General features: G+C 29.2%; 3 protein-coding genes across 4 annotated transcripts; 2 read left to right on the plus strand and 1 right to left on the minus strand.

Moving 5' to 3' along the window:
* Positions 1-2,628: 2,628 nt before the first annotated feature.
* On the minus strand, positions 2,629-59,334 carry LOC136990833 (dual specificity protein kinase CLK2-like). Its single transcript, XM_067289282.1, has 5 exons — positions 59,200-59,334; positions 39,340-39,479; positions 12,116-12,392; positions 9,632-10,185; positions 2,629-2,764 (listed from the first exon to the last, which is right to left on the minus strand). Exons 2-4 carry the CDS (start codon positions 39,477-39,479, stop codon positions 10,066-10,068), a joined length of 537 nt encoding a protein of 178 aa, XP_067145383.1. The 5' UTR covers positions 59,200-59,334; the 3' UTR covers positions 2,629-2,764; positions 9,632-10,065.
* Positions 55,803-57,051, plus strand: LOC136990841 (uncharacterized). The gene is made up of 5 exons (XM_067289295.1): positions 55,803-55,984; positions 56,058-56,174; positions 56,257-56,417; positions 56,524-56,872; positions 56,974-57,051. Exons 1-5 carry the CDS (start codon positions 55,814-55,816, stop codon positions 57,049-57,051), a joined length of 876 nt encoding a protein of 291 aa, XP_067145396.1. The 5' UTR covers positions 55,803-55,813.
* A 3,182-nt stretch (positions 59,335-62,516) lies between the features above and the next one.
* Positions 62,517-96,577, plus strand: LOC136990725 (clavesin-2-like). 2 transcript variants are annotated; one of them, XM_067289150.1, is made up of 8 exons: positions 62,517-62,675; positions 68,428-68,630; positions 78,343-78,472; positions 81,793-81,970; positions 82,063-82,185; positions 87,779-87,889; positions 92,961-93,169; positions 96,257-96,577. In XM_067289150.1, exons 2-8 carry the CDS (start codon positions 68,498-68,500, stop codon positions 96,354-96,356), a joined length of 984 nt encoding a protein of 327 aa, XP_067145251.1. In that variant the 5' UTR covers positions 62,517-62,675; positions 68,428-68,497; the 3' UTR covers positions 96,357-96,577. The 2 variants fall into 2 exon arrangements, with proteins under 2 accessions (XP_067145251.1, XP_067145260.1); XM_067289159.1 differs by lacking the exon at positions 62,517-62,675 and adding an exon at positions 67,901-67,953.
* Positions 96,578-127,550: the final 30,973 nt, after the last annotated feature.

Raw genomic sequence — 127,550 nt, forward strand, 5'->3', positions numbered from 1 at the left:
CTAATATTTTGATTTTATATATTTCATTTTCAAAAAAAATTTTTCACAAAAATTCATAGAAATAAATAAATATAAATATATATATCCTCTGTGCAAACTTCTTAAGGCTTAAAATTCTCTTCTGGTGGGGATTTGTGAAAATTTAACACACTCTTTAAACAGGTTTTTATAAAAAAAAAAAAAAAAGCATTTAAAGCAATGTCTATTAATTCTAGTTGACTTTTCACAATTTATGCTTTTTTGAACAAGTTTTGAATGTTGATATAAAGCTTGTTGGTGAAAATGAGCTACAAAGGCCAGATAAATTTGTCTTCGGTAATAGATAGGAGACCTCTGCTACAGATCAAAGCACAGTGATTTTTTTTAGCATCATCTCTGTGTTTTTGAAGATTTATTCCTCCACATTATTTTAAATTACAATATAGTAGCCCTTTGTTATATCACACTTGTCAGGAGACAAACAAAAAGTGTAATATAACCGAGTACTAAAAATTCTGGGCTTATACTAAACAGATTAAACATGGTATGGAATGGCTATCCTCTATTCTTTCATCAACTAGTGTTTCTGATATAAAATAAGTTTAGTTTTGCAATATTAAATTTTATTCGCTGGTTATATCGTATTAAACGTACCCATTGATAGCATGAACACCCATTTAGCTTTATTGTCTCTTTAACAGTGACATTTAAAGACAAATACTGTCGATATAAAAACAAAATATCAGTTGCAATTTTATTATACAGTACTATATTTCACAATAAATCACCTATTAAAAATTTGTGTAATTTATATTTCTCAATAAATATTATAAACACAGTAATTGAACATATAATAGAACATCAAAACTTATATAATTACAGAGTAAAAATTCTCTAAAAAAATAAAGTTACTACTGTATAAAAATTTTAGAACTTTCCGTTCAGAAATAAAGAAATCTTTCCTTACACATTACGCAGTGAATTCGAAATTTCACAGAAACTTTTAAACAAGTATTTAGAACCAATAAACAAACAACTTCTAATATCAAAAAGAAAGATAAATGATAATTGATCTGTCCATCTGTTTTGCTTATTTAGATCTTGATGAATTTATTGCTCCACCTGCAGTAGTAGTTTCAAGGACAATGCAATAAAATACAGTATTTTATTCTCACCAAAAAAGCAAGATATATCCGAATCCGTGATATAATGAGGGACGAGAGGCTACTGTACTTTCTTTTATTTTGCTATTGGTTATTTGTTTAAATAAAACATCTACTTCCTTATCATAGCCCAGTGGATCTATGACAAAAAAGTAAATGTTAAGTGATAAAAACCAGCATTAATAAAGGAATGTAGGAAAGGGTCACAATCAGGATGTTAGAACAACTCTATATTCATTGTATTTCCAAGCAATAACTCAAATGATACAGCTGACCTAAACAAAGGTTAGAAAATAATACTGGATAGATTGACATCACTCAGTTAATTAACAAGATAAAACTGATGTCAGTAGTACTTATGTTCAAATAATACTATGTATTTTATTATCAATAATAAATCATAGTATAATTTAAACCTCTTTTCTTTTTCATTTTCAAATTCTTAATGATTTTCTAAAAATTTTAAATACTTAAAAACAATAAATGTTCTAATTTGTTCCAAACTTTTTTTATAAACGTGTAACCATTCTTCAGCTTGAGTATTAAAAATATAACCTAATGTCACAAATTGTATGTTTAAAAGCTTAAAAACTAGCAATATTCTACAGACAGTTTATTCAAATATTATGTTCCATAACATATTTTAGAAGTCCACAAACTGTTTGTCTGAAGCTGACTAAAGGAGTTGAAAATGTTTCCAACAAATCTCATCTAGTTGTAAAATTTTTAATACATAGATTAGATAATTGTATTTAATATAAAAATTTATATATACTGTATATAAACAATTCTATGGTGTCAACATAGATTTCCAGCAATCAAGCTTCTCCTTTGTTCTCAATAAGACTCCCATGTGTGATACAATGTACTGATTCACACTTCGCATTTGGAAAGAATGGAAAAACTCAAAAAAAAATTTTTTTTTTGCAATTCTAAGATGCCATTAATTTTTAGAGATGTTTATGTTGAGAAAAAGTGCATCTTAGAATCTTAGTATTACCTTAGATTAAGAGTAGATGTGTGCCAATGTATGTCTATCTGGTAACCTAACATAAAAGATATGTTGTGCATGAAAATGTTCTTTTCTATGGTTAAACAAGATAGTGCTACATTTTGCAAAAATAACTGAGTTAATCTGCAGAACACCTAGCATATGCTTATGAGCACACTTTCAACCTTAGATCTATAGTTTAGTAAAAATCAAATTAAGTAATTCAGTATCATGATTTTGTATTATACTGTATATATATATAATTAATACTGTATAATGGAGATTCTTTTAATATAACAATTTGTTAATAAAAGTTTAGAAACTTATATTTCTTAATGTAAAAATAAATTAGCAGCAGCAGCAACAAATTTGAATTTATCATAAATTAACTTATTATAATTTAAAACTTTACAGAGCCTTAAAATAAAAACATCTTAGCTTATGATTATCATAAAATTTGATAAATTTTTCATAATTCTTAGAATAAAATTAAAAAGTTAAACTCCAATAGCCTTACTGTTTGCTATCTGGATCAGCATCAGCAAGTTTTTTCAGAACATTTATCTCCAACTTTGCTGCTTCTCTGTATTTTTCTACATTTTTGATTATTTTCAGAGCCACTGTAAGCTCCCTGAAAATTAAATAAATAATTACTATAAATTTAAACTATTTATTTCAGTTTAATAATTTATAAGAACCAATATAAAATTCCTAAAAAAATTACTATTATTTAAAAATATGTCATTGTAGCAATAAGAAAATTATATACTGATTAGAAGATTTAAACATATTTCAATCAAAATATTGTTCATATATTAACTTTTTTTAATTTAATAAGTTATTTTTATTTGAATTTAAAGTTTATAATGATATTTATTCATTATAATTATTGTATTTCATTTACAAAGTAACAAACTAAATTAAATATAGCTTCATTACACCATAAATTTATTTGTAGTTTGTTGCTGAAAAGGTTTATAAGAATCTTTTCAATTTTGGACTTTCTGAATCACATTTCTGTACCACTGGGCTAACCTTGAGAGAATTTCTTTCAACTAATTCTACAGCTACTCTGCTTCAAAAGCTTCTAAAAGCATGATCATTTTGCCTAAAAACTTTGACAATAGAGAATGAAAGTATTTACTACAATTATATAAACAAAATGCCAAAAGTCAGTCTTTTGATTTTTGTCAATGGCATAAAAAGATTTTAACTTGTCAGCCTTGTCTTGTATATTTCAAATATAGGATATGTTGACAACTTGGAAACACTGAATTTGAACAGTACTGCCATTTTTTCCCTTTATTAGTTGTTGCATGTTTATTGGATCATCAATTGAGGACATCATCATTACAGTACATCTGTTTTCATTTCACCCCTACAAGCTCATCTGAATCAACCAATCACATTTATCTCTCTGTAGTACAGTACACATTTTCAGTGCTAGTAATCTTTTGTGGTTGAATATTACTTTTCCACATGATGGTAACCCTACATTTTACAAATTACTTAATACAGATACACTTGTAAAGAAATTGTCAATATATATGTATAAATTTGAAAACCACAAATATAACCAATATTATCTGCCAATATCCAAATTTTATAAAAATATCTTCACTGGCTTTTGTGGCATATAATGCTTGAATCCAAATTCTATCCTTAATTTAAACTTTATCATACTTTCATCAATGCTCTGTTCTTTGATAGGTGCATAATTTTCTTCGAATGTCTTTAACAAATAATTAATTACAGGCCTAATTTTATGTAATTTATTATAATTAGTGTTCTCTTTACTTGATATTTATAAAATTACCATTTGTATGTATATTAGAATGAATTCTGCTAAAACTTTTCACTGACATCAGTGAGGAAATATAAATATCTCTTCTATATAAATATTTCTTTAAAAAGCTGGAACAACATACAATAAATAATAGCACACGTAGCCAAATATATGTATTCTTTTATTAAATTGAATGCTAGAAATTAAGGTAAGTAGTGATTTATTAAATATCTCTCAATTTGTTATGACAAATTGACAACTAACAGTTGCAATAATTATGTGGTTCTTTACATTCATAAGAATGTTTATTCCTAACAAAACTTCCTCTATAGTCTTAATATTCTTGAATGTTTTATTATTTTGGGTTTCATGCAGATTTATTTGGAATATAATGTTATCTATTAGTGTGCTCAAATAAGTAATACATATTCTAATTTATCATCATCATACAATTTTCTTAACACTCCAACATAGTCACTAAACATGGATGTAGACATAACGGCAGCACCATTTCCATTTGTAATTAGAATTAATGGAAAGGGCACATCATCAGCATGAACAGTTTTTTTTTATTTCTTTTATCACTATCACTTTCAGAATCTGTCAGTGGTTGAGATTATATGATAATACCCATCTTCTCACTTTATGAAAACTATTTTTTTGGCTTTGATACCAATCCAATGACATTGTTATTTTCTTTGCCACTTTCACTTTACTCGTCTGCTCAGAATCATCAGAAGGAATAGACTCAAATATATCATCATCATCATGCTTTTTTTTAAACATTTTAACATAAAATTTTATTCCTAAATATTTATAATGGTCACATATTTTAAGTTCTAAATTCTCATTCTTTTACTACTCTATACTAGATAAATTTATCTATTTAGCATTTAGCTTTATGATTTGACAGAGGCTTAAACCAAAACTATGGAAAGACTGTTACATTAGTAATCACATTTTATTCTATAACTTATCAAAAAAAACACACACATACACATGATGAAAGTGTAAATAAAAACAACTCCAAAATTATTACAGTAAAATTTCAATTATCTGAGATAATGTAGATTGGTGTTACCTTAAATAACCAAAAACATGATGGATGAAAATGGATGTGCATGATCATTTGAAAATAAAAATTATTAATATAAAAGATTTTAAGCCTCTTTATACATTAATTATTGATGAAATAAGCGAGAAAAGATAGCAGTTAATATGGTGAAGTTGTTATTAAATTCATTAATTCCTTCATGTTCATCAATTCTTAATTTTTTTTTACTTTGTTCATGAATAATAATCTATATAATGTTGTCAGTACTTCAATTTCAACTATACTCAGCCAGCTTTCTTTCATCTGTTTTTGATATTCTGTACATTTTGGCTCCACATAATATATAATATACTTCTTACAATATTCTATTTTCTTTTTAAGATTTTGGCATTCCACCATATTCCTTTCAGCCTTTTAAACTGCATTTTCTTGTTTTTTCCTGTTTCCTATTGCTCAATTATCCCTCCTGTCTTAGCTTAATTCCATTTATATATATTTGTAATGGTCACCTACTGAAAGTGCTACATTTTCCATTTTAATACTAATGCTATACTTCCCTCATACAAAATAGTGTTTTCCTCATACTCACAGATAAACCATACACACCTATATTGAAGTGCATTTAAGAGCTTATGCATTAGTTTCTTGAAATAACTAAAGAATGTTGTTTTTCAGCTAAACTTTAAAGCATAGTTTAATAAATATTGAATACAAAATTCTGTTTTCCACAAATATATAATGTCCAAAATAACTTCTACTATTGGTGCTATCAAAATGGCAGAATTTAAAGGTGGACAATAGAACAGTTGATAGCAAATTGTAAGCAGTCCCCAACTTACAATGGAATTCTATCATAAGTCATATATAAAGATATATTGTAATCAGTTACTGTGTGTATGCATGTTTAGATGTATTAAACTTCAAACTAACATTTATTACTATAATTTATTATTTGGTATTCTTATTAACACTAAATTGAATCATTTCTTTCAAAAGCATTTTTTAAAAATAAATTAAGTCCCTGAACTTAATAGACACATCTTGTGTATATACAGTATGTATAAAACATATACATAATACAATATAACCTCCAAATAGCAAACACCATCAGTACCAAGAATTTTATCTGTTATTCAGAGGTATAGTACATGCTGGTGGCTATACTGTATCTTAACCTGGTGATCATATAGTAAAGAATACAATGGATTATATATGATGTATTATTTATTTTTGCAGCTGTAAAAATCTTGTTTTTAATTAAATGTCATTCGAATGTCAAGTTACAAAGGCAATTTGCTATCCACTTCAAGGGGTAGAAAATATATTTGAAATTGTTACATTTAACAATTACATAAATGTCATTTATGATCTAAGTGACTTTTTACTAATACTAATAAAAATCAATACAGGGATTTGGCTGCTTTTTAGTTATCAGGTAACTGTAACACTTCGAACATTTTTATTTATTTTTTCCAGTAACTGATTTATAGTTTTTGGTATCATAAGCTTAATTCCAACAATAAGAAGTTTAATAACATTAATACACCTAACAATAAATGGTGATTGACAACTTAACCAGATAAAACTTCTCTAAAAGATAAAAAATATTGTTCCTTACAACCTGCCATCCTCCCTATTCTTATTTTAAGCCATCTTTATTTGACGCCTATGTTGTCTCAAAGCGTATTTGAGCTGATTCTTTTCACTTAAAATATTCCATACATAATTAATTTTTTCAGAATATTGAAGGCAGAACATTATGTTTTTGTAAGGTTGGCTATGGACAACGGTGTCTGTTATTTAGAGGTAAATATAACAAATGTCCTATTTAACGGGTATGGGGATTGTAAAATTGTCTATTAATTAGAGGTATCTGCAATTCAAAAGTATCTGTTAATGAACGTTTCACTATAACAGAGTTATCCAGCATTGTCCAGATATAGAATGTAGAATATTTTTAAAAAACTTTTGAATATGAATGCATTTCATCAAATAAATTTTTGTCATTGCTTGATTTCACCCTCCTTTTTAGAGTATTTTGATTTTTTTCAGATTTCTACTTTGGTGAGATAAATACATATATCAAAGTTATATGAAAAGCTTAAAATACTAATCTATCATAAGATAGAATGTTTGATTCATAGGATTTTTTTAATAAAGACTGTTTCCAGACAGAACTATTTTTGTTGCAATCATCATATATTTCTGATTTTTCAACTTCAGGTTCAAATTTACCATCTGCATTTGACCTCTTATGAAAATATAATTTTCATTAACGACTTTCTTAGTAACCAGTTTCTTATTGGATTTTGAATAACTAATAAGATCTCAAAGTTAATACACTACAGATTTGAACTTGCTACCTCTAACAGTTACAACCTCAAAATCCTCAAGTTGTTTTCTCACAAGTGGATTTGATTAGTAATTGGAAATCAATCATATTTTGAGGCAAATAGATTGAACCAAAAGTTCAAGCCTACTATTCTTAAAAATGCAAAATATGTCTTATACTCTCTATTGAGATTCTGCTCACTAGTACTCCAAACAGAAGAAAAATGTTGCAATCTACTTGGTCAGGCATGAGCTGCATGCAGGTATGAGATTGGCAGGGAAGAAATTGATGTTTTTCAATCCCTTGCATCCAATCTCCCTAAACAACAAGATAATCCAAAACATACAATTTTTTTTTATAATTTCCTTATTAAACCAGACAGAAAATGAAGTGAAGATTCAAACTCAGCACCTGTGCATACCCTCTTTTACATATTTTGTACTTTTTCATATGTTATTGAGTAACTCACTAATTCAATGATACAATTTCACTGGTCACATACAAAAGAGGCTTCTTGCAAATAACAAATAAATTTTATTCAACAAAATGTAGTTGCTGGCCTCCTCTTTCATGAAAAGATGATCTTTGAAAAGTTTCATTGCTTTTGCTCAAACTGTATTCCAAATGCATAAAAAATAAAAACAAACATTATACATATGTATATGCATATATATATATATATATATATATATATCTATACACACACACCACATCATCCCTGTTATGCATATGAAAAATGTATTAAAGACAAAATTTTTATAACAGTATTTTATTTCTTCAAATAAAAAAAAATTAATTTCTTAATAATTATATAAAATAACCCAATTTCTTGACAGATGTATCAACTAGTACTCAAGTTTCAGTATTAACATTTTGCCAAATAATAACAAGAAATACAAAGGCAATGTTCCAACAATACTAGCTGGCATCTTAAGTGTTTTCCTTTTTATCCAAGCCATGTTCTGATTTATTATTATACATATAGTGCTTTTCTAAAGTTAGCACTGACTTCAACAGATTATTTTCTTTGAAACATTTTTACATTGATTTGAATAATTGCTATTAAAGTTGATATAAATCCTATGCTTTATAATTTATCTATATATGCTTTACATAAATTTTGTTAAAACAATATAAAGTTTCTTCATTACAATTAAAATCTAACTGTAATAAAGAATACTACTTTAAATAAATATTCAAATTAAAAATAACTCAACTCTCTAATTAAATAATAACCACATAAAAATGAATGTAAGTTTTCCTTATATTTGGTTGGAAAAATATATTTATATTTCATTATTTTAAGTCCAAATCAATAAATGCCAAAAATTTTTCTAAACAAAAACATTATCTACTTCTCTCAAAATACCTATTACAGATAAATTACTGTAAAAATGTTTAGTTTCTCTATCTAGGTTATTTTTATTTCTTAGCACCAATCAGTTGCTACTAAAAATAAATACATACAATGCAGCTAATGTGTATTATAATGCTAAAATTAAAAACAAAACTTCACCTAGAAGTCATACATATAAAAGTTTATTCCACAATTTAATAAGATTAAAATTTTTTAATAATAATGATACAATATTGTTTTTATTTTATTATATAAAGCAATTCTAAGCCAAAAAATTAGTGAAAAAATCCTATAATGAAATTTCAAAAAATCTAAAAAAAATGAATATATATTTATTTATTTAATCTGTTTAAAAGTATTTAACTTCCATTTTTCTTAGATCAGAATTTTAAAAAGAATCTTTATTCATATAATTAATAGTTAATAAATATTTTAACTGTAAGGATATTAATATCTTTTTTGAAACAAGAATAATGACAAATTTATTGCTTAAATCAAACATCCTAATTTCAAATAATAACTTAATATATTACCATAAATTGAACAATTTATGATCTATTGAATATGACTTTCAAAAATGTTATTTTATATTATATTCTTCCCATATTTATATTTTGTATTGAATTTAAAGCCAAAGTAGATTATAATGAATTATTAAAAAGTTTGTTAAAATATGAAAAGTTTGATTATTGATTTTTGTATTTTCTACCTTTCTATTACAGATTTATTATTTTATTACATCAACTTTCAGAGTCTATAGCTACATTTATTTTAAATTCTAGACTTAAATGATTTATTTAATTCAAAAGATATAAATTTTGGATTTCTACATAAGAATAAAATAAATTTATGAAAATTTTGATAATGATTACTAACAAATTTCAATAAATAATTTTCTTAAAAATTCAATTATATATAAGTAATTGGAAAATTATAGTAACATTAAATTATAAACATTAAAATACTTACGAGCAAAGATCAACAGCTTTTGCTACTTTACCAAATGTACCCTCACCGAGGGTAGCAATTGATTTTATCTGGAAAAAATTCATCTAAATTGAAATGCTTAAACTTTCTGTAAAAACAGAAAATTTTGAATTATTGTTTTAAATGTAATTCTATTCTTTTAAAATTTTATACACGATAATTTATGTAAAATTTAATTTAATACTGAAACGTTAATTTAAAATTTTTACTAGAAAATTACTTTTTCAAATTTAAGTGCAAAATAAATTATTTAACTGTATTTTTAAGTATTAACTATTATAAGAATCTTCTTTACTAGAAAAAATAAAATTAGTTTTTCTAAAAAGTGCGTTATAGTAACCAAAACTATCACATTTTGAATTAAATGCCTATTATTAAATTGATCTCCTATAAAGTGGGAGGTGTCATTAAACTTATTATTTTACGAAAAGATGAGTACATCGGTCTTGGAGGATGTCCCCGTGCCTATAGATCAGATGCCCGTCTTCATCATCCTCCACACTTGGGGGGCGGGAAGAAGTATGTTCATTTGGAGACTGTAGCAGCAATTTCATTCCCAGGATATTCACCACCAACACCATTCGTCCATCCCAGGCCCAGCAGTTTCAGGCACGTGACATATTTTCAGAGACGGAACAGCAGATTTCAGATTGCACGAGACGTATTCATTCACGAGGATTACAGCCATTTTTCACCATTCATGGCACGGGGCGATGGCACGCACATAATAAATGACACAAACAAGGGAGGCATGGTCGTGTGAACAAGAGCAGATTGTGCAAAAGCAATAATTCAAATAATCCAAAAAAAATAAATAAAAAAAAATTAACATGTGCAAATTTTGTTAACCCTAATAACTTATTTTAATCTATGCATTTGTGAATCATTTAATTATTTATAAATTACTTAAAAATATAACAGACTAAATGAAATTTTAGTTAAATCTTATTTAATAAATTAAAAGAAAATTTGCACATATTAAGATAAAAATTTTATAATTTAAAAATATTAATACTCATACAGTGATTGCAAAATATTAAATTAAATTTAATCATTAAAAAATATTTGCAAAGAAATTTTTAAATATTTATTTAATAATTTTAAAATTAAACAAATTCAGCATAGTAAAATTAAATTTTATTAGATTACCTGAATTTAAGTGCTTACAAACAAAAAATTCTAATACTTACGTATGGTACAAAATGTCCCATTATACAAGTTACACTTAAAGTTTTAACAATTATACAAAAAAAAAAATCAAAATAATTTTTGCATGCAATAAGACTCAAGACCAAAAATAAAATTAAGATAAATCACCAATAAAACATAAGGCAATCACACACCACACGCACACAATACTCAGGCACGCTTTAAACTACGGATCAAATTCTCGCACAGACACACAGTTAAATTTAGACAGTGGCAGACGCACTACGCAGCAAGTGAGAGGCAACAGAAGTACAGAGGCCGGAAGGACTGGCTTTACACTATGGATGGGTATCTCATCGCTGTTTTGAACTTTCAGACGGGAAGAAAAACGTTGTAAAAAGTTAGAACAAGATCGAAGCATGTCGTCAGCAGTATAACCGCTAGGATCGTCATCCGCATACATAATCACAATGAATATAACATTTTCACACCTAATAGAGAAACTTTTACCATCACGAAATAAGCTGACATGTAAAATGGTTACTGGGCAAATGATAACCGAAAAAGTTTAACTACGACATACCACGTCATTCTGGCAGGCAGTCATTTCTAATAGGCTGCCAAGAAACACAGCACCCCAAAATAGAACGGGATACATCTACAGGTTCCACACTAAATATTAGTTCATTACTTCGAAAAAAAATTTTTTTTTATTCGAAAGGTAACGTATTAATAATTTTCTCGATTGAATCCGACTTTTCTTTTGACATTATAAATTCTTCTCACTTTAAAAATCATTTTCGATCTAAGAAATCTTAGTTCTAAAAAAAGAATTCGCAAATCTGACTTATAAACAACAGCGAGCTAAAATTATATCACATCTGTCAATTAAACAACTATATTTTGAAAGCTGACGCTGAGCACTAAATAACGCTAATTCAAGAACGATACTGTTTTATCCATCTGCCACTGTATATGACAACAAATAATTTAACTGACTACAAATTTCTAACGCCACAACTTTTTCGGACAAAACTGCCAACTAAAAATTAACGTCTTACCTTTTATTTTGAAAAGAACAATTTAAAACCAGACGGACAAAACATTATTTAAAAAAAAAAATTAATTGTATACATATATTAACATATATAGTATATAAAAATTCAAAAAGTGCAAATTAGCAATCACTGAATGAGTAAAAATTTCAAATAACTGGTTTAAAAAAAAATATCAATAAATTACGAATAAGTTTATTAGAAAAAAAAATACATACTGTTTAATAACTTTAAAAAACTGAATAAAAAAATTTATACGAACCCTCCTGGCAAATAACGAAATTTTAATGGAGGGCAGAGTTTTCCTTACAGGAGGGGATTGACCTACCCTGGTTTCCTTACTTCGGGAACGTCGCCGACGATAATTATGATGATGATGATGCCGACGACGTTTACGACGATTGCGACGCCAACTTTCGCTTGCAATGTGTGAATGATAGCTGGAATCAGCGCTGTCCGAAGAGGCACTGACATGACGATGCCTGCGATGACGATACTGTCGGTCCCTAGTTCGAACGGTTTCTTTATGATTATTTTCACTGAAATGAAATTACGTCCAATTAGCACGAAGACTGGAGAAGATAGGCGCAAGATCTGAACCTGCTACCACGAGCTACCTGATCTTTCGATTCTTGCCCCAGTCACCTGTAGAACAACATAATACTAGTCCCATTGTCATCATTGCAGTACCCGTCGATCGTCATTACTTTATATTCTAACCAAAATAATATTGCTACAACATATCCTCAACAAATACATCCGTTGTCGCACCCGGAAGGATAAGCAGCCTACTTCCAGTAAAATTCCTTCATTACTTTTACTATTGATGTTATCACCAAACAAAACTATATCTAGCAAAGATATTTTCATAAAGCAAGGTTTTAGACTTTTAATTAAGACCAAAGTTTTTTTTTTCTATATACAATCTACAGAATGGCTCATTTTATTATCAATTAATATTCACGTAGACGTTAGATCGGCTATACAAAATATAAAAATTTGCGTAGACGATCTAATTTATCAAATATTTACATTACCAAAATGAATATCTAACCTATGTTTTTATGCATTTTTGTCCAGAATTTTCACTTTATTTAAAATAAACAGCACCGTTAAATCCATTAAATTACTGAAACATTTTTAAATTTATGAAGATAAATGTTTGTCGACAAGAAACGAATTGAACATAATATAGTAATTGTCGATTAATCAAATCAATCAAACTCTAAAACGTTTCGGTCCTTAAAAAAATAAAATCACTACGGATTTATAAAATTTGCAAATCGTGTAATCATTAAAATAAAGACTTTTTAAAAAACTAATATTAAGAAAGAAAAAAATCTCGATGTTCTAAACATAAAATACTAAAAATAGCGTCGAATCGAATCAAGAGAAAGTAAGGACTTCTAGAGTGAGTGACTAGAAGGTCACACATTATATTGACGCACGGTACTAAAATTATGGCAAGATTTACACGCTAAATAACATTTTTAAATTAACATGATAGGTCGATATGCATATATATAAAATGGCAAATTTTCGAATTTTCTTCTGAAAATTTCTAGTAAATAGAATATTCTAGTAAAGTTCATCCTCCTTTAAAGTTTTGAACTACATTTAAACAAAGTTGGCCTCGTTTCACTTTCGTCGGTAAATAGTCAAAAGCATTACTCATATGGGTAGTCGGTATAACTCAGTCTATCTATCTTTAGTTATGATTACTTAAAACTCAAAACACTGTTTCGAAAAGAAAATTTAAAAAAAAAACACCATCACCACCAAACAATATTTTATCCGAATTTTATTAAAAGAATTCTAATTTCTCAAATCTTAATTGGATAGCTGACAATTTGAACTAGCGTTGAAAATAACTTCGTATTTACATCAAGAGATATTAATAATTATTAAATAACTGTGAAATAGAATAAATTAGCTTAATTACTTAACAACTCTAAATGAATATTAAGCTATATCATATATAATTTAACAAAGATACAGTACTAGAAAATTTTCTTTTATTGAGATTTTGACAAATTGCTAATTTAAGGGAAAGTATAGTTATGATTTAAATAAATATAAAGCTATCATTAGTCTTACATATAGTCTTAATTTATTTGGTACAACTAATTATATACTGTAAGATATAAACTTTTGAATCATTAATAAATTGAAGCGAAATAATCATATAAGAAAACATGCTTTAGGTTAAACTGAAGAGGATAAGATAACATCTACTTGACTCATACAGAAGCAACACTTTAAAAGCAATATACAAGACAAAAATACATAGATGAGCCAGGGGAACGAAATTGTAATTTCAACCTTTTTTCCTCCGAAACGAACCAAATTTTAAACATTTCCTGATCTTTTTCATAAACGAACAGTTCAAGAAAATCCGAAGTAACTTCAAAGAATATCCAAAATAGTGCGTCATATTCTATTTTCGATATAGTAACTTAAACTGTTAACCATGAACTTTTAAGAAACTGATTCTAATTTTATGCTGCTTTTAAAGTTAATAAAAACTATTTTTATAATTTGCATTACATAAACGATAGCAACGCTTCAAGATTTTAACGTGATTTATATGAAAATATTCCAGAAAATGTAGGATATGCAAAATATTTTCTTGGTAAACATTAATGAAAAAACTTGTCTATTTTTAACCATAAGACATAACCTTTTAAATTAAAAGGCCATCGAAACTTAAACTTTGATATTCTAATATTTAATTCATTCAAAATACAACTTAATCATTTTCCGTAATTACTGGCTAAAATGAAAAAAATATTACTCATAATTTTAATTTAAGAACATACTGAAATAACAACTAAATTCGTAAAATTAAAACACCGTAAACAACAAAATTAGAGAGAAAATAGAACATTAATATAGCTTTTTTTAATGAAACATTTAAATACTTTTTCAAGATACTAGAAATATATCAGAAAGTTTAAAAGTTCATGTAAAAGCATCATTCACATCAATTTGCTACTTTTTCTAAATTCAAAAATTATTTTCTCATTTTGATTTTATGCACCATTTAGACTAAAATTATAAGCTATCTTTTTATAGTTATTAACAAAAAAAAAAAACTAGCATAAAAATCGATCTATATTCATATAAATTATTAAAATTTTTACAAAACTACACTATTTTCTTTCTCGAACTTCAATGAAATTATTGAGGAAAAATGCTGTCTTAATTTAAGATTTATACCTACGAATTAGTTTTCTAAATTTTGCTTCAATATTTGAATGAAAAACGAGTAAATTTAACAAATTATTATAAATTGCTGATTTTGTCTTAATATTGATTTAATTTATATAATTATAAAATCTTGTTTGAATAATCAATAAAAATGTTACCATTCAAAATATTTGTAACATTTATAATTATTTATAATTTTTAGAGGTAAATATCAATTTACATAACAAATTAAGAGATGGTAATTATTATATGAACCGAAAACTGATAAACTGCATCGCTAAGTTGTAATTAAAAATAAGAATAGATATATAATTATATTTACAGTAATACTTCATTTTTAGAGTAGTTCATTAACACCCGCGCTTAATTTAAGGATGTGAGAAGTGACTAAGATGGACTCGAAAAAATTAACAGAATATTTTCATAAACATTTTTTATAAATTCGGAAATTTGTCTTTAAATAACAGTTATAAATACAATAAATTATTTCAATTCGAATACAATCTATTTATTTGATTGAATTACAAAAAACGAATGCCGCACAATTCATAATACTATACTATACTTGATTGTATTTTGTTAAATTACCCATTTTAAAAATTATTTTTATATACTAAAATTTTGATATTCCGAGAAAATTGCAGACACTGCAAATAGTTACGAAAATTTATAATAATAAATAAATAAATTTATACAAACATAACAGCACATTTAACTGATGAAATAAAGGACGAGAGAATGTTAATTTTCAAGAACATTACAAAGCATATTTCACAATCCCTTCTGCGATATGGAGGATAAGTGGATGTGGATCGGCATCCTAACAGGAAATTCACTTCTAAAGTCATTTCACAATTTCGTACAATTGCGCCGATAATTTTCCACAACTGATTTGAAACCGGATTTTCTATTTCAAGATGTATGTTCAAAATCCAGTTCGAAATCTACAAGCATTCCATCCAATTTGATGCCAGTAAAATCATGATTTCGGTAACGTGGCTTCCCGCAACAAACAATTTTGTATACATTAATATTTCAGTAGTCAAAGATATGAGACAATAACGGATAAAATATATAATGTATATTTTTTGTATATCATATAATAAATATATAATATAAAAAAAAAATAAAGAAATAAAATAAAAAATAAACTTAATAAATCGAAAAACGTACACACACTATCCATTTACAAAAACAAAGAAAACATTTAATACAGATTAATGGATTCAAATTTATTTAGATGGTTACCGGAAATCCCTAGTGTGCATGCGCTGAGATAAAAATTTGCCAAAGATTTATGCATAAGAAGTAAACTTATAATTGACAAATTTACACGATATAAACGAGTCGCAGTTACTGTTACGTTTAAACTTAATTTTATAGTTTCGATTTTAAATATAAATATTTTATAAAGATTTTGTGCGAAGTTGATTGTTTTCCACAGCTGTCACTTTTCCCTATTAGATTTTAACCAGTCAGCTATCGTGTATTTCCGCCAACGGGAAAACTAGAGAATGCGCTAATTAGATTGTAAAACAGATGCGAAAAGTAAAATGTTTTATTTTTTGTTGAATTACGTGGATTTTCACCTTTTTGATGGTGAAACAAAGTTTAAAGAAAAAGATTTAAAAATTCGACCAGTAATGCTTTACCTAAAAATCTATAATGGTATTCATATATAATTTATAAAGTAGAACACAAATTTAATCTAATAATTCGATTTTTGATATTTTCAGTCGATAGTTCAGAATTTTTCTTAGAAAACTGAGAATTAAATATCTTGGTTTAAATACCATATAATTTTCTGTAATCATGCACTACAGTTATAATTGTTAATTTTTCAAATCTTTTGCTAACTGAAATGAGTCTTAGGAAAATACACCCTTTTTTGTTTCTCTCAAAGAATTGAGTTAATTTGTATTGAATTTCAGCCAATCCCTAAAAAAGCCTAGCATATCAATACTGTATAAAGATTCTGATTTATCAATTGTAAATCCAAATTATAAATAGGTAGATCATATATCATAGATTCAACTGGGGATAATTTCAGAATCAGTGAAAATGGGATATAAAACTGATTGAACTTTGGCTATTTTTAAAATTTATTTATTGATCTATAAACTATATTCTTGATAGTATATTGACATGTTAATCTGATCTATTCAATTGATTCTACAACCAAATATTAAAAGCAAGCAAAACTGGGAAAATCTAGTCACCTTAACAATAAAAGAAGCATTGGAAAATTCTAACATTCAAACTAGTTAAATTTTCGAACATTGATATTTCAACTTAATCACAATCCTTTTTCCAAAAATTTCTGAATATCATCTGCTTAGTCATACTATTATTTTATGTTATTAACATAAAATAATAGTGTAACTAAGCAGATTGAGAACCACTATTGAGAACCATTGATCAAGAATACTGACCTTAACTTTAAAGTAATATTCTAGAACAGAGGTTCTCAATGGGGACATGGACTATTTCAGGAAAGCCACATCAAAAAAGACAATTGGAGAGTCATAGGAACTGCCAGGTGGCCACCAGAGCTATAATAAGATAATACTAATTAGCAAAGTAGCTGGTGAAAGAATTAGTTTTTTCCTATTTTGTACAAATTAAGTATCACATTACAGCCCTAACTGAAAATCCAATAAGAGAAACAATTGAGGACAGAAAATTTATGATAAAAAGTTTAGATCTGCTAGAAATGAAAGTTCTGGAATGTGTGGTGGATCTATTTGAAGTAAATATGTTAATATGGATCTAGGACTACAAGAATATCTGATAGATCTGTTACGTGATTCAATAAGCAAGCAAGGTCGGGAACAACAGACAATTTTGAATTAGTGAAAAAATTGAAAATAAATTCCCTAAGCCAAAGCTAGGGCAAAGACAAGCCAAAGACAAGGCAAAAAAATTTTTTTTTAAATGTTTTCCAAGTTCCTATTTTATTGAATCGGGTTTTAGTATTTTATATTTTATGGAAATATAACTTATTCCCATAAGTTTTGTGAAAATTTTTTATATGTTTATTATATACAGTGGAACCTTGCTTAATGAGTGTTTCGCATAAGTGATGAGGAGAGAGGAAGTCCTGGATTGTGCACATGCTTCATCATGCTATTATCTGTGATTTTTTTGTTTTCTGCAAATTGAATTCACATTCCAGGTTGGTTAATTCCATGCTAGAAGAAAAGATGAAGATTCATGCTCCTTAACAATGTATATTGTATAATTTTCTTTGAATAAACATTATATGTAAAATACCATATTTACTTGTGTATAAGACAAGGTGTAACTTTAAAAATAAAAAAAAGAAAATTAGATTTATTAATACAATTCTATTATTATTTCATTTAATCACAAATAAATTATCATCAAATACATGTATTGAGGCAAACAACCATGTTTTCTCAATGCTATCATCTTTTGTCCACTCAGACTCATCCTCCAAAGCTTTGTTACAATTCTCCTCTTTTTCACTCTTACTCCACAAAGGATCGTCCTATGATCTGTCGAGTGAATTTAAAATTCAGTATTTCCTAAATGACTGACTGCTATCAGCTTTTGAAGATTGCTTTTCCATGCACCTGATACCCATGTAGCAAAACCAAAAGATTATAATGCACTTGACAGGAAAAAAGTTTATTTTTAATAATTCAGAATTTACAAATATTCATTGAAAATACCAATTTAACAAATATGAAATAACTACATTTATAATCATTGCTAAGTGACTAGCAATTTTCGGATCATCTCTTTAAAAGTGACATTCACCTTGATCTCGATAACACACTGCTATAATGGCAGCATTAACTATACATGGTTCACAAAAATTATTGCAAAAACGCAAAGGATCCTTCACTCATGGATATAGAACCTAGGTTTTTGAAGCAGTGAAAAATAAATAAAAACCTCATCTTATACACAACTAAATACGGTGTTTGAGTTTTTTTTTTTTTCCAGCATTGAACACACTATCATATTTTACATCAATTTCTATGGGAAAAATTGTTTTGCTTAACGAGTGTTTCACATTACAAGTAAGATTCTGGAATGAATTATGCTCTTTAAGTAAGGTTCAACTGTATAAATATATTAATGGTATCTATTTGTTAAAAACTTAACTAAGGATATGTTACAAAATCAATAGTTCTTGCATCATTCTACTCAAGCAGCTGTGCACAAGACATCGTAGTGGATTCTACCATGGATACATGCAGCAAGCAAATTTTTACTAGTGTAACAATATTGAAGTCAATAGCTATTGTTAATTAACTACATATACTTTAAAATCATTTGATAGCATGAACAGTCATTGTAAAAAAATAATGTCTCTCATTATATAGAACATTATAAAATAAACACACAGTCTTTCTCAATGTTACATTAAATTTTTTCTAGAATATCTGTTCTGAACTCCATGAGGACTGATAATGATATTACTGATTTTACCAACACTGACACTGAATTATAGAAATAACCCATCATCTTGCTTTTTGTTTTTTACTTTGATCATGAATTTCATCACAAATTTAGATATCCCATGAAAAGAATAGTCTATCTCAAAGATCCATATTTTGAGGATATTACATTTGCTGGAAAAAATGAGAACATGTCTCCAAAAATATGATTGTTAATTTGGAAATGGCAATAAGTAAAAAACAAAAGGCAGGTCAAAGATGCTTAATGAAACATAGTTGTTGGACATCACCATATTCAGAATGTATAGCAGTTTATCTTTGTAGGAAATGCTCATAAGTTTATGAAAGAAGTAGTGCAAAAACTAAACATGTTTCATCATTACACACTGTAAAAAAATCCTTAGTGCCATTTACCAAGATTGTACTACCACTGACAAAATTCTGCAATCTTTTTACAGGCTATAGGATGACATGCTGGAACACAAGTTGTACTTTACTGGACAGCTACAATCTTAAGACTGCAAAGAGGAGGAAACCATCTGGAGAAACAGACTACTTAAAATATGTTGCAAAATATTCAAAAAATATCTGCAGAATGTAACTATTATATGAGATCAAAATCATTTGAAAAACGTTTGTTGCCCAATATGACCAATGGCAAAGACAGACCTGTCACATAATTGGCTTCCAATACATTGATTTTGTGATTTGATACCTTCCCATTTATGAAAAAATTTGATTTCTTAATAAAAATAAAATATAGTTTTATTACAAAATTTTAATTATTATAAATTATTAAACCTTTTCTCTCATATTATCATAAATAATAATGAATGTAATCAAAATCATAATGATAAGTAATGTTAAGATTGTTAGTTGTGTATGTAGATATATGGTAAAAATCTGGCAAAATCAAAATAAAATGGATCTTTATGTTTATTAACTTGAAGGTTAACCAATACTAAACAATTATAGAAGACTGGATAAAAAAGATGGTTGTGTATTCTGAAATAGCATGAATTCACTTGGGAAAAAATGTAAGAAATAGTATAAATTTCAGAGTTAAATAATCAAAATTAGGAATTCTTTTGCCAAAAATTTTACCTTTATAGTAGTAAGAAAAAACAAAAATATTGGTTTGATATAAAAAATATAGCAAATTTTTGCTATAAACATATAATTCCTACTTGATAATTCAATATTTTGCATAAGCAAGATCATATAAAAATTATTAACAAACAGTAACTAAATCATTCAGAAAAATTTTCAAAAATGGAATATTCATTAAAATTATAAAATAATTCACAATTAAAATATGGTCAAAATGTCCAATTCAAAAATACTTGAATCCTATTATTGAGCTCAATAGGATTAATAAATTAACACCATTTTTAAACCTTTAATTTTGGTAACATTTAATACAATATCAAATTAATGCTTTTGATCTTACCCAAAATCTGCTTCAGGTTCTTTAACAAATTGTGTTCCAAAAACGGAATGCTTGGAATCAAATGTTTTTAAATGCGTTAACATTTAAAAATTTTGGAACATAAACTAGAAGATATCATTATATTAATAAATTAACATTTCATATATGACATTTTAATATTTATTGATTTTCCCCCTCAATAATAATCAATAGGAAATTCAAATTTAAGAAATTTTAATTTTTTATTTACGTTAAAATTTGATTTATCTTAATTAAAGTTAATCATGCTTTCAGTATTAGATGATGTTAAAGACTAAAAATTTATTCTGAAGACAATTCAAACTATATTTTAACAACACTTAATCAAAAATGCAAATGTTGATTACTCTTATTTTAAAAGTAAATTCATAAAAAGTACACAATTTAATCTAAACAGTAAAATTTTATTTAAACTTTCACGAAAAATGCTTTAATTTTAAAATTTGTATTTTGATAATTTGTTCAACTTTATGTACTCTTCAATTAAGACCCTGTATTCCATGTAACCACATATTTCCTCAAGATATTTTATTATTCAAAACCTATATACAGTAGAGCATCGATTATCCGACTCAATTGGGGACGGGTTGGTCGGATAACTGAAAAGTCGGATAACCGAAAAGTATGAAAAAATACATTATTAGTATAGTGTATTAGGCCTGGTTTAAATACTAGCCTCCCTTTCATGGTCGAGCCAGTGCTGCCAGCTAAAACGTGCAAAAATTTAACAAAAATAATATTAAAGTAGCCAAGACATAACCAAATATTGTAGCGCCACATCACTAGTGGACATTTGAATTTGCTGACTAGAACGCGGTCGGTTAACCGATAAGTCGGTTAATCGGGGGTCGGATAATCGATGCTTTACTGTATATTGTATATATGTTTATTACATTATACTGTATTTATTCGCATCCAAGACAAGGTTTTTATCCATTTTTCACTGCTTCAAAAACCTAGGTCATCCTATACACGCAAGCAAAGGATTCTTTTCATTTTTGTATGATTTTTGTAAACTGTGTACTTGCATTTTTTACTGGATTCTCACCTTATGGTGTTTAAAAACAAAAGTATTTTATCTAGCTCGTTTGAATCGTTCTTGTGTATTGTCAGGAGTAAAGATGAATAGCAATAGGAAAAGCAAAGCTTTTGAATCAAATTTCAAAATTACACAAGAGCCTGATATAAGTTTTAATTCATTCCCACATGAAAACAGATGATTATTTGGAAATCAGAATTCGAAGAAACTCATAAGTGTAATTGATGAAAAGTGGATTCGACTGTTAAGAATTGTCAAAATAAGGTTCCTGATCGTCTGGCTTTACATGAACAAACTATGTTATCGATTTTACAAGATTTTTCCTTAAAATTTAAAATGCCAGTAATTTTTGTGGGACAATGTGTGCATTTATGTTCATTTGATATTTTATTTGTTATTAGATGAAATAAAATTAGATTTATTAATACAATCTAATTTTCTTTATTTTGATCTTTAAAGTCACACCTCGTCCTATATGAGAGGTCGTCTTATATTCGAGTAAATATGGTATATTATATAACGCAAATAATTATTTAATTGCAATTTTGTTTAATATGTAACATATATACAGTCAATTAATGGTAAATCCATAATCATTAGATTTGTACTGGATAATTACCAAATAATTTTTTGTGTACAAAATCTTCCAATTGCAAAGTTCTGACTTTATTAATGTACATATAAAAATATTTTAATAAATGAAATGATATTACATCTAATAATAATTACATTTTCCATTTGTTACTAGCATTAACAAAAAATTTTAGTAAATAGTCAAAAGTACTGGTTGAACTTACAATAATGAAAAAATTATAAATTTGTTCTAAATTCTTATCATTTTATATATAAAAAAACAACAAAATAAAGTTGATATACATTTTACTTTTACAAAGAGTAGATAAGTAAAAAAAAACACCTAGAAAATATATAATATAGTGTCTGTTGTTTTCTTGTGATTTAACTTCAAGTATTTGCAGTATGACAACTGATAAGTTCAAACTATAACAATTTTATTATTGTATTTACTCGTCTAAAAATAACAACTTAAACTCTAAAGAATAAATGTTTCAAAACCACAAAAATGAAATTGAATCAATATACCTTACTGACGAAAAGAAATCTATCTTCGAAATTCTCAAGAACTTTATTAAATTCCACACACTTTAAATAAATCACTAGAGTTAATTATTTCAGTAATAATAAAATTAACACATTTCTAAATTATAATGAGTTATAACAACAAATTTAAATTAGTCGCCCAATTAACACTACATTATTCGACAAAAGAAACGAGCTTGTAACTTAGCTTTAAGAACAAGTTAAAAAATATAATTTAACAAAACTCGGCTAAGCCATTCTCGAAACGATATTTAATCTTTTTACAAGAATAAAAATGTTCGGGGAAAAAAAAAAATCATCTTTGAACCAACCTGCACCTAAAGACCAATTTTACTTGTTACTAGTAAACAGGGTCTTTCTCATTCTATCTCGAGAGGGTTCCTGGAATACGCTTCCTGGAAACATTATCTACAGTTCAACTAGACTAAGGAAATGTGGAAATGTCACTGCATACATCCAATTCGTAGATAGTCGCCAGTAGTCGGTTTCTATTCGAAAAGGCATCATCGATCGACAGGAGGAAAAGATAACATAGTCACTGCTGCCATCTTTTGCGAAGTCACGTCTTTACTAGATTTAACTTTTTCAAAGTATTTACCAAAAAAACTTGCGTGAAAAATGATCTCTCACAAGATAGAATATATTCTATGGAACAGCTGTCTAATAAAATATAGATGTACGAAAATTTTACAGAAAAAAAAAATTTATAATTCTGAATGATATATTGACGAGAACAAAGAAGTCTACGCAGCTTAACGGACTACACATAAAAAACAGTTCCGCTATTAAATTCGTCTAATATATTTATAAACATTATACAAGGAATTTATATTGTTATAAATACAGAAAGAAATGAAGATTAGAAAAATTAAAATTTACATATATAAAATGTTTAAATGCGTCGTTGAGTGAACAATAAACACAATGCATACAATTATATTTTTCGAAAATTCAACTATAAATAACTTCTTTTAAGTGATTTTTTTTTAAACAAATTCCTGTCATCAAAACAGAACGAGATTAAATTGCTTGACGTCATCTGGAACTTCAAGATCGACTCCACCCACTGAATCGGAATCCGTGACATTTAGCTCCTCAATGGCGAATGAAGGGCATCTGTATCTCTACGTCTATTCACTTCATTAGATTTCAGTAATATTGTTTTAAAAAGTTAGAGTTATTATATTCAATAGAATAATAAAGTTTTGAAGTTCCCTTAATTAATACGTAAACAGTTCATAAGTTTCATAAGATTTTCTTCCTTTACTTATTACAATATACTTTATTGCACGTACAATAAATAAACCAATGAGAATTGTTTCTTGTCTTAGGGATTTAATTTGTAAAATACTTTGAAAAAAATTAAACGAGCTAATTTATTAACAGAATACTGTATTTAGTGTATAAATAGTCAAACTCCTTTAACCATCAAAATGAATAATACATACTATGCATTTCTAATTAAATATAAAATATCGAAATGAGATTTATTGCTAACACTATATTTTATAGTAGTTATAAATATGAAATACTTCTACCCAACGCGGACGAAAAGTTAGCATTTATTAAAAAATTACTATTTTAGGTTTTCTTAGTGGTTGTAATGCTTTAAAAAATTATTTATATCTCAGCTTCATCTATTATGCTTTATTTACGATGTTAATTAGAGAGGAGTGAAAATCTCCTTTATAATTAAAAACATTTGTTGCGCAAAACAGTTACTGTAAACTTTGATTTATCTTTTGATTTTAAAAGCAGCAAAAAACAGTATTCACTTTATTTATTCAATTACTTTCGATATGCACAGTACAATTATAGTTATTGCTATTGTTTTAATTAAAATTATCAAATCAAACAGTTTATAATAAACAACTTCTATCATCTCTACAAATCAATTTTAGCGTTATCATCCGGAATCAAATTGTTTTCAGTATGCAATTTCATTAAGTTAGCTTCGTTGTGTCGCAGAATTTGTTTATAAATTTATCTACGCATCTAAGCATAATTACGGAGATTAATAAAAGACGACAGAGATCGTATTTCTAATCTAGAAAAACTGTTAGAGATTTTAATTCTTCCACACCAGCTAAACCTTCATATCTTGTACAAAGATCACACTATTAGGAAACTTGAAACCAGACTAAAGAACCGTCTATAAATCTACATAAACCGGATATAGAACTTGCTTGCTAATCGGACGCAGACAAAAGTTTCATTCGCCAACATCTAGGAAACAAACTGCAAGTCATGCATTGGCTTCTTAAATGGGTAATTATTCGAAACAAACAAAATACCACATTAAATACATAAACTCTCCCTCTCTTACTCCGAAATTTCTTTGAAAATAACAGACTGATTTTTTAATTTTATCTATTAAGATTCTATAACGATAAACTATTAAATAAAGCACGAGACCATATTTATGCGAAATAAATACTGACTGCCGACTAATCATGCTAACAAAAAATTTTTTTCATTAATATTAATTGATGAATAATACTATTTTAATATTTACTAATATAACGGAATTAAGAAAAGCAAGCTTTATTATTGATATAATGTATTATATTTTTTCGAAATAATATAGTAACGTCAATTTATTTTAAAAAGTAATTTGTTAATTATCTAATAATGTATAAATTTAACAATTCGACAATATAAGAAAATTAATCGATTATATCACTTGGAGAGCAGGTTATTAACAATATATATATATATATAAACGTAATAATCTCTCGACCAAATATATCTGAAAAATATCCACCATATTTTATAAAATATTTCATACGGAGATAACATTCCTTTTACTAGAATTTTCAGCGAAAATTGTAATCACCGTTAAATTTTGTAATCTGTAAAACTGAGTCCGACCCCTTTTATTTGTTGTTTTTAATAAATACAAAATTATTCTAAAAATCACAATATATTCAGTTTGGAAAAAATACTTTCAATTTAGATGTCATTTCTTTGTTGCTATGGATCAATTTGGAAGACAATTGTTTATCTCAATTATCACTACTCCTCAAAATAATGGTGACTGTATTCTCAAGCAAATATTTAGATCTTTCATGAAAGCTTTTATTGCGAGCAAATATCATATCAGTCAACAGAAAGACTGAGCTACCTTCTTTGGTTTAGAAAGACAACAGAAAAAATTAGAATAAAGATTAAGAAGCAAACTGGAGCTTTGTTATTAAGTCAGAGCAATGGAAATATTCCAATATCAAAGCTTTATCAAATTCCATAAACATGCAAAGTTATATCCATTATATAATAGAGTCCATAATTGAGTATCTATCTTTCGACTAAACTTTTGTTACTCTCTAAATATTTAGTTCAATAATAGTTTATTAGACATTATATTTAGTTCTGTTCTAAATATATATATATATTTTATTTATTTATTGTTATTTATTTATTGCATATACAAAAGTTAATGTTATAAGACAATTGAATTCCCGTCTCCAAAAATAACACTCCTAACAAAAGACTGATACACAAATAACAAAGAATAAAAATGGATATAATTTATTTCAAAACAAAATTAAAATATCTGATGATTTATATTCATATATTATTTCCAAAAAGATAATTTTCTAAAAGCAGTATAAGTTATAGAATAAATCCTAAAATTTTTCAAGTAGCTAAAATCAGCAATTTGATATTCAAATGTGTCACTCACTCACTCTCTCACACACCAGATGATTCAAATTAAAACTCTTTATTCAGAGCAATCTTCACAGAAAACCAATGGATGAAGAGCAGTACCATACTAAATACCAATCAAAACTCAAAATGAGAATACCATAATTCAAATATTTACCAGGAAAATGCAGCACTATGGTGTCTGTTTTAGGGTCATGCACAATGACTAACACATTGAACCTTCAACTAGATTATCCTTGACACTATCTAAAGCTGTCATCAGCGTTTAGTGATACATAACCATTTTTATGTATCCCATTAATATATGGAATGAATGCTATAAAATTATTCAAAGTTTAATTGAGGTCCATTTCCACACTACTGTAATCTTTTTCCGATTTGTATTGTCATATTTCTCCTATCAGTGAATTTTATTATTTTCAAAATTTCTTCCATACAATCTAGAAAGTGTACCCCTAATAAATCACATTTTACTCCAATTCTTCCTAAAGTTTGCTTTAATAAATAGGAATACTTTAATTTGAATCACCTTGTACACACATTAGTGTCAAAAATAAACAGGAAAAAAAAAATAATTTTATTGTAGGAATAAGTATAATAAATTACAATATATTTTCTTCAGAATAATAATCAATTGCTATCACATTCTTTTGCAAACATTCATACCGTGACTGTAAAAACTCTGAAACCCATTTTTGGATCTCAAGAGAGCTTGGTGCAACATGCAAAATAACAACCTTTTAGGTACTTCTTTAACCTCAGGAAGAGAAAAAGGTTGTCATGGAGGATCTGCATGAAATAACCAGTGTGAGTCCACATCATTTATTGACTGTCAATGAACCAGTAATTTCCTCCTGAATCCTAGCAATTAGTTCCTTGTTACATGTTACTGGTTGGCCTGGAAGTGGATCATCTTCCATACAGAGATTTAAAGAAGGTAGGGATTCTACCTTCTTTGACATATTTTCAGCATTTACATTGTTCTGCTACAAAATATCTCAAGCTTATAACAAAACTTAATAATGCAAATTGATCATTTAATTTTCAATGTTTCAAATTTCAAAAGGAGCCATCTGACATAAGAATAATCTCCCTGTAAAAATAGTTTATCTTGGTAGACATGCTATAAAATAGCATGTCAAAATACAGTCAAACCTTGGTTTTCAAACCTAAAAGTTATTCTAAAGCCAAAACAAATTTTCCCATAAACAATATAAAATGAATTAATCCATTCTTGACCCTCAAATCTTTTTTTTTATTTTTTAGCCATATTTCATGCTAAAAATACCTACAAACGCAATGTAATATTGTATATAATGTAATACTATATTATATATGTTACTGTAAAAGTCCGAAGTCCAGTAACTCTTAGAAATTACTGGTAAATGTCCAGTTATACTGATCTACTTGGATAATTTTTCCCCCCAGCTCTTATAAGCAGTATAACAGAGGAAAAGTATGGCAATCAGTCAAAAAAATGACCCCCAAGATTTTTACATTTTTAAACTCAGGACACCTTGAAACATCATGAAAAGAAAAAAAAAAAATGGAGGGATTTCTGTATCTATGGATGTTAGTGTATATGTGGGGAGCATGATTTTGTTCAACCTCTTTAAAACTTAACTCCTGTACTTTTATACAAACATACATCAAATGAAACTCGATATCATAAGCAAATACACCAACTGCCGTAAATGATCGGGCTAAATTTTGAATAAATGATTATAGATTAGAGATAAATTTGGCACTAGAGTTCGGTGTTAGGTGCCATCTCTTATTAAAATTAATAATTATAATATTTAATTAATTAATTTAGATTAAACTGAAAGAAAATAATTGGCCTGTAACTGGCGTAGCGTAACTGGCAATGTGTCCGCACGGTAAGCGGGCGTTGCGGGTTCAAGTCCTGCTTCAGGCCAATTCTTTTCTTCCAGTTTAATCTAAATTAATTAATTAAATATTATAATTATTAATTTTAATAAGAGATGGCACCTAACACCGAACTCTAGTGCCAAATTTATCTCCAATCTATAATCATGTATTCAAAATTTAGCCCGATCATTTATGGCAGTTGTTGGTGTATTTCCTGTAATTTTTGTCAAAAATTTCTGAAATTTTGCAGGGAAGTTTGTGTATTAACGGACTTGATGCTATTAAATTTTGATAATAATTTTGGTAATAAATAATGTTCCTGACCTTGAAGCTGTAAGATAGTCTCTTTATTCCAGATAATAAATTCCAGTAGACACATACATAAGAGTAAATTTTGGCAGTTGGAATAGGTAGATAAAGGGGGATTGTGTGTCGTATCTCAAGTAGGGTTTAACTTAATGACAATATTACTCATTATTAGCATTTGAAATTTTTTATAAAACCATCCCTACAATCAAAATTAAGTTTTTGTCATTTTATAACAACTAAAAATTAAAAAGTTCTTTAATAAAATTTCATAACAGACATAGTATCACGAAATGTTGCCAGTAAAGTTAAGCAACTGGTTGCGGGATTTTTAATACCAACAAATATTTTATTATATTATGTATCTTATAATGTTTTAAATTTATTTTTAACACACCAAGGTTAGAAGATAATGTTCATTAATTAACATAAATACCACACTAAGAAAACAAAACATTTTAAAAAATTGTGTGTTTTTATTACAATACAGTAGAGAATCAATTCAGTTATCCAAAACAATTCAGGACTGGGGTTGTTCGGATAACTGAACACGTATGAAAAAATATATTAACCTATCCCATGCTGAAATTTTTCTCTGTTGTGTCACTTCGTGTTGAATTTTCATCAATGTTAAGCCTAATGAAAATTTCTTTTTAAATAATAATCGTGGCTATTGTATTGTTAAAAATTATTTCTTTATTTTGCACAAATAAAATAGGGTAGATGTACCCAGTTTTGGCCAGTGTACCAGTTCTGGCCAGAAAACAAATTTAACTTAAAAAATATAATCACCACATATTCAAATCTGTCCAATAAAACAAACTTTTATTGTTAACTGTGTGAACAGTTAACAATAAAAGTTTGTTTCATTTGTGATTATATTTTTAAGTTAAATTTGTTTTCTGGCCAGAACTGGTACATCTACCTTAAATATATTGAAAAATATAAAAACAAAATAATTATATTTTGGAAGTTAATCTAGTATCAAAAGCATTCCGATTCAGCACAACACACGTCCTGACAGTCTTCAAAAAACACCACACAAAACAAGCAAAACTCTGGGTTTATCTTGAGATGTCAGCTGCTTGGACTACATTCTCCTTTGAGCTGAAGCAAAACTCACCATTCATGATGGGGGGAAAAAAGCCTCTTTCAAATACTGGCAACTCCTTAAGTACCCTCTCATGGTCACGCCAGTGCTGCCAGCTAAAACACGCACACCAACAAAAATAATATTGGAGTAGCCAAGACATAGCCAAATATTGCACTAGAGGAAATTTGAATTTGCCAACTGAAACACTTTCGGTCAACTGATGTTTCGGTTGATCGGTATTCAGATAATCGATGTTCTACTGTATATTTTAATTTTTATTACTTGTTTGGGTGTAGTTTTTAGCCTCTGGATAAACAAATTTAGTGGCCAGTGATGAGCAAATACAAGGCCTGGCTATAATAAACTCTACATCATAGTAAAATAGTAAATTTTTTTTATAGTTTTAAACAAATTTATATGAATAATTCATGTGATAATAGAGAAAATTTACTTCTGACTATTGAAAACATGGTTGACTATTATGACATTTCAAATTGCACGAGAAAGATGATTTGCACAAAAATATTTTTGTTGAACACATTTTTTGAACCCTTGGCCAAAAATGAAACCTCTTCCTGTACACTAACTTCTTTTCCTGCTTCTTCAATGCAATAAAATTTTCTTTGCACAATGTAAATTGCTTCCTAGTGTATAATGACATCAATTTCCAATCTTAGTTCCAAGTTGATAAAATTCATCATCCTTAATACTATTGGGTTGTTCAGAAAGTAATTTCATATTTTTTCATGGGGGAAAAACAATTTTCTTATAATATATAAATATTTTATTGAATTATATATTGACCGTTTTGGTCAGAGACCTGTTGCCATCTTTCTGGTAGTAGCATGATTCCCCATTCATAAAAGTTTTGATTTTTAAAAACTGATCCAAGTGACTTTTGACATCCTTATTTGAAGTAAATGTTTTACTGTTTAAAAACTTTTGTAAAGACCAGAACAAGTAATAATCCAAGAGTTCCAGATCTGGCAAATATAGTGGGTGTGGTAGTACATCCCATCCAAGTTGTAACAATTTCTGATGAGTTACCAAACTTGTGTGAAATTTGGCATCATCATGGTAAAACATCACCTTTTTTGTTGATCAATTCTGGCCTTTTCTGTTTGATGATATTACTCAATTTGTTTACTCGATGGCAGTACACTTTCGAATCAATTGTTAAATTGTCTGGTGAAAACTCAAAAAGAAGTTTTCTTAAAATCCCACCAAAGAGAGCATCTCTCTTTAAGAACATGTAGAACCCATATATCGAGCTTTGGAACGAAACCAATTCATTTCAAGTAATCATAAACAGTTCAAATTCAACCTCTTAGTATAACTGCGGTGATTTAAATAAATATTATTATTTCTAATTTGTAAGACCCAACTGCTGCATCCATAAATTTAGTATAATAAGTCCTGTTAATTGATAAAGTACTAGTAGACGAGATAAGTTTAAATTAAGTTAAGGACACAAAAGGCATATTAATTAATCTCTTAGTGATTTCACATGTTGTTACTTGGCAGTTTGCTTCAATTGGTACCTTTATTTTGTTTTCATTGGCTTCAACAGGCCATCCAGAATGTGGTGCATCTTCAATATTGAAATTGCCAGAACGAAATTTTGTGAATCAGTTTTGGACATTGTCTTTCTCTCAACACATCTCCATACATGTACCACAACTTTTTCTTGCTTGAACAACATTTTGATTTTTTGGTAATAAAAAAGCAAAATATACCGAAAATCATGCTTTCGATTTTCCATATTTGATGGGAGATAAAAAAAAAAAAAAAAATTGTACAGAATCAAATAAAATTTTTTACAAATAAGCCTTAAAATGTCAGCTGTCAAAATATATAATGAAAATGTGGTTTAAAATGAAATTGGCAGGTAAAAATACAACTAATTCTTCTAGTAATAAAAAAACAAAATTACTTTCCAAATAACCCAATACATTTATGACCATAGCTATTGTTAATTTTGCACCAATCTTTTGCTTGGTCTATATCTGGCACTTTTGATTCTTACATTCTGTCCAACTGATAATTTTGTAATTTTGTTACAAGATGCTATTTTCATTTTCTTTGCTTGCATTTCAAAACCATCTTTGGCAGTCTTTCAAAACAGCATCACTTTTACATCACAGCTGTTATGGATCCACCATCTCAATTTCAACTGAAGTCAAATACAATGTCCCTGCTGATTGGTCGTGTATTTTCTTGCCAGCCTCCTGCAGTTTTGTTCTCTACTCCAATTGTACTGTTCTTTCTAGCTACATTCATCCATCGCCAATGTTTAACATTTTTTTCCAAATCTTCAGTGTCTGCATTGTTTACTAAATCATGTGTCCTGGTTTGAACATTCAATTGATCCATGAGACTGAATGAGCTCGTTTTTCCATGAACTACCTTTATATCAGTCCACATGTCACAAACATTGGATAACTTGGTTACAAAACTCTCTACTAGTATCAGAATGAATAACATTAGGTGTGCCAAAAGTTGTGAAAATATCCAAAAGATGATATGCAACATCCTCAAGCCCTTTTGATTTTGATGCTCAGAGAGTAATAAATTTTGTCAAATAATTCTGGCATATCAGTATGAACTTCGATACATTGGATTGCACATCAATTAACTCAATCTGGAATTGTGAATTCATTTTGTTGTGTAGGATGAGTTTTATCACACTACCTTTCTTTTCCAATGTTTCTTGTTTCTCTACACAAGGTTTATATAATCTTAAATAATAATAATAGATTTAATAGTCAGTGTCTTATACTTACAATTCAGTTTCATAGCCATCAGAGTTCTTCACTATGACCAATAGCAATGTGAGGTTTTCATATCACATTAAACAGTTAACATTAAACATAGTAAAGAATTTCTTTTCCAGTAGACTGATGATATGAGCTTCTCTTCACTCTGATGTTGAGAACATTGTAACACTTCAAACATCTTTTGTAAATAGATTTTACTGGCCATGATTTTTGTATCTTTCAATTCACTTAACAGTGTGTTACACTGTCCATTAGTTAAGTAAGAATTGTCTTTCTTCTTACTCACTAATTCAGTTAAAGTTCATAATATAAAATCTGCTACATATTATGTCACTCATTCTTCTGCATTAAAAACAACACTATAACAAGAATAAACACACACACACACAAATCATATAATAGACAATTTATTCATTTACACTGCTTATTTATTGCCAAATTTATTTTAAAAATCATTACAATAATACTTTCATTTTCTTAATGTACATTTTAAAGTTGATTAAAAAACAACAGAAATATTAAGATAAAACCTATGAATCCTTTTTTTTACCCAAGCCAATTGGTAGAACTGAACATTTACCAGTATCTCATGATAAAAACCAAAAATGTGGGCATTTTATCTAGGATTTTGGACTTCTACCACTCAATATCAGTAAATGTTTGGATTTATCAGTAATTTCTAAGTGTTACCAGACTTTGGACTTTTACAGTAAGATATATAATAAACTTTTGTTATTTAATTTGACTTAGGAACCTTTAAATAAATTCTTGGATGCCATTTACATTACGTGAATGTCAATTAACATGATTTTTATTCATTTAATTTAAATTCAACTGCAATATATGAAAATGGAAGTATTATCTTTCCTGCATGCACATTAAAATCTAATTTAAATAGCAATGTCATTGATGATTCATGTTGTGACATCTAATGACATGGGTGATCTTGGCACCACTAACTTCTGAATCAGTAGTTCTGTCATGATCAGGCCATCAACTTTCTTTTAACATAGAAATTATAGGAAGTTGACCATCTTTATCTCTCTAATCTGTGGTCAACTCTTGTCGAGTTGCTTAGTTCACAACTGGGAGAAATATGAATTTAAAATTCTGTTCCTAAACCAATTTGTTCAAAATGTGAGGTTTGACTGTACGTTTTTATAATATTTAGCTTTCAACTGTAGAATGATCAAACATTAATCATCTAAATCATTTATCAATTTACATGGCAATGAATCTATATATACAGTATATATATTTTATTTTAATATAAGCATTTAAATTTTCAGTTATTTACTAAATTGAAATAAAATTGTCCATTTAATGATTGCTACATACAATGGAATCTCATTATAATAAACCTAACAACAACAAACTTTTAGATTTTTCCCCGACCAACTTCTATAGGAACCCACAACAAAATCTTTCTGCTTAATATCCTTTTTCCATCAGTCCCACAATAACAGTTTTTACAATTTTCACTTCATTGTAACAACTTTCCTAGACTTCTTTCTCTTCTTTGCTATTGTCTTCCAACTGGTAAATAACTCAACTTTACCTAAGGAGAGGGGAAAAGCTCCAAAGCATAACTAGTTGTAGGATAACTAGAAATAACTTCAACAAAAGCTATAAGTTGTAAAAAAACACAGATTTAAGGATAGTAGTTTAAACCATTACTTTTATTTATCTTATTCTTCAAATAAGGCACAAGGATAAGATGATACTGTAGGACAGGGATGGCAAACCTTTTTGAGTCTGCATGCCATATTGTAAGCATACTTAGCTTTAAAGATGTTAATGAGTGCCAATGTCTTAGACTTTGAATAATGATATTTGAAGAAATTAAATGAATACGCTTTAATTTGAATAAATGTAAAAAATCTGATTGAAAATATGATGATCAGGTGATAAACAGAAAGGATGATTGAAAGGGACAGAAATCATATGATATATTACGTGCCAGATGATTTCTTTTACGTGCCACTTTGGGTACACGTGCCATAGGTTTGCCACCCCTGCTGTAGGATATCCAGGAGAGCAAAATGTTGCCAGGCTTTTCTAATCAGTCCTCTCCAGCTTAGAAAATCAAAGTGTAGGAAAAACATAATTCAGAGACATGAATTAAATTGATGAATTCAGAAATGAACTACTTTATTTACAGGAAATAAGTAAAAAGACAATGTAAGTAACATATGTAACTTCATATTTAGTCATTTAATTTGCTTGATGGTAATTTATATACATTTTTCACTACAACAACTTTCAGTTTAACAACTAAGCTATACTAGGACATTCTGTGACTGTCATATCGCAATAAAATTGAGGTGGAGCCAGAAAGAAGCAATCCCTGTACCTGTTAGGCATAGAAAAGGTGATCCTTGTACCCTGACAGACACAGACAAATGAACTTTGACCTTGCCAGCACAAGAGAGACCATCTTTGTACTTTTTGACACACAGAGGCAATTGCTTTGTTCTTGTGTTTTGTTTGTTTTTCACACCATTTTCCATTAGGTACACACAATGCTATTTTTATTTTTGATCCCTAGGCCTAAATTCTATTAGGTATGCTCAGTTGCATCAGTAAACACAGACATTGTCACTTTAATTCCCTGTATATTGAAGACAAAGTTATGGATGCCTACTTTTTACATTTAAATGCACCCTCATTACATTTTTGGATTCCTCATTGCAATTAATGGAAACGACACCATGCATAGGTCACTAACTTGAAAGTAACCACTGAATAGTAAATAGTTGTTTTAATTAAAATTTAATTAGAAATAGTCCCTATCAGTACATAATTAATATACACATGGATTTGCACATACAGTAGAAACTTGTTAATCGGAACCCGATCCGCCGGTAATCGGAACGATTTTCAGTCGGACTGTGTCGTGCTGAATCAAACGTTTTTGATACTAAATTTACTTCTAAAGTATAATTTTCATGTTTTTATATTCTTCAATATATTTATTTTGTTTGTACAAAATGCAGAAATAATTTTTAACGATACGATAGCCTCGATTATTATTATAAAAATTTTCGTTAAACTTAAAATCGACGAAAATTCAACACGAAGTGACACGCAACGGAGAAAAATTTGAACATTGGACAGGTTAATATATTTATTCGTACATAATCGGTAATCGGAACAAATCACTAATCTGAACAACCCGAGTCCCCAATTGATACCGATTTTCGGTTCTCTACTGTATACCTTCACAAAAGTTCTGCTATTTAGACTAGCATTGTTGCTATCTGTAAAACTCATCATTTTCAGTATCATCATCTCAGTCCAAAGTAAGTCAAGTTTGCAGGACTCTATTGACCAAATTTGTTTTTCACTATTTTTTAATTAAACTACATTTACAGAAACACTGAGGTACTTCTGGTGGTCTAGAGAGTATATTGTGTAATTAGTCATTGAGGCAAAAACCTTGTACCTTGAAGAACCAGAGGAAATTTTTAATACATTACAAGTGGTACCTCATGGCAGTTTAAAGCGTTAATATTGACTACCATATTTATTTCTCTGACTTTCACATGGAGTCATCTTTTTAAGTAAGCATATGTGAATGTAACATCCTTTATATTTTAACTACTTAGAATAAAAAAACTGTTCAATTCATGCAAAGCTATTTATGCTCATTAAAAATCTAAAGGATGTTTGATTCACAAGTAAGGTCAACTCACTTGTGAATCAAACTTTCAGGGGCCAGTGTCAGGCTTTTTATTGAAGACATATGAGCCAAACTTAATTTATAACTGTTTGCATATGTAGGTTCCTAAAACATATCTCCACACATAGTCTACAAATGCTTTCCATGCATTGGAAATAATTTTAGTGTCCTTACTGTTTATACATCTTCCCTGTTGCAACCTTTTATAAATTTCCCTTGTCACCAGCATTCTAAGCTTATCTGAGTTTAGTATACTTTTAATTAACTAGGCCTCTTCCCATAGTATTGACATCTTGGGCTCCATTGCATATTGTGGTAGTGTGATGGTTGTCTTGTTCTTTGCAATGTTGTATTTATGTTCTGCCAATCTTTGTATCCAGGCCCTGTTGCTAGATCCTATATACGCAAGGCTATTATCAATACAGACATAGCTAGAAGACATGATTTTAACATTATTCTCGTTCCTGCTTTAGTCAAATGTTTTGTGAAGAACAGACCACACAATGTAAGCCTTACAAACAATAAGAATCAGGCACTACAAAAAATGAATAACAGGTGCATTTGTAATAGATTTCCATCCCAGCATGATTGCTACATACAAACAAATAGCACATTATACCAAGTACTCAGATGTTCTCAAACATAACCCTATGAACTGCAGACTCCCTCATGAATACAGAAGATAATTACGACGTTAACAGATCATCTGTACCACTGTACAATGGCAGATTTGATAATAGGCCTCATATATGTTACAATATTTTAAATTTTATTATTTATGAGTTGTAATTTATAATTTTCTGTGATAAATTATTGTCAGGTGTTAAATTTGTTAAGTGTTTGGATGTTAATAACATTGGTTAATGACATAATTGAAAAAACAAATGGTTTAGTTAATTTAATAGCTTGTTCCAGAACACATTTTTCAAAAAAGGGTTACAGATTAAAAAGTTTGGCAAATAAATCTTCAATAAAAAGCCTGATGCTTGTCCCTGAAAGAGGTGAAAAATGTTTGCTTTATGTATATATTGGCATTGCTGGAAACATCAATTTATACAGTAATTCCAGCTAGAAGGAATAAGTTTTATGTAAACATAAAATTTAGACATTTTGAAAAAAAAAACAAGCTTTATTGAGAATTAACTCAACAATGATTACAGTTGACTAAACCTAATCATTGTTGAGTTGTAAGTAATTGCAGATATTCTCCATCAATATCAATCACATCTTGTCACGTTTGCTGCAAACTTTCAATCCCACAAATATAGAATGATGAGATTTTTCTTTGAAAGAAATCTAGAGTGTTGTTCTCATCATGGGTATTATCACTGAATTGTTTATTGGCAATTTGATTCTGGAGGCATGAAATAGATGGTAGTCAGTTGATGCCAAGCTTGGACTGTAAGGTAAATGAGGCAGAACCTTCCAGCCCATAGCAGCCAGCTTCTCCAAAGTCATTTTTGCTCTGTGGTGGCATGTTGTCATGGCAGAATCAGACTTTGTCAACTTTTGGACAAAGTTTTTTGATCTTGGTGTTCAAACAATCCAATTGATCACAATACAGATTTTTCATGACAATGATGTTGATTGGAAGCAACTCCCATCATAATGATGCCAACCAAATATAGATCATTACTTTCTTCAGCTCCCTCCCCCCTTTTGATGGCTTGACTAGTACCAAGTATTAGAAAATAACTTGATTAATATGTTAATAATTATAAAGAATGAAGTAAATGATTAATAATTGTAGAGAATGAAGTGAATGATGATTACTTGAGTATTAAAACTCCTTGAGAAGCCAGATTACAGAATAACTTGGTCCCTATATTACCGTAATATGATTAGAATCTCTGATTGCAGAGCAAGTTACTAACTTTTGGTACTCAATCTGGCTTGCTTGCTATCATGTAAGCTCATAAAGAATGCATCCAAAAAGTATTCAAAAACCTAGCAGAAGTTCATGGGAACAATGAGAACTTCTGCAATCAAACAGTTCTCAATTCTTGAATTCAAATTTTCCTATCATTAGTTGGCCTCACTTTGGATTAATTTGAATTAAGTCAGATTAAGTCAAATAATAATTTTTCTTTACCTATGTAAAAGTGATTTTAGTATAGAAAATTATGTCACATTATCTGATAAAGTTCAGAAATTAAAAAAAACTATTAAATAGAAACTTGCCCAAAACAGAAAAATAATCTGATGCTGTAAGATTCTGCTTTCACAGGTTTTACTGTATTAATATTATTTGTTTTTATTTCTATTATCTAATATAATTTAAATGTAGCTTCATTATAACATTTTCTTTCTTTTACATTGATTATTGTTTATTAAAGTTTATTACCATGCACAGTTATTTAATCAATTCACATAAACATAAGAATCATTTAACTTTTAACACATGTAGAACATCAAAAAGCAACATGAAACACAGTTGAGTCAGCAAAGGGAGTTAGGGAGAGAGCACTTACTATTCACATATTTTATCATCAAATAAAATAAGAGATTTATTTTCCATTTTGCATACAGTTTTAATTTATTTATACTGAATATATGAAAAATTAAAATTTTTATTGATTACTTATCCTTATATCACAGCATTATTATATTTTTATATAAAGCAAACCCAAATATATTTTAAAAGCCCAAAAATATATTTTCATGTAACATTCATTCCAACTCTTTTTTCATTATAATAAGTACAAAGATTAGACAGTATTATATTAAAAGTTTAATAAAACTGCATGATGACAATGTTGACTAAAAATTTTACTTTACAATTTAAAGTGAATTAATTAAAATAAATTTAATCATTAGTTATTACCTTCTGGAATGTCTGATATGATGTCCATGGCGATTTCGATGATCAACAGATAACTTCCGATGCTGAAGATGATGACTGTCATCACTACTGTTTGAATCATAACTGATGGAACGAGAATGTTTCCTTTTTGAACGAGGCATCTAAATTCAAAATGATAAATCATAAATTTAAAAAGCAACATAATGAAACCATAATATAACATTAACCCCTTAAATGTTTAAAATTTTTGGTTTAAATATTAAATTCGTATCATAAATTTTTATATAAAAATTTTAAATGAAATGAAAACAAGCAAAACAATAATAATGTTAATTCTGAATTATCTTAACAATAATATTTATACAATTTTGTTGAGATTTTAATCTTGTTCAGGTTGCAAAATAAAAATTTTTACTAATTTTCCTAATAAATAATAAGTAAATTTGTGCATTTCACATTCATTTACATCTAATAATACTTACTAAAATTTTTTATTGCTAAAAAATTTTACCTAATTGAATTTTGATATGAACATATATATGTACATGAAAATAATTACGCAAGAACAAATATTAAAATATAATTAATATATTAACAAACAAACAATTATATGATATTCATATATTTGAAACTGTTCAAATTAAAACTATTCTTTTTTTGCACAACTTTTATATAGGTTTTTTTTATAAGGAATTAAAATCTTTACTAATAATTAGTAAATGTTTTGTATAAAAATATTTTTTCTTTACAAATTGTATGTATAAAATACCAATTTCAAAATATCCAAAACTGTTTTTAACTTTGTTAAAGCTATTTTCCATTTTCTAGAACAAACACAAAAATGAATGCATTTAAATATTGCTATAACTGTAATAATAATATATAATAATAATAATAATGAACTTGTTACATCAATTATCCAATTATACTGTTTTTGCAATGCAGTATTTTCCGAATTTTTTAGGTAGAACTCGTGTAAGAGATCTTATTTTGAGAACTTTACAAATTACATTACAAAAGAGAAAAATTTGTTAGCAACAAGTGAAATTAAATTACTATTAAAGTGTCAAAAAATTTTCACAATAAATTTTTACATAAATTTAACATTTAAATAATCAAAACTTTTCCTTGTTTTCTCAAATTATTTATCCTAGCTTCAAAAAAAATATCAAAACAATAATAAAGTTAAATAAATAAAGCTGATATTGAAAAATTACTATATAATATAGTTCATGTACAAGTTAGTAATGCTTGTATTTGTATTTTTGTATAAACTTTTAAAGAAATTTTTGATAAATACACTAACAAAAATAAAAATTGTTACACTATGAAATACTTAATGTATTACCATATCATTTGGTAAATGTGTAAAGTGTCAAATAAGGAACAACTAATTAAAGTTTATATTTAATTCCATAAATTTTCATCCGATGGAGAATTATTGTTTAATAAAATTGAAGACAAAAACTGCCCAAAAGGAATCACCATTTTATTCTCTGTGTTCCAAGACTATACACTATTTTTTGGCAACTGACCTTTCTTTGTAGGCTGCATGTCACCAGAAGTTACAAAAAGTCATTTTGAAAAAACAAAACACATCCAACTGAAATTATAAATAATTTCTTAAAAAGGAACTGGTGGCATACAGTTGTCTTGCTTGCATCCATCTATGCCTTCTTTGGGTCACTTACTTTTAATTGGATGTGTTTTGTGTTTTTTAAAATGACATTTTGTAACTTCTGGCGACAAGCAGCCTACAAAGAAAGGTCAGTCGCCGAAAAAAATGTATAGTCTTGGAACACAGAGAATAAAATGGTGATCCCTTTTGGGCAGTTTTTGTCTTTAATTTCATTTATATTTAATCTTAAAACATTTACAGCAGCAAATGACAAAAATTAATAAGGCTGACAACTATAACTGTGAATATACCCTTATGTTCTTGTTGACATAGAATCAAAGTCTTTGAATGTAATCTCGAGTAATGTTTTTACATGCTTGTATAACTTGCTCAGTCAATAAACAACAACTTAGAAACTAAATCACATGGCACACTTTATATCATATAAAATCTGCTGAAGTTTTGCATAGTTTGAGCCTAAAAGACATTAAACGGAATAAATCTACTGTTGTATCTCAAACATACTCACTTGGAAACAGAGCTAAAAAACTGCAAGAAGTTCTATTGTCTCAATATCTCTAAAAATCTGTCCTTTAAATCTGACTTATTGACAAGACTATGTCTTGTTTATAAAATTGTACTGCCTGCTGTCTTATCAGCTTAGAGAGATAAAGGAGTACTTGTCAGGAGTTGAAATTTGGCACAGAGTATTAAATGCCCAAATAATGCATACAAAAAAAAAAAACCAGACTTGTAGGTAGTCAGAGGACCAAGAACTGAAACACAATAAAATACAAAATGGCGACACTCTCTACAAACAGGCAGTAGTGCGAAATTTGCACATGCGTTGCTGGTTGGTAAGTTGGAAATACAAATATTGTGAAATCAAATTTTGACAAATGAATCTTTGAAAAAAACCTGTCCCATGTTATTCCCCACATGCTAACCTTGACTGATTGACCAGAGATATCTTGTTTCATCATCAGAACTTTTTGAAACTAGATGGTGCGTTGTTATAATTTTATATTAAAACTAACTTCCGAAATAGAAATATTTTTTCTTTTTACATTTATTAATATATATATATAATTCGTTTGTGCAAAATAAAAAGAATAATTGTGAACGATACAATAGCCACCATTATTTTTTTTCAAAAACAAGAAATTTTTGCATTGACAAAAATTCAACCTGGGGTGTCATGCAACGGAGAGAAATTTCAACATTCAATAGGTTAATTTCAATGAAAATGCATCATGGAAGACCTCGTGGTCGTGGCCGGCGAAGTTTGAATGATCGCGCTCAAAACCAGCAATACCAAAGATGATTGGAGAATGAGAACAAGACCTGATGTAAGCATCGAAGTGATCCTGCTTAGTAGTGAGTCCAAGACATAGTCTTGTCCCAAATACGATCTTGCCGTTTTACTTGTTTTAATGTGTGATCTGTCCTGAAATCCTGAAACCACAATTCCTAATCATATAAAGTTATAAAACTTGGCACCATCTTTATAAATAAATAAATAGCATTAATCTAAAGTTTTAGCAGAGGATGGTCAGATTTTGACTAAAAACATTTCTTATTTTATTTATGATTCTCAGTATACAGATGTATTCAGTAATTAAAACTGGATAAGCCTTTTTATCCAGACATTCACTAAACACATTGACATTGATCACTAGTATTATGTTTTGCCATTCAATACTCTAGTTCAATCTGATTATATCTGAGGCCAGTCTGTTAGTCTGATATACAACTAGAATATATCAAATTAAAGGTGACTACTACGTTGAAAAGTATAATCTTAGAAACAGACTACTTGATGCTGGCCTTACTGATTACTACGATCCAGACTTTTATGCATTTAAAATTGCCATTTTATGCACACACGACACAAAAATAATCAAAATACAGTCAACTCCACATAAGTCGACACCCAGATAACTCGACACTTGTTGGTTACATAGTCAGTTTTTTGTGGTCCCGGCCGACTTACATAGGCATTAATGTTATTAACGTTAAAAAACTCGGTTTACTCAACATCGTTTAACTCATCACCACTGGATAAATCAACATACTTTTTCTGTTTCACACTTTTTAGAATTCTGATAAGTCGACTCCCCCCTGAAAAATGAGTTCACACCACACAGCTTATTGTACGGTGTAAACTCATTTAAGGTTTAACCGGTTTCATTTAAACCGTTTAAGGTTAATAACATTATTGCCTATGTAAGTTGGCCAGGACCACAGAAAACTGACTAATTAACCTACGGTGTCGAGTTATCCGGGTGTCGACTTATGTGGAGTCGACTGTATGCACTTAAATATTCTCTAAAAACTAATAACATGTCATTTATTAAACATTTATTTATGTAATATGTACAGTACATTCTTTATTGTAGGAAAACCTAAACATTTTAATATACAATACAATATTTTGGCAAACTTTCTTCAATGAAGAACACTCTGGTCAGTCTAACATTTGTAAGTTGAAAATGATCTCTCTACACCCTAAGATATAATTGGGACATACATAAGAGATTCTATTCCCTTTTACTTAAATCAAAAGTTTCACTGGATATTACTAAACCCAAAGTCATATCATTTATGCTGCAAATAGTTTGCCATCTGGGATTCCTATCTAGCACATTTTTTAATTTCTCCTTCAAAGTACCTCCTACACATCCAGGTAGACTATTGATTTGGTTAATTGTCAAGTTGACCACATTAATTGATTTACTGCAATGAAGTATCCCTTCCAACTTGGTAATAAGCACATTTGAAAACATCTTTAAAAATTCCTGTCATTGTTTTCGAGTCTTTATGAAGATACTTTTTTCTGTTGGCAGTCAATTTATTGTCCAAACACTAAATAAAAATGAGTAATAACCAAATTTCCAAACTGAACAGATTCTTATAGACAGATTCTACCAACAGATTTAAAGAACACAAATATACCAAAAACAAGACATACTAATAACATCAGCTTAATATGCCATAGAGCCTGTGGTCAGTTAATTTCAATGAAGCAAGGCTAATATGGAAGATTTTTGAACAACAGTGGAGACACTTGAAATATTAAAGACAACCTTAAATGGAGATTAAATTAACGACGACTGTTGTTCGCACGGAGGTTATGGTTTGATAATCCTGATGAACATGGAAGTGCCATACATACAAGGAAGCAACAACCGATAACTTATTTAAATTTATATGTATTAATATGCTGTTTTGTGTGTTGCATATTTATTATATGCATTAATATAGTTATTATCCATATTTACTATTTGAAATATGTTACGCATTAAGCAAAAGGCTATTTTGTTCATATTTTGTATCACAGTTTGTTCATAGAGTGCTTTATAAGTTCCATTTTAGAATCTCATATATTCAATTTTAGCAGCTAAACCTAAAGAAAGCTTGAAAACATTCATTTTTTTTTTTAATAAAATAATTTCTGGAAAAGTATTTATGGTGTCTGCTTCAGGGTGAAATAAAAATGAAACTATAAAATCCATTAAATATTTTAATATCTTAAGAACATTTTTTCAACCCAGAATTAACATTTAATTCTGGGTTGAAAAACGTTCTTAAGGTATTAAAATATTTACTGAATTTCACAAGGTGTCATTTTTATGTAACATTTGGGCTCTTATTCAGTTTTTTACAAGTTTAACCAATCACTACAATTTAAACCAAAAAAAAAAAAAAAAAAAACAGTTCTACCATTTGACAGAGAATGCCATTACATTTAAAATAGACATTCCAAACATTCAATTTATTGGCATCATGAAATTTTCAATGAACAATTTTACAGATTCTGCTAAATGCATGTACCAAGCAGGTTATATGGATCATTTTGGTATAAAACACTTTTAGTACATCAGCTGCTTTGATCATATATAGCTAGCAACATCAGACACAAGACAAAGCACACACTACTGTAATGTATTCCACTTGGCCACAAATTTGCAGTGAATCATTTCTGCCTTTCACAATGATTAAATGATTGGTTGCTTCTATGAACATAGTATAGTATGAAGATATGAAGCAAATATGTATTTTCAGTTGTTGCTTCTATGCTTTCAAAAGTTCTATCAAGAATGCCAATAATTACATTAACAACATTCCTATCAAATGCATCTGTGCTTATATCAACAGTAATCAATCAATAGGGCTTTTTCCTTTAGTGTTTATTCTAATTGTATTGATGGTTTTGCCATACAATTCACCAACATAGTTCTTTCAAATAGTCAATTCATCTGGTACTTTTTCATTTGTATATTTCTCAATGAAATTCTTAAACATATCATTAGTAGGCTTGTGAATGGAATGTCAGTGGCACTCAATGCTTTGCTTAAGTCATAACAAAACTGAAATTTACCCTAATGATCTGATTTGCTTAAATGTTTAAGCAGATACTGTTTGTCGTCCAATGGACTGTATAATGGCAGCTTTATGCAATTCTGTGTTTATATGTTGAAGAATTTCTGTTCTTTCACATGCAACAGCAGCTTTGTTTGTTGGCTAGCAGAGAGAAATAGCATCATTTGACAAAAGTCTCCTCCCAGACTCTTCAACATACATTCTGCATTTAGAAAACTATAAAACAATTTTCCTATAGGCATTTTTTGGACTTCCAAAAACTATAGTCAGTTAAACCAAGAATACTTTATTAAATCAATTCAATAAGAACACATCATCCTCTATTTAGATTTGAAGGCATTAACTCCTAAAAAAATTCTCAAAGAAAAATAAAGAGCTGTGCTGAACAATGCAGTAGTTTAGAAAATTCTCAAAAGTAATCACAAGACACATTCCAATTGTTTTATGATAATAGTAATAGGAAAGATCTCTAATCGTCAATTCTAAAGAGCAAGAAAATATGCTTTAATAGGTAGAACATTGAAAATATATTTTTACATTTGAAATATACATTTATAACTCCTGAATTTTGAATCATAGGACTTCCGGATTTCCATTTTTCTACTTATTTAAAAAAATATCAATCAAAACACAAATATGCCCTGTTGATATTAAAATCAAAGTCCAAGCTGAGATAAGTGATATTGATACACTGTAACAACTGATCAAATTTCAGTTGCAGTCATTCATCTGTTACCATCTGAACATCCATCCTATGATCTTCTATGTTATCATCCTTTTGATAAGTCCTGAGCCATGTTCAGCAACACAGAATATTAAATAAGAAATCTAATTAGCTTGGATGGCAGAGCTAAGACGTGTTCTGAGTATCCTTGAATGGTGTGCTGAGTCAGCAAGTTAGACTGATCATATGTAAAAATGGTGAATGATTTCGTCATCATAATTTTATGACCTTTATAAAATATATATATATTTCGCCCAGAATGATACTAATAATCATGCAAAGTTGCTATCTTGCTGTTATGAGATACAATGAAATATAATGTTTTTGTTTTCATTTCTCCTCCTCTTTTTTCTTGAGTTTTATATTTCTATTTTCTCTCTGTTCAGGAAGAATGAAGAACTAATTGCCAAGCTGAGATAAGTGATTCAACTAACTTATCTGTTCACTGTGTAGTGCACAAATTACAACTTGCATTCAAAAATACTTATGTTGGCTTTCTATACTGTAATTTTATACTCTTTGGTGTTCTGAGATAAGTTAGTGATTTTTATCTTAATAATCCTAAACAACTTCATGTCATAGAAAAAGCAGATGAAGCTTTACAGAAAACTGTCAAAAGGTTCCAGCAACATTGCCTCACTGGCTAGCAAGCTATAAGAGTTACTAACAACACCAAAATTGGAAAATATTCTGTGTTGCTGAACATGGCTCAGGACTTATCAGAAGGATGATAACATGGAAGATCATAGGATGGATGTTCAGATGGTAACAGATGAATGACTGCAACTGAAATTTGATCAGTTGTTACAGTGTATCAATATAATCAATAGGGCTTTAATGTTAATATCAACAGGGCATATTTGTGTTTTGATTGATATTTTTTTAAATAAGTAGAAAAATGGAAATCCAGAAGTCCTATGATTCAAAATTCAGGAGTTATAAATGTATATTTCAAATGTAAAAATATATTTTCAATGTTCTGCCTATTAAAGCATATTTTCTTGCTCTTTAGAATTGACTATTAGAGATCTTTCCTATTACTATTATCATAAAACAATTGGAATGTGTCTTGTGAATAGTAACAGCTAGTAGATTTGGCCATAAGTTCAAATTTTGCAAAAGGAATGCAAAAATCATTATTGAAATTTAAGTTGGTCTATTTCTTACATTTGTTAGCTAATGTTCTTTTCCTACTTGGACCTTTGTCAGAGAAATTACAGGCAAATGATATAATCTTGACAGATGTATCAACATTGTACAATAAAAATATTGTTGCATTTGGTTTATTGATTGAAAAAGCTGATAAAAATGCAAACAAGTTCACAAATCATTTTAATGTTAACAAATTTCTTGGCTTTAAACTAACACTCAAACCAAGGCTTTAATCAATCATGACAACAGTTAAGAAGGCATTTCTGCAACAACTGATAAATGCAATAAAAGATCACTTCACCTTGGACAATAGACAATTCTTCATTTCTAACAAAGTTTGATAATTGGCCACATAAAAAAATGAATAGTTTACCATATATGGTAGTAAACCATTTCACTGACTTGGAATCAATTTTTTTGTTTGCTTTCTCTACAATCAGAAACTGATATTGATTCAAGGAATTAGATGACAATTAATACACTAAATGATCTGATTTAATTAAAAACAAATGAATATGCATAAAACATTATGCTTTTGATAGTGCAATAAACTTATGATTCAATTCATCCCTTCAAAAGAGACATGCACTGTACATACAATACAAAATCAAACAAACATCCATAGTTACTCTTAATTAATAGCCAGTTAGTGTTAACAATGAACAGTAATAAACTCAGTGCTTCAAAAAACATGCAAAGTATCACTGTATACTACTTTTTTTTTATTTTGTTCATTGTTGTGCACTTTCTAGGTAAACTATCAACATAATAAATCTGACTACTACAAATTTTATTTCAACAGTTGGTTAGTTATAGTAAACATTTAAAATTTTTCAAACCTTGAATAAGTAATCAAGCTTAATATTGACCAAATTTGCAAGTCTACAATTAATTATCTAGATTTATTAATGTTAGATTTTTACAAGATATTACTCCTGTTTTCCATGTATGTCAATAGCTTGGTAACCACAAATAATTGTTTTTATTGAAAAGTTAAGCACTAGTTTATGTAGCATATAATCCATTTCAATAAAACTTTACTATGTCACACTAACCTTACAACTTCAGTAATTAAACACAAATGTTTTCAAGCCTTATCTTTAAGACAATCTTCAGACATCATTTTAAAATAAAATAAAAAAAAAACACATTGGAAATTTCAAACATTGGTCATTCCATAGAAGAAAAAGTTTAAGGATGTGCTTCAAAACAAGTTTGAAATCATCAATGGTTTTTCATCTTATTTGGAACAATGCCTGAAGATGGCCTCAAAGAGGCTGAAAATGTTTGTTTTTTAATTAATTGCTGAAGTTATAATGTTAGAGTGATCCATTTAACTGTCACTTTCAATACAGAAATCATAATACTGTTTACTAGGAATTTTTATTTCTATACTGCTTCATTATATTTTAACATATGTTGATGCCACTGAATTCTGTAGATATTTCACTCATATTACAAAATAAAATTGATACACACTACAGTATTGAAAATCTGGATTAATTGGGGCCGGACCACTTCCAGATTTTCAAATACATGTGTAAATTAGCATTTAAATTCTGCTAACTCCAAATACACTGTAATTCAAGTTTAGATGTTCTAAGTTCAAGCAGTATTTTGTAAGGAATGTAGGAATACTTACAAAGATTCAAGATATAGTTTGAAAGTGTCTTTTTCATCTCCAGGATATTTTTCTTTAAAAATACCATAGTAGGAAAGTTAGTATGATTTTACCTTTTATAAACAATTTAACTGATTCAGAACTGAATAAAAATCCACATTACAATCTTTGATAGCAGGAAGGAAAATTCATTGTGTATGGGATTATAAATAACACCATACACAGTGAATTTTCCTTCCTGCTATTTAATATTCAGCATGAGAATCCAGCTGTATTAAATCTTTGATAAATCAGCTTAATAACCTGAGACTGCTAATTATCATAGGTTGTAGAAGAATTTTTGTGTTATAACTTCTGTATGACTAAAATTCCCAAAAACTAAGAAATTCAATTCACACATTTATAAAAGAACATAACTTCTTAAAACTGGAGAAAAGATCAATTCATAAAGAAACAATCTTAATTTTGGCCTATACATAGGCCAAAAATATGTCTGTTCATTAAATTTGTGCTTGATTTTTGAAAATAAAGGTTGTTTATTTATGAAATACACACATTTAAAGCTATTTAACTTAATGGTAATTTCAGTTTTAATGCTTAATGTATTTACACAATTAACAATTATTAGGACTATTTTATTTTTTGTATGTGTGTGATCTGAATTATTATGATGTAATCTGCATTTTCTATGCACATGTAAGGAATATTTGTTTTATTTTAAAAATATTTACTTATATGATTTAGGTCAAATTTTTATAATTTAATAGCAAAATCTGATGAAAAGCATATAATAATTTTAAAAAATAGCTTAATATTTAGCCTAAAAATATTCTGGAAATTTAGTTTCATGTTTAACATACATGCTTTGTTCATCATTTGATTTTTCTGACCTAATTAAGTCAACGATTCTGTTTTGAATCAAATTTTTGAGAACACAAGAATTCATTACACCGTCATATAACAAGTTATGAAACTTGGATTTGATATTAAATAATTTACAATAATTTGTTTTCAGCTAAAACACAATTTTAACAATTTTAATTTTTTATGATGTTTCAAGGTTATTATTCGACTAAAATGCACTTATCTTTAATTCTAAAATCTTATCATGAACAGATGACAATTTTTATTCACATTAAGATATACTAAAACATTGGTCTTCAACGACAACAAGTATTGTGTGTATATATATGTATCACTAAACCCAATCTATTAATAATAATAATGATGATATAATTATTAATTTCCATGCTTAATTTAATGTCTACCTCTAATATCAAATTACTTAATATCTAATTATTAATGTGAAAAATAGCCTGATTAATTACAGAGATTATTTGGTTTATGAAAAAGTATTGCCAGTTATATTACAAAATTAAATTTATTAAACCAAGAGTCAGAATCATAAATTGACATATAGAATAAATTTACAATAAATAAAGAGAATATTTGCAGAAAATGTCATTTAAATGTATACAAGTCTCAGAAACACATTTATGCAGATATTGTTTAATATTTATAACAAATTTAAACATTATATAAATATAATTACTCTCTCTGTTAGTTTCTAACCAAAAAGATTGTTGTATATTTTTTAATCACCATTGTGTTAAATTACAATTACATGCATTCATTTCTTGGCAACAAAGTAACAATACTGTAATCTAATAATAGTAGATAACTACAGTAAAAATTCTCTAACTCAGACATCTGTATCTTGAATATTTCTTCTAACTTGAAGAAAAGAAGCACTTGATCTCAATAGAACAGCATAGGAACTTAATATCTTCAACTTGAATTTCCTTAACTCAAATTTTCTCAAGTCGAAGATTATCATGTTCCTCCGATACTGATTTATGTTACCTTCAACTTTTCACTCAAATTTTTTAATATTTATTCTATCCAAACTGATCCTAATTAATGTATTTCCATGAAATTTTCAGTCAGTTGTATCTATTGTCCAACACACATTTGTAGACATCATTCCAGTTCAAAGCAAGAGATCCTCAACAAGATGTATTCAAAGAACTGTTCAATTCCACTACATTGAACATTTTGCCAAAAGGTGTTACACAGGCTGTTTAAAACAAAATTATCAAATACAGTGGGCGATTGGTTAACGAACATAATCCATTCCAAGACTGTGTTCGCTATCTGAATTATCAATTTACCTTAAATTTTTATGGGAATTTGAATTATTCATTCTGGAAACCCCCAAAATAAAAACTTATATACTTTTTACTAAGTTTATTTATATGTAATAATAAAAATACATATATACACAGTCTTGCATTTTTATTAGTCATGTTTTATCTGTTTGTGGGGCGTTAAAAAATCTGTCCAATGTCAACTGCTTTTCTCTCTTCTTCAGGATTTTTCGGAATTAATTAATAGCATTGTCATTGTAGAGATCCCTAAGCCTATTAACCTCAACCTGGAGTTCTTGGCATTCTGTCATTAGATCAGTTTCCATTATGAGCTCTTCAATGTTCTTTATTTCTCGGATTTAATTTTTGTTATTCCTGCTTGAGTCTTTTTGATTATACTGTATTTTTCCTAGATAAGATTGAACTGCAGCCTACTGTAGATCTGTATAAGCCATACTGCCCAGCAACATCAGACATCTGCCCACTCTCTACCTTTGCTATTATACTCCCAACTTTCGAAAATAAAAACTGATGCAAAACTTAACGAGTGCCTGCCCGACAGTCTCGCAAATACTATAAAAAATTCTTTGTCAGAAAAATAAAAGGCTGGAATTACAAGGGAGAGTTTCAAAGTTTGGAGGAATACTATACAATCAGTATATACCAGGTTGAGTGTCGATGTCAACATCTCCCATGCTACAAAAAGTTTCAAATTGTTGCCCAAAGTCAAGGGAAGATCAATCGGCATTCACTATTTTATGTCGCTTCTTCTTGGGTTTATTCCATGAGATGTTTGTAGTCCAAACTGTTCATTAACCGATCACCCACTGTATTCTTCATATAATGCAAGAGCGGTAAAAACACAAATCTATTCAGAATGGCAGTTTTCACTCTACTGTTCTCTAACTCAAATCAACCGTAACTCAAAGTTTTTTCCCACTTCTCAAACCTTCAAGTTAGAGAAGTTTTATCATATTCATCCTATATAATTGACCAGTCAAAGTCTAAATAAATTGCAATCGGTTACCTTTTCCAACGAACAAACATAAAATTATACATTGGCCTTACTAGAGTAAGGCAGTTCAAATACAGGGATAAGGTGGGGAACCCCCCTCACTTGTATATAAGACCCCCCTGTGCGATTCAAATAATGTCTAATGAACCACACCCCTACGGGCGACCCTTCGCGAGATATAGCCCCCCCAAAATCGGGCCGCGCGATGATCGCGGCGCGCGTCGCTCTGCTAACGCGCGTCGCACTGCAAACGCGCGTCGCTCTGCTAACTCGCGGCGAAGACTCGCTTTTAAGTATGTAGCACACACGACTAGCGTACGTCATTTCCGGTCACGTGACTTCGCTTTCGTACCTATGGTGTCTCGTACGAGGTACCAGTCACGTGACTCCTATATAACTTTTTAAAATATACATGTTTAGGTAAAATGGAATATACAAAATAGTTTATTTATAGTATAATTAACTTTTATATAATAATTTAATAAATAGTAAAAAGTGATGATTAATTTTAATTAAATAGTAATATTTTTCATGTAAGAAATGTTAATACTATTTATTTCCACTTCAGAATCTATCCTGATATGTCATCTATGCTAGTAATAAAAACTTCACTACCGACAGTAAATTAAAGAAATGTGATGGCAACGACCAAGACGATCTTCTCGAAATAGTTGTTGAACTATACTGTATATCAATAAGAGAAAAAACCACCATTTGTTTGACGATAGACGATAGAGTTTACAAGACGGGAAAAGACGATGTTTCTCATCCCTCTTTGGCTACACGTGACACGTGGCCGCAACAAATGTATATTAAAATCTAAACAAAAGTGCAATAAATTGCCTCGATCGTCGTCGAGCGCGACATTTGATATAAACAATATCAAGACTGTTTACTATTTTGTAGAAATTATTGTCAGTTAGATGCTAATTGATGGGTGAGAGCTGTCATCAGACAAACTTCCCGATTGCACGTGGTCCGTACTAGCTAGATCTAGACACTAGCCCGACTAACAGGTGCGCGTACAAATCATCGACAGTATGACAGTTCTCACTCCTCAAAAATGGTATAAAAGGGGCTCGCACCCAATTGTCGGGGCGGCGTCCGAACAAGCTGACAACGGCTGGTCAACACCATCAACTCCGTTCACTCTACGCATCTAGGCAAAGACGAACAGCGAGGTAAACTTAGATTTATTTACTTAAAACCTTTCTCTCTCTCCCCCTCCATTGACCGCGAGTTAGTTATATCTAATTCGGAAATTAAAAAGGGATTAGTTCCCTTAAATGCCTCGAATGCCGACATCTCTCCTCCAACGTCCTATTTTATATTTCTCTTTGTATGTTACCATTTAGTTAATGTTTTCATTAAATTTATTTGATAAATTAAGTGGGTGATTACTTGTATATCGCCGACACCTTATCGACTTATCCGCGGGTTAAGCTTTGATGCTTAACCCCCGATACTCACAGAAAGAAAGAATCGTTTATTAAAAAGAAACGAATAAAACTTTACAATATATGGAAATCGTATTTTAAAAATTGTAATAACAATAGAATATTTTAAAAAGTGTGTACATGATTTCTTTTAAATCTGTTTTTATGTAAAACTTAATTTGTATGTATTATTAAAAATCTTTATTTTTGGATTAAAAGAAAGTTGTTTGATGGTTAGTGGATTTTTCTTATTTATTTGTCAATCCATCACAAAGAACCAGCCGAAAAGAAAGGTGAGGAGCTGCTAATTCATTTTAAGATACTGTATATAAAATTAATATGGGTATGTGTTAGATAAAAGAGTATAGATTACGTTTATTACTGATCACATGTGATTTTGTTTGAGAGAACTAATCGTGCGTTCATTAAATTAATACTTTATTTTGATCAAAAGTTACTGGCGGGACATGAACATATATACATAGATAAATTCGAACTATCCGATCAATTTTCTCTCGCGCCAAAACAAGTTATTTTTACGCGGATTAAGCGATCATTCATAATTTTTTCGTTTTCATTTGTATTTAAAGAGTGATGTATAGGCCTATTGATATTTGTAATTGCGAAATAATTTTGGTAGCTTTTTTGCAACGCGAAGGATTGATTTCAGATATAGAAAAACGTGCGCAATGCAGAAACGAGTATAAGTTTGTGAAAAATAGACAAAATATTTTCCGTGTACAATTTGCATTAAATTTTATGGAAAAAAAGCCCAATATTTCGGACCTACCTAACCTAACCTATCCAATGGTCGGATGCCGAGCGGTCAAGGAGTGCATTTTTTTATTCCTTTGCGCCAGCGGCATATGTTTAAGTTTAAACATTCTTGCGGAACGCGTTCCTAAATTCCTGTCGGAGTGGGTGCCGACTACTGCTACAAGCGGCCATCTTTGCCGCTTGTAGCAGTAGTTTATGGTGGAAAGCAACATGGAGTTCTCCTTGCGCGGACAGTTTCGTTTCGGGGTCCATTACGTGGTTTTATGAATGAAAATTTAGAAGTTGTGAATGCGCAAGTTAGTAAACGCCGTGATGTAAGTATCTTCTCGAATTTTTTCGAATGGACCCGAAAATCTCCATGAAATTATTCGGGAGGTGGCCCTTCAGGATATGTCAGGTCCCGTTCCTCATCAACCCGATCGCCCCGTTGTGGGCATGGTCAAACTTATAATGGGCTTGCTAAAAGAGGCCCCTCTTAGTGCCCACGGGGCGGAAATAGTTAGAAAAAACCCTTATCCTTACCCAACGCAACTTACTAAGTCTCTTAAGTTCAAAATGAAGACTCTGAAGTTAAAAATGAGTCACCCAGCCCACAAATGACTCTCTTTGACAAGATAAAATTGACATCAATTGGAAATACATCTTAAAAAATTTCAGATATATTTTTTTCCTAATGTTAACTTTAAGAATTTCATTAGTAACTTATTTCATTAGCAAAAGTGCATAGATACAAAATAATTCATATTTATGTTTGGGCTACAAATAGTTCAATTCGGCTATTTTTAAAGCACAACTGTTACTTTATAATCCAGATCTGGCAACATTGTATATCAGTCCTTATCATTTCAAACATGCCTTTGAACATGATGCCAGAACAAATTTCGGAGAATCCCGTCGTGGATACCGAAGAGATTTTTAATCGATTAACTTGTTTTAATTTTGCAGCGTACTTCCCCAACGAACTTGCCGCCGAGAAATTTTGCCACATGGTGGGACTTGTGCCCCATCCGGACCTGACCGGCTTTGTACCGTCGTGTTCTAAGTGTGGAGGTAAAATTTCCTTGATTTCCTCCTGTACAAAAGTGCCGTACGCAAGTATCTGTTAGCTAATTCAATTTGTCGTATTTTTCAGGCGCGATGAGGAAAGAGCCGGCACCAGCGGAGAGGTTTGGATTTGTCTACCGCTGCGAAAAACTATCGCAAAGAAAAAAAATGCGTAGGCGGACAGGTGGCTTTGTCTGGCGGCCCATGTGCAGTGGTAGCCTCTCTTGTACAAAGAATACATTTTTTGAAGGCGCTCAGCTTTCTGCTCAAGAGGTATAATATCGTTGCAGTATGCCATATTTTGGATATATTATATTTTTCGTATTTCTTCTTTCTTTGTTCCTTTGTTCTTTTGTCTTTCGCCATTCTGGAATGATCCTGTTTAACCCTACCCTTGGGAGTTGATGACTCACATCTAAGACAATAGAAAGTAAGTAGCCGTAAGGGGTTTAACAGGGTCGGGGGAGAACACCCACAAAATCGGCGGTTTCACGTCACGTTACGTGTTTCTCTAATTCGATCGTAAAGATGATGTATGTTTTGAGATAATTTATTTTTTTTGTATTTAACAGGTGCTTATGATTATATTCTCATGGGTCCTGAAGCTGCCGGTCACCGACGCCGCCTCACAATGCGGCGTGTCACGTCAAACAGCGGTAGACTGGTATAACTTCTGCCGGGAAATTGCGGAGATTTTCGTCTCGAACAATCAAAATCACCAGCTTGGCGGTAAAGGCCTGCACGTCGAGGTGACGATCGATCCAAGTTTCTGACTTCGCCGATATACCGTCTATGTCTATATACATATGTTTTTCTTTTCAGATTGATGAAACTTTTACTAGAAGAAGAAAGTACAACCGCGGGCGCATAACCAAAGGCACCCAAATAACTATATTTGGTGCCTATTGTCGGGAAACGAAAGAAGTTATGTACTGGCATGTAAGTAGTAACGAAACATTATTTCCTGTTATTATTTACTTTTAGTGGAAGTTTTGTGTTATATTTTCTCGTATTCTTTCAGGTGGAGAACAAAAGCAGGCGCGTTCTTTGGAGCTACATGTCCAGATACATAGCTCCTGGTTCCATAGTGCTTTCCGACAGCGCGCCCCAATATCGCGGCTGTACGACGATGGGCTTCTCGGAACATAAGACCGTGAATCACAGCCAGCAGGGCCCCGGGAGGTAAGGAGGATGATACTGTGCTATGTGTTAAGTGAAAAAAAAAGAAATGAATGAGCGTTTTGAGAAGGATACCGAAAAGTGACATTTTTCTTTTTTCTTCTCGTAGATTCGTCAACAGCGAAGATTCTGAGGCCCACACTCAAAACATCGAGTGTAGACATCGCTGGCTGAAGAGGTCCATCAAGTCCCTCCGCACGGACAGGAGCTTGCAGAGTTACACGTGCAGCTACGTATACAGAACGCGGTTCCTGTCTAAGTTGCCAACAACAGCGGCAAAATTCCGGCAGTTTGTTGAGCATATCGCAGCCGTCTACCCAGGTCCCGGTCGCCAGGGTCTCCAACTCCTGACGATCGGTGTGCCCGCGGACCAAGATCTGCCGCCTGACGAGCCATATAGCGATATCCACGTGCCCGACAGCGACGAAGAGGAACAGCTGGAGGATGAAGACCGCCCAGTGAGTAGTGAAGCTTGTGTACCGAAGCTTGTGTAGTGAAGTGCGCGTGACCGAAGGATACTTCTTTGCGGATTTGAAACCTGGATTATGTGATTTTTCAGGCATCGGACGCAACCAACACCTTTGTCGTCGACCAGAAAGATCAAGCGGAAGCTGGGACCAGCGGCTGTGCATCGTAACCAAGATGTCGCCAGATAGCGAGAGGACAGCGCCTCCTCTTGCGGGAGACGCAGGGGAGGCGCTGTGAGGGTGAGTGTCTGTTTTCTTCTCTTTTTACATCGGCAGTTAAGCTTAGTTCATACTGAGCGTGATTCGTTGGCGAATGCGAAAAGCAGAGCGAATAACACGTCAGACATGACGTCGTTTCCGGCGAATTTTACCATTTCGTGAATCGCTTCGAAGTTCGGAACAGTTGAGGTTTTTCGTTAGCGAAAAAATTTCGCCACCACTCGTATTCCCGCTAGTTGTCACGTGGTTCTTGTTTTCAAGATGGCTACAGAAACTTCCTAAGCAATAGAGTAAATGTTGTAATTACGGAATTTTAATATTCCTCTCACCCAGCATCGTTTTCTTTTCGACGTATCTTTCTTTCTCAATAAATAAACAAACGTGGTTAACGACGGAATATCGGAAACGGCCATTTTGTTTTTCGACATGTTTTTGCTTGCTTGCAAATGATAGGCTGGGTAAAAATCGGGTACTTTTCGCATTGGCTTTCGATATTCGCTCAGTGTGAACTAAACTATAAGTCGGATTTGAAACTTGGATTATAAGTTTTCAGACAACATCGGGCGCCATCAGCACTTTCGTCAACGATCCCCAGGACCGGGCCGAGGCGGGAACCAGCGACCTCTCGATCACATCACGAAGAGGCTATGCGTCGCAAGCTAGCGAAAAGACGTCGCGGGATACGCAAGAGGAGTTGCTTTTGAAGGTTAGTGTAGAATCTGTTTTTTTCGCCTTTTACATCGGCAGTTAGAATGTGTGATTCTTTTCGGTTAGCAGCGCGCCAGTCAATTGACGTGATCTAACTTACGTGTATTGGGTTCATAATCAGTTCAGAGAGAATTACCCAAATGGGTAAGCCGGAAATGGTTAGTGAGTTTACGAGCGGTTACAGTCGCGCGCGATACTCAGCAGAGCGACGCGCGTCGCGACCTCGCGCGCGATACTCAGCAGAGCGACGCGCGTCGCGACCTCGCGCGCAACCCGATTTTGAGGGTAAATAAAAATGCGTATTATTTTCGTTAAAGTTGGTAAAGTTATTTATTAATAATTATCGACGTTATTAAAATATTAATATAGCAATAAATGGTTGGTACTCAAAACTAACGAATAAATTATTGCTTTAAGTAATCTTTATAACGGAAACTAAAATCGTATCAATATTTTAATTTATTTTATTATATTATATACTATAATTAATATTAATGATCGAAATATAGGACTTTACGGAATGTTTTGTTTAGTTTAGTTTAGTTACTTTAGATGTTTAGTTTAAGTCGTTCCGATCGCTTACTTTACTCACATCGGTCGCCTAAGTGGTATTAAAGGTGGCAACGAGGTTACTCTCGCTCGTTTATATTGATTTCGTTTCGATGATTAATTGGTAAGGAGAGGGCGAGAACCGACCCAAATTGTAGACCCCCTGTGCGATGAAACAAACAAATTTTTGGTATATGTAGGTGTCACGTGACCGGAAGTGACGTAGGTATAGCCCTCACCACCCGATCGGCCGATCGCGCGCGGCCCGATTTTGGGGGGGCTATATCTCGCGAAGGGTCGCCCGTAGGGGTGTGGTTCATTAGACATTATTTGATCGCACAGGGGGGGTCTACAATAAATTGCGGGCGGTTACCTTTTCCAACGAACAAACATAAAATTATACATTTTCCTTACTATATTAAATCATTCAAATACAAAAATAAGATTAAGAAAAGACATCACTTGTATATAAGATACACATTATTTAAATTATGTGTCTTAAATGTATGGAAAGATATATCATTATTGATATTTTTCTATCAATAATAATATATTCTTGGTAAATTTATAAGAATTTTCTAGAAATCATATTCTAGAATTGGGATATCAATGATGGCCGATGAAATTTAAAAACTTAAATCATCCCGACATTATTTAACCGAATACAATTTACATCAAACTATTAAAGGATGTATTTATATAAAGATTTAACGTGTAAGACTATTTGATTTTACATTAAATATTTAGTCGATTACCATCTAATTACGTCACACATTCGACGTTAGGCTTATTACGGATGCCTAAGCCACATTATCTTCGTTATAACTACTAATAACACTTACATTTCTTCTTCTAATCCCGTTTAACTTCTCCCACAGAAAATCCGTCGTGAAAACCTGACTATACGATTTATTTTGACGAAACTTTCCTCTTCCTTTCTGAAATTTTCTAAAACTTTCTCGTAACCCTAACACCGATTAGAATTTTTGACGCAAATGTATCAGGAAATTGATTCTACTACATGCGCAAGCGCATTGTGACGAAACGCAATGACGTTGTTACCACGTTCGAAGTATACAGTTGCTTTTTTCTTTTACATTATCAATTACCTGTACAATAAAAATTATTCGTAATTAATTTAATTTTAAATAACGTATCTATTAAATAGTAAATGCTTTAAAATTAATTTATATTAAGTTTTAAACTATAACCTCTAGCAAAAATATACACAAAGATTACAAAACTGAGTATTAATGTAATAAAATGTTGTAACGAATACCCGAATAACGAAATTATCGGTGTAACAAATTCATTTTTAATCCACCAATTTTCTACGCATCTTAATTTTTAAAAATGTTTCAATTTAATAAATTTTACTGTATTAAAAACTTCAGTTTAGCATAGATTTTTTTTAAATGACTCTATTCGTCCTAAGGTTACGAACGGATAATATTTCGATGTTTATCTGACGACATGTACTTTAGTCATAATTGTTTATTTAATTTGTGGTGTAGTGTTTTTATTCTATAATTATCCAAAATATTAACCGTCGGGGGGTGGTTCCGTCCGGATATGTCGGGCCCCGTCCCTCACCACCCGGCCGCCTCATTGTGGGCCTGGCCGAACCCATAATGGGCTTGCTATAAGAGGCCCTCTTAGTGCCCGCTGGGCGGAAAGAGTTACAAAAAAAAAAAAAAAAAAAAAAAAAAAAGGTTACGAACGGATAATATTTCGATGTTTATCTGACGACATGTACTTTAGTCATAATTGTTTATTTAATTTGTGGTGTAGTGTTTTTATTCTATAATTATCCAAAATATTAACCGTGTCTATACATGATACTTTAAAAAAAAAAAAAAAAATTCTTTTCGCTATGTGGGTACTTTTTTTTTTTTTTTTTAACTCTTTCCGCCCTGTGGGCACTAAGAGGGCCTCTTTTAGAAGGCCCATTATGGGTTCGGCCAGGCCCACAATGGGGCGACCGGGTGGTGAGGGACGGGGCCCGACATATCCGAACGGACCACCCCCCGAAAAATTCCTGGGGATTATTCGACCCGATCGGATTCGATCCCGGGTCCCCCAGAGCGGTAGGCTGCCACCTTTACCGCTCGGCCATCCGGCCTATGTGGGTACTAAGAGAACCTCTTTTAGCAACTTTATTATGGGTTTGGCCAGACTTACAACGGGACGGCCGGGTAGTGAAGGACGGAGTCCGACTTATCCGTACCGACCATCCCGAAAAATTCCTGAGGATTTTTCGACTCGTCCAGATTTGATTTTGGGTCCCCAGAGCGGCGAGCCTGCCGCTCTGGGGACCCGAAATCAAACCGACCTTAACCGTTTCGCCGCTCGGCCATCCGGCCATTTTACATGATACTGTGAGGGTAAAGTTGAGGTTACTACTTCAGATGCAATTAATTTAACATGACACTAAGCCTTTTTTTTTTTTTTTTTGATAAAACAAAAAAATGTTGAATTCCATATAGTATATATATTAAAAAAATCCAAAAACCCGATTATTAACCAAAGCCAAACCAACGTTTTCCAAATAGTATATTGGGGCTGTTCATAAATTATGTTCGCATTTTTCTTGAAATTTTTATTCTCTCTCTTGTCCCAAGTTTCCGTAACCCTTCTCCTCCCCTTCGGACGTCCAGCAAAACTCAACCACCGTCAGAATCTTTATTACTTTATGCATAATAAAATGTATAAATTGTGTAAAAATTAATGGAATAAAACATACTTCCATTGAAGTTCAACCCTCCCTTTTGTCCAACTTGTCATGACCCCCTCCGTCCCTTCCAATGTGAATGTCATTTATGGACAGCCCTGTGGAATTCTGTGATACTAAGATTCTCTAGAGTGGCAGGCTGGTGCCTTTACCACTTCAGATGTCTGGTCATCAATGCGATCGAAAGGGAGAGGTTGACGATGTCAAATACGAATAACACAAAGATATTAAATCTATATACAATAGGGGTTCACGTTTTGTATAATACAGGAGGCCGAGTTCATAGCGAAGTTGAACAACATGAATGATAAATGAAGAATGACTTCTCAGACCGTACTATTTACGATGATCCTCTAGATGGTCAAACCGGTCAACGTTCCGCCACCATTCTGAAGGTCTGATCGTCTTAAAAATTTTCAAGGGTAATTTTTGAGGAGTTATAAAACACGGGTACGCTATGTAGATCCCTGTTCCTTACAACTTGGTTATCTTGATGAATATGAAAAAAGCAAAATGCATTTTATGGTCTACAAGAAGAAAGAATTAAAATAAAATAAATTAAAAAACTCGCGATGATTAGAGCCAATTTTTTCATTTATATTTGTGATCGTAAAAAACATATAATTTCATAGTTATTAGTACAGACGGCGAAATTGGCTGCTCTGAGGGACTCGGGATCGGTACCGAACAACACTAGAAAATTTTTACGGGACATTTGTCCTTTTTTTTAAACTCTTTCCGCCCTGTGGGCACTAAGAGGGCCTCTTTTAGAAGGCCCATTATGGGTTCGGCCATGCCCACAATGGGGCGACCGGGTGGTGAGGGACGGGGCCCGACATATCCGAAGTGACCACCCCCCGAAAAATTCCTGGGGATTATTCGACCCGGGGACGTTTGTCCTAGAAATTGGGTTCCATCAACCATCACCTAGACGGTCTCATTACGAGCCTTGTCGAACTCACAATGCACTTGAAAAAAGACCCTTTTAGTGATACAGGACGGAAAGAGACGAAAATAAAATAAAATGAAACAGTTTGAAAAACTTTTCAAACTCGCCATCGACGTGGACATATGTCTTAGAGTTTCATATAAATTTTTAAAAAGTTACTTTTATCCAGGATAGTTTTCATATTTTTTCCATTCAGAATGTGTACAGAAAGTAAATTTTAAAAAATTATTCTACTGTAAAAATGTTACATTTTTCACCTTATTCATAGTTTCACAGCCGAAATTAAGAGTTAAAACTTTTCGAATATACAATTTAAACGTAACATAATATATAATCTGAATTAAAAATGACATATCCAATCAATTTTTTTCTAACCACGAAACACACATCAGCCATCTGTTAATAACAATAATAACTCAGAACAAGGCGTAAACATTTTGAATTAGGATCGGTTAGGTTGGTAATCATTTTATCCGCCAGAGGTACTACTAAGTTAATTGTTAAAAATGAATGGTTTTAGATGACAGACTTATCAATAGCAACTTTTTCATTTTATTAATAATTTCAGTATTTATTAAACGTTTATATAGATTGAATAATAACGGGTGATCTCAGCTTAGCCCGTTTATAAACGAAAGGTAAGTTGGTATCTTCTAATTGATCGTACAGTAGAAACTTACCCCATATTATCAAAAGGGTACTGTACATGTTTACAAAAAATATTAATGAAATCATAAAAGACTTTTCAATAATTTCCACAAAGTTATGGTGATATTGCTATATTTATTGTTAGTTAGAAAGCAAATACTTTAAATAAATTGAGGGTGTGATAACAACATACATTTTTTCTTAATTTTTTTAAATATCTCATTTAATGCAATCAACAATTGGTTAATGTTACCTTAGGTACCAAGATGGCGGCTCGCCTCTGATTCCAGCAAGGAAACAGTGGAATGCACGTTCTAACCTAACCTAACCTATTCTAATAAATTACCATAAAATTTGTTAGAATAGGTTAGGTTAGGTTAGAACGTGCATTCCACTGTTTCCTTGCTGGAATCAGAGACGAGCCGCCATCTTGGCACCTAAGGTAACATTAACCCAACAATTTATATAAATGATTTTACTTAATTAAATCAGATTTAAATTTATGCTTTTTATTCTGTATTTTATAAATTGTTGATGAATACTGTCTGCATAATGTTTTTTTTTGGATTTAACAACTAATTTTTTATAATCTGACTGCATGAAAAAGTAGAAATTGGATTGGAAATGTTTGTTTCAGTTAATAAGATGCAATTTATAATGTGATCAAGACAAATTTTGATAGAAGTGCTTCTAGGTTGCCCTGACGGCTGTACTTTTGAGACCATGGTGTTTAATTATTTGGCTTGTGTGACTATGCCAGCTTCGAGTAGCCCGCATGACTGTTGGTGGAGTACTTGATGTTATATAGTTTTAGGGGGTGTGGGGGCTTGCTCCCACCTGGGTGTTGAAGTGCGAGTGATAGCCAGCACTGAAGTGCATGTCTACGTGTAAAGCGTGTAGATTAGGTGGTAGACTGATGTGTTAAAAACTGACCTTTGCAGCATAGAGACTACCTAGATGCACTTTTACCCAAATTTTATATTGTTAAAGAACAGTCTAATGTTTATAAATTTGCTGATATAAAATTGACAATTTATCCCAAACTGATGATGATTACTGTAAATTGATGATATACTCTAAACATTTTTTGTAGCCAGGGATTTGAGCCTGGAAGCTATAATTTTTATATATTTTAGAAAACACTACAAACTACTGTCAACTGTTAGTCTTTTTATTACATATTAAGTTTAACTACTATAAAGATAAAACAGCACAATTCTAGGTCCGAATGACGCGGTTGGGACTTTAACAGAACTGTAGAACATACTGATAGGAACAAAAAAAGTCTAATGAACCATGGGTGTACGAGCGCGCCTTCGCGAGATATAGGCCCCCCAAAATGACTATATGGCAGCAAACATGGCGGCTCGACTGACCTCTCGTACGGGCACCACCACACGCCGCCATGTGCTAAACTAGTGATCGATTCACGGTAATTCTTGAACAAAGTAAAAAAATGGGGAAAACGTCTACTAAAGGCAATTTTAACGGCAAGCGATGGGACTCCCGTAAAATCGTAAAAAAAGTATTGGGCCACGTGACCCGGCTTTTTTGCTCGCGAACCCGCATAACGTAGGCGCAACTTTCGAGGGCTATATCTCGCGAACGCGCACATATACAGGTATGGTTCCTTTGACTTTTTTGCTCCCCCAGGGGGGTCGACAATTTGCCCCCCTCCCCACCGCGTCATTCGGTCCTAGAATCTTGCCGATAAAACTTCATTATTTTCATTTTTCTGTTTTTATATTCATTATAAAATCAAGGTTTATTATAGTTATTTTCACATTTAAAAATAATTTGAAACTAAATAAATTCTAATCAAATTGGTTATATTATATCAAATTTGTCTGCATTGCTTTAAAGTATTGTGCATTTTAAATGTAATATCATAGACTAAAATATTTGGTAATTTTATATCAAAAGATAGTTTTTGCTTTAATTGATTATCTTTGAGATTTTAAAGGAAGATTTTCTCTTTGTTGTCGATCAATTAACTCTTTATTGATAGAAATTAAATCAAAATATATAAAATTTAATAACAATTTTTAGTAAAATTCATGAAGTGAAATAGATAAAATATCTGTTTCATTTTTACTCAATATTTAGCATTTAGTTATTTATAAAATTGTATTTTAAAAGAAAAAAAGAAATGCATGTACTGATATAATTGAGTAGAGCTCTATGTAAGTCAAAAAGTGTTTTGTCTGTGATTGAAATTTAAAGCAATGACATGACCATTAAACATGATTTTTTACAAATAAGTACAACTCGGCAAGACTGATGTCGTGACAGCTGGAATTTTGAAATTCAATCTATGGGCTGTGATATTCAAGGTCGAAGTTTACCATATAAAATCTTTGGTAGGGTGGTCAAACTGTGGGCTTGCAAGCTATATGTGACTTCTAGATCCTTATTGTGGCTCCCATTTACCAGTACTTACACAATTTATTATGAACTTGGTACTTACTATTGATACACATACATAATATTTTTGTAAGTTTTCTATCACATATTGCTATATACACAGAAACTGTAAGTGAAACTCAAAACTTAATTTCAACAGGCAACTAATAGCCTTGGTCATATTCATAAAGTTGAAAGAGTTAAATGATTACTGATACTTTATGATGATTAGGTCAATAAAGTAATAGTGATATTTACTATAGAACAGTGATAATTACATTATGTGTAGTTAAAATGCTATTAACAGAGGATGTGGCTCTCTAATAGACATTCCAATACAGGATGTGGCTCTTATCTATTTCTGATAAATAGTAGAGTATGGCTCCTATTGTGACAAGGTTTATCCATCCCTGGTCTATGGGCTTATTGCCAGTTGTAAGTTTGTCATAAACACTACATGTCAGTTATTTTATGACTGCTGTCAAGGCAACATTGATCAACATTGATCCCTACGTCAATTTTTTGTTTTAGATTTCAATCATTTTTAAACTCGTTTGTTTTTATAGTTTTAGTTTTGTACACTGCAGAGCTCAGTTTTATTTTCCTAGAAAATACCTAGTTATTTTTTACAATTTATTTTATTATTTTGTATTTTATGTATGATTGTATACTAAAAAAGTACAGTAGAGACTCGTTAATCGGAACCGCCGGTAATCGGAACAATTTTCAGTCGGACTGTGTCGTGCTGAATCAAACGTTTTTGATACTAAATTTACTTCTAAAGTATAATTTTCATGTTTTTATATTCTTCAATGTATTTATTTTGTTTGTACAAAATGCAGAAATAATTTTTAACGATACGATAGCCTCGATTATTATTATAAAAATTTTCGTTAGGCTTAAAATCGACGAAAATTCAACACGAAGCGACACGCAACAAAAAAAAATTTGAACATCGGACAGGTTAATGTATTTTTACATACATAATCTGTAATTCGAACAAATTACTAATCTGAACAACCCCAGTCCCTAATTGATTCCGATTTACGGTTCGCTACTGTATTTAATTTTTCTGATTTTATAAAAATATATTGATTTCTAATCATGATTTGAAATATTAAATTTTACATTTACATTATTGGAAGTTAACTATATATACACACAGGGCTGGTACTACCATTTAGACAAACTAGGCCTAGGGTGCAAGCCATAAAGGGGTGCAAAATTTCAAGCTATGCTTTATTCATATTTCACTAAAATATTAAATTAAATAGTGATATATGATTTAAGTATTGATATTTTTTTTTTTTTTTTCTTTTCTTATCTCTCACACATCACACTATTTTACTAATTTAACTCTTGTTCTTTTTAGTTTCTAAATGATTTGAACTTGCCACTATTTAAAATTCAGTTAAGATAAATATTTTAAAATATTAAATTTTGATATTTTATAACTTTTTTTTTGTTTGTAAAAGAATTGTAACAGAGAATTTTCAAATGAATTAAAAAAAGAAGATAAAAAGGACTCTGTTTTAGACAGATTACATATTGTATATTACTTTGTTTATTATAAATAAAGCATGCAAAATAATTTTTATTTTTTATATTTAAAATTTCATTTTCAAAGATATACAACTTGTGAAATAAGGGACATACTTGTAAACTTTGCCTAGGGTGCAAAATAACTTGGCATTGGCACTGTATATACAAATACCTTTGACTGATCATTTTTGGATTTAAAATGTAAAGCTATTTGGTTTTTGAAATTTGTACTTGATAAATGTTTTTACTAAAGTGAACAAGTATATTATGTAGATTTAAGGAACAATAAATATTTGTGTGATAAAGTATATAGTTTGCTTTATTTTAGTTTCAAAGATTAATTATTTGTAGTATGTATAGAACGTGCTTTACAAAATATTAAACAATAATCAAACACCTTTATCATTGCCGAGAAAGTTTAATTTAAAACAAATGTTTTCGACTTATTCCATAGGCCATCATCAGGTTGAAAACTGACAATTGGAACATTTCCATTCCAGAAGATCGAATACAAATATTTAAATTTCAAAAATTGACAACAGATTGAAAAAATATATAATTTTTTTCAATCGTTGTCTATTTCAATCTGATTTTATACACTATTCGTTTATTATTTTTTAATCCGTTGTCAATTTTTGAAATTTAAATATTTGTATTCGATCTTCTGGAACAGAAATGTTCCAATTGTCAGTTTTCAACCTGATGATGGCCTATGGAATAGGTCGAAAACGTTTGTTTTAAATTAAACTTTCTTGGCAAGGATAAAGGTGTTTTGATTATTGTTTATTTGTAGTTTGATTGTTCTATATCATTATGTACTATGGATGTATGATTGAATATTAAAATGAATGAATGATTTTTAAATTATTGTCTTAAATACATAATTTAGTGCATTTCCTTTCTTCCATGATTGATTTTAAAAATTATGGAGCTTTCTAGTAGTAATTATTTTTTCAATCTTAAATGTAAAATTTTAAATATATGCATAATGGTTTTTTTATTTTGCATTTATTAAACTGAATAAAAAGCTTTATTATTATTTTTAAGGAAAATAAAGTTCAATGTATACATTTTTAAATTTACAGTTTCTAAATAATTTAGATTATTCACAACAAGAATAAAATTTTTTAATATTAAAAAAGGATTTTCATATAATTCTCATTATTAGATATTAGATTATTGACCTATGAAATAAATTTCGTGAATTAGACTATAGAAGCAAAATGAATCATTTAAGGAAAAGAACTGAAATAAAAATATAATAGTTTAACAGGAATTTGCAATGTTATATAATAGATGTGAAACTTGACTTCAAATATTTGAGTACATTTTTATTTTACCTATAATTTATAGTAATTTATTTGGTAATTTAGTAATAATAATGATGTATTTGTTATTTTATTAAAACATATAACAACTTATTGTAGAAAATATTTTAACTTTCTTAATTATACTTGATATTATGAATAAAATTTAATTTTTTTATTTTATTAATTGATATCATTATTGCATTATAGTCTTTATATTGTTACATTTGTAAATCTTATGGAAAACACACACAAATATAACAAAAACTAGTAGAATTATTTAATAATATGAACATTTCATCTGTTATCTATAAACATTATCAGATATATATTTGGGTATATTTGTGTTTTTTTCATTACATACAATCAGTTCATGTAAATCTTATTTATATTAATATAATAACAATGAAATAATTTACAAAATTTTGAAAATACCTAATGTATATTATATATAGATAACTATTTTGAATTTGTAAATTTTTTATTTTAGGATATAAAATAAAATATAAAAGTAGTGTTTAATCCAGAATTTCAAAGTGGAAGGTAAAGTATCATGCAGAATGGCAGAATATGGATGGGCCTTATCAGAGGTCACCCAAGTCAAAGCAAAACACGAATTAAATGAAGATCCAGATCAAAGAATAGCTGCTGTTCAAGCAGTGAGAAAACTTATACCTTCTCAATCAGAAATTGGTATATTGAAATTTTTATTAATTTTTTGATTTATTAAAAGATTAATATGATTGTTTATAACATACTGTGAAATATCTGTTCTTGAATTCTGTTATATTGAGATGGTTTATAGAATGAAATTAAAGTTAGATGAAATTTGGAACATACAGTAGAGCGTCGATAAGTGGAATATCGGTAAGTGGAATGGCCGGAAAGTGGAATGATTTTCAGTCGGACTGTGTCGTGCTGAATCGAATGTTTTTGATACTAAATTTACTTCTAAAGTATAATTTTCATGTTTTTTATATTCTTTAATATATTTATTTTGTTTGTACAAAATGCAGAAATAATTTTTAACGATACGATAGCCTCGATGATTATTATAAAAATTTTCGTTAGGCTTAAAATCGACGAAAATTCAACACAAAGTGACATGCAACGGAGAAAAATTCAACAGGAAGCGATACGCAACGGAGAAAAATTTGAACATCGGACAGGTTAATGTATTTTTTCGTACAAAGTCGGAAACTGGAACAAATCATTAACTGGAAGGACCCCAGTCCCCAATTGGTTCCACTTATCGACGCTCTACTGTAATTTGTATTAGTAAATTTATTTACTTTAAAAGTCAATTCCTAGAATTATTTCCAATATTTTTTTTTTATATTGAAAATTCTAGTTGTAATAAAGACTAACCCTTTATATTTTCCTCTATATAAAATTGGGTTACAAAAAAATGCATATTTTCCATACAACACGCATATGCATATCTATATATATATACTAGCTGACCCGGCCACGCGTTGTTGTGGCTCAAAATGTATCTATTATAAATGTGTAACACTTCCCCCGTGGGGGAAATTTCAAAAAATTCCTTCTTAGTGTATATTCTCTCCACGTACCCTATTAAAACGCAATCAAAAACGCATCTAAAATAGTATAATAAACGCCGAGTTCTTCACAGTAAGCCTTAATCCCGTCACTTTTCCCGCTGGGGAATATCGAAAAATCCCTTTTTAGTGTATATTCTGTTGACGTAACCTATTAAAACGCAATTAAAAACGCAAAAAACGCATGTAAAATAGTATAATAGAAGCCGAGTTCTTCACGGTAAGCCTTAATCCCGTCCATCTCCCCCCACTGGGGGGAATTTCGACATGTATATTATATAAAAACACGTGCGTATTCGAATGCAACGTTGTGTCAAAATTTCAAAGGAATCGGTAGGAACAAACGAACGTTATATTTTATTTATATTAATATTTATATTAAGTAATAATTTTAATAAAATAGGAATAATTAATAGTTATTCTCCTAACCTCACTCAGACTCTATTACACTGTAAGACAACAACACCTTGATGCTGAGAACCTTTAACTTTAATCATAAACAAACGTTTTCGGCCCATTCCATGGCCATCGTCAGGCTAACAACATTCGAATACTGTTCCGAATAACCAATTTCAAATTTAAATAAAATACAAAAGAACTCACGCGCGATGCTAAACAACGTAAACTAAAACTAATATAAACAACATAGAAAAGAACAAACGAACGTTATATATTATTTATATAGATAGATAGAAAATGATCTGCTTCAGTCCATTCTCACAGAAAAGCATAATGCCTGACAGAAAAGCAAACTTAGTTCGTCGGAAGGTAGCGCCATCTGTTGGACATAAAAGCCTTAATTTATATATAAATATATTTTTGAAAGGGGGGAGATGGTGTAGGGGTATGAAAAATAGATAGTAGCCGATTCTCAGACCTACTGAATATGCATATCAAATTTGGTAAAAATCGGTAAAGCCGTTTCGGAGGAGTACGGTAACTAACATTGTGACACGAGAATTTTATATATAAGATATATATATCACAGTGGAATTTCATTGTTCTGAGAATCTATTATATCACGAACAGTGAATTTTCTGCATACCCAAGAAAATATCTGTTGTTCTAAAAACTTTTCATTTTTTAATATCCTACATATGAGAAATACATGTACTTAAAACTATTCAATCTCTTGAGATCTCTATCCTTTATTCTGTAGAAACATGTAATACTCTATGTGTGCATGACAAAGCTGATGGAAACAGTATACTGTGGAACCTCGCTTAACAAGCACCTCGCACAACGAGTATTTCACATAACGAGCAAAACAAATTGTAAAAATTTGCCTCGCTTAACGAGTGATGTTTTGCATAACGAATGAAGAGGTGAGGGGAAGTCCCAAATTGTGCTCATGCGGCACGCTCCATCAGTCTGCATTTAGCACTTGTTCCGCTAGCATCTTAGTGTTGCTTGTGATCACATTTTTCCAAACTTATGTTTACACATATTATTTATAAACATCAACAACCATAGCCTGTTATATAATAAACATGCCAAACAATATGCCAAATTCTTGGGTCATTAAATTTAATGACCGATTCCAAATTAAATTTTAGAAATGTCTGAATTAAAAATTAACTATTTACAATTATTAAATTTAATACAAGATGGAAACATAACTGCCTATCTCTAGTCAAATTAATTAATTTCTAATATTTAATTATAGCCTTTACATAACCCAAGAATTTGGCATATCGTTTGGAGTGTTTATCAAACATATTATCTGTGATTTTTTTTTTGTTTCTGCAAATCGAATTCTCATTCCGGGATGGTTCATTCTGTGCTAGAAGAAAAGATGATGATGATTCACGCTCCTTAACAGTGTATATTGTACAATTTTTTTTGAATAAATGTTATACATAAAACATTTTAGCATTTTTTTGGTGTGGAATGCATTATCGTATTTTATATTAATTTCTATGTGAAAAATTGTTTCGCTTAACGAGTGTTTTGCATTACAAGTAAGACTCTGGAATGAATTATGCTCGTTAAGCGAGGTTCCATTGTATACTATAAGCACAAAAAGAGACAAAGTACATACATATGCTCATTAGCACTTCAATTGATTTTATGATTTGTTAAAAACTTTGTTTGTGTTAGTTTGTTTCGATGCCACTTTTCTGCCTATTGAATACAACAACCAATTGATGATATCAGTTTCATGTATTATCCATTTGATATACTGAAACTCGCCAGGCAGGTCTTTACAACTTGGAAATACTCTATGGCTTTACTAAATTTTGGCACTACACTTAGACCAGCGTTAGAATGTTCACTAGGCAGCATTGTTGTGATTATAATTTTAACCTCATCTACCATTTTCCCCAGTTGTCTAACTAAGAATAATCATTCAATGATGCTCAGCTCCTCCTTAATTATCAGCCTGCTGACTTTCTTCATACAATTCTTCAGTTGTATGTATCCCAGATGTTACAAGTGCATCGTCAAACTTTACAAATTTCTGGAAACACCCAAATATTAAATAAACATAAAAAAAAAAATGTAAAGTTTACAATATATGCGACTAGAAAAAAATCTGTTATTCCAAGTTACAGATGTGCTAAAAGGATATAAAATTACATTAATTTGGCAGGACCTGGGAAAAAAAAATCTGTTGTTCTGTGATCCATTAAAATAAGATTCTACTGTACATATATATAATGTATGTATGTGAGAAATCTATATACAGTCTACTCGGCATAAGTTGTCACCCAGATAACTCGACACTGTTAGTTAAGTAGTCAGTTTCTGTGGTCCCAGCCGACTTACATAGGCGTTAATGTTAAAAAACTCTGGTTTACTCGACACCATTTAACTCATTACTGGATAAGTTGACATACTTTTGCTGTCCCACACTTGGATAAGTCGTCACCCCCTCCCGAAAAAATGAATTTACTTCGCACGTGTGGTGCAAACCCAGTTTTTTCAGGAGGGGGAGTCGATTTATTTATTAAAATATAATTAATATATTTAATAATATAATAATACATTAATATTATTAATATATATATATATATACATATTAATAAAAATGCCTTAACATTTTATGTATTTTTATGTATAAAATAATAACAGATAAACAAAAAGAAAATGTACAATCTGTCAACGTCACACCAGAATCCAATATTGCATTTTCTCATGCTAATGTCATTAAGAATCCTTAGACATTACTTGCCAACAATTGACAATTGCGAAGATGATGTTTTCAAGGCATTCGTGATTGTTGAAAAAGAAAGTCGAGACAGTTAAGTGCTCAAAACAAACAACACTAAACGAATTTCTCAGTTTCTCATCTACAGAGTAATTGTAAATGGAGGACACAATGTATTGTAAACCTATATGACTGTATAACGCACTACTGTATTTTCCTAATTGTAGTTTTGTGGTTTTACTTCCAACTTCGCTTTAGTCGTCACATCGGATAACTCGACACATTTCTACTTCCCCTTGGGGTGTCGACTTATGCGGAGTCAACTGTATATATAATTGAGATGGATTGATAATAATAATAATAAGTGCAGAGTCCAAACGGTTAGGAGTTGAAATTTGGTACACAGTTATGGTACAGTACATTGTGAGAATGTACAGTACATTAAGAAGAGATTTTTCAAAATTCCCCTGCAGGAGAGAGGGTTAATCAATTTTTGTATATTTGAATTACATTCTAAAATTTAAAATACTGTTCATACATCATCTATATATATACAGTCAAACCTGTTTTTATGCGAGGGATAGGGACCGCATTAAAAAAAACGCATTAAAAAAAATCTCACGAAACTTCACGAATGGCTGTAAATAATAGTTTTCGCAACACAATTAAAAAATAATTTTTTTATGCGGTCAACAGGGACCGCATAAAAAAAGTCTCACATAGAAAATAACTCAAAACCGTACGAAATAGAATTTATTGACAACAGATGTCAGCACTTGACTGCATCGTCTGGTCTATCGTCTGTTTTACATATTTTTGTCCAGGTGGTGTTTTGTTGACTTAAAAAGTAAATTATTTCATTTTTCGCATATTCATGCAATAATATTACTATAATAAGTGCATTTATGCTATAATAAGTTTATTTAGCTATAATAAGTCAACGTGAGACATGACGAATCGCACGAGACTAGTCGCCAACTATACCGCACAAATTAAAAATTCGCATTAAAAAAATCGCACAAATAAAAATCGCACATAAAAAGAGCGCATAAAAACAGGTTTGACTGTAAATGAAGATGTTTGTTTGCTAACTATGCACTCCTAGGCTGTTTGACCAATTGCTATGAAACTTGGCAGTTATGTTTACATACTTCTAACTTAGATAGATGTTTGATTGAAAGTTTGGAATGAATTCATTGATAAATTTGTTTTTGGGCTTTGTAGAACTTGAAAAAGTAACAGCAGGAGGAGTATTTGATTCCTTACTCCAATGTCTTTGCTCTTATGGGTTGACAAAAGATTATTTTAAAAAATATTTGGTTTCTCTTGGATGTTAGTATGAAATCTGCAAATTTTATGCAGTTGTCAGAAATTTAATTGTAAATATATTTGATAGAAAAAACGCTCCTTGTGAGAATCAGATTGGAGGTCACCGTTTGCGATAACAAACGGATGGGAAAGTTGACAGATAGCTATCAAAAATGCATCGTCATCGTCCACCTTTGCTGATCACGTGACCCCTTTCTTACGACAAGGAGATAAAAGTGAGAGCTACCGGAAGCTCGGGGCAATCATCATAGGAAGTTATAATTGATGATAGTGCCATCTCAACTCCCAGACCTCCATACAGCAGACCCAATCCAACTAAAGGGAGAAGACACCGGTTGGAAGATACAGAGGACTCCTACTGCTTCCATGCATGCACGATCGTTGCATACTTGCCATTAGAGGTATTTCGGGGCTGAACTTTTAAACTCTCTCTGATATGCGGATTAGACACACGACATAGTTTAGAGATTAGTTGCCATTTTATGTAAGTAGTATAGCATAACTGCATTTTACCTTAGGATTTATATAGCCTCCTGTACTCTTGATTTAATTAATCAATAAATGCTTAGTTATTTTGTTACAACTGTCTCTTGTCACTCCAAACTACCTGTTGACTTGCTCACCTCCCTCGCCATGCGATAAAATGCCATCCAAAAGGACAACGTGGGCAGTCTTTGCAGACTATTGGTGAGTAAGTGGTCATTAGGGATTAACTCCTAGCCCATGGTTTCTCACATTAGGGTGTAAAAGTGGAATGAAAAAATTGCCATCAGAACATTTTCCTTCTATTATAGTTTGGCATTGTACTAATCACAAACTAGATTTATCAGTAGGTGATGCTGTCAAGGAAACTTCAAGAATAAATAGATTCAAATCATTTATTGATAAACTTTGTACCATGTGTCATGTACCATGCTTCAGCAAAGAATAGCAGAGAATTGCATTTATGTGTAGAATTACTGGGGGCTGAGTTGCTGAAAATTGGAAGAATTTTAGGTACCCAATGGGCGTCATCTAGTTTGTGTACAGTTTTGGCTGCGTGGAATAATTTTGAATCTCTTGTATTATTTTGAAGAAGCAATGAATTATCCTATACAGGAGATAAAAATGATAAATGACTTATGATAGCTCAAAAAGAAAAATCACATCTACAGAATTTTTATTGGACCTAGGATTGATGTGTGACTATCTCCAAGAATTTTCAGAAATAAGTTTGGATCTATATGACTGCAACATGGACCTGACAAGGCAAATAAGAAAATGAAAATACTGGTACAAGTTTTTGAAGAAAGAAGACAAGAAAGAACTTCGGGCCCTATTAGGCCTATAAATGCACTCTTGCTGTTGTATGTGATCTTTGCTTTCATGGAGCTTTACTTCACAAAAAAGAGTCAAGAAAGGATTCTCTCATTGACCCAAGTGTATTTTATACAAAATTGAAAGAGTCAATTGAAAAAAGATTGCTTAATAGCAAAGATGATGAGTTGGCATATTGGTCTCGCATACTTGATCAAAAACATTGGCCTGAAGATGTTAATACTTAACTGGAGGTTTGGAGAAGTGGAAATTAGAAACTTGTCAATCAGATGGCAACTAAATGAAAGAGAAATGATTTGTGGATTCCATGAATACATTATTGAAAAGCCATATCCAGAAAAATTGTTACTGCATTTGATACAGACTCTGAATACCATTTTTATTTTTTTCAAGCAAATGTGAACACTGGTTTTCACAGATGAATCTAATTGCCACTTCAACAAGGGCCTCATTTTAAGATTAAGACAATTTCAGCACGTCTGTTTATCAAACTTGTCGGACCACCTCAGACTTTTTGATCCTTCAAAGTACGTTAATCTGTGGTTACTCAGAGGACAACATTTAGCCATAGATATCAATGAATTCATAGCAAGGAAAGGAATCGAGAAGATTTGTCGGACGAGAATTGGATAAAACTGGAATTTACTATGAACATTTTTCTTAAATACAATAAATTAAATTTATGTTAAGAACTAAACATATAATTTTTTTAATAAAGAGTTAACAAGATGTACATTCCGGCACCTTTTTTTCTTACAAAAAAGCACTGGTCTTAGCCAATAATATTATTTTGTGTATGTGTGGAATGTGAAAATAAAACTTAATTGAATTAATATAATGGGCATATACAGTTTTTGTTAAGTTTTTACAAAAAAAATTTCTAATTCAAAACGTGTTAAAATAAATATATTCAAAATTTGCAAAATTGAATAATCTAACAAAATAGGATAATTGCATATCCAGTACCTGGAATTGAATTTTCACCCATGGTTATTCTTTCCTGAAAGTGCACATAAATTATATGGTACTGAAGAGGGGGTTGAGAATTTATGTCAACCTGAAATGCATATGTAGAAGAGAAAATTGAATAATAAATTGTACATGGTTAAACCATTCGATATTTGTTTGCTATAAGAAATACTATATCTGACGTAAAAGGATTATAGCAGTGGTTCTCAACATTTCTGAGGCCATGGAACACTGTTCATATACTTTTTATTACATGGAGCATTAGCACCAATATACTGAAAAATTGATAAGCAATTTCATGTTTACTATTCTCAGGAAACAATGAAGCAATAAACTAATAAACTTTAATATATTGAATAAAATAGAAACATGGAATTGTCTACATTTATAATGGGAATAAATTTGAATAAAAACTTTGAAATCTTTTCTTTCGTGGAACAGTTGATGTAGGTTTGCAGAACATTGGTTAAGAACCACTGGATTATAGAGTTAAACTAATAAGAATACAGCTACCTTATTTAAGGAAATCTGAATAGTTACTAATTTTTTTGATGTATGTATTTTTTTATGTTTGAATATTTGGAACAGATGTCTGTAATGTATGTGTTTCTGTTTTGTTTGTAATTGAATGTGATTTCCAATTTATTTTGATGGACTGTGTTGTCTGATTATGGCACAGTCGTAATATATTTTGTATTTTTTAAAGACTATGTATATGTGTGTTTTTAGTATGTCTTGAGTTGATGAACAACAGATGAAGGCTTTTCTATCACAGATTAGAAGGTAGCTACTTTATATGTATATGGATTATGAGATTATGCCAGAATGAACAGCAAACTAGGTGTTTTTGCAATATACATTGATCAACAACTGATCATGTAGCATAATCTGCATGTCAAGAAAGTGTTCCTGGTTGCAACTTTTTCTTTTAACTCATAGTAAAAGGCAGGACAGGAAGCAGGAGCTACATTACTTCACAACTTTAGCCATATAACATGGTTACTCCAGGAAGCTAATTAATGCACTTCTACAGCTATTACAATATCACAGAATACAAACACATTAACATGACAAGGACTATATGGTCATTATGCACAACAACACTCTTTCTAGCATATACAGAGAAATTTGCTAATCTCCAATTAGTATGTAGAATTCCCAATGTGTTTGTGATGATAAGAAATTACAAGGACACAGTAGAACAGTTCTATTTATCACATATCTACACCATCCCATTGTAAGACAACAGGGTAAACAGTTCCTATGAGTACATTGGTGCCACTAATAGAGGCTTAGCTATGAGGATTAAGGAGCATGAATATATATGGAAGAGGTTTTACAACATGGCTGCCTATGCAGTAAATAATGATGTTCAGGTCAAGTACAAGAGTGTGAACCTGTTACATTGTACTTCTGACACATTTGATGTATTTGGAGTGTTTTGAGAAGGAATACTTTTCATACATTTTTTATTTTTATTCTCATAAATGGGTTATGCTGCCATACCTTACTAAAAACCTCTATCACTTCTCTTTTTGTAGTAGAAAGTTAATTTTTTTACATTTATTGTGTTGCCATATAAAAAAACTTTTAAAAAGTATTTCAGATATAATAGAGAATAAGAATAAAATGAAAAAATACTCATTCCTTAAATAATATTATGAAAAAAGAGAAGAAATTAGTACAAAAAGTATAATTTTAATCAATGGGTCTAATAATTTGGCAAGATACTGTAGTATATATGTAGCATCATAAAATTTTACATTTTTTTTATTTTGATTTATTAATTATCAAAATTCTGTAAGCAAATAAAAACAAATTGAAAATACACAAGATTTTGAAAACACTGTCATATTCTATTGCTTTATCTGACCGCAAGTAAAAATTACACACACACAACTATATTTAATCATGTAATTTTTTTATTATTAACTAGAGTATTCATGTTTTAGTCAGGAATAAAATATAAAGTATCTAAAATTTTCTTTTAAATCAATTATTCAAATACCTTCTTCATTATTAAATTATATATGTATTAGAAATTCAGAATTTATATGAATTTTTTTATTTTTTTCAGCATTTCTTAGATCTGATGATGCTTTTATACTTCGCTTTTTAAGAGCTCGTAAATTTGATGTCACTCTTGCCTTCAATCTTTACATACAATATTTTCAATATCGTCAGAGAAATAAATCTCTATTTAGAAGGTAAATTTTTAATATATTTTTTTATGGTTAAAATTTGATATGTTTTTAGATTTTTTTTTAAAAGCAGTTATATAATTACATAATAAATAAGAAGAATAGCATAATGCTGGAATCACTTGTTCTATCTGATGTTTATTATTTTGTTTATTGGTTCCTATTTTATTTTTATTATTGTTTTTACTTAATGATTTTTTTATGATCAAACTTTTAAATGAATGTTTGAAATTTCCAAACACTCAAAGATTTTATAACTTAATGGTTTTTGTTCCAATTTTTAGGATCTGATGATGGGATGTATAATCCTGAAAAATGTTTAATTTGAAATAAATCATGGACTCTCAATAATTCTACTGTTACACTATTCTTTTTTAGCACACACTACTATAATAGTAAAGTGCTTATGTTAGGACTTTGTGTGTCTGTCAGACATTATATATTCAAGATTATGATCCGTTCAATCCATTCATCGCGCATTGCACACACAAGCCTTGTTCAATCCATTTATTGTGCATGCACGTGGACATGTGCAATGACTCTGTTCACTTTTGTAACCTAAGTGTTATGTTCTGTTCAATCCATTCATTGTGCATGTCCATGCATATGTACAAAAGGGAACTGAACATTTTCGTTTACAGTCACTGTAAGCTATAGTAAAAACTACCCAGTTTCTCTGGAATCTATAAACCACGTTCCTTACTGCATATTCAGTGAAAAATTCTTCTGAACAACTATTTAATTCCAAGAACTTATAAAATTTATTTTAAACAAAATTAATATTTGATTTGCTGTTATGGAGTGTGCTATCAGATCGGCTTGACCAATCTTGTTATTTGTTTTTTTGTCTGTAGTACAGTTAAAGACCTTGAGGGAAGAATATGATAACTCAATTTTTTTGTTGAACATTGTTGGATTATTACAAACATAGGGCAAATATAATTTTCAGACTCATGATCTATAACTTCTCATAAACTGATTTATTTATTAACCTCTATCATTAATTACCTATTGTCTGTCCTAAAATACAGAGAAAATTTAGAACTGATTAATTTGATGTGATTTTTTCCAGAAACATGAAAAAATGAGTTAACATGTTCTTGCCCCTAGGTCTTCAATTAAAATATATTTGTATTACTAATCCCCAGAAAATCAAGATGTTTTTTATTATATATTTATATATTTTAAAATGAAAATTTAAAGTTTCAATTAAAATGTTAATTATTAATGAAAAGTATATAGAAGAAAAGTAACATTACTATTTGCAGATGTACATGTTAGCTATCTTACCACACAACAGTTATTACTATGCTAATACAATAGGCACTGAAAATACAGTAGGCTCAATCATCTGGCTCTTTGCATTATCTGGTTCAATAAGCCACATCATAAAAATTTTATGTAAACAAAAAGTACAAAATAATTATATTTTTATATTTATTACAGTAAATATTATTAAGTGATAATATTGTGTAAAAATTCCATTACAAATATTTTCATAAAACATCTGGTTATTTCGCATATAACATGGCATGGTAATTGGAGGCATCTTACTGACTTGCTTTTGTTGAAAATTTTGTATATAACATTATTACATGTGTTATAAAAATTACAGATTAAAAGTAAATCACATATGGGATGCACTGACGTGTTTACTTCATGAAATGCTTTATTTTCAATCAGTGTTGTCTGACTTTTCCTTATCCAGGTTGGCTGTCTACCATATTAAACCAGATATCTCAAATAAAATCTCGGTACTTACTCCAGCACATGATGTAATAAACATACAAACATTTTCAGCCTCCATTTAGGGCCTTCATCAAATAGTACAGCCTTCCATCAAATTTCATAAAATTAAAAAGTTTTTGAAGCAATAACATTCCATTAGCAGCATGGTATAATTTAAAAGGACCATTTCATTGATGTAGAGTTAACTTTATATTGATGAAACTGTATGGTGATTCAATGGAAGGTTGTAATGTTTGTGTGTTTATTGAAACATGTGCTGGAGTAAGTACTGAGGTTTATATTTGAGATATAGACTGTTGTTCCAGCTTTGGGAGTTCATATAAACCAGATAAATGTGAGTCTACTGTAATATACATATTACCAGACTGCTTTCCAAACAAAGTTTTAGTACCAAAATGACAGCTATATGATTACGAATATGGTTGAGAATATTGATATATTCTTGTTAAAGATGTTAAGTTGTTTCATATTATTGCACCTAGTCACCTATTATTACACGTTGGAACCAGACATTATATATACATACATACACCATATTTGGCGTGTATATAATTTAGTATATACTTCTCTTATTATTTGTTTATCATGTCAAATTATGAAATATATGAAATAGGTCTCTCATGTTGTATAGTGTCACTTTATTTCTGATAGCTAAAATTGGAATTAAAAAAAAATTTTTAATTGAATTCTCCAAAAGAATGGTATCTCAAATCTGAATACCCACATTTTTACAGGAGATTGATTTTTTTAAAAATAATGTTTATTTACTTTATATCAGCTTGTTACCCACAGTGATTTTTGACTCATTTGTGATATGTTATTAAGCAAATTTGCATCTTTTTGTGTGGTCTGTTGATGACATATTTAATTTTTGGAAGCTGGTTTGGGATGTTGTTCCAATAATCAGTTAAATTTGACATTCTGAGATGTTTTGTTTCAAAATATTATCCAAATAACAATGATGATGATGATGTAGAATGGTAATGGATGAGTTTAGCATATTGTTCTACACAATTGGAGTCATCTTTATCAATAGAGTCAAACCTTACCAAACTTTTAATAAATGAAACTGTTTGGTTGTAAATATTGTTGTAGTTTCATTAAATTATTGAGTTTTGTTTGCTTATTACAAGGCAGAGGTTCTTGTAGAATTTTTGGGTAGAGGTTATTGGTGATTGGGCATTTCTTTTTAGTAAATTAAATGTTTGCATTACTCTATCTTGCAAATTGGCCTGTTCTTCATTTGTTTCTAAAGGTCTGATGTCATCATTTACAGCTGCATTGAGTCTGGCTCAGGATGTGTATTTTCCAAGTTTTATTAAAACCTTATCATCATGCATTAGACAACATTGAATAAGAAGTGTTATTATAACTACTCAATATACCATAAAATATGCAAATACTGGAATCTTACACAAACACAATTAGATAAAACTGACACTAAACAAGTAAATACAATTGAAGATTTTAAGAAAATTAAATTTAATAAATATTGCTGACACATATAGAAAAATCTATATTTAACTTAATTATTTTTTTAATTGTTGATTTTTGCTTTGATGATAATTTTATTACAGTTTTAATGCCTCAGAAACTGGAATTAAGCAAGCCTTACTGGATGGCTTTCCGGGGGTTCTCCCTCAGCCAGATCAACACGGGCGTCGAATTCTAATCATTTTTACTGCTAATTGGGACCACTGGCGGTACAGTTTAGTTTCCATATATCGTGCTATTTTATTATCTTTAGAGCGTTTGGTATGCATTTTCTTTTATTATGAATCATGTAATGGAATTTGAGAGTTTTTAAATGCATAAAAAAATTAATTAATTAAATTATTATTATTTAGCTTGAAGAAGAAGAAACTCAAGTAAATGGTTTTGTTATAATTGTTGATTGGACTGAATTTAGCTTCAAACAATCATCTCATTTAAATCCAAAATTGCTCAAACTCATTATAGAAGGATTACAGGTGAATTAATAAAGTATTTAAAAATAAAAAGCTAAAATTATATGTAAATTTTTTCAGTTAAAATTATATTTTAAATATCCTCATTCTCAAAACCTCTCATTTCTGAATAGTTATATCAAATGGAAATACATATGGTTAGAGAAAATATTTAATTATTGTTCTGGAATAATTTATATGTATGAAATTTTCAAAAAGTTTAATGTAATTACCATATTTACTTGCATATAAGATGAGGTTTTTATTCATTATTTGCTGCTTCAAAAACCTAGGTCCTCTTATACATGCAAGTGAAGGATTCTTTGCTTTTTTTGCAATAATTTTTGTGAACTGTGTATTTGCATTTTTACCAGATGCTCACTCTCTTGTGTTTAAAAACAAAAGTATTTTATCTGGGTTGTTTGAATCATTCTTGTATATTGTCAGGAGTAAAGATGAATAACAATAGGAAAAACAAAGTTTTTGAATTAAATTCCAAATTGAAATTTTAAAATCACACGGGCATCTGATATAAGTTTTAATCCATTCCCACATGAAAACAGATGATTATTTGGAAATCAGAATTTGGAGAAACTCATAAGCGTAATCGACAGAGTGGATTCGACTGTTAAGAATTGGCAAAAAAGGTTTCCGATTGTCCAACTTTACATGAACAAATTATGTTGTCGATTTTGCAAGATTTTTCGTTAAAGTTTAAAATGCCAGTAATTTTTGTGGGAATAATTTTGCATTGTGCAAACGAACAATGTGTGCATTTACGTTCGTTTGATATTTTATTTGTGATTAAACGAAATAAAATTAGAATTGTATTAATAAATCTAATTTTCTCTGTTTTGATCTTTAAAGTCACACCTAGTCCTCTATGCAAGATTGTCTTATATGCGAGTAAATACGGTAATATCAATTTTTCTGTACTCTTGTCAGTATCTATAACTAATTAATTTTCTAATAATCTTTAATATTTTTATACTATTGTTATTTCATAACAATATGTATATCATTCATACATTTTATATTCTGATACATCTATTACATTTATTGATTTGTGGATAAGTTTTTGATGAATCATGATTTTAATTTAACATAAACCTAATTTTCAGTATAAAGTTTTATAATTTACTGTATACACAAATACAATAGACTACATTTAGTGTAATGACAGATATTGCTATCAATCAGTTCATGTTATTAGAATAATACCCTATTCACACTGTACATTTTAAGCCAGCTTAAATGACTAAGCCAGCTTAAGGTATGAAATATGAACGGAACTGACTTAACGTTAAACCGCTTTAACTACCAACAACTGGCTCAGCTTAAATTGCTTTCTCAAAGACGCTTAAGTCGCTTCAAGCTTTCCATGAGGTCCGCCACAAGTTCAAAAATAATGGCGGAAGCAGATGTACAAATGTTCGAACAAAGCGAGAAAAAACGTTCAGAAAATTGGTCGGAGGAGGAAATAGCGATTTTAATTGAAATATGGCGGGAGAAGATCGACGATTTACGTCGAGCGAAACGAAATAAAAGTATATACGAAGCAATGGCGGCAGAAATTCGTCTTCGGAGGCCAACGTCTAGAGCCAGAACGTGGTCCGAAGTAAGGACGAAAATTAAAAATTTAACTGCCAAATACAGGTAAGTTAAGATTGTGAAAATACGTTATCGTTAAATTAATTATCATTTATTATTTAAATAAAAATTCTTTAAACAGTTATATTTCGAAAGTTGATAGTAAATGACGAAAATCATATTTCTTGTTACTCGTACGGTAATCGTAAATGATGTAAACATCAAATTAATAACTATTATTAAATTTTAAAAAAATTAATCCTTCCTACTTGAAACAATGAAATTTTCTTTTTATTTTAACTAGAGAAGAAGTAACGAAGATTGGGCATTCAGGAGGCAGCCCATCTACCTGGCAATATTTCCAGGTAGTTAATTTAATTATAGGTCATCAGCCAGCCCAGAATGTATCGTTAATGGAAGAGAGTTGTGGTAGTATGATACAATGTTTACCATCACTTGAATTTGATACAGGTAAACTATCATTATATGTATCCTATTAGCCTATATCAAGGTCTATTACTTAACCATCAAAAATATTTATTATTATAACTTAACTTCTCATAATACTTGATCACTTTTAAATATAACACAACATTCTGGAATTTATTATTAAAACTGTACATGTGTACCTTTATTACCATTTGGTATCTATAACTGCAAGAATTATGGAATACCAGTTAAGTTCAAAAGTTGTCAGAATACATTTGTTTGGATAGACATTGTAAAATATTTAAGCGTGTTCACAAACTCCATTTTACATATATTTTGTATAATTAAGCATTTAAGTCCTGGTGATTTTTCTTGTGGTTGTTACTAAACATGTAATCATTTACTCTAATAAATTAATGTTTTCATATAATTTACATCCTTTATTATGTGTATTTAAATAAATTAGTGTATATTGTTAAATAATTGTGCTTGTATCTTTTAGATAACAACGAAAATTCCAATGAATTAATAGATGATATACCGGTACCAGAAGCGCTTGAACCCGAAATAAGGGTGACAAGGTCGAAGAGAAAGAAACGGCCACTGGAACGACAAATAAATGAGTTAATAAGCGAAATTAAACGTAGTGATGCTGTTTCTGAGGAATTGGAAAAGAAATCAATAAAAATTGCAGAGGAAGGACTGCAACTACAGAGAGAAAGTATAGAATTGGAAAAAGAATTATTATCCATAATAAAAATGTCTTAATTAATTTGAAATAAAAATCATTTTTATTGTATGTGATCATTTATTTTCCTCAATTGAAAATACATCTTTGATGATTGCGGGAGGACTGCAGTTATAAAGACATTAAAACTTGAATCTGTATTAAAATCTATGAATAATAATTAATGAAATTAAAAGTAAAAACAATAATTGTATTAACTATATAAATATTTATTTTCCTGACTTTATAAATGAATAAAACTACAAACACTAGACAAATTTTCAGTCAAAGTAATTTATTTCAGCTTAATGTTAGAGTATATATTATTTTATAACAGTCCTGATTTTCAAGAGCTTGTTTAATTAACAGCAGTTACAAGGAGTTTAACACTCAAATTATGAGGACTGTTCATATAAACATTAATTAATAGAACAAACAGATATTAAATAATTATAAAATTCTAACTATTAGCAATGTCAAAATTTAAAGTACAACTATATTCTAGTGAACTTCTGAGTATTATCCTGTAATAAATCTTGTTTTGAGAACTTAATTTAAAATCTTATAATCTTAATCTTCATCCCTAAAACTTCTTGCAATAGCATTTCTAATTGAAATAGCTTTGGTGTTGTTTATCCCTATAACACAAATTCTCTCTGATGAACTATCAGACTGATTTATTTCATTAAGCCATGTTTTCTCTATTGGATCATCCCTCTTCTCACACAAATTATGTAATATACAACAAGTTTTAATTATTCGTTTTGATATATCAATCCTATTATCCATTCGTTTAGAAAGTCTTCGAAATCTTGCTTTTAATCTTCCAAAGGCATTTTCTACTACTCGTCGAGCTCTAGACAATCTAAAATTGAATGTTTTTTCCATTTCATCCTCTGTTTTACTTGGAAATGGTTTCATTAAGGTTGGCTGTAAAGGAAAAGCAGAGTCACCAATAATTAAAGGTGGCACAACTTCTCCACCAATTCTTTCCCCTAATTCTAAGGAGTTTATATTTTGTAGGCATGTCAAAAGAGAGTTAGAATTTTTAAAAATATGTGCATCATTATTTCTTCCAGGAGATCCTACATTTATATATGTAAACATATATTTGGCATCCGAAACAGCAAGGAGGACCACAGAATACCATCCTTTATAGTTGTAATAGTCAATGCAGTCTTTTTTTGGTGGTGAAATAGGAATGTGTGTTCCATCAATTGATCCAAAGCATTGTGGAAAATTCCAAATCTCGTAAAAATCACGAATTTTTAAGTCAATTTCATTTTTAGTCTGTGGAAACTGAATAGCAGTAGACATTAAATTATTTATAACTGCATTGCAGAAGTCTATGACAATTTTACAAACGGTGGATTTTCCCACACCAAATAGATGTGAAATAGTCCTATATTCAGACGATGATGCCAATGTATATAGAGCAATTGCTACTCTTTTTTCTGTAGAAATACATCGTCTCAAGTGAGTGTTATTTCTTTTCATTTCCGGCAATGCAGCACATAAGAAATTAAACGTTTCTCTAGAAACTCTAAAGTTTTCACGCCAACTTACTTCGTCCATTGCAGGAACACACTCTTCCCACCATTTCTGATTTCTTGAGATCTTCCAAATTCGATCACTAGGAAGCGTAGAGCAAATCATGGCTACAGCACACGCCTTTTCTTTTGCTCGTCATTGCCATTTCAATGCTTTTGTTCGTGTCAAACGATACTCTTCTCTGTTAGCATGTATACGCTGCTTCAGTACAAGCAGTTTAAATAATAATAATAATATAACTTTCTGTCGAGAATCCATTATCATCACAATTCTGTCACTAAAGTGATAACGTTGAGAGAATCGTGCTGCCAACGACAACGATAATGACATCACTGATAATAAATCTTAATAATTCCTAACTAACGTCTTATGTATTTTAAATAAGTTATTTATATTTTAAATTACTAAGTATAAATTAATTTATGATGATTTATGAAAAATAAGCAAAAGTTTGATTTTATTTAAAATGTAATATTGAGTACACCCACTTGAGGGCTAAGCGAATAATTCGCTTTAATTACCTAGTGTGAACAAGTAGTTAATCTTGTTTTTGACAATGCGACTTAACTTAATTCTGCTTAAGTCTTAATCCCGCTTAAAATGTACAGTGTGAATAGGGTATAACATGTAAGTTTAATAATTTGTTTAAATTTAATAATTTTCATATTTTTATCAGTAGTTTTATTAAACTTGATATCAAAATTATGTAATTGTTTGTTATAAATATAGATTATTTTATAATTTGTATGTTTTGTGATGAGGTTTTACATCAAAATAATTAGTTGGAGTAGTAAAATTCTAAAATCAATATCAGAAGCATAAAAATCTTTTTGAATAAGAATCTTTGCATGATTAGATTTTTTGTAATTAAACAATAACCTTTCATTGTGTAATTAGGAAAAACATTTAAAATTGCATAGTGATTATTATTAAATCTATATTATTCAATTATGCTTATGTAGCATTTCAAAGTTTTCAGTGGTTTGTCTATTTAGAAAGGCCAAATTTTATTAAGTCATTATCAACTTACCAACTAATTTTATTTTAATCTTTATATGTATATTTATTTTCAAAATTTCTTACTGAATTTGTACATGTGAGTAATGTCTGTAAAATAATTTAGCAGTTGTCAAATTAATGAATAATTTGCAGTAATGAAGTTTTTTTGATTTAATGTAATCAAAAATAAAAAAATTAAAATATGCTTGATAAATAATTTTTTAATATAAAACCAATAATGAATGTAATAGTTAAAAATAAAAGAGTGAAGAAGACATTTTTTGAATTTTTAATAATTTATTTCAATATTTTAAATTTTAGGATTGTTTTCCAGCAAGATTTTCTGGTATCCATTTCATTAATCAACCTTGGTATGTTGAAGCAGCTCTAACTGTGATTAAACCATTTTTAAAAGATAAAACTAAAGATAAAGTAAGGTTTATTTTATTTTACAAATAATTTATTTTTAAGTTTATAAAGTGTTATCTTTATATTTTTGATTTAAAAAGTTATAAGTTGTTTAGATCAAATTATTAAAATTGTTAATAAGTAATGATAACAATTTTATAAGGAGTTTTAAAATCATTTAATGGTAGACATAATATAAAAAAAACACTTAGATTATACTTTATTATTTAATATTTATCTAGTATTTTCAATATATTCAAATGCATCATCTTAGGAGAACGAACAAAATGGATTTAAAGTGTGCCAATACAAATTACAGTGTTTAAATGAGTTGCATGAACACACAGGAATATTATGGTGGATAAAATATTTTAAAAAAATGTTAAATATTTGATTTTTTAATATAAAAGAGAATTAAATATTTAAGGCATCACAACATTTGGAAGTGCTGTTTAGTACTGTACTATTGATAGAAAGATCGGTTACAAAGGTTTTTCATTTTTTGTGTAAAGATGACTTTAGGATCTCAACATGAGATATCTTATTCATTTATGTGAGGATTCTACTTGTTTTTTTTTTCTTTCTGTTAAATTCTTAATACTTCTCTTTTCATTTTTTTTTTAATTAATGGTATGATATATAATTTATTTTTTGTTTTCTGTAACTAAACTCTATACTTTCAGAAATATATCTGCTAAGTTATATATCTAACTAAATCAAGTGATGCTTTGATTCAGTTTTAATAACTTTTTAAACTAGCAGCTACAGTAGAACCTTGCATAATGAGTATTTCGCATAACAAGCAAAACAAATTGTAAAAAAATGACTACCTTAACAAGTGACATTTTGCATAATGAGTTACAGGGAGAGGGGAAGTCCTGGATTGTACACATGCTCCATCAGTCTGTGTTTAGCACTTGTTCTGCTAGCGTCTTAGTGTCGCTCGTGATCACATATTTTTTCAAACTTGTGTTCACACATGTTACGTATAAACATTGACAATCATAGCATGTTATATAATAAACATGCCAAACAATATGCCAAATTTCTGGGCTATGTAAAAGCTATAATTAAATATTAGAAATTAATTAATTTGACTAGAGGTAGGCAGTTATGCTGTCATCTTGTATTAAATTTAATAATTATAAATAATTAATTTATAATTTAGACATTTTTAAAATTTAATTTGGAATTGGTCATTAAATTTAGTACAAGATGGCAGCATAACTGCCTATCTCTAGTCAAATGAATTAATTTCTAATATTTAATTATAGCCTTTACACAGCCCAAGAATTTGACATATCATTTGGCATCTTCATCAGACATATTATCTGTGATTTTTTTTTTTTTTTTTTTCTGCAAATTGAATTTGCATTCCAGGTTGGTTTATTTCGTGATTGAAGAATGATGATTTATATTCCGTGAAAAGATGATGATTTATGCTCCTTAACAATGTATATTGTATAGTTTTCTTTGAATAAACGTTATATATAAAATATTTGAGTATTTTTGTTGGCATGGAACACACTATTGTATTTTACATTAATACTGTTATTTTGTATCTATTATTAGGTCTTCAGGTCTCTCTTGTTCTTAAATACATATTGACATATCTACATTAAAACAAAAGAAAGTTTATATCAAACAAAAAAATCAGGAATGTATCTATATTTGTGAATGATATGTTTACAGTAGTTTTCAAACTTTCTCATTATCAATAATTTAAAGCTTCTTCCATTAGCTTTTTTTAGGAGAAGGGGAGTTTATTGATATAAAAAAAATTGTTTTGATAAGTAATAGTTCTTTTTGTATCTTAAATAAGAGAAATAAAATATTATTCAAGATATGTTTTTTTTTTATTGATTGTGTTTATTTATGTTCAGACACTGTAATTTTAACTCAAAGAAATATGAAATGTTTTGTTTTAAGAAACATTTTTATTGTTTAGTATACATATTACATTGTTTTATATTATAAAATATAGAGTTTTTGTAAGTTACAAGCCATAGGAGATTATGTGGAAAGAATCAGCAAGTTTATAGTGGGCTGGTTACAGGGCCGGATTATCGAATAGGCAAAGTAGGCAAATGTCTAGGGCCCGTAATTCGGAGGGGCCCGGCTTCATTAGCCATTGCCTAAAAAAAAAAGGTCAACAGCCATCCGTGCGTCAGAAGTAATCTCTCCCACGAGATCTCTCGCACCATCTAGAAATATTCCTAGGGCCGCCTCTCATAGTAATACTGATGTATGGTTATGATTCATTTTCTAAATTTAAACTTAAATGTCGCGACATCGCATATTCGATGTAGCGTTCAAGTTGCTCGAGTGCGAAGTTATTACAATTCAATAGTGTTTTATAAAACAGTTAAAAAGGGTGACACTACGGTGTGACTTGGGGTGACACCACGATATCTGCACCGGGTGTCACCCATGCTAGCTACGCTAATGTCACATTATATAAGATTTGTTTAGAAGCAACTTATTTAAATAGGGCCCCAATTTAAATTTTGTCTAGGGCCCGCTAGAGGCTTAATCCGGCGCTGGCTGGTTATGTGATAGTGCACCTGTGATTTGGTGGTTTATCTCTCCAACTAAGGAAATATGTTTTTTAGTGCTTTGTAATTTCACTGACATCTTTGAAAAAAAACTATACGTGTTAATAATCCGACAAATTGTGTTAGAATGGCAAACAAAGCGAATACGTGCCACTTCTCTAGCACCATATGTATGGAAATGATTCGACGCAAGTTGGCACGGGTTCTAGTGATCAAAATGAGCTGAAATTTATTGTGGGAGTATTTAAGGGTAAAATAAACAAAACTAGGCTCTATGCATTAGGAAAAAAAAAATATTTGAAAAATAAGGGACACCCTAATATATAACAACGTTAGATTTTATTTCTTTATACCCATCAATACACTTACAACCAGGTTTTTGTGCACTTAGAGATTTTTTGTTAAGTATAGACAATGAACCTGTGCATCATAAACATATTTTAGAACTAGCACATATTTTATGCTATTCTTCCTTTTTCCAAAATGATTACAAAACATACTTACAAAAAAGATGTGTATCAATGGACAGTCCCTATCTGGGGATCTTTATGAGTTGGTCATTAGGTTATTAGAAAAAACAGTCTTACCTTCTTTCCTTCCTAATATTATCATATACAGAAGGTACGTCGACGATATTTTTATATTGTGGAAACCAAAACCAAATATAGAAAGCTTCATAGAACAAATGAATAACAACCCATATGGACTTTCCATAAAATTAGACCAAGCCAGCAATTCAAGGGCACACTTTTAGATCTCAATATTAGTATTATAAACAGAGTTATCCATACCAATGTTTATCATAAATCATCACACCTTCCATTGTTCATACCAGCCAACTCATATAGCTAAAACATAGCTGCCTTTCATGCCTTAACCAAATGTGTTTTTACCCACTGCACAAATTATGAGGACACGTTAAAAGAGCTTAAATGTCTGGAGGACATAACTAAAGAACATGGTTACAAAAAACACCTTATTCGTAAATTAGCGAACGCCTATTCCAACAGGGGTACTCCTTCTACACTCAATAATGTATCGTAAAGTGGGAACGACCATGCACCACTTAGTTCTAGATTATAACAACAACATGAAAAGCTTATACAAAGAAATTGCCCATCACAGAGGTGATAAATTAGCATATAGATGTGTTCCCACTGTCTATAACATCCTCAGAAACGCAAAGGACAACACCAGCATGCTTAGGGTTCCTGGCATTTATAAGATTATGCTGAGAGACAATAGATTCCAGTGTGATCTTGAGTACATCAGCGCACCACACGATATCTCAAAGTAAGGCAGGTTGAACACAAGTATGATATCAGTAAAGGAAAATACAACACTGTCCTAGCCAGGTACGCTGCAGACAACGACATTCAAGCCCATCTAGACCAAGCTTCCATCATACAACGATCTAAGCATGATGACCAAATAAGGACACTGGAAGCTCTCAAAATATTCAAATCCGTAAAGAGCAGCTGTTGTATTAATTTCAAAGAGGAAAGACAAGTATCTTATGCATGTCAATCCCTATACCAAAGGGAACTGTCAAATTAAAAATCATTTTGGAGAGATTTAAATTTGATTTAATCGATTCAAATTATTTTTAAAATATTTTATGAAAATTAGTTTAAAAATTCTCATTTATACGTTTTTTAAATAATTCTTAAAAACGTTCCATTTCTGCATTTCAATTTAAAGAATCTTGAGGAAGATCTGTGAAGATCAAAAATGTTAGAATTTGCAATTGATTATCCTGAAATTTCTTTTAAGGTTCAATTTGTTGCTATTTTGAAGGAAAAAATAAATTTATGGATTCTGGTTTCAAACGCATTGAAGGAATCAAGATAAAATTTTAAATTCAAAGAGTTCTTTAAAGATATCACTTTCTATCTATTATAATAATACAGTAGAGAACCGAAAATCGGAATCAATTGGGGACTGGGGTTGTTCAGATTAGTGATTTGTTCCGATTACCGATTATGTACGAATAAATATATTAACCTGTCCGATGTTCAAATTTTTCTCCGTTGCGTGTCGCTTCGTGTTGAATTTTCGTCGATTTTAAGCCTAACGAAAATTTTTATAATAATAATCGAGGCTATCGTATCGTTAAAAATTATTTCTGCATTTTGTACGAACAAAATAAATATATTGAAGAATATAAAAACATGAAAATTATACTTTAGAAGTAAATTTAGTATCAAAAACGTTTGATTCAGCACGACACAGTCCGACTGAAGATCGTTCCGATTACCGGGGTTCCGATTAACGAGTCTCTACTGTATAATATAATAGATGGATAGATAGTGATAGTTACAAAAAAGGTTATAACAAATTATTAAACAGCTTAATTTTATTTCATTATTTAGGTTTACTTTAAAAAATGAAATGAGTAAAATTTTATAATAATTTGAACAGAGTAATATTTAATTTTGTTACTCAAAATACTAGTTTCTGAATCATTATTTAAGTTCAATTATTAAATAAATTATTAAGTACAGTTTAATCAAATCATTTATTACAAATTTTAATACCAGATCTTTATGCATGGGAACAACATGACCACTCTGCATAGTCACATTCATCGTGATATTTTGCCTGCAGAACTTGGAGGATCGGGTCCACCTTATAATAACGAGTTTTGGGCTAAACAGTTGATAGGAGACGAAAATTTTAGTTTTAGTGACAAGCACATTTTTTGGCCTAGACATAACGAAGAACCATGTTCCAATTCTTCTCCAATTAGGTAAGAAAATTTAATATTTAATTTTATAAAGCAGTTTGAAATTTAATTTAAATAATAATAATATTAAAAATTCACTATTGTCAAATTTGTTATACCATATAATTAAGATAACAGCTATGTAATATAAGATTTTCATAATTTAGTTTCAGGAAATTAAATTTTATTTGAATTTAAAGGAAATCGTATGTCAAAATGAAAAAGTTTAATAATATCTAGAGTGATCTAATTGAACTTTAAAACAGATTACTTTGTGAAATTTTATATAGGAAGTGCATCAAAGTCAGACCCTCAATCTGCTTTTTCCATCAATTTATTTTACTTCCACACCTTTAATAATATTAGAGCTAAAATTATTTTTCCAATATGAAAATATTTTTTGATAAGTTGTTCAAGAACTCCCTTTGTTAGAAGGAATTGAAAAATTTTTATAAAAAAACATTTTTGAATTTAGTAAACTGTGTCAAAAATCTATTAAAAAAGATGAAGAAAAATTATTCTTAACTTTTTGTATTTACTTTTCCTTATCATATAATATTATATGATAAGGGAGTAATTAAAGACAGAAATACAGTCAAGTCCGCATAAGTCGACATCCCAAGGTGAAGTGGAAGTATGTCGAGTTATCCGATATGACGACTAAAATGAAGTTGAAAAAACCACAAAACTACAATTAGGAAAATACAGTAGTGATTTATACAGTACATGCAATGTATCTCTCTGACCATCCATCACCGGCACTAAAGTTGGTTTCTACTCTGAGTATCTTTGCAATTTCCATCCCTTTTTATTTCAATGTCGGCCCCAAAATGGGAAGATTCAATGAACGGATTTGCTTTAGCCAACGTCTGGTACCAGAGCATTTTTGACATCTATGTACAGCGACTTTCTCTGGCATTTTCAAGACAGCTGTGACGAAGATCCAAGAAAAAGTTTCTTAATTTCCTCTTTTTTTCTTCAGAATTCCCACCAATGAACCATATAAACAATAAATGATGTGTAATAACATACTGATAAGGATTGGAAGATTGAAATGCATTTATGAGAAAAAATAAAGAAAATAACATAAAGTAAGAGTTTTAAAGTTTTTTATTACTGGTTTCTGGTTATTTCAACATTCATTCACCTTGGATGAAAAGTTGGGAAAGTGAAAAGGATAACTATGAACTTTTATCAAAGTTTTATCAAAATTTATGTATTTTTAATATAAAAAACCACTAAACTAACACCGGAGTGAAGTTAATTTACATATCTCCACAGCACATTGAACATCTAAGGTGGTTGGAGGCCATTTATATCTACCGAGCTAGCCTCAACAACAATTATGTCAACCACAAGGAGAAATTAACTCTGTAGCATGGCAAGCGCTATAAAAAATACGAACCTATAAAAATCAATACCTGTTTTTATGCGGTCCATATCCATCGCATAAAAAAAGTCTCACATAGAAAATAACTCGTTTTAAAATCGTAGTCTTAGTCTCTAAGGAAATTACCTTCCTCTTTGCTTTGTTTTTGCCCTTATTCATTTTCAGGGATTATGTCTAAACATAAAATAAAAATCTAAAATTTTATATCTAAATAGAAAAAATAATACAGTACATTTACGCTTTGAAATGAATCTTATCTTAATGGTCCAGGAATGTGAAGCACTTTGAAGGTTTAATTAACGTAATTAAAACAGACGTAGAATTTATTGACAACAGATGTCAGCACTTGACTGCATCGTCTCGTCTGTCGTCTGTTTAACATATTTTTGTCCAGGTGGTGTTTTGTTGACTTAAAAGATAAATTATTTCATTTTTCGCATATTCATGCAATAATATTACTATAATAAGTTCATTTTTGCTATAATAAGTTTATTTAGCTATAATAAGTCAACGTGAGACATGACAAAACGCATGAGACTAGTTGCCAACTATACCGCACAAAAAAAACCGCACAAATAAAAATTGCATTAAAAAATCGCACAAAAAAAGACCGCATAAAAACAGGTTTGACTGTATTGTCAATTGCTGGAGTGCGCATGCCCAAGAAGAAGACGTCAAGAGGCACGGGTTCGAATTTCAAATCATGTTCCTTTTTAATTTGCATTCTATCGGAAATTTGCCATTACCTGAAGAAGAACCATTTAGGGTTTGAAAACGTTTGTAAAGAACTGTTTTTTCATTTTTTTTGTTGTTTTTGGAGTTCATACCAGTAACAGGCTTGGAGCTTTTTAATATAATTTTAAGATTGTCAAATATGTGGTTTGGAAAAAGTATATCAAATACAAACCCTGAGATATAAATGAAAGTTTATGGAAAAAAGAAAACACAACAAAGTATAGCATAAAATATTTATTTGCAAAACTCATATGTATATTTTTCTGCTTCTGAATATTCTTTATAACCCCAATCTGCACTGTAAACATTTCACCTGTAGAGATTCTTGGTGTAATTAAATTTTTATAGTTTTACTTACAACTACTTTACAATATATTTTTAATCTGAAGAATTAACTATAGTTTTCAGTTTATGAGAATTTTGTAAATCCATGAAAATACACCTTACATTGGTAAAGTAAATTTTTCTGTAGAGCGAAAAACATACAATGTGGTCAAAATTGTTGATTTTTAGGTTTCAACACACCAAATGTTTCTAATAATGTTTGAAATTTGTCTGTATATACCCTCCTATATACTCTTAGTCCAGTGATTCTGAACTACTCTTGTGGCACTTTAGTGTGCCACGAGATTTTTTAAGTGTGCTGCCACTGGAAATACCCACACATAAGCAACGTCAAAAATAGTTCAATCGGTTCTATTTTCCCTAGGAAGATAGAACTGATTGAACTATTTGTTTGACTGGTAATGATTATTTATGCAGATATAAAATTATTAATAAATCAGTTTTTTTGTTTTGTCAATAAATTAATGAATTATATCAGCATAATAAACAGTGTTGCTTTACAAAATTTGTTTGATGTTTTGAAAAAGTAAAAACAAGCAAATGGTATATATGTGAAATGATAAGAAAAAATTAGATAAATAATTTTAAAATAAAAAATACTTATTGATTTTCGTTTATAAAAATATTTCTTATGTATTAAGGGCCCATCGATCAGAAACGTGTCCAACCAAACTACACAGAGAACAACACGGACGACCTTCGATTACTGAACTTGATGAAGATTTTTTTCTGTCTGAATGACATTATTGTTAATTAGTATGTAATATAAGTTGTTATAATTAAATTGAAAAGCTTATTTCTAGATATTTAATTCATAATATATTTGAATATATAAATATATACATAAAACATTAAAAAAATATATTTTACATATTTATAATTTAATTTAATTTGAATTTTATGAAAAAATTTAATTGGCTCAATGTGAATGCAACGTGTGTAATGTTTGAGAAGGAAAGTCTATATATGTTATATAAATATATATATATATATATATATGTATTTGAGGTGGCTGCAAAATTTAAAAATTCATTAAGTATTTCTGATGTGACAGAAAGAATACTTTGATAGAATATGCCATTTGAATTAATGTAATGCTTTTCAAAGAAACTTTTGCATTCACCTTATATATTTTATATAAAATATAACTAATGAATTAACTATGTGATTATTAACCAAATTAATTGCAAATATAATGATGCAAATAAATACTGCCCAAGAAAAGATTTGTGATGTATAAAAACCAAAGATCTACTCGAATTTATTTATTTCATGGGATAATATACAGTATAGATTGTCATATACAATGATGATGATAATTTATTTTCTAAACATTCTATTATTCTACAGTATTAAGAAAATTTAAAGCTTAAAAAAGCTGAAATTTCAGAATTAATTTTAAAATTGGACCAAGTAGTTGTAAATAGTAGGAATAAAACAAATTATAAATTTAAATTAGGTACAGTAATAACTAGCAATAATTTAATGAGAAAATATATTATTAAAATTTAACAGAAAATATTTACAAATTAAACATTTTTTTTTATTATTAAAAATTATATGTATATACTATATTTTAGAAATGTTTTCATTATGATTTAAATATAAAGTATGTTGTGTATTTTAAGTATGTTTTTAATTATTATGAATTTATTTATTATTTTCCTTAAATATAACAAAAATATAGTTAATAAAAGTGCATAGCGAGGTTGTTGCACAAGGTAGTGCTTTAAAATAGAAATGTCATTATTAATAAAATATATAAGTTTTTTTTTTTGTTGAATTTTGTGTATTAAATATTGTATGATAAAATTATTTTAATGAAGTATTTTGTATTTAAAACTGAATAATTTTTTAGTTTTTGTTGGAAAATATGCTACAGGATGCTCATAAAAGAATTATTTAAAAAAAGTTCACACTGAGAAATATTTATACAAAACAAAAATTTCAAAATGTTGGTTTACATTTTTACAAATGTAAATTTTACATAAATCTTATTTATAATTTGAATTAGTATTCTGTATTCAAAACTAGCTTAAAATTACTAAAAAGTAACTGACGTTGCGTTGTAAACCAGGAATTATTTATTATATAGGTATTTTTTTTTTTATATTTAAGTTTTCTTCAAACAGATTTCAAATAACACAATTTAAAAACAGAATCAATTTAAAAAATTCTTCCTTCAAATCTATTCCAAGTTAGTATCTTCAGTACTACTACTTTTTTTAAAAATTTATTTTAATACTTTATTGTTTTCCATTTTTAAATTATATCTTTTGAATCTTAACTGAAGAAGGCTTAAATAAACTAGAAATATTTATATCATAATAATAATTTCTGACTTTAAAAGGAAATATATTTTATTAATTTCCTTAGAATCTCATAAAACTTTAATGATCTAAAATTATAATAAAGCAATCATACATTTTAAATATCTCATATTATAAATAGGAACAGATTGTTATTAATAAAATCAGAAAAATTTGTATTAGTAAATTACTTTATTTGTGAATATAATTGAAGAGGTTAGATTGTATGGAGATAGCAACTTGTTTTTACAAAGTTATGTTTAAAGTTGTAGAAAGTCGTATTGATGATGATAATAATTTCCATGATAATATAGTTTATTTAAAATATTTTTAATATATTTATTTATAGTGTAATAATTTAAATTATTGTTAATTTATCTATTGCAAAGAATCAGTTTTTGTTAGGAAAGATTAAAAGATGTGTATTTTTAAAAATTATTATTAATTTATATACTATTTTACATGTTTGTGCTGTTTTTATATCCAATTTCACTACTGTTTTTAATATTTTAATTTATTTTTATAAAAGAAAGAAAAATAGTATACATTTCAAACGTGAAACTTATAAATAATTATAAAAATTAAGAAATTTTCGTTAATTTTAATTAAAATAGTAAATAAAATTCAGGCAGTTTTTTTTTCCTGTTGCAATTTGTCCCTAGAGGCCGGACAAATAGATCTGAACTGTTTGCTCTTAATTGACCAATTGTAATGGGATTACAGGTGAGATGATCAAATATGATAGGAAAGAATGAGTTTTTTCCTGCCTTATTTTATTATTTCACTTGTAATCCCATCAATTCTAAGCTTTGTATTAATCTTAAGCTTTTTCTAAATTGTTTTTTCAACTTCCCGCAAACTGTCATTTTCAATTTTTGTTCTTGGTAGTGGTACAAACTCTTTCTCAATTGTTTTCAACTCTTTATTTACAGTTGTTAATAAAAATGGCTTTCAGGTGTATTTTATAAGATTCAGAACAATTCTGTAGTTTTTTGGTTTTTGTGAGATTTTTTTTCATTATTAAATGGGTCCTCATTATCATTTTACTTGAAAAATATCTGCTTTAATTACAATGTTTTAAAAATATTTTTAACCATTTCAACCATTTAATCATGGGGGTTTTAAGACCAAAGTTGGTCTTAAATTCTCCATAAATTTCTGTGTGTTCATTGTTCCTCAAGTCATTTAGTTTTATACATAATAATTATTTTATTTTTTAAATTTCGTTACAATCTATTGTCTGTTGCTAGCATTTCTTAATTATATCTTTTAATTTTTAATGTATTTTTTTCTTGTGGATTATCATTAAACTCTCTTGGAAATTCATTTTTTTTTTTTATGTAGGATAATGTGATCAATGCTATTATTCTTCTTTTTCTTTAACTGTTTAGGATTAGGCACTTTATAGCCTGTTCATAATTATCAGTGTGGTTAGCATTTCCATTTTCTCCTTAGATATTCTCAATTTCTTTTTCCTTTTGCTTTATACTCTACATACTACGTACTATCAGCTGTGGTAGCCTATTTTTGTTCATTCTATCAATGTGGCCATCCATTTCTGATATAGAGGAATAACAGATATGACAATCTATCAAGAATACCATGCTATTTTAAACACTTTAATTTAATTAAAAAGTAATAAAAGTTTTAAATTTAATTAGTCCTTAACAGCAGTACTTTAGTTAGACATTAATAGTTGATCAAGTGCTTTTATTAAATTTCTGATTTTTCCTGAAAATTTTTCATAATCTGTTTCTAATATTATTTTCTGTCAGTGTTGTTATGTCTTTTCTTATGAAATGATCTCAGTGAGTTTTCTTTACAATTTAATTTTGTTGAAACTTATCATAAAATGTCTTCATTTATTAAATTCTCAAGCTATCAAGTTGTTTTAGTTATCATCAAATTTATACACATTAATTTACTTTATGCTTTTATGTGATATATTAATTCAGCCTTGAAGTAACAACTTTCTAAAAAATGAAGTTAATTGTAATTATTTGCTCTAAATTTAATTTCAGTCTATATTTATTACTGTTAAATTTATCAATAAAGTATAAATCCATTCTATCTTCTAAGATCATCATCAGTATATCTGCTATATAAATAAATATAACTCATATATTTTTATAAGATGATAATCTTAATAACATTTACTAGAATATCTGTAAGATCTCTGCTAATTGGGCTTTCTGTATTTCTTTATAATATTTATTTTTATTCATAAATTAGAGCTTTTACTGCTATTTTCATGCAGTTATAATTATTTTAAAATGTCTTTGTGCACTATTTAATTTTTCTAAATCATTCATTAAAATATTGATGAAAGAGATCATGATAGATACAATTGTCTGGTGTTTAAATAGTTCTGTATGGCTGACTGGAAGATTGACCAATTGTTTGTTATGGATTATTTACTGTGATATGAAATTTAGTTATTTAGCAGGTACATTTTTTTATGTAATTGTCTCAAGAATCATTATATATATCTTCATTTTGTAAGTGAAAAAATTACATTGTTGATTTTAATGACTGCTTTAAGAAATATTTATTAAATGTAAATTTCTAATTTATTGCAACTATTTTTTTGAAACCTTGCAAATTTGTAGCCTTTCTTACTCATGAAAATACAACGAAAGTTTCCTAAACACATCAGATATGCGAGTGTGATAGATCATATATGATGTTATCCTCACACTATAGTTTAGGAATGCATTTTCCTCATTTTATTAGTTATCATTCAAAATGGCAGTCTGTTCGTATTTTTCATCAGATGCTCGCCCTCTGGTGTTTAAAAACAAAAGTATTTTATCTGAGTCGTTTGATTCATTCTTGTGTATTATCAGCAGTAAAGACGAATAGCAATAGAAAAAGCAAAGCTTTCTGTTGTGTTCCAACTTGAAATTTCAAAGCTTTACGGGGGAGCCTAATATAAGTTTTTGTCTAGTCTCACATGACAAACAGATGATTATTCAAAAATCGGTCGGTTATATTTATGAGCGTCTCTGAATTCTGAAAGAGTGGATTAGACTGTTAAGAATTGGCAGTTTCCTGATTGTCCAGCTTCACACAAAGTTATGCTGTCAATTTTAAAGCATATTTTCTTAAAATTTAAATTGCCAGTAATTTTGTGTTGGGGTCAGACTTAAGCATTTTGAAGCCCTAAACTGAACTTTGTAAGGCCCTAAGGCCCCTTACCAACCCTTTGCAATTTTAGAAGTCAATCATAAAAAGAAAAGATGGAAGAAAATGATGTGAGGTTTCACTAGTCTTATGTTTTATAACTGAATTTAATTAAGTTTTTATACCCATTCCATTAAAAATTTTTGTTTAAATTGGTTTTATCAACTTTTTAAAAAAAGATCTTATGTTAATTCTTAGAGAAAAATTACTGAAATATTACACAAAATAAAAAGTATATTTTGTTGGTTTGTAAAAAAGTATTTATTACAAAATTTGACTTCAATTTTCTTTCTTGTATAAATGTTTGAGGTCTTTTGAAAGTCGAGGCCCTAAGCAACAACTTACATAGCTTTTTACTTGTAAATCCGGCCCTGATAGGAGGGATGTCAAAGCTGATGGTTTTTAACACAGAGTACAAATATGTATAGAACGATCTCTCTCATTTGTTTGGATACTACATAATGACGTGTCCCGTTAGCGATAATTGTTCTCCTTCTATAAAATTTAGATAAATAGCTACAAGCAGCATATATCATTATATCAGACAGTAATATATGATTAATTTTACATTACTTGTTACAAATGACCCAGATATAGTAGCCATTTTGTAAAAATGCAGCACCCTCTATAGTTCATGAAAAATGCGAATACATTATACATTTGATTTTGTTCGATTTGAAAAATAATAATTTACCCATGAGAAAATAATAATCGTAAGGAGAAATGTTATGTGTTACCATTTTTACGTTCTTCCACTGTCATGATGCCAATATTCAATTTAAATAAATAATTCTGAATAAGGACATGTACCAGTACATTCATCTTGGATACTGTCATTTATGTTTTCAATATGTCAGTCATCATACAAACCATCTTGTCAATATGGTTAGGATGATGAGATACCATTTATTAGCTGATGATGATGATTAGTTTAGGAACAATTTTTTGAGAAACAGTGAAGCAATGTTGAGTTAAGGAAAAATTTATGATATGATTATTATGGTGGGATTTCAATAAAACATCCTCTTGTTATGTCAAACTAGCTTTATAAAAGTAATCAAAAAATTTCAATACATAATTTACAAAATTTTTACATAACAATAGTAATTAAAAATTTGTTTTTAATAATTTAATTGTACTTTTTTTTTATATGTATTAGTACATCATAAATATTATTTATGATGTACTATGTAATAATTATTTTCTTTTTTAATATTGCATGCTATTCATATTAATAAGCCTGTTTTTACATTTTTTTAAGACAGATAACAACTCATTTTCAGATCTGAAACCAAAACTTTAAATAATATGTATAATAAATGTAAAAAATATATTAAAAGTTTAATATTTATATATTATTTTAAGTTTTATATTTATACATATTTAATTTTTATTTAAGTTTATATTTATAGTAAATATATAATAAAGGTATAATACATAGAATAATAAATTAAATTTCTGTATGTTCTAAATAAGAACTTTCTTTTTCAAAATGGATGTTCTTATTTTGAACATACACACTGATTGTTGGTATTAATTTTTACTTAGAACATGAGAATTTAAATTGAAAATGTTCTAAATATTTTTTTTATGTTCTAAAATCTTTTCCTGGCAAAGATGTTTTCGTACAGTACGTGTCAAGAACATTAAAGTTGGTTATTAAAACTGTTTATTCTTAGTAAATTAACAGATTCAAACTGACTAACTTAACTGATAATTACATTAAATAACAATGCTACATTAATACCACTTCACTTTATATGCCTTTCCATATAAAGATTAAATTTTTTTGTTAAGAGAAATGATAAAATGAAATAAAGAAAGAATATGATTTTGTATATAAACAAATCTGATTTTTGATTAAAACCAGACATAATTAGATATGATTCATATTCAATTATTAGCTTAGTCTGGTTAGAGCCCAATAATTTGGTATATTAGCTGGCTTTAATATGATTTTAAGATGTTCGTATTTATTTGCCTTCACTGAAATCAAATTTATGTTTTAAGTATTAATAATATAACTGCAAATAATAATAATTTATCAACTGCTTGTAGAAGATATAGATCTGTAGAAGTACTAAAATATCAAAAAATTAAACAGAGAAATGCGATGCATTTTCTTTACTAAAATAATTTATTTAATTGAATGGTTTTATTACAGAAATAAGATTAAGATACATCTTTATTTAATTAAAAAATTTAAGGACATCTTATTATATTTTATTTAATTTTATGACTAATGAAGCAAATTAATTACAACCTTCAAAAAATAATTAATTATATAACTTTAAGACTATAAACTGAAATTATTTTTATGTTCTTATTTTTCTTTGTCTATTAGATAGCTTTTTTTTGCATTTACTGTAATTTTTTAACTAATTTTTGCAGTTCCAAATTTATTTTTATTAGGGAAACTATGAAAATTATTTTAAAATAATCTTTGTAATACTAAATCATTAAATTTAGGAGATTATCAGGTAATGTGCTTAGCAGCAATCAAAGGTGCAATAAGTTCCTAATTCCAATTTGTGCATGCAACATTAAACATAACCATTTTTATGTTTACTCTGTTCTCAAGAATTATTTTTGTTGTTATCGACGAGACTATGTATAAAATTGCACTGCTGTCAATGGCTGGACACCTTAGAGATACAAAGGAGTATGTACATGTCAGGAGTTGCAATTTGGCACAGAGTATTTGGTGCCCAAATCATGCGCACAGAAAAAAAATCAGACTTATAGGTAGTCGGGACCAAGAACCTAGTCAAAATAAAATACAAAATGGCATCTGTTTCTACAAACAGGTGCTAGTGCGAGATTTGTGCATGTGTTGCTTGTTGGGAATTTCAAAATGCGAACGTTGTGAAATCGAATTTTGACAAATGTTTGACACACATTATGTGTGTATTCTCTTGCTCTCATTGTTTTGCCATCCTGCAAAACGACGAGAGCAACATTGAGACAATTTGGGTATAAATATCTTCCTGCTTACTGTAGCCAAGAGCAGGCCCGTGACAACACAACCTGTCATAATCTATGCCAGGACCCCAAGTACTGGTGTCAGCTTTTCCTCATTTTTCTCTTTTCCTTAGAAAATGGTGTGCAGTCAAGCCCTGAGTCTCTGAGACATAGTCTCGTCCCAAAAATGATCTTGTTTAATTATTTATTTTATTACTTTAGTTTTTTATTTAATGTTTTATATATTAAATATTATCATAATCAAATTCTATTAGATAAGCATAGTATCTTTTTTATTAATTCATATAAATGTTCTAAATATTTTGATTTTTAAATGTTATTTTTGAACAAGTTGTATTTCTAAGGATATTGGCATTAAAATCAATGAATTTACTTGAATTTAAATTTGTTTTATTGCTTTTATTCTAATTTAACATTTGGAAAAATTAGTTATATTGCTATTATTAATATACAATAAAAGTTGCATGATGTGCACATAATGATTTCATTTTGATGATATTGTTTTGATTATTATAATACTGTTATTGATTCCAGTGTTGAAACTAAGTGCATTATTTTTCTAATTTTTATTTAAAAATCTCTGGTTTAAAGATTATATATGTTACTGTTTTAATTTCTGTTCTTTGTTATCTCTAAACAATGCACAATTCGAGCAGCAGGAAAGAAATGAAGTAAAAACTAAAGAAAAAGGGGCACAACATATTTATTTTTGATTCATGAATCAATATACACTATATATATAAATAAATATATAAAATTCTATAATTCTTATATAATTATTACAGAAATGTACACTATGTTGTTGTTAAATATAAAGAAACTATTAACTACTATAATTATTAATGACAAACAGAAAATTTTATAATGCAAGTTATGCTAACAAATCCCAATATGAATTATGTTACATAGAAATAAAGGATTGAGTAAGTTATGAAGTCTTAAAATATATATCAGGGAAGATACAAAATATTTAAAGCAGACATGAAAAATTAAACAAATTTTAGGCGTATAGGTTAATTAACATATTGAAATATTGGAATCTAGAGTCTGTTTTTATGATCTCTAATACTTATTAATCACTTGTAGTGTTTGAAGATTTCCAACTTGATTAATGTTTACTTGCATAAAGATTTTTAACTTGATTAATGTTAATTTAATTTAATAGAATAACAATACAGATAGAACAAAAAAAAAAATCAATTAATCATTTAATATTGATATTTATAGTTTCTGTTGTTAATTATATTATAGTTAAACCTAATATTTACAAAATTCTTTTTTATTAGGATGCATATGCCTCCGCTTGGACGACCTGGACCTATAGGTTTTTGTGCTTGAACCGATTCCACTATAAAGTTATTGAAAAATTTTGTTTTATAGAAAAGATTGGAAGTAATCCAAGTTTCGGTAATTGCTAAAATGTCGGGTTCATATTTAGCGCAAAAGTTGTTTATTTGTGAAGTTTTGTATTTTATTCCTTGGCCATTCCAATTAGCAATGGACACCATTTGATTATTCTTTATGACTTTATTTTGACACGTATTTTTTTGCTTATCGTGATATCAACTGTCTGTATTTATTTGATTGCAATAAGGACGAAAGGTATTCACGTAAACCAATTTACTCAAGTTTAGACTATATGTTATTTTTTCTTGATTTATCATTAATATATCGTTACGGAGTTTAACTTGGTCTTTTTGTTTTCGCATTTCATGAAATATTGAGAATAAATTCTTTCTTCTTATCCTTGAATTTTTTGTTAAATCGGGGGATATTTGCATATCTTCCCATTCTTCTAGTGAATTTTTTTGTTGTTTTTTTTGAATAAAGGTGTAGAAAAATTTATCATGGAGCTGCTTATTACTGAACATTATTCTTACTGTTATATTAGGTTGTTTTGTTATTAGGTTTGTTTCTATTATAACAGTTTGGGTTATATCTTGAATGTAGAGTAAATTAGTCATAAAGTTGTATACCTCTAAGATATGGATTTCGAGATCGGATATTTGTATAGAATTATTTTTTTGTAATTATAATCATTAGTTAGGGAGTCTATTTTGAATTGCGTAAGTTCATTTTCATTTTTTAGGTTTTCTACTTGTTGTTTTAAGTTTTTAATTTCTTCACCCATATTTATCTGTCATTCCTTAGTCTCACGTATATCTTGACGTTAAACTTAATATAAATATCCAAATATAAAAGCAGTGAATATTTTCAACTGTTTTATGATCAGCTTTATGTAGAATAAAAAAACTAAAGCATGTTTAGCTCTTAGTTACACTAATATTAGATACAATTATCAAGAATTATCAGAATTATCAAGAATTTTATTTAATAATTCTTTGAAATGGAAAAATGTATATTACAGACAATCCATTTAATAATTTAAATATTATACAATGTAAATTTGACTAAATGAATGAGTTGGGAATCAAAACAGTATGATAAAAGTTACATCAACAGGAAAAGAAAAAGGATTTTGTTAAATGTTTTCTTAGCAAAAGCAGTGCATTAATATATCAATATTACACATTTAATGTTAGGAATATTATAAATTTAGCTGATTATATTTGTTGTTATAATGTTATGTTGTAGACAATATTAATAAAATGATTGTTTTATGTTAAGCAGCCAAATTATAACCATTAATGTTATACTTATAACTTTATCAATTAAATATTAAATTGTAATAACAATCAGAACTTATTCTGACTTGTAAGATCCCAGTTTTTAATCAGATTTAAAATTTCTAAGTGCTTATTTGTTCTGAATTTAGTAGCCTTTTATAATATATTTATTATCCTATTAGAAATTATTTTTCTAAAGATATATACATATCTACTTTTATTACTCTAAATAAATTAATGATTTTATTTTATATAAAATTGAAGATGATCTAAGAAAGGATTGAAAAGTATTTCTTTAAAATTAATTTGATTCTTTACAGCCAAGCAACTATTTTATTAATATTGATTGTAGTATTATTTAAAAGATTTTCAAGACTCATAACTGCTATATTATTTCATTATTCTTGCTTGTAGGCCTACTTCTTGCAAATTTATTAATATTAGCATCACATAGTAGTATACAGAATAATTTTAGTCAGAATTGAAATGCCGCATAACACATTCACTCTTCTTTATTTAATTATTTTCTAATCTGGAGTATAAACAGTATTATTAAATTTAATAACAGAATAAAATGAAAAAGCTTGAAATGAATTAGCTTCATAATATAACGTACAATATTTAACAATTATCATTTACCTAGCGTTAAACAAGCTTTTATACGATTAAAATTTGACAGACTAACCAACAAATCTAATATTAAATCTACATAATTCTTTTATGATCATCCAGCAAGTGGATAATTATCATTGTTTACTCCAAAATTTTAAATGATATTGCCATATTTTAAAAATTAATAATTGGAATTAAATAATCTTATACATATTTAATGTAAGAATATTTGCTTTAAGTATTATATATATTTTATAATGTTATTAAATTTTGATATTTGTCTTTCCTATATTTATTATTATTTTTTTTTTACTTTTAATAATTTTATTAAGTTATGTAAGTGTTTTTGTACATTGAAAATGTGATTTATTATTATTATTAATTATATTTTAATTATATAAATGAAGTTTTAATAAGAATGTTTTTACAAATATCAATTGTAAAAATTAAGAGAAATGAAAAAAAAAAAAAAAAAAAAAATGTAATCTTTTGGTAGAATCTCAAGATATATATTCTATATTATATATACATATATATTTCTCTAATGTATATTTATTTGAATAGTTATGCTTACAAAATATTTCAAGGAGAAAAAGTATTTTTCGTCACAGAAATAAAGAACTTATAATTTATTTCATTGGCATTGTTTTTTTCTTTTTTAAATTTATTCATTAAAGAAAAAAACTACCAATAAAAAAAATTCGCTTATTTTTAAATCACCGTTCAAAAAATAATTTAATAGCTTATTTCATCAACAAATGAAAGATAATGAATAACGACAAGACCCATTTACTTAACCACCTTTAGAATGTACGAAATTATTTCTTTAAATTAAATAAAATTCCAAGCTTCTGTTAGTTTTTTCCCCCCTTCCTCTTAAAATTTAAAGTCGAGAATAAAAAAAAAGAAAGGAAGAAAGCAACAGAACGTAGTCATGAAGATAAAAAAAAAAAAAGAATAAATTAAGATACTAAAACATTGTTTTGATGATGATTTTTATCTAATGTTTCGCTTCATCTAAATACGTATTCATATTTAGCAGCGATAAATTTGTATATAATCATCAGAAATCTTCTGTAAGATTAGAAACGTGTAATACTTTAGCTATTTAAATTGCAAATGATATTTTAATTATAAAACGTGCAGAAAATCGATAACGTAACGAAACGTAAAAAATGGTCGCATCCATAATTTATCTAACCGGGATATCCGTCTTGTAACAAACAAACATTGTTATCCATTTTTTATTAACTAGTTTTTATGCTCGTCTCTCTAAAGCTGTTTGTCAGATGTCGGATGTCTGCACGATAATCTTTTTCTTTCTTTCTTTTTCTTTCGATCCTGTCTCTACAGATCCGATCGCTCTACAAATGGCGAATGTTTTACAAAACAAAACGACGTTTCCTGGAGTTTAACACGAGAGATGGGGGGGTTTATTCTTTTATTATCGAAAAAGATTTTTAAGGAAGAAAAATCTATATCTTAACGTTTACATTCTTTTAACTCCAACAATACGTTTTAAAATAAAGACTTTTAACTCGAATTTCTCTCCTTAAAAATTTAATATCCTTACTCCAGATTCTGATGATAAATTTTCGGCAACGAGCACGTGTATCTTATTAAAGTTACATTTTACGTTATTAAAAGAAGGAAAAATGGTTAAGGAAGAGATTTTTCTTTAAAAATCCTTTAAGTGATTAAACGAGCACACGAAAACAAAATTCCTTAATAGTTTAATTAAACCGTTCACTTAAGAAAAATATTCTGGCGATGGCCGAATTTCTAGAAATTATTTCCAGCAAAAGTTTTTTTTTTTTTTTTTTAATGGCTTTAAAATTAAACTTCGAAGTAATTAAAATTTTTTCGCTCTTAACAGTTAACAAGTTATTCGGTCATGATTCACATAAATAACCAATAATTTATTACTTTAAAAAAACAATTATGATGCTTAAGCTTGTAAAACACTCGAAGAACAATCCTTTTTAAGAAATTATTTATAGAAATTTTATAAGTGTCAAACATTAATTAAAATTTAGTAGATTTATGCCAACCAAGAGAATTTTCAAACAGAAATTTAACTAAAAATTAATAAAACCTCTTATAATTAATTATAGAACTGGTAAATTCGATTATGATAAGTTTATTAATTTAAAAAACAATAACAACAACAAAATATACTAACTACAAATCATTAATTACACTTATAAAATTATATTAGCTTCCTATATTTTGCCTTTAACAGCGAGTTTAATATAAAATTAATATAAAAAAATATATTTCGAGTTTATATCGACATGAATGATGTGTAAAATTCTTTCCTTAAACCGATTTCTTTGCAAAATATGTTTGTTATTGATTTTGATCAGTGCTTGGTACAGTACATCACGGCTGTTTTTTAATATTTCTAGAGGAAAAAACGTTTTCATGTTAGAAAACTGCGATTTTTTTTTCCATATTTGCCTAATACCTACACAAATATTGCTTAAAAATATTTTTAAGAAGTTTAAATCGAATGGCACAAATCTTTAAGTTCTAATAAATTATTTAGGGAGTAAGAATGGTTTATTTTGAATTTTTGTATAATAAAAAGTAATATCTTTACAGATATATTTTCTTCCCTTTTAAGTTCCGTTGACTCATACAAAAAGAAAAAGAAAGAAAGACGTTTCTTCCTTGCGATATTTGATATTTAACATCCTTTATATACATAGGATATATTAATCATAAGCGGAAATTGAGCAAATCGACAAAACATAATAGCAATAAATTACTCACGAAGGAGAAATCATTTTCTTAAAAATTACTTTAGCAATAATTTATTCTAAAAAAGACAAATAATCACCAGAAATAAAGATGTAAAATTAATTATTCGTTCGACAAATTAGCAAAATCTTAATTTGTATGATTATTCGAATATTTGTTTCTTCATCTATATATTTATAAGTAAATGAACTAATAAACTTGTTAGATTTTTAACGGGTAACACGGAGTAAGGTCTATAAAACAAGGTGAGATTATTGAGAAAATGGGAACGAGTTCGTAAGTTTTTTTTTGTATCGAACAAGAAAACCTTTATTGCTAAATCACAATAAGTTTTTCTATGCCCTACTTTATTATATCGACTACAAAATGTGTTCATTAAAGTTATTGTCCGTTTTATTTAAAAGTAAATTTTCTGTCCTCTTATTGCATGTATTTAAATATTTAATAGGATTTAATGAACATCAAAAACATTATTTAAATATTGATGTAATGGTTTATTTTCTTAAACGTGTTTAAGAGATTTTTATGAAAGAAATTTTAAAATTCCTTACAACGGAATTAGTGGAAACGTTTGTCTGACGTATAAAATAAAATCTTTGTTTAAATTCATCGTGGAATTTAAAAAAAGCTCTCTCTCTCTCTCTCTCTCGCCACTTGTTAAGTTTAAAGAGACTTTTCTTGAAATGTCAATCATGTCGCGTGTGTAAATTCGAGCTGAGTTAGCGCAACTTTTAGTTTATTTAAATACTTTAAAAAAAATAAAGAAAAAATATATATATATACTTTTGATACGCGCAATAAAGCTTTTGTAATATTACGGTATTTTTCATTTTGAAATTTTTAATACTGTGATTTAAAGATAATACATGAACACGACCTCGAACGTTCTTTCTAAAAATATTAGTAATTTTTGAACAAACACGATAAGGAGAATACTTGTTTACAATAATCTAGCGTATAGTTACTCAAGTATAACAGATTGGTTATCGTCGGCATTGATCAAATACTAGCAAATATTTAAACGACAAAGTTCTTAATTTTATAATTAATTTTAAGAGAAAATAAAAACAATTCGGGGAATTTTATTCTCGTTTTTCCCCCTCTCCCCGAGCGTTATACTCCGTTTCCAATGAAAATCATATTACACGCGGGATAATTTATTTTTATATTTTACGGTTGGCCGAAATTATTAGAAAACTGCAATATTTTATAAAGGTTAATGTCGAAAACCTGCCATTTTATCTTATCGCAATTCATTTAAATCAATATTGCCGGCTGCTTCTGTAAATATATTTTACCGTCTGGTGTTGTATATTCAGTTTCGAAGCATTTCTAAAATATGATTTACGAAAAACAAAATTTTCACTCGCTGGCCCAGATATATATATTAATTTATAGTAAGAAATAAGTTTAGAAGTTGAAAATTTATAATTTAAAATATGTAAATATTTTTTTAAAAGAAAAAGACAGTCTCGCATAAAGTTAAAATATCCAATCGATATCCAGTTGTGATGAATGCCTTTGATATTCAAAACCTGTCTAATTATTTTTAAATTAGCTATAATTTCTATATTGATCGTTTATTATTATTATTTTAATACAGTTTTAAGAATGTAGCATTAGAATTTTCTAAGAGTTGAATTTTATTTTAGAAGAAAATTTTCTTAAAAATTGTTTCCTATAGTAAATAAACGTTAGAGGCGAGAGAATGGGGCATTTTTATTTACATTCGATAAAATGAAGAGCTACTAAACTAAACTTTTATCAATAAATTTTTATTCACTCTTATCGAATTACTTGCATAGAAGCGTGATTTAGTGTTTGGTCGTTCTCGACTCGTGTTTTGTCACAAGGGAAGTGCCGTGTTCCGTGTAATTTGGCCTTAGTGTAATAGATTATTTCATTCGGCCTTAATTCAAATCTCATAATAAATACGGAGCATTTAAAAAAAAAGAATTTTATTTTGAAGATAAATGCATAAAATAAAACGTATACAATCCTTCGGCTGATGAATCAGATGGGATTAAAGTTTGCAGGAAAATTCCTTTATTAAAGTTTCAGTTTAAAAAGGAAATTATAAATAGATCGGATAGAGAGATCGAAAATCTATTCGATATTGATAATTTTTTTTTTACCAGGCATAGGCCTTACATAACGCGCCGGGCAACAAATTCGAAGTCCATCTTCCGGACCAATCTCATATTTCAGATGGCCGTAAAAATAAGTCTTAGAGATTCAAACGTTGAACTCGAGACTTTTTTTTAAGATAGGAAGAATTCGATTTTCCAGGCCGTGCAAAGAATGATATTTTATGAAGTCGGATGGGGAAGTGGTGAAAAGAGCAAAGTGTATTTTTATAAAGGACGAGAATTATGTTTCCGCCCTGTTGTCTGCCAAATTCCAAAATAAAGGACTTTGATCTAATTAATTAATTTAATTAAAATTTTATCGATAATTTAGGAAAATATTTAATTAAATTTTTAATTAAATCTTTTATAAATGTTATAATATAATTTATTATAAATATTATTTAGAGCTTACAAAATTTATCGAAAATATTAAAATAACTTTTGAATTTTAGTTTATTTGAACTATTTTGTTATTTTAATTAAAATTCTTTACATATGTTAGGTTGTCCTACATTTTTTTTAGTAAAATAATTTATTTAACATACAGTAAAAACGTCGATTATCCGAATTAATTGGAGCCTCGGGCTGTAAGGATGTGTGTAATATCCGAATAATTGGAGTTTTACTGTATTAAAATTATTTAATTCACTGATTATTAAAAATTAGTTTATATAAACTGTTGGTAAATAATTCAATCATGTATTTCCTGGCTTAATATTTTAAATTTATGACTGGTTTTAAAGCTATTATTTATCTGGTGAGAGGCTACAAGCTCAAAATATGATAGAAAAATGGGTCTTACAATGGTTATAATATGATTTTTCTAAGTTTATAATTAACTTCAACATTTTCTAATAATTTTTTAATTTATTTTTATCCATTTAATATTTATTCAACAATTTTTTTGACGGTATCGTAACATAGTGATATATTCAAAAGCGTAACAAATTTCACTTCTCTTCCTTGTATAACATGATAAATGTTAAGCGGAGGAAACGAGTGAATATTCCTGCATATAAAATTGCCTCATAGCTATATAATTTAATTAAATTTATTTATTCCATATAGAATTGATTGATAATATTTTCATTTTCATGGAAGAAGTATTTTAATAAGGATAAATCGCATTGAAACGTTTACAGAAATTTTGTTTATAAGTTCATTGTAAAAATATTTAATAAAACATAATATAATATATTTATATTTAATTTGGAATGGTTTGTTTTTAATTGATTTGATGAAAAATACCGTACTTATTGTAGTAAACAGTCTGCTGTTTATTAGAGGGCCTTTATATTATTTTTCCCGTGAATTCCAAAGCAGCTATTAATTATTTAAACAAAAACGCAACACACACACACACACACATACACTTTACTTATTTAAGGTGAGGTAAAAGTGAGAACACTGAAGAGAAAGTGCAAATTTTCAGTTACAATACAATGCTCTTTATTACAATAAGGTATAATATTGTTAATGAAGTTTTTATTTATAAAATTCTCACAAAAATGAGTGTTCGAAAATAAATTTGTCAATATTTTTCATCAATATTATCACCACACGTTGAATTTACGTACAGTACAGTCAAACCTCGATATAACGTTACTCCCGTAAAGCGTGAATGCATAACCTGTAAACGGATCTTCCCAATGAATACTAAATAGAGAACCTTTCTGTATCTGTTAATTATTAAATGCATGTATGATTCTTCTTGGCAAAAGATCATTTGATTTCCAAACCCGCACTCAAACTTGTGTGTACTATACGAGCATAATTCTTACTGTTTATGTATTTCAGTTTAACGCCATGCTCGATTTTGTGGCAAACAAAAGGTACCGCTAAATCGAGATTTTACGTTGTAAATACGTATACATATGCAAAATATATATTACTTGAAACATATCGAATCCTTGTGCTCTCTGTTTTCTACACTACAAAGTAGGATAATTTTAATAAATATTATTATACCGTCATTTATATTAGTTATTATGGCTATATAATTACATAATCTGGCCTTGTATTGAAAGTGGATTAAATTGATTTCATAATGCATATAAATATGTTTATGGTTTCTGGTAACATTGGAAGGCAATCATTGTACTGTTTATTCTGCCTTCTGTTTGTAGCAAATAATCCATAATATATGAAATACTTTATCACTTAAACAATATTATCTATAAATAAATAGTTACAAGAAAAGAACAAAGAGACGTGCCATGTTTATACTAAATATTGCACCGATTTAATTAAAATAGAGATATAAAGGTAAGATGACGACTTCTGAATGTGTAGATAAGAAGTATCTTTTATAAAAATATACGGCAAACAAGCTTTAATAGATTTGTAGCGTATTTTCGAAAATTGAAAATAAAAATGTTTATTTTCTATTATATTTTTCCTATTGGATTTTATTAGTCAAATAATAAGAATCTAAAAGATATAAAAACATTATTTCACATCATAGGATATAACAGTGACAGTGTCATTTAATTCAAAGAAATGTTTTATTTTATAAATTATGGTATAATATTTATATTAGATTATTAGTTTAATGAAAAAGCAGAAAATCTAAAATTGTCGGATCGAAATTCGGTTTTTAATATTGTTTTTCTTATTTAATATTTAACTTACAATTTTATCGTTTAGAGTATAGTATACAATTTCTATGATAATTACTTTATTTTGGCGTTTTCTAACGAGATTAAACTTTATCTTTTTAATACATTTGTCACTAAAAATTTCCACCAATGCAGAATACATAGGCTATGTCTTTTAGCATATTGTAATTGGATTAACCTCTCTTGAATGCATAATTTTTCAATCATTAATTAGATCATCATTAATGGAATTCTATGTTTGTATGCATTTAACTTTATTTTTGTGTAAGAAAAAAAGTAAAAAAAAAAAGAAAAGGCAAAAGAAAATACAATCGAAATATCTTAATCCTTTTTAAAGAGAGAAGAAAAATAGAACCTTGTTTGTATAAGAGAAAAGTAAATTAACTCATGATTTTTTTTTTTTATTCTCTGCCTTGTGGGCATTAAGAGGGCCCCTTTTTTAGCAAGCTCATCATAGGTTCGACCAGATCTAGAGTAGTGAGAGACGGGGCCAGATGTATCCGGGATCACCCCAAAAATTCCCGAGGATTTTCAATTCTTGCGGATTTGGGGTCTCCTAACGCCTTAAACGCCTCGGCTATCTGGTAGGCGATCTTATGATCTGGGAAAGAAACAAAATAAAAAATTTTCTTTTAAATTATATGGTAAATGAAAAAATTTAAGTCGAAATCTTTGAATGTATATAAAACCACCTTCTGAATTCATATAGGTCTACATTTGGAAAGAAGATAGCTTCACAAACCAAATAGGCTATATCTAATACGAGATAGATCGACGATGTTACTGATTATTTTATTCCGAACTAGCTGACCCAGCCACGCGTTGTTGTGGCTCAAAATATATCTATTATAAATGTGTAACACTTCCCCCGTAGGGGAAATTTCAAAAAATCCCTTTTTAGTGTATATTCTGTTGACGTCACCTATTAAAACGCAATTAAAAACGCAAAAAACCGCATGTAAAATAGTATAAATAGAAGCCGAGTTCTTCACGGTAAGCCTTAATCCTGTCCCTTTCCCCGCTGGGGAATATCGAAAAATCCCTTTTTAGTGTATATTCTGTTGACGTCACCTATTAAAACGCAATTAAAAACGCAAAAAACCGCATGTAAAATAGTATAAATAGAAGCCGAGTTCTTCACGGTAAGCCTTAATCCTGTCCCTTTCCCCGCTGGGGAATATCGAAAAATCCCTTTTTAGTGTATATTCTGTTGACGTCATCTATTAAAACGCAATTAAAAACGCAAAAAACCGCATGTAAAATAGTATAAATAGAAGCCGAGTTCTTCACGGTAAGCCTTAATCCTGTCCCTTTCCCCGCTGGGGAATATCGAAAAATCCCTTTTTAGTGTATATTCTGTTGACGTCACTATTAAAACGCAATTAAAAACGCAAAAAACCGCATGTAAAATAGTATAAATAGAAGCCGAGTTCTTCACGGTAAGCCTTAATCCTGTCCCTTTCCCCGCTGGGGAATATCGAAAAATCCCTTTTTAGTGTATATTCTGTTGACGTCATCTATTAAAACGCAATTAAAAACACAGAAAACCGCATGTAAAATAGTATAAATAGAAGCCGAGTTCTTCACGGTAAGCTTAATCCCGTCTATCACCCCCCCCCGTAGGGAGAATTTTGACATGATGTATATTATATAAAAACACGTGCATAGTCGAATGCAACGTTGTGTCAAAATTTCAAAGGAATCGGTAGGAACAAACAAACGTTATATATTATTTATATAGATAGATAGAAAATGATCTTTAGTCCATTCTCACAGAAAAGCATAATGCCTCACAGGAAAGCAAACTTAAGTTGTCAGAAGTTAGCACCATATGTTGGACATGAAAGCCTTAATCCATATATAAATATATTTTTGAAAGGGGGGAAATGGTGATCTTCACATATGCCACAAACCTTCGCGGGAATGTATTAAACAACTTCCCAAAGTTTCATGGCAATCGGATAAATGGTGTGGTAATGCATGAAGGACAAACACACACACACACACACACACACAGACATACATTCGTTTTTATATATATAGATATAACATTGCTTTTGTTAGGAGTTCACTCAGAATTCGTCGATATCTGGCTTGTATATTAATAAACACATTTGTGTATTGTATTCCGAACTCGTGATTTGTTAGAAAATGTTGATTCTGTGTCTATAAGGGTTACAAATTTGAATGGATACTACTGTAGAAGAAATGACACGAAATATAGTTACAGAACAGTGTCAATGTATATTAACAATAATATTTTAATGATTAGATAAAATTAGTCTCTTTTCTGAAACTACGGCTTCTGTAAAAAGAATATTTTCAAATTCATGAATTCCTGTAGTTAAAAGAGAAATGGAAATTAAATATTGAAGCCATGAAGGTAATGCCAATTATTCAATACAAAGCAAAACTGTAACTTATGAGTTTTATAATAAAATTTCGAGTGTCAAGAATAAAAGTTGATCTGAAAAATATGCTTAGTTTGGCTCTAGGAACATCAACTTAACCATTAAATTTGATATCATTTGGTAATAATAATAATAATAATATCACTTTTTCGTTATTAGATCATCCAAAATAAAATCTCTTAGAAAAATTTACGTATTCTTTTTTACTACACCAAATCTATATCGGTAATAATATAGTAAAAAAAATTAGTTAATAACACCAATCTGTATTTTTTGACGGGATTTTAATAAGAGAAGGCCCGTATTTATCGCGTGCGGCTTCCCCAATCTCGTTTCAGTATCAAGAAATTGTGATCAGCCTATGGATCTCTCTTACATGATGTATATTTTACGTAAATGTGAAAGCTAATCTGCTTTAAATTTAATTCTAATTAAAATATCGAAATTGCTCGCAGCGGATGAAATGCCAATTTTTGGGCACTCTTTCTTGAAATTGTAACTTTTCAATTTTTTTAAAAACGTGATTAAACTCGCATTAAACCCAAAATTTATATATATTTAAATTTTTACTGTATAAATTGTAAATAAAATTTAATAAGCCTTATTGTGCCCTGTAATGATTACATGGATTTTTCCAAAAAATTGCTCATGCTGCGGTCACAATTTTCTATTTCGGGTAAATTCAATTACATTTCTATTGCACTCAACCAGTCTGGATGATGTAGAATGATGAAGAGTGTAATGAAATTGCACTTGGAGTGTCTAAATTGGATCTTTCAGAACAATATATGAATATCCACCACCGTGACAAAACCTTAGAAAGTGATATTGGTCATCGTGGGCGTAGCCAGGAAGGGGCATGGGTGGGCACTGCCCCCCAGTTAACCTGGTGCCCCTCCCAGAAAATTACAGCGCGGCCCCCCAGTTAACCTGGTGCCCCTCCCCAGAAAATTACAGCCTCTAGGCTCCCATAACAAAACCCTGGCTACGCCAATGTTGGTCATTAAAGGAATTATATACTGAATGCAAAATGTAGTCAATAATAATTAAATATAAATCAAATTTATACAGCATATAAACTAGATTATACCGAAATAGTTGTTAATATTTATCTTAAAATTATAACGGTATTTTACAAGTGGCAAATATGTAAAAATACCAAATAGTATTTATAATTTCAATCAATTCACCTGGCTAAATAGGGGCTTTGTTTCGCCATAGAAAGTCTTCCCTTGGCAGATTGCTCACGTGTTGCGTTGACGTATTTCATCAAAACAATTCAATAATTTCAATTAATAAAGCAAATACATGAAATATTTTTGTAGTTATTTAAACATTGAACTATGAAACCAAGACGTACAGTACTTCGTATTATTACTATTATTATTGTCGTTATTATTTTATTTTTATTTTTATCTGTTCATATTATTTTGATTGTGGTTTCACTAACAAAACTTCTACTAAAAATTTTAATACTGAATTGATTTTTTTCATTCATTAATAATACGTATATTGATATAGCATAATGACACTTGTAAAACGATTAGTATAATTTGATTAATTGTTTCTTATTGTATGCAATAAAAAGTTTCTGAATTGGTTATTAAAAATATAAGCTTTTTATCGCCGAGTGACTTCCCGGAGGAAGTTAGTACCGGAGTGGGTTCTCGTTGCCTTCTCTGGATACGCGTTGTTACGCGAAGGGAAATGCCTTTCGGAGGTCTTTTTAAGGGTAACTGGCTCCTATTCAGGGGTTACAGACGTGGAAAAAATCCGGAAAACTCCACGGTAGCTCTGTCTTTCTAATACAATAAATTTAGTGGACAAAACTCCAAGTTAAACTGAAACAAAAGTGAAACGATTTTTTATTAATAAAGAAAATTACTGTAGTTTTGAAGACAGAACAAATTCGTTGTGAGATTTTTAGTGTAATTTTATTAATCAAGGAATTTTCCATAAAATTAAGGCTTGCGATAACATTTCTCTTTCTCATAAATATTAAGAATAAAGTCTCTAGAAAATGAAATTTTATTCCACAAAATTTCTCAATTTTTATCGTTATTGTCATCAAACGCCTATGTTTCAGTTAGGCTTTTAACTAGAGCAGGGGTGGCAAACCTTTTTGAGTCCGCGTGCCTTATTGTAAGCATACTTAGCTTTAAAGATGTTAATGCGTGCCAAAGTCTTAGACTTCGAATAATGATATTTAAAGAAATTAAACGAATACGCTTTAATTCGAATAAATATAAAAAAAATCTGATTGAAAAAGACAAAAATCATATAATACATTACGTGCCAGATGATTTCTCTTACGTACCACTTTGGGCACGCGTGCCATAGGTTCGCCACCCCTGAACTATAGTATTTCAAAAATAAATAAGTAGCAACAAAATATTCACTTTTTTTTTCTAAAACGAAATCACAACAATTTCAATGGATTAGGTCTATTTAATAAATGAGATACCAATTCGTTTCAAGAAAATGTAAAAATATTTGTTTTGAAATTTTCATTTTATTCACATAAACCATTGTCGTTTCGTGATTCCTTATTCTAACAATATCATTCTATCTATTACAGTTTCGTGAATATTTAATTATACATTGAAAATATTTATTTGCTGCATATGTCTAGAATTTTGTTCAACATCTACATAATATCTAAATATTCCACTTTCATATCTATTTAATAAACACTGATCAACTAGAATGCTAAATGGCATATTTTATATAATATAATAATAATAATAATAATTTGATACTTTTTGAAAATCAATTTAACATAGAATTATATTGATAAATTATTCAGGTGAATAATTAAATGTTACGTAGATAAGTTTACATTTTGTATAGTCAATCACCTAAATTTGTGTTATCAAATATGTAAATATTGCGAATGCAACACCTCGATAATTGCATTAATGATTAATTATGGTCGTCTGAATGGCCGAGGTGGTTAAAGAATTAGCCTACTGTTCTGGGGACCCGAGATTGAGTCAACTCCCAGAAATTTTCCGGAGTGATCCCTTCTACATATATCAGATCCCGTCTCATTGTAGGCCTGGACCAATCCACGACGTCCCCGAAAAAAGGCCCTTTTGGTGAAAAGAAAGAAAGACAAATTATGAATTCCAATAAGAATAATCATATTGACAAAAATAAGCAAAATAAGAACATGATTTGTTATTTGTTATTGTTAAAAGCATAATTGACAATGTAAAATATATAGATACGAATATGTTAAACACGATATCTAATAATTTGGCTTTTTCTGTTCTAATCGAAAGAAATTTAAAACTTATTCGTTTGCAAAATATGTAACTAATTGCGCTGACTCTTTAGAAAAGAGAAAAGACGTTAGAGACAGATCAAATCCACAAGAGCTTAAATATATAATCTAATAAAATTCAGTTTATTGAATAGAATGGAAATCAATGTATTAAACAACACAACGTATATGACAAAATAATTTAGTATATCAAATAAGTGAATCGAATTCTATTATTATTGAACTAGTTACAAGAAAAATATTCAGTACAGTAACTAAAACCATATTTATTTTAACAAATTATTGAATTTTTATACTTTTTTTTATAAGAGAAACATTTTAATTGTAATGCAATAACTCAGGCCTACGTATCTCAAAGTTTGTAAAATGGAAAGAAGACAGTTTCACGCTGAAAGTTAGTTTTGCAAACTATTTCAATAAATAATCGAAGAAAGACAATGATTATTAAGAAAAATGAGCAATAAAGTGTCGTTAATATAAAAAACATTTCTCGAAAACGAATAAATAGGAAAATTATGTAACTGGAATTATCATATTTACTGATACACTATACTGTATATTGCAATATATAACATTACGATCTTAAAAATTCAACAGAGTACGGTAATATTGGTTTTAATGGCTGCTCTTTATTCTTTAATTCAATTATACAAGCAGTACCTTTATTAATGCTACAGATCAAAATATCAAATAGGCCTATATGAGATGAGCGGACTTACGAGAGCACAGGGCATTGCCACCAATATTGGAGGGGAAATTATTGAATTTTCTTCTTCTTCTCCTCCTCCTCCTATTTCATATGGAGATGTTAGCTCTATTATTGAATTTTGAGCCATAGAAAGATGAATAATAAATAATTAGTAGTAATCACCCATAGTTTTTTTTGAGTGACGTTTATCGAAAAGTTTCTGGGACCAGTGACCACAATTCTACCACAAACAATTGTAAATTACCGTATATTAGGCCTGTAATTTTTTTGTAAAATTTCTTTACAGCCTATATTATAGCTTATGCTGTTTTACACTTCTGTGTATTTCTGTTACCTCTTTGCTAATCAGAAACTACATCAGTGTGAGATCGCCGAATCGCGAGTGACGTCAGAATGTCCGAGTCGCTCCGAAGCGTAAGTGGGTGCGTTTGGCACAGAGACATACTACACAGTTACAAATAGTTACCTGGTTTATTATAACCAAAAGAATAAGCTTACAGCTACAACAGTCGACAGTAGGCAATGTCGAGTCTTCTAATTTGTTTCGTCCCTCGAAGGGTGAATCTCACTGGAACTATTCTTTCGGATCCTTTTCGGAAAGTCGCTGGCCCCGAGATGTTGGAAGAAGAAAGTCCGTTACGAGGTCGAGGTGCAATCCAGTTCGGTACCGAGATGCAGAGGCGATTTCTTTTTCAGCCTACGGTGCCACACAATAGGAATACGGGGAGAAGCTTCCCGTTTTTTTGAAAATGCCCGTTTTATAAGTTTTTTTCGGGTCCCAGACCGAACATTCCGATAGGTCGTTTTCGACTCACCTCAGCTTTCCAATTGGTCTTCACTCGTTAGGAAATGCAACAAGATCAGAACCAACTTTACATGATTCTTTTGTCTTAATTTGAGAAGTACGTCTTTCTCAGAATTTTCTATAAACGTGTCCTTTTATGGACACGAAATTTTTTATTTTCCTCTTTTATTTATTTTTTTTGTCGGTTTTTACAATATATAATTATTATAGTTTTTTTTTTATTACACATGAAAACAAAATTTAATGTTTCTGTATGTGTGCCACTTCGGGAGCCTACACCAGCCAGTATAATAAGTCCTATTAATAAACAAGGTCCGAGTAGACAGTATAGGGCTATACAGGAAATGCAATTAGCTATAATATTCTGGTTAATTAATCCCAAACAAGTCGTAAATAGAAAAAAAATTAATAAATTATGAATGAATTGACATTAAAATATACCTTGATTAAAGAAATAACATTAGATAAAGTTTCTGTAATTAAATTACTTTTTTCCTTCCGAAACCGATTGAAAATGTTCGAATAACAGCTAATATAATGAAAATAAAACTAATCATTAAGGATAATTCAGTATCTGGATATGAATGATATGCTGAAAAGATTTGCAAACTCATTCCAAGTAAAATTCTTAATAATATTCATTAGCTTTAAAATTTTTATAGTTATAATTATTTCAATATCAATTCATTGAAATCATTACCTCAGATCAGGAATTAAGTTACAATATGACTAATACCAACCGTCGTAATCGCTACCATATTATTTCCTAGTTCCATTTATTTTCCTAGAATTACAAAGATATGACTTATTTCAATTTTAATCGCGTGTAGGCCTGCACTTTAAATTAAATGTTTAAAATATATTTCTTAAACTTACAGTTACAATTTCATTAAAACATATAGAATTCATTCATTCATTAACATTTTATATTTTATCTTGAACATCTTATTTTATTTCGTTTATTCTATAAATACTGCTACTTGTTAGCTTCCTTGTTTTTATTGTGGAATTTGTTTCCTGATATCAAAGCTATGGTTTTTAGATATTAATATAAAATCGATACAAATAATTTTAAAAGATATCAGATATAGGCTACAATGGTTTGGGTCTTTTATTATAAAATATATGTTTTACAATGTACTGTACATAAAAAATTCGTAAATTTATTTGTTTGTACGCTTACAGGTTTGCAGTCTTATTCCTATAAGCGTCAACATTTGTACAATTAATAAAATCAAATATTAATGCTTATACTATGTGGATTTTTTTTTCTTCGAAAACGAAAAGCTATTAATTGCAACAAGACTCAACAAAAAAATTCCCCACAATCTATTAGTTCTAGTTCCTTATAGCTTATTACTTAGAAGGAAAGAAGATACTAACAGAAACCTATCATGTTATCAAATGTCTAGAAATGTTTATCGTGGCATACACGTGTTAGGACGATCACGTGATTGTTTTAAAGTGATGGGTGTGCAATTTGCAGTATAACTTTCCGATAAATTATCGCAGTTTAAATCCGATGACAATGAATATTTCGCATGGTTTATTACCCGTATGAAATGTTCATTGTTATCTGAATGTTACGCTATTTGTAAAATCCCAATTTACATTCTTTATCGGAGGCTGATGATACTTTTATAAGCACAGTTGTGTAATGAAATTTTATAAATAAAAGTAATTCATAAATTAAATTCTATTCAGCAAATCGTTGATAAATATATGCTTTTCTTACACGTTTGTTTATAATATTAATTAAACTAATAACGTATGAATTGATCTGATGTAATTCTCAAGTATAAGTTTCTGAGAATCTATTAAGAAATATGTCGATTAACTGTCAATAAGGTTATTGTTGAAATAAACTTACTGACTCGAGCAGATAACAGAAGAAAAATACATAATGAACAATACTCAAAATAACTTTTGCTGAATTAGCATAAAGCAGTGATTTTAGAGTAATTTCAGCTGTAAACAACGATAAACGTCTTTAATATCAGTATTATTCTACAGTTAAACTGTAAAAATCTTCCACAGTTACGAAGAATTTATTTATGAAAGCATACCGGGGTCTCAAAACCATTACTGACAATAGACAATATCATATAGTTTTCCCATATAACAAATTAATAATAATAATAATGATAATAAATGCAATATTAAATATATATTAAAATCATTTTTACAATTTAAGTTTGTCATTGTTTTGCCTAATTCTTCCATGGACACGTTTCGTTTGATACCCTCATCAGTATTGTAATTAAACCTGTGGAATACCATGTCGATAAGGACGTCAATAGAAACGATCTATGGAAGAATTGAGCAAGTAAATGGCAAACTTGCATAATCGATAAGATTTTATTTTATTGTAATTTATATACATAATTTCTCTGTAATTTATCCACAGATTCAACTGCAACAATTTGTCTATTTGAATCTACACGCCGCTTTATAAAGAATAACATTATTTTTCATTTTAAAAAATTTATTACTTTATTTATATACTTTTTTCCATTCATGATTTCATTGTTTAATGTTCACAGGCAGCTTAAAGGATCTGAATTTTAATGTGTTTATTTAAAAAAGAAAATAATATGTAAATAGTTTGAATAGTGTATAGAAAAATATTCGTTAATAACATTTTTCAAGCAATCAATAATTGTTAAAAATAGTCTTATTCGTATTATAGCGAACGTTTCATATCCTAACATTAATGAAAGCTTAGGAAAACACCTCGAGAATTTATCTTTAAAATGGATGCTTTTGTGTAAAATGTACTTTTTCTCCGAAATTTCCATTTTCATAAATCAACGTGATTTATTTCGAGTGATTTCGTATGTGATACGATATTTAAGCTTATCGCCTAACCTTTTAAATAGTCGCCATCTTATTTCAGAATGGTGTTGGAAAAAACGAAAGGATTAAGTACATATTCATTAATTTTTATCTAGAATTTCCTTCAGGAAAAATTAGAGCTTGATGAATAATCAAGAAGTGATCATTTAAAATATTTATTATAATTACCAAAAAATGAATAATTTAATCATTTAAATATTTACGAAAAATATATTCCATTTTATTCTTATAAAAAATACATTTACAATATTAAAAAATAACATTATAAAAGCAAAATTTATATTAATATAAATTTAATTGAATGTTTATAATAGATTGATTACATATAATAACGCGAAACTTCTGAAAGATATTTAAATATCTTCATAACTAATAAATATGCAAATAGTTAACTGTATCTAATTAACACGATAATCATATTAATTGTTAATGTTGTTTAATTTAATTTTAATAAATATTATTAGAATTAATTATTTTGGATACAATTATAGGCCTACTTCAAAATTAAGCAAAACTTTGCCAGTTTTTTTAAATGATAAATTGATATGTCAAAGATTGAAATATAGTGTTTGGGACTAACCATAAATTATGTAACGCAGATAATCGTTACGACGCATTATAAGAGGGTGAGGGTGCTTTAAAAAACGCAAAGTAATGCTAGGGTCTCAACCCTTGGGTAACAGAATGGCATTTTTGTTTCTGAAGTGTTGCATAGTGAACCGTACTGTTTATGTCACTGTTTTACACATTATTCATGTAATTAATAAAACAATGTAAAGTTCTGTACTCCTGGTGTGTATTATTACTTGGCACAATTAAGGGGATCGAGGCAGTGGCGTAGCGTGGGTGTCAGCCCGCTCCCTTATTTAGATATTATTATTATTTATTGTAAAATTTTGCCGCCCCCTTAAAGTGCCGCCCCTGCTGCCCCCACTACGCTACGCCACTGGATCGAGGATATGCGTTACGTAATTTTGGGGTGAGTAGTATGTGCGACAGAGTTACTGAGCGTTACAGGGATGAAATATTAGTTGAAAAGTATAAAAATAGTTACGTAATCTATGGACGATCCTTTTGTAACGATATTTATTTAATTTATATATTAATATCACCCTTATTTTATTAAAAATATTAAGAAACAATTATTACTTATGTGGCTTTTTTAATTTGTTGAAATATTTTAACTTCTTTCTATTTTTGTATCAGATTATAAGTAAACTATTTCATAATATTTTATGATGGTTTGTCTCAGCACTTTTTGCGTTACGTTATTCTTGAATAATTTCTACTTTCGGAAAGTCAAATTGTTCTTTTTAAAATATTTAATTTAGGTTTAAAAACGATTCTAATTTTAAATAAAAAAATAACTCTGGTATAAAACAATTTTAGATAAGAGAAGAGAAAAATTGATTCAGAAACTTTATTGTTAATAAATAAATAACTAAACAATAATACTATAATTCAGGTGTGTGTCAAGAGGGTTGTGGGCATTACGCATTCAAGACTAGAGGGCCCCCTGCATAAAACATGGCTACTTACTTTTCAAGTCTTATAAGAATACAATTATTATTATGATGATAAAAGAAAGTTAGTTATTTTAAAGACAAAGAAAAAATTCGGCTCGTTGTGAGCCTTTTTTGTTTTTATCTTTGGACCTATACAATTGTATTGATTTAATTGTTAAGAAAATTTTTATGAACTATCTTAAAGAACATGAAATTAATGCTGAATTTTTATTAAAATATTCTTAATTTACTAATTTAATTGGCTTAAATTTAAATTTATATAATTACCAAATAAAAATATAAATTACAGAAGTAGCAATATAGGAAATTGTTTTTTCGAAACCAATTTTCTATACTACTTTCGTAATCTAAGTATCGCTTTTTATAATTTAATATTCTAATTGAATGAATGTGTACTCAATTCATAGGACTATCTCGTAAAATATGGGATGGATTATCTATCATGTAACATTATAGGAGTTATGTACAGTACGTGTATTATGCAAGCAATCAAGTTATCGATATAACTTGTAGCCTTTGCTTCATCTGTGTGTCTCGATGTATTACTTTTCCTACCTTATTAAAAAAATAATGATAACTTAAAAGTAAAAAAAATAACAAAATTAGAAACTCAAGGTTTCTTAGGGTCTAATTATCGAAAAGTTGAATCCATTCCAATAATTTAATTATATTGTAAAGTCTTAAATTAAAATAATAATAAAAACAAATTTGAATTTATATTTAAAATTATTTATAATTATTAAATTAAAAATATTATTTTACTATTTAAAATTTACTTATCTATTCAGTCTAGAATAATTAAATAAAGTCTCTATTATTATTAAAATACGAAGATAAATGAAACTGTACACCCTCATAAGTAAATATGTGTAGAAATATATAACCTATTGTGTATTTAACGTGATTATTGTTATAAACTACGTTAAAGAAAACAGAAGAAAGAAAATAGAAATAATTTACTCGCCAGTAAATCTCTTTACGTAATTTGCCAAGGAAAAATGAGGAAAACAGCTTAAAATATAAGGAAAAAAATTATTTTCTTACTTAACACGCTCATACACATTGATATGTTAATTAATAATCGTTAAATTTTTTTAAAAATAACTTTTACCTAAGGAA

Source organism: Centruroides vittatus, unplaced genomic scaffold (assembly GCF_030686945.1).
Source record: "Centruroides vittatus isolate TY-2023 unplaced genomic scaffold, ASM3068694v2 contig_1031, whole genome shotgun sequence".
Taxonomy (NCBI): domain Eukaryota; kingdom Metazoa; phylum Arthropoda; class Arachnida; order Scorpiones; family Buthidae; genus Centruroides; species Centruroides vittatus.

What these genes read in the sequence shown, in the direction of transcription:
- LOC136990833 (XM_067289282.1), bottom strand. Translation starts at nt 39,479, where the DNA reads ATGCCTCGTTCAAAAAGGAAACATTCTCGTTCCATCAGTTATGATTCA. An exon ending in CATATCAGACATTCCAGAAG is followed by an intron (nt 12,393 to 39,339) that starts GTAATAACTAAT and finishes ATTTCATTTCAG; the next exon opens with TGAAAATAATCATAAAGAAA. An exon ending in TTTCGTTATTTGCCAGGAGG is followed by an intron (nt 10,186 to 12,115) that starts GTTCGTATAAAT and finishes TTGCTGCTACAG; the next exon opens with TCTCCAAATGAACATACTTC.
- LOC136990841 (XM_067289295.1), top strand. Translation starts at nt 55,814, where the DNA reads ATGATTATATTCTCATGGGTCCTGAAGCTGCCGGTCACCGACGCCGCC. An exon ending in GTAAAGGCCTGCACGTCGAG is followed by an intron (nt 55,985 to 56,057) that starts GTGACGATCGAT and finishes TTTTCTTTTCAG; the next exon opens with ATTGATGAAACTTTTACTAG. An exon ending in AGCCAGCAGGGCCCCGGGAG is followed by an intron (nt 56,418 to 56,523) that starts GTAAGGAGGATG and finishes TTCTTCTCGTAG; the next exon opens with ATTCGTCAACAGCGAAGATT.
- LOC136990725 (XM_067289150.1), top strand. Translation starts at nt 68,498, where the DNA reads ATGGCAGAATATGGATGGGCCTTATCAGAGGTCACCCAAGTCAAAGCA. An exon ending in AATAAATCTCTATTTAGAAG is followed by an intron (nt 78,473 to 81,792) that starts GTAAATTTTTAA and finishes ATTTTATTACAG; the next exon opens with TTTTAATGCCTCAGAAACTG. An exon ending in TATTATCTTTAGAGCGTTTG is followed by an intron (nt 81,971 to 82,062) that starts GTATGCATTTTC and finishes ATTATTATTTAG; the next exon opens with CTTGAAGAAGAAGAAACTCA.